General features: G+C 39.3%; 2 protein-coding genes and 1 long non-coding RNA gene across 8 annotated transcripts; 1 reads left to right on the top strand and 2 right to left on the bottom strand.

Moving 5' to 3' along the window:
- Positions 1–5,727: 5,727 nt before the first annotated feature.
- On the bottom strand, positions 5,728–12,365 carry LOC135412981 (uncharacterized). The gene is made up of 2 exons (XR_010430058.1): positions 12,247–12,365; positions 5,728–11,985 (listed from the first exon to the last, which is right to left on the bottom strand). It is a non-coding gene; the product is annotated as an uncharacterized LOC135412981 (long non-coding RNA).
- On the top strand, positions 12,324–59,682 carry MANBA (mannosidase beta). Of its 2 annotated transcripts, XM_064652009.1 has the most exons (18): positions 12,324–12,524; positions 21,183–21,277; positions 21,772–21,877; positions 23,784–23,954; positions 26,560–26,683; positions 29,094–29,269; positions 32,284–32,394; positions 36,801–36,887; positions 37,855–38,006; positions 38,935–39,052; positions 41,185–41,271; positions 41,763–41,930; positions 44,458–44,676; positions 45,978–46,142; positions 47,655–47,799; positions 54,884–55,026; positions 56,796–57,053; positions 59,248–59,682. In XM_064652009.1, the coding sequence occupies exons 1-18, from the start codon at positions 12,339–12,341 to the stop codon at positions 59,470–59,472; spliced, it is 2,736 nt and encodes a 911-aa protein (XP_064508079.1). In that variant the 5' UTR covers positions 12,324–12,338; the 3' UTR covers positions 59,473–59,682. The 2 variants fall into 2 exon arrangements, with proteins under 2 accessions (XP_064508079.1, XP_064508080.1); XM_064652010.1 differs by lacking the exon at positions 36,801–36,887.
- Positions 59,683–68,546: 8,864 nt separating this feature from the next.
- Positions 68,547–125,566, bottom strand: NFKB1 (nuclear factor kappa B subunit 1). Of its 5 annotated transcripts, none has more exons than XM_064652005.1 (24): positions 125,404–125,566; positions 113,453–113,505; positions 112,243–112,327; positions 104,581–104,621; positions 101,983–102,081; positions 95,656–95,804; positions 93,973–94,136; positions 93,061–93,219; positions 91,327–91,431; positions 89,319–89,410; positions 88,602–88,740; positions 86,098–86,220; positions 85,057–85,146; positions 84,024–84,218; positions 81,333–81,474; positions 77,980–78,094; positions 75,910–76,111; positions 74,019–74,188; positions 73,060–73,162; positions 72,271–72,395; positions 71,864–71,930; positions 71,365–71,537; positions 71,058–71,235; positions 68,547–69,429 (listed from the first exon to the last, which is right to left on the bottom strand). In XM_064652005.1, exons 2-24 carry the CDS (start codon positions 113,495–113,497, stop codon positions 69,242–69,244), a joined length of 2,949 nt encoding a protein of 982 aa, XP_064508075.1. In that variant the 5' UTR covers positions 113,498–113,505; positions 125,404–125,566; the 3' UTR covers positions 68,547–69,241. The 5 variants fall into 5 exon arrangements, with proteins under 5 accessions (XP_064508075.1, XP_064508077.1, XP_064508074.1 ...); XM_064652007.1 differs by having other exon boundaries at positions 104,581–104,618; XM_064652004.1 differs by having other exon boundaries at positions 84,024–84,221; positions 125,404–125,565.
- Positions 125,567–138,007: the final 12,441 nt, after the last annotated feature.

Below are 138,007 nucleotides of genomic sequence, written 5' to 3'. Positions count from 1 at the left end.
CTAGAGAACTAAAAGGTTTATTCCAGGATGATAAATGCCGTAATAGCTTCAGAACACAGGGGTAGCTCCATCCTAAAAGAATTGGATTAAACAAAATAGCTCTTTTTTTTTTTTTTTTTTAATGGCTTTCATTTGAGAATATTTAGAGAGAACAAAGTGACAAGCCAAGGCACTTACACATATAGCAGGGAAAGGAAAGGGAGTGTTCATTCTGGAATAATTTTTTTAAAGATTTATTGCTATGTTTAATTGAGGTTTCAGTTTAACAACATGATTCCAGTCAGCTTATTGAAATTTCACTTGAAAAACTGAGTGGTTTTAAGTACAAGTGTCTTTTCATGATGCAGGAAGAACTGATCTGCGGTACTGGTTAGGGATCTTTTCTTTTTTTTTGCCTGTCTCCTCATGCACACATTATCTTCTGTGTTGGTTGAAAAAAATGAGTATATACACATTTTTGCATATGTGAGTGAAAACATGCCACTCAGTTGCGCTGTGCCATAATTTTTATATAAAGATTATAAATGCTAACTTTTTCTGAGAAGTCTGGCTTTAAGCAGACCACAACAGCAAGCTTTGATTGCTATGGGAGGCACGGAACTACAGTCTGGCAGATGATAAAGAGACAACTAGTTAGTAAATAGTTGTGCAAACGTACCACACTGCTCCTGTCAGATCGGATAGTTGCTTAAGCAAAAAGGAGTCTCTGTGCTAATTAACAGATAACTTGAGGGTTTAAACATTTACAGCCAGAAATGTTCTAAATAACACTTTTTAAATTGTATTCTTCTCTGCAGCCTCCCCTCAGTTGTTCTCCCTAGCTGTTTTATTTCAAATCCTTCACTACTATAAAAAATAGTATTTTAGCAGGCATTATCATCAGAAACAGATGCCATAGGTCCATCACGTAGCTACTGATGCACAAGAAATCTGCTGTCCACAAGTCCCTAGTAAAACTTAAAGCATAGGTGGAAATCAGCTGGAGATTTCTTGCTGTGTTTATAGCTGTCCAAAACATTTCAAAATCACTTGGTTTTCCCTGATTTGTGTTTAGTTTTATATATGAAAATGAGGCTAAGACAACCATCTCCATTATTTAAATTAAAAAATTAGCAATAGAACAATGGAATGAGATAAATAATCCATGATCAATAAAGGATCTTAATGTAGAAAGGTTATTTTAATAGAACATAGACTATATTAATTCCTTGAAACCTGAAAACAAAACAAAATGCTACTCATGGGATTAATTTGCTTTATGCTCTTTGGTTCTTGGTGTCATTGAATGGATAGCATTTTACCCCAGTGCCTTCAATGTAAATATAAAATGGGCAGAAATTGAAGAACTGTTGATTCAGATCCTGATAGGCAATTGTTGCATATTGTAATTATGGCTGAAATATTTTCAGTATAAAGTTGAGGGCTTAATATATTGGCAACAGTACAGAGAAGGCATAGTAACACCAGAAACAAAACTGGGTAAACACATGATGTAAAGAGAAAGTGTGGAAGGTAAAGATAGGCTGCCTGTATTACTGTGAAGTGGAACTGTGCTGCTGTCAATTCATGCAATCTAATGTAAAACTAGCTGGTTTCAAAATAATCTGGAATATGATAGTTGATAAATTGTAATTTTAAGCATCTAGGTTAGCCTGAATAGCAGTTCAGATGTAGCCTTAGGAAAAGCAGTTCTGAGAGTAGACAGATGAGCTCTTGCAGGTGGGTACAGAACAGTTCCTAAATTGGTGTTTGTGATTGTTTGGCTGGAGCCTCAAAACTGACTGACCGTTCTCAAATAATGCAACAGTAAATTCTGCAGAAACTGTGGTCTCCAATGCATTTCGAAGTAAACACTCTTCTTCAGAAGTAGTTCAAAGTAGTCCGCTTTTTTGTGTGTTTTGTTGTTGTTGTTGTTGTTTGGTTTTCTGTACCCCAGGGGTTTGTTTAATGTCAGTCAGTTGTGGGGGAGAGAGCCCAGTAGCTTCCAGGTAAGCAGCAATAACAGCTGTAACTATTTCTAGAGCAGCTGTCTTGCCTTGGTCGGTTAGAAGAGGTGATAAGCATAATCTTTGCAGTGATAGGTGCCAGAAGTGAAACTGAATTTGATAGGACAGCTCTATGTAAAGTAATGCTTGAAAATGTCTCTGGTAAACAGCCTTGCTTACCCAAAACAGTGCTTTTTTTGCCTTTTTTTTTCTTTTTCTTTTTCTTTTTTTGTCTGTGCATTGGAAATGGTGAGATTTCAGTATCTCCTTCAAACAGTGAAAGTTTTTAGTTTGCGACAGGAGAAAACTTCATCAGGAGACATACAGTGTTGATCAGAAAATGTTTTTCACCAGCTTTTAACAGCTTTTAATGCTGATTTTTGATCTAGGGTTGTACTCTGGGAGAGTAGGGTGCTCTCTTTAAATGGCTGCTCTTGAGATTGGTTCCCCTTCATGAGCTACAAGCAGAAATACTCAAGCTCTGCTTAGGTTTTGCAAATCTAGATCATTCTGGCTTTTGCCTTAACTTCATTAATCTTCATATTAACTGTACATTGTCCCATCAGAGACTTAATGTGTACAGAGTATGATCAGTTGCTTAGAAGGCGGTGATACAACTTTGTCCCCATGGCAAGAATGCTAGCTGGGCAGCTGGCTTTGCTCCAGCTACTTTGGCATACTGTGGTTGTGGAGACAGAATTTGGACGTGCCTTTACCTTTATCTGGGATGGAAATTTTGACTCAAATTTAGCCTCTCAGATGTGGTGTCTTGTTTCATTAGAGGGAATGCACAAATTGTTTCCTGTGTTTTGAAGAGCTGCCTAACTGGTGATGTTCTTGTCTTAGAAAACATTGGTAGATACTGAATATGGTAGTTTCATCTCTGCTGAGGAACACAAAAGCCTGTGCTTGTTTATAAATCAATCCTCCAGTTTTTTTCCCCTCTGGCCAGGTAACCCTCAGTACTTCTTATCTCACAGTATTTGATGCCAGTCAAAAAATAAACTGTTCAGTCATGACTCCTTGTTTTTTTGTTTGGTTGGGTTTGTTTCAGTTTTGTTTTGTGGGGTGTTGGGTGTTTTGGGGGATGTTCTGGAACTTTCTACTGAACGTGCAACTCTGATCCTCTTGGCATCTGAGTGAGGAACTGCCGTTTACAACCTTATGTACAGAACTTAATGTGAATCTATAACCCCTTCTTCCTAGCAAATTTGAAGGTAAATAGTGAAGATCTGTCATCTCTGACAAAGACCACTGCTCGTTGTGAAGCTGGTAATTATTTAGGGAGGGATACTCTTGCTCAAACAAGGTTTACAGATTACTTGTCATGGTATTAATCCCGCTGTGACAGTGAATGCCGAAAACTTAATTAATTCACAGGTATCTTAGTAATTGAAGGTATTATTCAATATAACCATTATTCTTTTTCCTGTTGCAAGGTTTGGAATGTTCTTATTGGTGTATGAGGTCCGGACCTCTTTGCAAGATGCTAGATTTTGTGTCTGTACTCAAAAGAGCATTGAGGAAAGTATCACTGATAGTGATTGTAGGAGTTCTCAAGTAACAAACTTAGTGGAGAACAAAACTTCTGGAACATGGCACTGATATTTTTATAGAATGGATTAGTTAGTGCTGGCTGGAGAATTGAATTTAGTATTGGGACTGGGTGGTGTTCAATCTCTGTGTCTGTGAAAAGTCCCTTAAAGTATTGCATCTCTTAAGCATATCTGTCTGGTCTAAACTCAGTAATGAGGTGCCAGAGGACAAGTGCAGTTAGTAAGTCTAGGCAGTGTAAGAGGTAGAACTTTCTTGTGTGAATGAATTGTGACCCCCTGATTTTACTGATTGTACTAACTGCTCTTAATGTTTTTACAGTTTGAGTTGTATTTCATGAGATATCTCTTAAGTCTTGTTTACATAGTGATTTTTGTTTCCTGAGAATCCATTCCAAATTCATTTAAAGCAGCACTTCAGCGTATCATCACACCATCGCAAGCAATTGAATTAGAGGGGAGGTAGGTAGATGGCTTTTTTCCTCTGCTACTTCGTATGTGCTGTGCTTCACACTCGGAATTACTGTTCTGGTGCAAAGCATGTGAATTTTCATAGCCTTAACTATTTACTTACAAACTGGGAAAGAAGTAAAAAAGCATTCTGTTTGGATTAACTATAAATGATATGAGAAAACTGAAGCTCAAAGAAAATACAGGGAATCCTGAAACATATTTTTGCACATAATATTTTTTCCAATACTGATAAGACTGATGTAGAAAAACGTTCCAACTTTTCAGAATGGAAACTTGAAAAGGCAGGTTTGTGGAAAAACACTGACCAGTTACCTTAAAACTTCTGGATGTAAAACTTCACTTGAAAACAGCCTTCTTTTTTTTTTTTTTTTTTTTTAGCGTGACTGATGTGGCATCTTTCTTTCTACACATGCATTATGCTGTGCTTTACGGGAGGTGGGAGGGGAGAAAAAAAGGAAGATGAAAAGAGAAGTTGCCATTTGCTGTTTATCTGAAGCTAGATCATCTCTGGTTCCCAGAGCTGGAGACATGACACAGGAATAGGTTGTAGTTGAACAATCAGCTGTCCTAACCTTGTTTTCCTTCCCATAGCCACCCTACAATGTTTGTCTCCACCCTTTTGAGACCTGAAATCTTTTTTGCCACATACACCTGTCCTGCTAGATAGGGCTTCTCTTTGTTGCCTTCCCTGATCTGATGGGGAATGTCTTTCACATAACTTAGGTAGGCAGTGCCTGGGTGCTCTTTGAGTGCTTCCAATTTATGAGCCAGTATTTAATACAATTGCTAGGGCAAGTAATGCCTCTTGAGGTGCAAAGTAGGAAGGAAGGGGGAAGGGGTAACAGAAAATAATTTTTTTACTCAGTTGCTGCAGTCATTCTAATTGGGAGGAAAGCTTGTAAAAATACTGAAAAACATGGGTTAAGAAACTTAAGTTTTTAGGTTAGGTAAGTACAGGCAAAACAACTGCCATATATTAGGATTAGAAATTTAGAGTGCAGATATGCAGAGACAAAGGGTGAAAGGGAAGAACACAATGTTTTAAGTCTCACTGAGTTTTTAAAGAGTAGTTACCATGAAGCATATGCTGACATATACATCATGAATAATTTAGGGTGTGGACAGAGGAGAGGGCAGCCAGCTGTACCTTCTGAGCCAGCTGCAGCAGACCGATAAGCTCTTCTAGAAGAGTTATGCTAGGAGGAAGTAGCAGTAATCATAGTTGGTGGTTACAACATTATGGGTCATTTACGGGAAGCTGGAAGGATAAACAGCAGATCAGCATCCTTGGTAATAAGAACACAACAAAAGAGGTCTTGAAAAACCTCCAAGTTCAAATTACCACCAAGATGTTCACTAAACAATGAGTGACTCTTCCCAGTCGTGCAGCAGCTTTAAGCTGTCCACTGCTAGCTGTCAAAGCAGAAGGTGGCAGAAGAAACTTTGTTGTGCCCTTCTGTTTTCCGAGTAAACCTTCATGTCTGGGACCAAGTATGGAGGACTCCAAAGTGAATATTGTGGAATAGCAAGTTACTTGTCAACTTGCTAGGCACGTTGAAGAACTTCATTAGACTGAATTGCCTAAAATATTTTTTTAGTTTTAAGTATCTTTTTATTGTGATTGAAATTCCTCAGGGCATAGTTCCAGGCCTTTAAAACTGTATTTGTCAATAAGACCACCGTTGATAAACTGTATTCAAAAAATGCTGAGAGAATCAACATAATAGAACCTTTATTGACAGATAAGTACTCAAGATGATTCTGCATCTTGAACTCTGTAAGTGCTTAATAACATTCTGGAGTCATGACAGCTTCCTGTGATGAAGAAACCCTTTTAGGAGAGAGCCATATCTTTGGAAATGGTTGTTTGCTGAATGCTGTTTGTTCTGCTAGTAAGTAAAAATTGCCACAAAATTAGGTGGCTGTTCACTCGCCAACTCACTAATTAAAACTTTAAATATTGTGGCACTTTTTTGAAATGTTCTATAGACATCAAAATGTATGCTGAGTGTTTTATACGAAGGTTTAATTAAAGTTCTTCTCCTTTCATTAGATCTATAACAGTTTAGACTAGCTGAAGATTTTTCTGAAACAATTTTAGAGGATTCCAGGCAGTGATCTCTTGTGGTTTTTAGAACCTTTCTTACAGGCCACTGTTGCCTTTGTGCTTATCTACAGTCCCAGTGGTGAGAAAAAAGAGACTTCTTCCATGGAATTGTGACACTTGTAGCAGTAATCAAAGATGTAGGCACTAATTTGAGCACCAGATTACTTGGATCCAGTGGGCTGAGAATTTAGCTATAAACAAAATGAGTGTAAGTAGTATCTTAACATAGTCACTCCCCTTCCTTCACCAACAACTGAGCTGAAGAGACAAAGGTTCAAATCCCTGAGGTTCTTCATGTTTCTAGCCATAAAACTACTGCCTGCATTTCCTTCTTCCAATGCATGTATCATAAGATTAAAATTTTTACTAGTACCAAAACAAGGTATTTGTAGTCCGTATGAGAGGACATGAGGAAATGGAATGAAGGTGCATCAGAGAAGTTCATGCTGGACATTAGGAAAAGCTTCTTCACTGAGAGCGTGGGCAGCCACTGGAATAGGCTCCCCAGGGAAGTGGTTCAGAACAACAAGCCTGTCAGAGTTCAAAGAGCAACTGAATGATACTCTTAGTCATATGGTTTAGTTTTATTTAATCCTGCAAGGAGCGGGGAGTTGGACTTTTGATGATCCTTATGGGTCCTTTCCGATTTGAGATAGTCTATGATCCTAGAATATATAGGATCTTTGTATATTGCAGTTGTCTTTTCCTTTTTGTTGCAGTGAGAATCAAGTATGTAATGCTTTTTTTTTTAATTTTTACAGATGGGTGTATGTATAAAATAGTATTTTTAGTGCTGTTTATGTACTAAGTCATTTGGGGAAAAAAAATAGAGCCCGTATTAAAAAATGTCTCTTTCGTGAATGTGAATGAGTCAATTCCAATAACTCTTACTCCTGAGACATTTGTACCAGTGCAGTGAGTGATGTGGCATGTGGCCTCCTGGACTGCATGAGGATGTGGTTCCATTACATAAGGGGTTTGCACTGGAATCACTCACACTGGACAAGTGAATATTTTTTCATACGTAGACAGGCTCTTGGCTTATGCTGTTGCATGAGTGGGCCTTGAGTCAATTCAGTGGGGACTTCATTGATTAAGAATTCTGGAAGTTCTTACAGGTGTTGAAATAATCATTAATCTTCCAAGGGGGAAAAAAGTCTCTTTCAAGTGCCCACAGTTTTATTTTGAATATTCCTCGGTGCTTACATTTGAGTCATTTTTGCAGAAATGAATAGACAGAGTTTGTCCTAGTGCTGAAGCCAGGTGCATTACCCCCACTGAAGGTCTGAGAAACAGAGGTCCTAACCTGCCCCAGTAGTTTGTCTAGAGTCACTTGAGTTAGAAAAAGAAATCTAGCTCCCAGCTGTTTCAACTCCATTTAGTCATCCAGTTCATCAGCTATAAACCTATGTTGAGATTCTCGTAATAGTCACCTGCACAGAAAACATTCATTAAAACAGTATGTTTCATACTTAGTTTGCTCTATTTGGTGTGTAATGCACTCGGCTGGTAAAGTGCCAAGTACACAGGCTCAGTGAGCCTCTCAAACTTCCATCATGGGAGAAACTGTTTGTTACCTGCAATACGCACGTTTTGAGGGATTTCATTTTAGGCTTTTGGGGACAAGGCTTTTTTCGTACATTGTATTGTGGTTGTACATTGCAGACAGATGACTGTCTAGCTTTAGACCTTTAAGAAAGGCTAATTTCCTGTAAGTGCCTGAGAATTGGCGTTGATTCTCAATATGTTTTAAGTAAGTTTTAATGAGAGTTGATGGCGAGGTTGGACAGCACCATACCTGGTCTTCAGACAGTGACTTTGCTGTTCATGAGACAAAGGGTAAACGACAATGGTCAGTGTTATGTAATCTTAAAAATAGATTAGGATTGTTTCAAAATTGTTTAAAAAATGAAGAGAATAAAAGCTGTGGGAATTCCACCTTCTAAAGAACCTGTCTTTAGAAATCTGGCCATGTTGGCTTTAAAGATCCTTCCACTTTTTGTGTCTGTGCTATAGAAGGTGGTGACCTGAAACCTAAATCCTGTGTTTTAAGCTCATCTCAAAGCAAGATGTTATGTAGAGATATGAAATACAAGCTTTTGGCCCAGCATATCTGATGAAATTTAAGGTTACATTCAAGGTATCACCTGTCTTCCTGCTTATGCAATTTTAAAATTATTATTACGTATATTTTGCTTTTTCCCTTCCATTATAGCATTTGCCTGCAGCAGTACTTCTCTTCCACATACTTATTTTTAATTACTTGTGATTGCTAGCATTGAGTAATTTTGTTTGCTAAGGAAATCCCCTTGCAGTGACCTACTGACTTTACCAGAATTATGAAAGAAACTTTAGGCCTACTTTGTATTTTGCTCACAATAACCTAGTAAAACATTCTCTTCTAGTGCTGTATGAATAGCGTCCTCCTCTAAAAGCAATCTTAATTTATTTCCTCATTTTATTTTTAACATCATTTTGGGGGGGATTCAAGATAAATACGGAATAACGTCCTTTACAAATCCATAGCTGGAGAGCTCCCTGCATCATATGGCCTTTACCCCAGCCCAGGGAGGAACTATTTTGCACAGCAGTTCTGTTCTGCAGAGGCAGTCAGGAAACAGAGGTCAGGTGTTAGGTTGAGGAGCTGTGGGGCTTTCATATGGATATGCTGTGCTGCCTGAAGGTATTTAGTCATACAAACACCAGTCCAGTTTCATTACCAGTACTTATCCAACATGTCTGCATTGATACTTCTGCATCTAGACAAAATTCCACAGGGTAGATGATCCTTTAGTTGCTTTGCACCTTTGACAAATGGTCAGTGGTGGTGGTATCCTCAGCAGTGCACAGCTACCAAAAGAGACAGCATGCCCTGATGTGGACTGGTGTGAACACAAGTCCTGTTTTGCTTCAGAGATGTTTACCTTCAGGAGAAGAATAGTACAGGGTGGACAGGTGGGGGCAGTAATATCTTGAAGTACTGCACCCAAATCTGCAAGAACCTGTTTGAAACCTTTGCATGAATTCATTTAACATGAATTTGAAAGAGAAAACAGCAGCAGTTGTGATGATAGAAACTGCATATGCAATTGGAAACAAAGGACTTTTGGATTAACATGGCAGAATTTGGGCAGCTTCAACAGAACTACTCTGAATTTATTCTGACAGAGTCAAAGGCATAGGTTTGCCTTCAGCTTTTTGTCGTAGTTGCTAAGAATATCTGCTTGCAGTACTGCAGAGTAATAATAGTAGCAACCTAAATTTGTGGCATTTCAGAAAATAATGTTAATATGGTACACAGTAAAAAAGCACACAAAAGATCTTGTTTTGTGTCTTAAGATTTTAAAAAATAAAACCACTGCCTTTAAAACTTTCATATCTTTAAACAGCAAAAATGTCATTCGTTTAAAAATGCTCTCAAACAAAAAACAAACCCTAAAACTGGGACATGAAAATGAAACATGATTTAACTTAATTATAAGCCTTGAACAAGGAAACAGCATGTTCTCAGAATACTTAATTACAGCATTGTTTTTAGGTTGAGGTTTTTATGTGTGTGTGTGTGTTGCTCCAGTCAGTCTTCAGCAGAAAGAATAAATGGCAAAGAAAACACGGAAGTACAGTAATCATCTTGAAATGCAGTTTCCTTCTTACTGGGAAGCTATCACATGACTTACTGAAAAAAATGTATTAAAAAAAGAAAAAAGCCAATTTGCAAATTGTTCTTTGGTAGCATTAAAACTTAATTCTCTCTAAATCTCACTAAAAGGTAGCTGGGAGTTGAACTGAAATGGAACCTGCCTTTCAGTTAGTCAATATATTGAATGTGGGTTACTGAGTCTTAAAAATACACACATGGGAACTAACAGCTAAATTTTTGTGCACAGACTTCTGCTGCTGAACAGTATGGGTCCCATCTATCCCTTTTTGAAAGTAGTAGAAATTTTAAGAGGAAAAAAAAGATCAGCTACATTTTTCTTTTTGGACCAATATTTTTCAGAACTGTGCCCCTCCCTGTGCTCTCACAGGTGAAAAAACACCTATGGTTATATTGTGTACTTTTTCTTTATATGGTAGATGAATTGAAGGACTAGCATTTTTATGTTGTATTGAAATGAAGGGTTGTCAGTTCAAAAGGATTTGTATCAAAAATATAAAGGCATGTTGACCATGTTCAGTCATGCCCTAAAGACAAGTCTAGGGTAGCTTGTTATGGTATGCTGAATTAGGTGTGTGAAAGCCAGGAGCGAAAACAAAACTCTGGTAATTCCTGAGTTCTGCAGTTCACTCCTGCACTCTGTGCTGCATACCAGGAGCAGCAGCATGTTTTTGTGTCAGTCACACTTTATTCTTCTGTAATTTGGTGTAAAAGCTGTATATATGTTGCTAAAGTAACTAACTCTTTAACATCCCAAGGTGCTTTATGTATTCTTTCCTTCTCTAAGTTTACAGTCTATAATTATAAACAATAAGAAACATGAGGAGAGAAATGACAAAACTGAATAAAGTCCTGCAGTTAATTGGGATTTCTTTGAATGCTATTGCATTTCTATGCAGAATCATGTGTAGGCACCTATATGTAGTCAGTAGTTTGCTTTCCTTGTATGCACAGTGACCCGACTCATTCATTAAAAGAAAAAACATCATGTAATAACAAGATGATAAGTGACACTAATGGTACCATTACTTCTTTAAAGGAACTTGCATGGTTTTCTGTTTTTTAAGCATGTTTCACCTTCTCACTTAAGTGTATTCTGAGACAGTATATTATTTTCTTGACCAGGATTCTGACCTGGTTCATAAATGAAGTAGAAACTTAATGAATCCAGATGGAACATCAACTGTGCTTTAACAATAAACGAGAAACCCCGCCACCAAAAAAAACCCCAAAGTAAACCCCTCCTTGCAAAAGAAATAGCCTAAACTAAAAAACCCCCACCATTTCAATCCCATCTCAAAATTGTACAAACCAAACCATGGCTGCTGAAATGAGCATTTTAAATTTCATAGTGAGCTGTGTGAGGGGAATAAAACCGTTCGTACCTAAAGAAAAGCAAACCGACTGCTTTGTAAATGTGCTCACAGCTGAGCAGGCAGACATGGCATCAAGTCTTGAAATCAAGTTCTTGGATGCTCCTCTGTTTTGTGCTGCCACAACCTCCTGAAGGTATGTGGGCTCGTGACTCTTTTGCTTTTCTGTACTGTAAAATGAAACTCAGTTCTCTACGTGCTCTACAGCTTCGGCTGTGGGGGGGGTATGCCATGGTGTGAAACATCCCCAGTTCAGGGAGCTGAGCTGGGCCCCTCTGCACCAGGGGCTCAGAGGGGGCAGAAGCATCAAGTAGGGTGGGTGTTACACCTCAAGATGAGCTCAGGCCACCGATTGTCTTCCACTCTTTCCATCGAGCCATTTAAAAACTTGTTTCTTTAATTCCTGGTTTTGAGCTGTCAATGAAGGCATTAAACTAGTGAGGGCCTACAGGAAAGCTGCAGTGTGATTTGGAAACCATACTTTGGGTTCTTTGAGGCTCACTGGTCTGTCCCTTTGCAGATGAACACACAATTTTTCTGAACAAAATACACTGCAACAGTGCCAGCACTGCTTTACGAGAAATCACAGTACTTTGAGATGTTCATGACGTTTTTTACGGTTTTATACGCCGCTGTAATTTTATGGGAAACAGGAGGTGGAAGTCTGAGGCCGTATATAGACCTCATGGCTCGAGGGAGCCAATATCGAGAGAACCGGCTGCGGTGTTGTTACAGCCCTTCCTCATTCCTTCCCACCTCGCTGCCGTTTTCTCTTTCCTTCTGAGAGATTCGTAACGGTATCGCAGCTCCCATCACCAGTGTTCCGCTGTGCTTCCTCACGGGAGAAAAAAACCACAATATCAAAACAAACCCCAAACAAACAAAAACCCCACCCCCCACCCCCCGAAAAAACAACCGCACTTTCTCTGGCGTGCGTGGGCAGGGTTTTGTGCGAGTGCCCACCGCCGCTCCAGCCAGGGAGGCGGCGGCAGCGCAGCCGCTGCCCCCGCGTCCCCTCAGCCGCCAGGGGTACGGCCTCTCTCGCGGCCCGGAGACCCGCGCGCAGCCGCGCCCGCTCGCCCTCAGCAGCGCCGACCTTCACTCCTTCCTTCCTCCCTTGCAAGCGCCGCCCCAGCTCTCCGCTCCTGGCGGCCGCGCCGGCTGTGCGAGGGGCGGGCGGGCGCGGCCATGGGCTCCGCGGCGCTGCTGGTGCTGGCGGTGCTGGCGGTGCCGCGGGCGGCGGCCGCGGGGGGCCCGGAGTGGCGCAGCCTGCGGGGGAGCTGGCGGCTGCGCAGCGGGAACGGCTCGGTGTCGCTCCGAGCGGAGGTGCCGGGCTGCGTCCACACTGCGCTGCTCCGCCGCGGCCTCATCCAGGTACGGTTCTCCCGGCGCCCGAGGAGCGCTGCCGAGCCCGCCGTGGGCAGCCGGTCTCGGAGGGCAAAGCCCCCGTGTGAGGAGGTGTCCAGAAGCACGAGTAGAGGCGACCCTCTCGCTCCCCCCCGCCTTCCCCCAGCCACGGCTCTGTCCCGGGAGCTGCCGCAGCCACTGCAGGGGTTGTTGGCGTTGCTGGTGCAGCGGCCAGGCTTCGTCTCTTGGCCCCGCCAGTGGCAAAGGGGTTCTGTGGCTGCAGTGTCCTCAGTTCCAGACGGGACCAGTGATAGAAATGGAAGCCTGTGCTTTGAAGTGTGTGAGGTTCTGTGGTTTTGGCACGGAACCAAGGTGCTGACAGCAGATACCTGCAATATCCTCACAGCATGTAAGGCGCGTTTACCTACAATGTTACCTCAAAAGAATGAAACGCTAAACCCACCCTGCTAAAGTCTGACTTGTAGATGGGAGAAGTCTAAGGATTTCCAGGCAGTTTAGCCCATTAAAAACCCCTTTTAATACTTGCAGAGCATATCAGAACAGCTGAGATTATTTATTCCCATACTCTCTAAGGGAAGTATATTCTGAAACACAAGAACAAAACTGTTGAATTTAAAAGACTAATCCCTGCCTTAACACTTTGAAGAAACTTCTCTGCTTCAGTTTATGCCTGTCTCTTTAGTTGTTTAGATTTATGAAAACATAGCGACCACTTTCCTGGACAAATTATCAAAACTGCAGTTGTAGATAGGTAGCAAAGTACTCCGATACCAGCATAAGGTGGTTGTGACTCAGACCTGACAAAAACCATGGCACTAACTGGATCATTCTTGAAATGAAGTGCCTTTTTAAAAGGAAACATGGAAAGTGAAACATATACCTGGAACAAGGAAAAGAAATAAAATATAGTGAAATTAACAAATTTATCTATAAAACTGATAAATACGGTTCTATACTAGAAAACATAGAGTATTGTCATATGTTGTCTGAGTATATAATATTATCCCTCCATTTGCTGTGAGCCCAGTGTTGCAGTTCTTGTGCAGCATATGTTTAAAAAATACATTCTGGATGCATGCTTTTTGTATTTTCCTTAATTTTTATCCTTCAGGTTATTATACTGCTCTGCTCTGACTAAAGTTAGAGAGGTAAAAGTAGAAAGTGACGCCACTTTGGGCAGGATAATTTTAGCATTATTCTGTGTTGGCATAGGTTGGGAATCCCAGTACTAATAATAGATTTCAAAGAGTGTCATTGCCAGATAAGAGAAACAGTCAACACTGGAAAAGTAAATACTCTAAGAAGCCAGGATGGTCTGTTGCTTCAACATCTGTGTGCTAAGTGACATGATACCTTGGACATTTACAATTTAGGGCTTTTCTAAAGTTTTCAAATGTGCAGTGGTCAGATAGACTGTACATGGAGAAACAGTGAAGGGAACTGTGCCAGTTTCTCCAATACAAAAGTTGGCAAGGTAAAGCGAACTCTACCTGAGATATTTGGGTGTGCTGGGAGGTGTTGCTGTAAGAAGTGTGAATAATCATCCAGGAGAAACTGTGACCAATGCACTGACTCAGGCTGGCAAGATAATGACGTAATTAAAGACTCACATTTAGCTACTCACATTAAGCACACTTACAAAGCGAGAAGATATGATTGCTAATTTAGCTGCATTGCTGTAAACTGACTTGTAGTTTGAGTCATTTTGAGCGTCAGTATATTTGGAAATGAGGCTGTGATCATGAACTCTCATGTGCCTGTGCAGAATCCCAAGCCTGCACAGAGGCATGAAAGCTTAGTCAGTACCGGCTGACCAGCAGCACGGGTCTTGCTAATAGGTAGATGGGTGCTTGGCCAATTAAATTGATGATGGTTGTGGTCACTTAGGACATGTTTACATGAATACAAGTAAGAACTTGCTCCAAACATGTGCTGGTATGGCCGAGTATGAACCTGCTGTGGACTGGAATCTGTTGCTAAATTGGTGGTGTTAGTAGGCTCAGTCGAGTCGCTGAGTTAACCAAAATACTTCACTGGTGTGGTTGCTTGACCTCTGGGCTGGATGCAACTGGTGTCTGGCTAGAGCTCAGAATGAGCTAACTTGTTTCTATGTATAGGTGTGTAACTCAAGGTCAGCTTAAACCCATTCATGCGCAGTTTACAGAAAAAAGCGTTCACACAAATATTTGCACCAGGATAACTAAATTGTTTTAAAATCATGTTTTTGTTTAAAAGACAGAATGTAGACTGTACCAAAACACAGGAGCAACCTTAGCAGATTTGAAATCTATCGCAGATCTTAAATGTACTCAAACCCTGCCACCATAGTTGTAACATTCTGTAAAGCAACAAACCTGGGTTGTTTGGAGGGAGTCAGTGACATCATTCATTACTGCAGTTTGTGGCTTCATGCTGCAAAGGGAGGCCCAGCTGTTTGTCCTGAGGTTTCTTTATTGCAGTGATGGATATGACCAAAGGTTTTCAAATGCAGCTGACTAAAATTGTATTCCTAGTTATACAAAAGCATACACACTGCCTTAACTTTAGAGGCACAGAGCACTGATCCGTTTCTTCAGAGTTCATTATCTCTGGAAATCAGCCCTTTTTGGGGTTTTGTCAAGTCTAGAATTAGGAGTTTAATTACAGGTGCCTAAATACAAAAGTTTTGGTCTTGAGTATTTTTTTCATTTACTCCTTTTGCTCTTCACCGTGGAATGTAGGATTTTTATTCATTGTATGGAAGATGTCACTTTACCAGCAACCCAAAAGCTTTCTGCTTGTAATCAAAAGTGAAGATTGGTCTGAAAAGCTGTACCAGGAAATAGGAGAACAAAGCTAGTGGGAACAAAATGATTCTGGGTGGCAGGACCCATATGTTCAGTGACCTAGTGAAATCTGTGTGCTGTTTTTCTGTGTGATTTGCAAATGGCAAATAGTACTGCATCCTTTACTTCTGTATCCGTGGGATTTTTAATGAGTTAGCACCCAAAAGAGAAATTTAAAGCAAAATTTGTGAGGGCCTACTCCAGCAATGTAGCTTAGTGGGCATCTCAAAAATGAGGGGAAGGAGGGTAGCAAGGGTAAGCTGCTGTATATTAAGCCTGTAAAATGTGTCTTAGGTTGCAAGAGTAGGCTGCAAGCAATTTATTTATCAGTATGTGGTTCATTTGAAATTTAGGTCGATGCACAAACTGTTTTTGCAAAGGGATGCTGTAGCTGATTGCGTGTCTGTAGCCTTACTTTAATCTGCTGTGCAGGCCATACACTTCAATTGAAAAACATCTCTCTGACACGGAAGGTTCATTACTCATCTCTCTGGATCCTCTTAGCATTTGTTCTAGAGATATCTTTACTCTGGCTCATAAAATATACATTGGATGAAGACATCTTTCTGAATGCACCAAATACACATATCTTAGAAAATGCGCTTGGGGAAGATACTTCTGAGTTTTCTACCGAAGTATTATTTTCTTCCATGTTCAACCAACGTACTTCAAATGCTGGATTAACTATGACTGAAGCAGGAGATAGCATCAGAGTATGTGTTTGGCTTGGTACTTTTCATAAAATTTCATTAGAATTCTGTAGCTGTTAGTACTATTTACATGTAAAATTTAAAAAAAATACATGAGAAATGCACATAAAGCAGGGTAATAGTCACTTGAATAAAGCTAGTGCAAAGCTTGACTACGAATACACACATTTTACAAACTTGCAGCAAACCTATTGCTAACCCTACAGATCTGGAAAAAGATTTGCTGAAAAGCCATTTTGTCTGAAGATTTTGCTTTTAACCACTGTCAGTGTAGTGTTTTCTTTCAGGCACTGTTCTGGTAAGCAATATGTATCCACAGGTAACTTGCACATTAGATCTGTGTGCTAGAAGTAGGCATCCTCTGCCATGTACTGTCTCAAGTCCTGCATGATGCCATTTCTTGCTGGCCAGTAACTCCTGTAAAGTTTCAGTTCTGATGAATGTGAGTATTGTTTTCTTATGTGCCAGCCATTGCATTCCTATATAAGGCTGTTTTTTCCTATTAGCAGTCACTTTGATTTGTAAATAACTATTATGAGGAGTCTGCAACTGTGATGCTTATACAGGGGCTGGATAACACTGTATTTTCTGGCCCTTTAGGCAACAAGGGCATGCACTTGACACAGAAGGTTACAGTGGTCTTGGTCATACTTGGATATTAAAATATTTGAAGAGACAGAAATTTATGGATATCAGCTGATGGTTCTGCATTTCTGGAAAGTAGTGTATAATTTCTGTAGCTTGTTCTACATTTCTATAAAATATGCTGTTGTGTGTTTTCTGACACTTCGTTATAACTTAGATTTTTCAGAGCAAGTCAGGTAATAATTCCATTGGGTATTATATGGTTCTGTCAGGTTAAATGACATTCGTTGATGAAATAGTTGATTAATATATTATTTTCCATTGAAATATAGATGCTCTGCTAAACTGTGGGAACTTATGAGGAGTGTTCAAAAGCCTTAGTGAAATTTAGGATAAATATTAAAGAGTACTTAAGTTTTTCTTTCAAGTCAGTTTAAGCTTGTGATGTTAAAACCAATAAAAGTTATAGTGGTCTGTTAAATACAGTAAGGTATTCAAATAATGCTAGTAGTATTTGGCCTAGTGTTCAGCTATAACACATTTTGAACATTGACAGGGACATTCAGTTTACTGGTTTCTGAGAGTAACTACTCAAAATCAATTACTTTAGGATGAACTTCAGAACTCATGTTCTGAGAATACGATCCATTCATCACTACTGTTAGTCAGCTTGACTTCAAGCTGTAAATATGTGAAACTGGGCTTGCTGAAAATTGTATAAATGTCCTGACTTCTATCGCTTGCAAGGAGTGCATGGATATAGATATCTTAGCTATTTAGCTTCCAGTCTGAAGTCAGCAACAGCAGAATCATTAAACTATAAATCATGAAACATCACTTGCAAGTTTTATTTTGGTAAATTGTTACACCATCGGGATTTTCTTATGGTGTACATCATAAAAAATCAGCAGAGTTAATTTATGAGAGAAAAGCATGAAAGGTGACTTCAAATTAGACCATGACAAAAGCAGGATAAGGTAAAGGAATCTGGTTTTTGTTCTCTTTATTATATTTCATTTTATTACACACAGTTTTTCCGCCTGGATACAGCTGACTCTGTCTGGTGTCATTCAGGTGTTTGTGTCACGCTCCCCAAAACTCCTGGTTCGTGGGGGCCTGGAAAAGGCCCTTCTCCAGGCCAGGGTGTGCCTGGCACCACTTGCTCACTGGGGCTTGGAACTTTAATTCTGCTGTGTTCGTGTCTCATCCATTTCCTGCTTAGCAGGAGAAGCTCTCAGCTCATGCCACTGTAGCTTTCAGATATCCCCTTAAAATCATTGTAAGGAGAAGCTTCCATCTAGGCTCTTGGCAGTGCCTTCATTGTAGTGCTGCCAGTGCTTTTGAAGTCCTGCTGATATCCTGTTATCCGACCTGGAAATTGCTTCCTTTTGATGATCTGTAGCAGGGCTTTTTACCTCATCTTAGCAGGTGATTTGCTGCTTGCTTACAGCGTGGAAACTGGGGGCAGAGAACAAACAGGCCAGCAGCTTGAATGGTTCAGATTTCTTTCCCAAATTGCAGGGAGCAGGAAAATGCAAGGCTGACATGTTTGATGGGATCTAAAAATAGCTGTAGTTGACTCCACCCCTCTATGACTTGCTTCCAGGAACACACTGAGCTGTTGAGCTATTGAATGTGAAGTATATTTAATAGATGCACAGTCTATATCCTATCATCTTTCAAATTCTGCTAGTGCCTTAAAGTGTTTTAAATTTGTCTTTTTTTTTAATCCACTTTTCTGAAATAAACCTTTAATTTTGATGTGAGCTGATTTAATGTGAAATGCAATTCTGTTTCAGAAAAATCCAAACAATTTGACTTCCACAGGTACATCTTCCAGCACTTGGAACAGTTGTATTTAGTAATGAAAAAGTCAATAATCTCACAAGTCTATTGGAAAAGTAGTTTTACTTTCTTAGAAGACTTCGTTCTGGTCATGCATTTCTCCTGAACCTGGAGGATTGTCTTAAAAAAAAAGCATTGCTCGAACATTGCCACATGACTGATTTTACAACAAGCAACATTTGTCATGCCAAAAATGACTAACCAGTACTAACATTTAACAGTTTTGCTGTGTAATATATAAGCTGTTTTACAGGTTATGCAGCAATGGTATCAGTAAGCTGTTAAGTTTTGTGTAAAGGTACATAGAACTATGAGTTTTCCTTCCAAAAGGGTGGATGTCTGTGAGTAAGAAACAGTACTCATAAAGGCTAATTAGCACCTTCTATGACACATATTTTAGCAGTCAAGTGCATTTCTTGATGGTTGAAAGCTTTAGATAGTAAAGAAGAAAGCTCCTTCAGGAAAAAGGATTTGCAGTACACTCTGAGATTTAAACAAACTGCTCTGTTTGTAAACTCCTGTAAGAGCCCATTCGAGGTTGATTTCTGCCTCTGATGAAGTATTCCTACATTTCTCTTTGCTGCTTGACAACTAGTTTTTGTGTTTTGCAGAAGGCAGGACTTTCTTCATTAACATCTCGATATCCATGCATTTGTGGGAGAGAGATGGTGCAGGTTTCTCTAATGCATCTTTGCCGAGGTACTGATGTAGGTTGTTTGGCCATTAACCAAATGGCTTTACAGTCTGCTGTTGATAGTGCATTTACAACTTACATCTCTGGCCTTTTATTAAATATTTCACACATAACAAAAGCAATGATTGAAATTTAACATGCACATTTTTCAAAGCATTTTTCCAAACCTGAAATAAAATAGTATATAATGTCAAATATAATGTATATATATGTAAATGTATATAAGATAGTATATAATGTTAAAGCAAGCCAGTTGTTAAAAATGTGCTTTTTAAGTACATATGGTTGCTTTTCATGCTCTGTGACATTTGTTGCTTGCCTTTCATTGAATATGATGATCTCAGTGGAGTTTCTTTTATGAACCTAAATTTTGCATTTTACTATGCATTTATTAGCCTTAAATTTTGCATCTTAATAAGTCTGAGATTATTCCCCAATACATTTTGCATGTAAAAGTAATGATATGAATATTTTTAAATTCAGTAGTTGTTCTGGTAAGCTCATGATGACAACTTCTAGACAATACCTTGTATGTACAGAGTTCACAGTTTTACTGAAGCGAGAAGACCTTTCCATTTTGAATCTTCCCTTGTAGTAAGAAATTTTATTGATAGCGCATAGCATGTAGAGGCAAGATGATAACTTTCCCTCTGGATGGGCTCAAGGAATGATGTATTGCTGTAGGACTCCAGAGGGGTTTGTGCTGCTGAGGACAGTGACTTAGATGTTACAATTTTGCTCTGCTATGCTTTGTGGTTATATTACAGAATTCGGCCCTGTTAGTTGTGAAACAAATATGAGGTATGAAACAATTGTTTTCAGAAAATTGCAAATCCAAAGCATCATGGCTATCTATACTGATTCCTGAAATAGGGAGAAAAATTTAGCTTCAGCAAGTAGGAAAAAAAAAAGCTGGGCAGGTTTTCTTTAGTGTGAATTTGAATATTCAGGGCAGGTAGTTAAACTGTGTTGGTACTGTAGAACACTCATATCAAAGCAAACCTTAATGCAGCTGCCCTCTCTCTCAGCTGGGTTGGAGTCATGTAGTCCAGAAGAGACTGGTCTTTGTTTTGGGAAGGCAGTTCAGCCGTGCAGCTGCTGCAGAGGATTGAACTGAGCTGTCAGTCAGTGACCCGGATACCTGCGCTCTGACATGGGATATGAGTCTGTACCTTTCTGCTGCTTCTGTTCAAGGTGCAAGGCCGTGGGTTGTCAGGTCCTCGTAACTGATTCCTTCAACCAAGGTGAGGGATGTCATGACCCACCATAAGGTAATAAATACAGCGTGAAGCCTAAAAGGTGGAGGACGTGGCTTAGACCAACTGTGCCTTTTATTCCTCTTGGGAAGTGTGATTCAAGGGAAGAGGGCACGTTTGGCGTAAATGTAGTGCTGTTCTCAAAAGTAGTCATTTAAGTTTTATACCAAAACCAAAATTGTGTTGCTTCTCCTTCTTCCCTTTCTCCGTCCCTCCATATATAACAATTTCATTTAGCCTCACCACAGCAAGACTAGTTGACAAGAAACAACTGGAGTATTTGTAGTTATTTTAGAGATTTGTTCACTGCTGTCCCTAGAGGCCTAAAATGCTGTTTCTTTGCCTATTAAAATCCTATTAGTCTTACTTTCTCCACCATTATGAGGGTGATCATGTTTCTGTTCCTCTCATTAAGTCACAAGCTATCTTGATTTACTGGTTAAATTCCAAACCAGTAATTTCTTGTGTAAGAACAAATCCTGCTACCTCTAATTCAAGTATAAATGATTATAGCAAACAGAGTTTTGACCTATATAAGTAAAGCCAAATATTACTAAAGCATTATTTTCATATATTATTTCAGAGGTGAAAAGGAATATCTGGACTAACTAACTAAGGTGGATTTTGCATTTGCAGACTGTCTGAAATAAGAAGTGTTCATCTAATGGATATTATGATGCTTTTCATGTAGTAACTATTCACTATTACTAAATGAGTCTTGTAATTTTCTTTTTTTGGTCTGTTACTAGGATCCATACTATAGATTTAATGACGTGATGTACAGATGGATCTCATTAGATAACTGGACTTACAGCAGGACGTTTAAAACTCCTTTTGACATCAGGTATGCAGTAAAGATATGTCTAAAATAGTTCTGTGCCATCATTCATGCAGAATTGCAAATTAATCCATCAGCTCAAAATCTGCTTAATATTTTTGTGTCTAATAAAACAAGTTATGCAATCATGTGCAGTTGCAAAACTGTTGCTACATAACACTTCAGTTGTTGCTTTTTCCTTTTTTAAAATTACTTGTTAAAAATTACTTATGAATTGTCAACTGAGAAAGTATAATACTTCGGCTAATTGGAAGCCATCCCATCTGATATCTGCTGTGTATGTGAACATGCTGTGTTGTAGACTTGAGCTACTTCAGCTGTCATCTTAATTTGACTATTTAAAGATATAATGTAGCCACACTGAGTCAAATGTTTTTGGAGGTAGCTGAGGCAAATGCTGCTAAAGATAATGATGATATACATTTTTGTATTGTCTGTCTACTGTATTTGTTAATGCTAGGTATTCTAACAGTTTTTCACATATGTGTTATCTTCTGTAGAAAGTGGCAGAAAGTGAATTTGGTTTTCGAGGGAGTAGATACAGTAGCACAGATCCTGCTCAACAATGTCACTGTGGGGAGAACAGACAACATGTTTAACAGATATGTAAGTAATGTGTTTATTTCTGAAGGTGCTTCTGTTTTTTCTTCAAAGGTCTTTTGTTCTGAGCACTTTCAGTGCATTCAAATACACATAAAAATAGGTGCTTGGACCAGGCAGTGTTGACCTGAAGACTGCCTGTATAATCAGATAAATGTTAGAAAGAGAAGTGCACTTACCTTTTCAGTAGCAACAGCGTCATATCTAGAGGTAAATGTGTCTTGTCCTAAATGAGAGGACCAATGCAAGAGGATCAATTCAGCTAATAATATGTCTTGCTTCTTGGGATCTGTCCCAGCTCCAAGAAAACCTAAGCTTAAATCTGTTATATTAGCTCTAAATCTGCTTACTGATTGGTATTAGAATGGTTTACATGTGAATACTGCAATGAAAATGCACGTGTTTTAAAGCCTTTTTAAGTGTTTCCATGCTTTTGTTTTTTAAACAAGGTGGTTTATTTTTAATGTTGCACTTTTGATGACATTGCCTTGCATTTTTGAGCTTAACCTATGTCAGCATAAGAGTATTCATCTTGAGAGTGGCAAAAACATTCAGACTGATTGTATAGCTTTAAAATATAAAATTATTGTGGTACTAACATAAGAAACAATCCTTACTTTTCTCTTAAAAGAATCAAAAAATTAAGAGTTAAAGGAAGAACAATAGTGGAATAACTGAATGACAAATGAAATCTGGTGTCTACCTGTCTCAGCATTTACCATTCTGGCAGGTTTTATTGCAGAAGCACTGGGCTGAGACATGAGAGATAGATTCTGCCACCTGGGTCTGTGTGACCTGGGACAAACCACTTAGTTTAGCTTTGACTTAGTTTTACCATCAGTGAAATAAAACATTTCATAGAGCTTTTACAAAATTGTAATTATTTACTATTTGGAGAGTATCTAAACGTTTGCCATTAACAGGCTCTGTACAGTTGGGAAATGGCATTATTTTGTCCATATTTCTGTGACATCATTTTGTCTCAGATTGTAACAGTTCATAAAATGGCCTTCACTGTAAAATCAGAGTGTACCACATTAAATTGAGTCTGATTACTGTGACCCAGACTGCTGCTTTGTTCACCTGTTCCACGTGGCAACAATGTCTGCAGGAAGAACTCGCTGAAGGCTCTAAATGGAGGAATACTATTTGCTTTGTAGTTTTCTGCTCTGTTCTACAGATATAAGTCATGTTGGCTGGGCTGCCCCCAGGTTGAAGAGATTGCCAAGACTTGGCTCATCACAAATGAACACTGTAAGGAATAAATGCATATTAGCCACTGGAACCATATTAGCACAGGAAAATTCTGAAATGGAACATTTCTCCTTCTGTCCAGCCACACTGAAGGGGATTTTGTGACCCACTGAGGAAGCCCCAGATGCTTCATTTGGTGCTGGCATAGAATGTGTGTCTGTAAATTTTGGGGATGAGAATGCAGGTTGCATGAAATACAGCTTTGCAGCATTCACAGACAAGGCAGCTCAGCCTTGCAGTAGATGAGTTGGCAGCACAGTGTGAGTTGGAAGGACTCTTGTATAGACCAGATTTCTGAGTTGTCTTTCTGAAGATGCAGATGAGTTCTGGATGAGGAAGGAAAGTAAAGATTCTCTTGCTGTCCTTGTCCTTCAAGCACTTCTGTGTGCAAGCAGAGTGCTACAGCCAGCAGTGAGGGCTTGGTATGAGGAAAGTGGTTTGCCCAGAAACAACTCTTTGAGTCTAAACGCTACTGTGTATTTTGGGTTTTTTTAGCTTAAGAAGTAGCTTTTCCTTCAAAACCGAAGCATGTTTAGACTGTACTTCAAATGCCTTTGAATAATAGATGTATGGTATTAAAATCCCAATGTAACAGTGATTTTCAATCACATAAATAAATGTCAGCACTGTAATGATTTTGTTCTGTTATTTGTCCTAGAGCTTTGATATCACCAGCGTGATCAAGGAGGTCAATTTTGTTGAAGTCCGTTTCTTGTCGGCCATTTCCTATGCAGCAGAGCAGAGCAGGTGTCACAAAGCTTACAGCATCCCCCCTGCCTGCCCTCCACCTGAGCAGAAAGGAGAGTGCCATGTGAATTTTATCAGAAAGGTGGGGGCACAATTGTCTGTCTCTGACTTCAGGCTTGGAAAGAGGAATGCACCGTGTGCTGTCCTTACAGTTGTATTCTGAAATCTGCAATGTCATTTTATAAGTAGAGCATATTTTGTGTTGCAGCTTCCTTCTCATGTCCCCCCTAGAAACCTTTAATCTAGCATGTTGATAATACAATAGGCATAAGAAGGCCAGGCTTCAAATCTAAGATTGTTTAAAAGGCTATTTTCATCAAGGAGTCAGCAAGGAGACTTGCTGCTAAGAGAGCGGGATAGTATTGGGAAATGTGCAATCATTACATTTTGATCCACTGGGTGGGTTTAGCAGTGTATGCTGACAATAGAGTTCACTGTTGCAAATACCAATGTGTATTGCCAAGGCTGTAAAAATCTCAGCCAAGCAGCTTTGTGAGTGTTTACTGTTGCTCATGTGCTGTGCTATTTATACTGGGCAGCTCTGGCATGTCCCAAGAAGTGTTATCTAACAGGGAACCTGTTCTCATTAGTGTTGAGAAGTGTGACTTATAAGTACATATTCAGTGAAAATGAATGAAGCTCAGAAACTTTAAGACATGACTTCGTTGCTATTAAAATTTATCAAACAAGATGCTCCTCTTGTTTGAGGAGCATCTTGTGTATTTCTGTTAGCTTGGCAGCAGATAGAAGCAATGGCTAGATGATCTTATTTTGGAATTTTTCTCTTTTGGTGTCTTTTCAGGTTTGTCTCCACTTAAATGCCTTTCTTGTTAGTTATTTTAAATCTTTTTAATAAAATCTTTTTAGAGCCTCCTCAAAAAGTGACTAGAATCCTGTTAATCTAAACCTGGATGTAATTTCCTTTACAATTCGTAAACATGGACTCTGTGTTGTGCTGGAAAGATCCTTTAGGATTAAGATATTGTCTTTATTTCTACTTGCTGCTACTTTTATTTTCACTACATTTTGGAAAGTTTGTTAATTCTTCTGAGTCCAGTGTGTTTCTTAGAAATCAGTGCGAGGAGAAGCTTGGGAGGAAGAAGGCCTTAAACAGCTGTAGTCTTATTTATAGAGCAAAAGGGCCAGGAATGATTTTACGCTTCACTGAACTATACCTTTAAACTTGTAAGAAGATACCCTAGTGGTTTTTCTCAAATGAGTTGTTTGACTGTACTTGGAAGCTGCTCCAGAAATTTCCAGAAATGTTCTGAGTTCCATGTATACGGTAACAACAGCAGCTATGTGGCATTAAAAAGTAAACAAACATACTAGGTCATTTCTAAAGTAAGCTGGATTGCTGTCTGAAAGTAATGGAAAGCTCTTTATACATTTCAGGTGCAGAATTAAGTGCAGTAAACTTACCTAAAACTGAACAGGGTTTGTGGCAGAACACAAGCCTGTCATTGGTAATGTACTTCAGTGATACAAGCATGTTGTTTTTATGACACACTGTTTCTGATAGCGGTCTCTGCAGTGTTATTAGCGAAACCTGACAATCTGCCAGTGATTTGTTAGTTAATATTTTTCTAAAGGGAAAATTGCTTTCCATTGGCCTTGTTTTCTAAGAATATGCTCTCCCTGGTTTTGCGTTTGAAATAGGTACAGTGTTTCCTTCCTGGAAGGCTCTTTTGCAATTTGATAGGCAGGCAGGCGGACTGTAGAGATGCAAGGGATAGGCCAGACTTGTGCAATGTGGTTTGCCCAAATTAGTATGCCTCGGCTGTAAGTTATTAGTCTCTAAATTTAGAACTGTGTGTCACTGTACAAGACGTTAGGAGATCTATTGTATTTGCTTTGGGGCTGAGGCTGTGTGAAACTTGGAGGGCAGCTGAATAGATGTCGTCAAGGGATTTGTTAACTAGAGGTCTGACCAGGTTTGAAAACAGCTAAATGGAAATTAGTGTAGGTACCTCTCTGCCTGACCAGCATTTTATAATTCTGACAGTTATTCTGATGTTAGAACCAGAACTAAGCTACTTCTCAACCATGGTTTTGTTCCCTTTGTTTTTGTATAAGAGAACCATAAAAAGGGGAGAAACAGCGAACATGACTGAACTACACAAACACACCAGACATTTGCGTCTCTTTCCTTGTACTGAAGTGTGGTGTTACTACTAAAAATAGGAGATAAAGTATTTGCGATACAATTTTTAATTTGATACTGTTCTTTTAGAATACTGTAACATTTCTAACCATCAGTTTTCTGCCTCATTTGTCTTTTAGGTGTACAATTAAATACTGACATTACAAACTAAGATAATTCATAGTTAAATTGAGAGTAATCTGCTGGATTTTTTATTTTATCTTTACTGTTTGTTTTGTTGTTTTTTCCAAATGGTGTGCTAAGTAATACAAAATTTCAGTAATACAAAATTTCTCTGTACATGGATGTTTAATACAAAATTTAATTTTTTATATACTGAAAAAAAGGTAATAGCAGCAGAGTTTTGGTCAAGAAATGAGAAAAAAAATGCTGTAGGCTCTTCTGAATTTATGGAAATTGGAAAACTTCTTTTAGTGCATGCCAGTATTTTATTCCTAGATAGCAAATGTCTTTTATTTCTGGTACAGTATCAATGTCCATGTGAAAAAATAGGCAATTGTAACATAATCATGCTGTATTCCAGGAGCAGTGTTCATTTAGTTGGGACTGGGGCCCTTCTTTTCCCACTCAAGGAATCTGGAAAGATGTTAGGATTGAGGCCTATAACCATTACCACCTGATTTACTTTTCTTTAACTCCTTTCTTTGGTAAGTCTTGTTTTTATTATTGTTTCACCTTTGGAATAAAAGCCATTTTATTGTTAAGCTTAATGAACTGTCATTTTAGGAAAAGTTCTGTTGAGGTTTTTATGACTTTGTATGTAGTTCCTACCACATCACACCTTTCTAGGTTTTGAAACAGTACTTCACTACAAACAATAGCAATTAAAAATGATAGAATTTAGAATATATTTTTTTTTCTTGAGGGTCTCCAAATAACTGCAGAAGTAAATGTGTAGTATAGCTGAGGTTAGAACCTGTTCTCCATAGTTTTGAAAAATTTCTTTTTTATTGGCATGTGTTTTCACCAAGACTCCCAGTAAATATGTCTCACTTTTGTCACACTTTCGTTTAAAACAAAGGCAAAGCTGCTATGGGAATTTAGTTTTGTGTTGGAAAGACAAATGCACAGTGAGCTCAGTTTCAAGAGCGCCGAGTTTTCAGGACAACATGAAGTCTGAGAGAGAAAAGCAGTCGTGCTATGCAAGGATAATTTGTTAAGGCTGCAATTCGAGAGGATGGCCTCCTGCATTCCTGCTACCTAACTTACCAAACCGGTTTCCTCTCTTGCCGTGGTCTCTGATTTTCCTCTCCTTTGTCCTGAAGATCATTTCAGCTGAGGAAAAGTGCTTAATTTTCTGTTGAAACTTTCTGCAAACGGTAATATGCCCCACTGTAGACCACCCGCGTGCTTTCTTTCACTGTGGAGCCCAGTCTTCAGTGGAGTAAGAGCTAGCATGAGTTCTCTCTACTGGGTTGAATTTCAGCCCTTGGGAATAGATTTGTTGTGTATGAATAAAAGAGGAAGACATCACTCCATGGCTGCTATTAAAGCTTCCTGAAATAGCTGCAGGTCTTAGCTAGATTTAACGTGATTGGAATTTCCATGGAAAGCCCCAGCACAGACTGTGCTGCGTTCTAAAATTTAGTTAAAGTAAAAATCTGTTCTGGTCCCTCCCACATTCCCACAACTCCACCTTCTGGTAGGTAAAATCTTGCTCTCTGGGTAAGTGGAGAGAGCAAACCTCTTTCATTCAGCAGAGAGTGGTTTGGAACAGGAGCGAGAGCTTATTAGTATTCAAAATAATAACATTTGAAAAAGAAAGAGTAAATGAGTGACCTGAATTTAAGCTGTATATGTACTTTTATTACTTGTCAGATTTGGTGTCATTTGACTCAGTCTTTTGACCACTGAGTCTGCAAAAGATTCATTGTACTTGATTTCTCTGCCTAGGCTCCACAGTTCATGCAGTTAAGGATGGGCTTAAATTTCTATATGCCTTTGGAGGGCAGGCAAGATGCACTGTAATGGAAGACCCTTGTGGGGTGGGGTTTTTTTTAACCCTTTCAACACTTCTGAAAATTGGTCTTCCCTGGCTAATGCTGGATGTAATATAAACTTCATTCCACAAAAGACAGTGAAAACCGCCCCAGGGCTGAATGTAATTCTTTGCTTTTGGAGGGAGCTCTCTTTCTCTCCTGGAGGAAGGAGAGCTAGAGTATATAAATGAAAAGAGAAAGTACATGATTAGAAGTTTGGGTATACAAAATACATCTTAGTTCTAGTTTTTCTTGTTTTCTGTTTTATTTGCTTTTGCTTATATGTTAATCAGTAATATTTGAAGTATAGGATTAGCCAGACTGTGTTTGTAGCTACACAATTAAATTGTGGAAGTTAATGGGAAATTTACACATAAAGCTTGAGTACCCTTGATCCTGTCTTGCCTTATTCAGTAAGTTCTGTAAAGGAGAGAACCCTCTGAGGTAACTGTAGAGAGATCTCAGGGAAGGCATTAATTGGTTTCCTCCACCACACATTGGTGGCAGAAGGGACATAAAGATATAGCCCATCAAGTCTAGACACAGTGGGCCCAATTCATCCCCAGCATAACTCCATTCATTTTGTTTAGTGACTCTGGGATGAATTCAGCTTGTTTTCTGTTAATACTGTTTTTGTTTCATTGACAAAAGTGATTGTACTGGCTTGTGATTACGATCTTTCCCAAAGAGTACCATGTTCATATGAGTGCTGACTAAAAGCAAATATGATGTCTATTGGAGCTGGTGGGAAAAAAATCCTTCCTAATGAAGTGACTGATGTCAAGGTTTCTGAGTTTTGTACAGAACTCTGAAAAAAACCCTGGATGGCTTTCAAATAAAAAAAAAAAGAGTTAAGAAACATAAATCATATGGCATCGTTCTCTTCCAAGTTGGCAAATGTAAACACAGATGTCAAATGCACTACAAGCATTAACCTTGTAGGTCTGGTTCAAAGATGGCCTGAAAATTGTTAGATTTAATCTTAGGTATTTGAATTTTTTCTTTGATGAGAGATCATGTTAATTATTAAGTATATAAACATAACTATTAAATTCAAATTTTTCTCCCCTTCACTTAGTAAAGAGTACACAGCAGTGGTGTCTTGAAATTGAGTCTGTTTTTGAGGTAGTCAGCTCCAAGCCAATTCCAGGTCGTGTGATGGTGAACATTCCCAAATTGCAAACGCAACAAACATTCACTGTGAAGCTTCAACCTGGAGAAGGCAGCATTGTGCTACTTGTAAACATCAACAAGGTAAGGAGGTGTGTGTGAAAAGCTATCCAGCTGCAAAATGTTTCCCCTGGTTTCCAGTGTGTCTTTCTGCCTCTGTGCCAGTTTTAGGCCTCCCTCCCATTCCTTGCTGTGTTCCTGACTTTCAGCAACAGTTCTGTACCCCTTACGGGATAGGAGAACAGTTCTTTTCCTTTCTAAAAACTGTTTTCTGTGGAGCTGTGTAGCTCAATGTCAAAAAGATGATGAAGCCTTAAAAATAAAATCACATCATCACTGGCCACTGTTAAAGGGGCTATTTTGAGGTATTTAGGTAAATAACCTTTGGATAGCCTGTGTCACTTCACTGGCAGCAGGTGTCTCACATGCGTTTGTTTACTGGACCAACTGGGATTAGAATATACTACAATATGCACGGCTCTCCCAGGAGAGAGAGGAAACATTCTTCAAACCTCTCAGTAGACACTCTTTCAGGTAAATACAAGAGTCCTATAAAGAACTTGTCTGGCAGTAATGTTGGCTGAAAATTGTGTGGAGTAGTACTTCCTTACACTGGTTTGTAGTCCTTTGGCTAGGCAAAACTCATGAGGAGTTTTGGACCATTGAAGGATGCTCTAAGGAAGAGACAAGTCAATTGAAAAATTGATGAATTTGGTACACACCTCAGTGCTGAAAGAGGAAAGAATTGGTTTGCTTGCCTTCAGAGGGTGCTGGGAAGCTGTCTTGTGGTGGACTTAATTCACCAGCATTATTTAACTTTTATAAAATTTGTTTCATTTGTTTTTTTAGAAACTGTTGAGTTTTATCATACAAGTGTAATTAAGGAAAGATGTAAAGGCTTGGGAGATTAAGAAAATCACTGTGTCTGTTCTAGCTGACGAGTAGGTAGGTGTCTTGAATTAGGCAGTGAGCCCACTGTGGCACAAAGAGGTATGAACTTGCACAGAGAGCAGTTCCCTACTGCAGAACTGAACCTAACAGCCCAGGCTCAGCCCAGTGGGCAGAGTGGGAGCCCTGGCTGTTCTCCATGGGAGCTGCTGTCTGCTTCACTGCTACGGGACAGTTAGATCTGTGGGAGAGTGATGTGCTGTGAGAAGGAATTTGGGGCTTTTGACCATTCTGGCAGTTAATAACAGTTGAGAGTCAGCCTTCAAATCTTTCTGTATTTTACTGGCTCTTCTGGTTTTATATATTGCTGTGTAACTCTGCATTTGTTTTCCCGGTTTGACTGCCTTACGTGTGTATTCTTGAGTTCACTCGTCAGTTTTTTGAGTGGAGAGAAAACATATGTTAAGAGGCAAGCAGGGTGTTTATGTTCTAGTGTGCACACTCAGTGACTTGCATACTTATGTGCTTTGTTTTATTTTGACACAAAAGCATACAAACATACAATTTTTGTTACTGTTGTCGTCTGATATGCAAGTTACGTGAGCAATTGCAAATACCCTGTTTCATTTAAAACAACCATTAGTCTCTGCTTAGCCTTTTAATGGATTACATTAAGCAGGATCTGCAAAGTGAAACTTCAGACGTTATTTTTGTGTATTTAATTGCCCCACCACCAACCTCAGAAGAGATCTGTTAATGTAGTGCAACTGCAAGCTCGTGAGGAAGCACTTCCTTCAGAGCAGAGGCAGCAGCGTTTCATTATTCTTTGTGCACAAAAGGCTTTGCTGCATGAATTCACATCAGCTGATTTTCGAGAAACCCTGAAATGTGTTCTCATGTATCGATGAGGCTAACAGAGCCCTTAGTCTGTACACAGATATGTGTGGTGCATGTTGAATACTGAGACCTCACCAGAAATTAATTTCTAGTTGAGAGTATATTGTAGATTACGTTGCGGAGTCGGTAGGTGTTTGAGTGTAGATGTGTATCAGTCTTCCTGCAGTTGCCACACAAAGTGCTATGTTGCCAGCATGACAGTGTTTTGCTTATCAGCTAATGGTGAGCATAGGGATGACATCATTAGTGGCCAATGAGACACTCCAGTCCTTCCAGGCAGCTGCGAACACTCCCTTGTTGTTGAGGCACACGCTGATTCTGTGCTTCCATTTGTATCCGTGCAACACAGAGATTAGTACTTCTGCACAAGCAGTTATGATAATTCTGTATCAGGGAAGCTGAAACGTTGGTAGATACATTATGATTGCATCCAAGTATGGCTACAGCAAAACATATTGTTGGGCTGCTCTCTGGCCTCAATTTATCTGAAAAGATGAGGCACTCCTTTCATGACTCTATTTAGTGCTGATTCCTGCATTGTTTGGTTGCATGCGTTATTGCTTTCTTTCCACAATTTCTGTGTTGTGCACTCAACTGGCAAATGCTGGCAACAGGATGAGCAGCAGAAGCAGGCTGCTGGAATGAAGATATAAATATTACTCCATGATTAGAAAAATGAGAAAGTTGTTCTCATTCTGTCGTTCTAGAGGTAGTGTTTTATGTTTGTAAAAATTATGGAGTACTAATGGTGTGATTAGGAAGCTTAGAGAAAAAGCAGAAAACACCAAAAAGAAAGAATGAAATTTAGAATTTGTCTGAAAAGCTTGACAGAAGTGAAGCAGTCAATGTAGTCACATATTACCGTAGCAGCAGTTCAAAAGTGTCCCCACTGTTTATAGAATGTTGCATGTGATAGTTAAAAGCTGTCGGTGAGAGGAGGTGCATGATTCAGAGGCTAGCGAACTATGTCTGCTCCTGACACAGATATTTGGGGTTTGGAGGAGTAGTCTGTCAGTGTGCCTCAACTGACAGGTAGCAGCTAGGTGTGTGCATGCATGTGTATGTGTGCTCATGGCCTGTTGTGGGCACAAGATGAAGTGGCAGCCTGTACTTCAGTGGAAGAAATCATACTTCTCTCTAAATGGTTTTCACCTCAGAGCTGCAGCTGATGAAATCCCAATTAGCCTACCACAGCTGAAGCACAAAAGCTCATTACACTTGTGGTAATTCACTCAAAGACATCTGAGCCCACAGGTGCATCTTGTGCCTCTTTTTATACATGTTGCTCTGACTTTCTCTCTTGTCTGTTCAAGACTTCTGTAGTAGAGGCTTGGTGGCCAAATGGACATGGAAAGCAAACTGGATACAACATGAAAACAACTTTTATCATGGAGGCAGGATACCAGATTGAGAAATTTTCAAAGGTGAGCCCTTCTGCTTAATTACATCTGGCATTGCACTGTTGCTGCTAGGACACCCACTCTGCACAGCAGGTATCTAGAGCTCTTTAATATTTTATTGGATTGTAATGTGCATGTGAAAATGCTAATGAGAAATAAGATTTTTTTTTCATGTCACAACGTATGGTTACCTGTTACCTGTTTTCTGGTAGTCTTAGCTTGTATGGATGCTTACTTGTATTGAGACTGGAAGATGGCTTACAGTTAGATGGAAATCTCAGAAAAGAGATATACTTAATATACTGTGCTGCTGGCTTTGAAAAATTGTTTTAGATTTCTATGGATTATGTGAAGGTTTATTACTGAGTTTTTTCTTGTTAATTCAGTTTTTAAAAAAGTTATGCGATAGACACACTCCTAAAAGCTTAACATACATTCATTTATTAGAATGTTGATAGATGTGCTTCAGGTTTAAGAAGAGGTAGCATCTTAAATATATCCATGAAGGTAATTTTGGGGGATATTTACATTGGGGTTCTTGTAACACACTGGCTGTTTAATTATCTATTTGGTTTTGCTAAGAACCCTAGAGAGGTAGTTTCTGCTTGTCCATTAAAAAGAAGAATCATAGAGATTAGGCTGGGCTCCTTATGCCATCAATATGTGGAAATAACCAAGTAAATTTATGCATTTATTAGATGGTTCTGATGTATATTGCTTCACTAAAAATTAATCTGGTCACCAGGCATCTAAAACTGTTATTTGCCATAACATTTGTTCATGTGAAAAAACCCTATGAAAAAGCAATAGCTTCTGGAGTCCTAGTCATTATAGGACTAGCCCTTAGTTTGATTATGAAGTCATAATAACAATTCTTTGCTATTATTAGTGATTTAATTTTGAAACAATTAAAAAACCCACACCAAGTAAACACATTATATTATGCTTGGAAAAACTAGTTATAGGAAATACAGCTATAAAGCCTATAAAAAAGAAAATTATGTTGTTACTGTGTGAAAAATGCACAATGACAGGAAAGCTAATCGGTTCCATTTGTGTGGTTGTGTCAGAATATTTCATAGAGCTCTGTGGCATGTGATCTTAGGGACTTCAAGGTCTTCAAAAGATATTCAGAAGCCTGTTCTTTTTTTCTCCTTAAGGGGAAAGAGGAGGAAAGAAAGCAAATGCACCACACAGTGGGCATTATAAATCAACCAGCCTTTAAAGCTTTATATTGTTACGTCTAGTCTTCCTTCATGTATTTTGTGAATCTCTGCCTTGGATTCTGACAGGCGCACCAGCACACCATCACCCCCACTCAGAGCTGTATGAGTGGAAAAAGGCTCCGTATGCAGTTTTTTCATGTTCTAGCACAATTTTCTCTTATGTCAGCAGGACTAAATAGCAACACTCATATGGCTTAACAAGAACTTTGAGTAGTTCAGGAGATACAAACAGGGATTAATGTTCCTGAAAGTTGTTCTGTTATCGGTTCTGTTGTCTATCTAGTACAGACTGTATTCAGGTGAAATACATTACCCACTCCCACCCTTTTTTTTTTAAGAAAAAGAATTATTGGTGAGACTTTTCATAAGTGGTTTGTCTCCATATGAGCATCTACTTTACTTTGGACAGGCAAAAACCTAAGGATGAGAATTGTACATGTGAGAAAACACAGCTTGATCTTATGTCAGATTTGGCTATTCTTAACTTGAACTACCCTCTGGATTCTGACATGTTAGAGTAGTCTTCAAAACATTAACTAATCCTTCAGGAATATTTCTGGGTGGTCTTCCAGTATGTACTTTCAGGAGCTCTATAGAGCTCTAACCAGCTGTGCTGGGAACTTCTTTGGCTGAGGGAAGTACTTACTCATTCCTGTTCAGAGTAGCAGAAAACCAAAATGGAAGAAAGCCATATCCAAGATGGGATTGGTTTTGGTTTTCCATTTCAATATTTTGGTTTAGTTTGTTTCTCAGGATAATGTGAAACGAAGTCATAGCCAGAAGTTGTCTCAGAGTGAAATTGATTGTCTTGAGTGAGGGTCTATCCAGTCCTATTTGCTATTGATAAGTTGCTTGCCATGCCTACATCAAGGAATTTATTACCTCTTTCATTGCCTCATAAGGCATTTGTTTGCTTTTCAGTTCTGTTTCCCCATCTTTCTGTATGCTTATTTCTTTAGCACTGTACTATGAGTTTTTTGTTTCATTAGGCTATTTTAGTACTTGAAAGATCTCAGCCTCTAGCTGTCTTTCCCTCCATCCCTTTACACCCTCTTTTCCCCCCAGGCCTTTTAGTATGACTTGCAGAAGTCTTTCCTTTTGGCTTTGTAGTTTTCACACTGCTTTCATGCTGCATGCTAATTTGTTAGGTCACTGGGGCATTCTGTGATCTTATTTCAGCTCTAGGCATCTTCATCCTTATTACTTTTCCTACTGCTAAATCTGGGAATGCCAAATGTGATCCACAGGTCACTTAGCTGTGTACAAAGCCTTTGTATGTGACTTAAAAAGACAGGTATCTCTTTCTTAATTATGCACAGAACCAGCTGACTGATCTGTGGTGGCTAGAGAGCCTCTTCAGTGTGCTCCAAGACTGGGAGAAATGTTCAGCCCTCAGGCAGCAAGCTTTATCAGACAGATTTCAAGGTGGCCAAGGTTTTGGTAGCCAGAAAGGCATGTAACTAAGCATACCAGATGCTAGTTGTCTCCCCTTGCCCTTCTTTTACCCCACGAGGCAGAAGGAAGCTGCTGTAGGAAAAGGAAGATGGGCTGTGTTACCAGATGGGCCCCTGGGGAGCAATGGAGTTGGAAACACAAAGGCACTGAACCTTGGAAGTCTGGGAATGTGAGCTGAGGCTAAGGAGCTTTTCCTCTTGCTCTTGCTGTATGGGTGGTCCTGGCTGAGTGTTTCAGCCTCTTAGGTTGCCTCGGATTCAGCCAGTTCCACTTGAACATGAATAAAGTGATATCACATTACTTCTGTTAGTAATATAAATACTCCATTACAAATGCACTCTGAGACAGTCACAACCTGCCTGATGACGTCGATGAAGAGGACGTCCCAAATACTTTGGGAGCCCCAACTGTAAATCCCATTCCACTTTGTACCGTAAAAAAGAGCCACAATAGAGACTGAGTTTTTCTCCAAGTAACTGAATTCACTGAGGAAGGTAATTTTTGTAATGGTTATTTTTTTTAATTCAACTTCTCATGTTAAAATAAGTCTGCAAAATTCTAGGATTGGATGTAAGACTCTTGTCCTAAAGCTAAGTTCATCATTTTGACCTATATTCAACCAATCCAGTGAGCAATGGGATTGCAGCAGAAAAAAGGGAGGGCACACTGTCCTCAGTGCACATATGTGCACAGAGATATTGGACTGGGAATCTGAAATGTTCTCAGTGGCCTGACTGTAGTTTTTCTCTAGCTGGGAGTTTCTTTAGTGATATGGATGCCGAGTCCCTCTGGCCGATAATGCACTGTTGTCCCTGGGCAACACTGTAAAACTGCAGGACTTGGGCCAATCCCATTTTTTTTTTATTCATTCAGTTTCTATCTTTTGGTCTCTGCCATAATGCAGAGGAGTTCAGTTTGAGGTCAGTGTTCTGCAGCCTCCACTCATGCATCTGGTTTGTCATATGCATTGTCTCTGTCCAGATGTTTGGTTAATAATTGTTCAGTTGACTTAGAAGCACCAAAGAGGAAGCAAATAAGTGGTAATTTTCTTTTATTTCCCTACCTCTGGAAATAGTTTTCTGTCTATATGTGTGATTTTTTGCTAAAATGAAAGTTTAGAAAATGCAGTCCCATAGTGGGATTAGTACTTTTCCCAGCCTTGTTTTGTCTGTGAAATAAAGAAACAAGTTTCGTTTTAAAGACGGGTATATCCCTTGCACTTAACTAGGTTAATTTTAGCCTGATTTACTGACAGATACTTGCCTCAACTTCAGCTTGTGGCAGAGAGGGAACAGGCTGTACTTTACTAGCTGACCTTTTGAAAAGGTAAAGCAAATAGTCATCTGAGGGAGGAGTGGTTGCTATCTTAGGGGTAGTCTAGAAAAAATGAGGTTCTTGCCTTCCTGACCCAAACCTGTTGCTTGGTGTGAGTTGGCTGAAATTCACTATTGGCTTTCCTCCACTTTATTTACTTTATTTAATTTCCCAGTTATCTCCCTAATAGGAGGCTTTTCTCAGTTGTGGAAATGGATTTTATTTCTTTTAAAACTATTTTTTCCTTTATAGCAATTGCTGAAAAGGTTTGGGTTTTTTTGGTTCAAACTTTTCATTTGTCCCAAAAGAGCAACAGGTACAACGAAGAAAAAGAGTTTTCTCTCTGGCTTGGGTAAGTTGAACTGGAACAAGGATGCAGGAAAAAAAGAAATTTCAAGCCTCCCTGAACAAGATATTTTCTGTAACACTTCGCAGGTGCACAGAAGGAAGCATGGCAGCTGCTCTTCATCTGCTCCATGGCAGATGGGGAAGACACCTGTACAAATAAGGGGACAGAGCAAAGTACTATTGCAGTGAACCAAGTGCTCTCTCATGACTCTAGAATTGACTGTTTATGTCAGTGCAATCAGGATACCCCTTAGAGCAGCATTGTAGCTTTGACTGAAGTAAAGTCCCAGAAAAAATATGGAATGATTTCCGAAGAACTTTTATTCCACCTGCAACGGGAAGAAGGAATGTGTTCTTGTTTCAGCATCTACAGTACACAGTGTCATATATTAGGCTGAAGGAGCAGCTGTAAAAGTTTGGCTTCTGCTTGAGATGTGCTTTTATCTGGAATGGTCTTTAATACCTTACACGAAGTTAGTGGTTATTTAGCTGAACTGATCTCTTTGAAACCATATTGCTGACCTTGCTGTTCAAAAGCAGCTGTGAAGGTCAGAGGGCTCTTCACTTGGGAACTGCGATTGCGTTTGCATGCATATCTTTTTAATTGCTACACCTATTTAAAAGGTATCATTTCAGGGCAGTAAAAGAGTAAGATTTTGCTTTTACTAGGTGAACCTGAAGATAGGCATTTAGGGGCAGGACTTACAACTGAGCTGCTGGATCATCCTTCTGTGAGGAGCATATTGCAGATGAAATGGTGTCTCTGATCTAGTGCAACCACTGTATTCCTCCCACTGGTCATAGCTGGAATTTTAACTGAATTCCACAGCAAGCAAACCTGCATCTGTCTCTTGCTTACATATATGTGTGCATATGCACAGTCATTTGCTCATGCTTTCTCTCTCTCTTAATATGATAGGAGCTTTAAAAAGTGAACAGGTTTATTGGAAAAATTATTTTCAGTCCTGCTACAGTGTGTTTTAAGCAAGTAGGAGTTTAGAGATAAGACCATGTCTTTTGACTCCTTGACAAATTCTATGCTGTTAGTGTTCAGTTCAATTCTTTTTGTAATGGTTTTCTGTATTAATTTTGTTTTAATTCATTTTTGTCAGCTTTAAATCTAAGTTTCGTGTCTTCACAGGCTTATTTTCGGACAGTAGAACTTGTTCAGGAGCCTATTCCTGGCTCACCAGGTCTGAGTTTCTACTTCAGAATCAATGGCCGACCCATTTTTCTGAAGGGCTCGAACTGGATTCCTGCAGATTCTTTCCAGGACAGGGTGACCTATGACACGTAAGCCACATTTGATGTTCTCTAAGGATAAAGGATCATGTTTTCCCCCTCCTGATTCTCTATACACCCTTTATGAAAGGTTGGCTTTAGTGGGTGGAACTGCTTTCAAGGTAGTACACTAATTATTGGGGGTTGGAGGCTTCAGAATTAGGGCTTTATTAACATGAATAGATTGGAGTGTCAAGGCATGTAAGTGAGATTACTGATGGGAAGGTGATTTTTTTTGTAGTTCATAGGTTACTGGCCTTTTGGGTATTTTTATTGAGACTATACTGTACTTTGACTAAGCTTTGCTCTGGGTAGTTGGGGAATCGGGACAACAGAGCATGCTGCAGTGTGCATTCATATGCAATTTAGAGGCTGCCAGTATGATTTAAGGACAAATGTCTGGAGCCTGAAACCCTTAAAATGAGATTCAGGGTCTCAGTCTTTCTCCTCACCCTCTCATCCCACTGTTCTCACTATGCATTGTGGAACTCACAAAGAGAATATACGTTTCTGATTGTGTTTAAAAGAGAATATGAATTCAAGTGATTGACATACAAAGCAAGTAATATCTAAGAAGAAAATGAACAATATGATTAATAAAATAGAGTATTTCTAAATCTAGTCATGCCAAAACTTTTGTAAAAGCGCTCACATGTGTCACTCCATCTATTCCGTAAGTATTAACAGGAACAAGCAACTTTTTCTGCACAAAAAATTACTTTTTGAGAGCTCTGTCAAGGCATGCAGGCTTAGAAACCAGAGTATTTTGATAATTTCTGTCAAAGTTTTAAGTCTTAGTTTGCCTGCTAATGATTTAGATTTTGTGATTTTGTTTGGCCTTTTTGTTTGTTTTTTTGGTAGGGGTATTTGTTTCTTTGTTTGTTTGTATAACCTTAGAAACCCCTAAGTGATACAGTTTCACAAAACTTGTATTTTACAGATTAAGGCTACTCTTGAAGTCTGCAGCAGATGCTAACATGAATGCACTTCGGGTTTGGGGAGGAGGAGTATATGAACAAGATGAATTTTACGATATTTGTGATGAAATAGGAATAATGGTAAAAGCAATAAATGCAGAACACTTATTTAAAAACTGACAAGAACTTGTAAATGAAAATTCATTTTAAATGAACAAAAATAAGAGAATTAATACATGCATTCTAACCATCTTTCCAAAGGATATTGTAAAGTATCAACCCGAGAAGTTAGATCAACCTGTTTTTTTGTTTGGTTGTCTGGTTGGGTTTTTTAATTTCTTTTTAATTTGAATGGTTTCTGATTAAAAAGGCTGTCTGTTGAATCTAGAAGTGATATTTTGGAGACTTTACAGAAGTCTGTAGAAGTTAGCCATGCTTTTCTCAGTTGTGGAAATGGATTTTATTTCTTTTAAAACTATTTTTTCCTTTATAGCAATTGCTGAAAAGGTGTGGGTTTTTTTGGTTCAAACTTTTCGTTTGTCCCAAAGTCAAACATGGAAGGCTTCATCCAGACGGCCATTTCGAACAAGCTACATTTGACTATAAATGTAACAGTAAGGGGAACACCTATTGCAATCACTAGATGAGTACCTTCAATTATATGAGCTTGGAGACACGTATTAATAAGTTTTGGTGAAATAGCAACTAGATGAATGAATACCAAATTGCATCTGTTATTAAAAATCCTGGCAAATGTGTTTGGTGTTGCTCTGCAGCATAAAAAGCAGGGAAACAGAACTCATACTTTGCTGCCTTCCATACGTGCTTGGGAAAAAAAAAAGTTACATCTATTTTAGTCATCTGAATGAGTGTCCTGATTTTCAAGGCTTCTGAGGACTTACAGTTCTTTCATTTTTTACACTAGGCACCTTAAGTAGGCCACTTAGATCTGTGCTTATACAGTGCTCAATACAAGATTTAGATCCTATTTAACAGCCAAAATAGCAAGTAGATGCAGAAAATCAGATCCTTATTCTGGAGGGGGTGGTGATGGAGGTTTTTGGTTTTGTTTCTTCTGATGGTCTTGCAAAGGCTTTAAAGTGCCTTGGTGTCAAACTGTGCTTAAGGAAAACCAGTGATAGCTCACTGAGGGAAATAGTGAGAGAAAGTTTCTTTCAATAGAGAGTTTTGACTCCACACAGTCAGTCACTAAAGGATTATGACTGACTCTTTGGCAATAGCTTTGCTTTTGTGTACAGTGTTAGGATTTTAACAGTTACTAATAGATCCATTACCCCCCACTGTCTTGTGCCCTATCTTCAGGTTTTTTAGGGAATGTATGCTGAGAAGAGCCATGGAAAAGCATGTTCTCACTGCAATCAAAATGCAATTACATGAGGAACTGGTCTGTCTCTCTCTGTATAGTATGGTGTTCAGAAAAGTGTAGTCTCCTACAGACTCCTTTGGGTTAATGTGCTCCTTGTAGAAGCCTTTCCATTAACATTTGAGATAGACTAGCAGGAGTCTCAAAGTTACAGCAGTTTAATAAACAGAACAGGTAAACAAAAAATCTTAACCATCTCATTGGGCTTCTTTCCTTCCCCTTTTTTTGTAATTCTTCTCCTTCAAGGTACAAATGGAGTTTATTGTTGTTGAATTGAAAGGCTTGTTGTTCTCAATGATATCTACTTGATGGTTCTTTGAAGAGAAAAATCACTGTGTTTTTAGAGGATCTAGTTTGTTTCTGCCCCTCTTATTGTGTAAGATTTGCTATTTTTTGGGATCATTTTGTGTGGAAGTGTTTTCTTAATGAGTACACTTTGACATCGATTAAGTGTGCTCGATACCACGCTGGAAGAATTACTGTCTCTTCTCATTAAGTAATGGGGATTTGGTGTTACACCTGCAAAGTAGTAATACAGAATTGTTCTGTTCAGCTGCAAGTTGCCCCATGTTCGTGTTTCTAATTATTCTTTTGAAACATACTGAACTCCACCTGCTGAGCAGTATTGCACTCCTCAGTGTAGGCTGTCAGGATCTGATTCCTCTGATACTGAGGACAACCACAGTGGAGTGTGCACATACTGAACCTCAAGGAGGACATGACTGTCTTGGTGGTGCTTTCCAAGAATAACAATAAAACATTTAAGTTTAATTTTTTAAAATAAATAACTTCTGTCTGAACAGGATTGTTCATCCCAATAAGCGTATATTTTTCAATTATATAAAATAATTTGCTAATGGATTTTTTTAATCTTTTCTTTTCCCTGTAGATTTGGCAGGATTTTATGTTTGCCTGTGCGCTTTATCCAACTGACCAGAATTATTTAGCATCTGTAAGAGCAGAAGTTCTTCATCAGGTATTTTGTCCATGTGTCAAAGTTCTATTTCCCATTATCTATTTTTGATTGACCAACTGTATAAATTAGCTCTTCAGAAGTGGTTTTTTGGAAGTGTTTATTAGTGTACCTTTATGTAGCAGTATATACATAAAACATAACCTTGGTAAATCTTCTACTACTTACAGGAGCAGTCAGTCAGTCAAGCAGACTGCACAGAATTTACCCTTCACATGTGTCTAAGTAGATGAGGATGGAGGTACACATGTGCATATGGTAGATATATGTCAGCATGTTAGAAGTTTGCCTTTCTGAAAATGTATGTTACAAAAGTTTGAGCCTAGTGACAAGCTGAGGGAATAGTGAACAGTGCAGCTAAAAATGGGAATTGTAGGCTAAGTATATATAATATGCATGTGAACTTGTAATTCAAGTAGTAACAAAGTGATTTTTAAAAAATTTTTAAGATAAGTAATTTTGCTTGACTCTTGAAACTGTAAATTGTATTTCAGGTGCGACGTTTAAAATCTCATCCCTCAATTATTCTATGGAGTGGTAACAATGAAAATGAAGCAGCAATTTCAAGCAACTGGTTCTCCATACCTCATGCTGAAAGAGAGAGATATATCAGAGACTACCTGATGCTTTATGTGAAGAACATACGAGAGATAGTTCTTAATGTAAGTGATCTCAAGAAACTGTAGGGGAATATGCCTTGGCAAGTGATTTTAAGTTGGGATTTTCTTTTTTACTCCTTTTAAGAAATTAAACCCAGCACATTACTGAGAAATTTTTTTTCCAAGCTCTTCTAAACAGCTCTCTAAACTTAAGGGTTATTCTCAGAGTAAAACAATCCAAAAAATTACTTATGCCTTTAGCATTTTGTGATATGTAAAGGAAGACCTGAAAATGTAATGGATCTTGCTTCTTTTTTCCTTCTGATTTTTAATACATCCACAAATGCCTTCAGTGCCAGTGGACACAAATCAACTTGCCCGTTAATTAATTAATCTAGATGATCAGGTTTCCTTTTTGCTGATTTTGTTGAAGGATACTGTAAGAAGCATCTAACAACCCTCTGGTCTTTTAATAGCAGTTGAAGAAATCCATAAAGATGTCATTTTTTCAGTGTGCTCTTCCAGTATTTGACTGAAGTTTTTTGGCTTAAGCAGGTTAAGCAAAAGTGATGCTAAACATTGTCCTCATGCTGATGTCCTCATTATATTGTGTGTTTTTGAAAGAACAGAATAGTGGTATTCTACAGTACATGAAGGCAAAAGAAAATACTTTGAGGTAGAACTAAAACTGTGAGCATGCATTCCACAAACACGTGGAATCTGTAAATTCTACTGCAGTTTGGTACTACCCGTTTTGCACAGCTTTTCTAGTTTTATTTCTCCCCCTAGAAGTATTGCAGTTCTTTATTAGTTAATGGAATCTACTTTTACCTGACTCTTTTGTGTGTATGTAGAGTGAAATTGATTGAAAAGTCCCAAATCAATGTCACATAATTGTATAGGGATTGACAAACAATTCTTGAACCGTAGGGAATTGTAAATTTTCCTGTTAGCTAAGAGACAAAATGCTCTAAGAATTTTGTCCAGTTAGAACTTTCTGCTTCAACAAGAGTGAGTTTTTATTTACCTAAAAATGCTAGTGGCCTTTTCCTACCTACTTATCCCATGTATAGTATGATCTTACTGACTGCAGGGTACGATAATTTTAGTCTAATTTTTGTCCTATTCACGATGAGATGCATTTAATATTATAAGGCTTGTGACCTGACATTTCCCTTTGCTAAGACAGACACTCAGTGACAGCAGTATTATTGCTTGTTATTGGAGGCTACTAGCATTGTCAGTGTAGTTGTACTCTGAGAATTTAGAACATCTTTCTACAGGAAAAGATTTGAGGAAGCAACAAAACTGAAACCAGGTTTGAAAGAACCTGATGAAGAGGATCCTGCTTTGAGGGCAGTTTTTCATTCTAAATGATAATAGTGTCTTATATTCCTGCTTAATGTGTTGATTCTAGATTTCTATACTGAGCTATTTGTAGAGGTATGCTGTGCTATTTCTGTGATTAGCTACATGAGTTAGATGGCCAATGCATGTGCAGCAAAGTGAGGTGTTCTGACTTGATACTGGGTTTTAGTTACAGTTTACTTGTGCAGCATTGCCATCCCATATGGACCCTCTTTTATTTTAAATCCATAGAATAACTGTTTTCAGTGCCAGAAGGAACCATACAGTGAAATAACTTCAGGTCCTCTATAATACAAGCCAGCTGAGGAAACCTGTAATTACTAGCAATACTGGACTGTATAGTTTAAGAAGACTGTTAACCTTGAGCTAAAGACTTCAGGGATTTCAGGATATCCTGTAGTAACTTGTTTCAGTTAATTATTAATTACTCATTTAAAAAAAAAAATGTGGGGGAACAGAACTATTTCTTAAAATATGAAGCACATGTCTGAGTGTGTTGCTGTGTTGGAGCCAATTGCTGTAACTTGTGACTGGTAACCAGCTCAGGCCTCTATCTTACTGCAGGTAGGGTGCTAAATGAATTAGACCTGCAAAAGGATTCCTTCAGTACTTTGTAGGGTACTGTTAAAAGATTTAGTATTGTAAGTCTACTGAGGCTATAAATAAAGGCAGATCTGAACAATTTGAAATGTAACCCTTCTTGTAGTCTCATCTATCTTAACATGCAGAGCCAGGTAAAATGACAATAACCTGTAATGATACCATCTAAGCATTAGAAGCAGAACACCTTGGATTTGCTAAGGCTAAATTTAGGTGACTGTTTAATGAGAAAGGAGAAAATCATGGCCTTGTTCCTGCAAAAACACTGCAAAAGTAATAATTTTCTCTGAAGAAGTCACAAAGCACACTTTAAATAGCCTTCATTAAGAATTTAGAAGCATATAAAGATAGAAAATCTCTTGATATGAGGAGAGAATCCCTCAGAACAGTGGAGCAAGCAATATCATGCCCAGCTGTCCTCCAATAACATAAGTAAGAAGCTAATTAAGCAAGTAAAGATGATGAATGCTAGGACATAAAAGGGAATGTTTCCTAGATGGTGACTCAAAAATTTGGAAAAGGCATGTTTTCCCTGCCCTGCCTTTTCAAAATATGGTCCATGTATATAGATGATAAAAGCCAATCACTCTGTGAGGGTGTTGTGGTTTTGTTTAAATCCCAGGAAGATAGGAGTCGTCCTTTTATTGCATCCAGTCCCACCAATGGCTTGGAGTCAGTTAAAGAAGGTTGGGTCTCCCAGAATCCTTATGATACCCATTATGGTGACACTCACTTTTATGACTACAACCATGACTGCTGGAACTGGACAATGTATCCTAAAACTCGTTTTGCTTCAGAATATGGATTTCAATCCTGGCCTTCCTTCAGTACAATTGAAAAGGTAAGACTGGGCTTCCACACCTTACTGACTCCTCCACTCTCATTCAGTGAGGGCAATGAGTCTCTTTCCAACAAATTACAGCATCCAAACTGTAGTTTGGATAATGTATTATTAGGTGTAGTATGGCACAGGTGGGATAGAGGTGTGTGATGGTGTGGAGGGAGGGGATGAAACTGTACTGTTTCCTCCTCAGTATTCTTGATGTTGCAAGGGGAACCTCGTTTAGGCGAGAGACTATTATGAGACTGTTAGTTTTAATAGTAATTCTACTTAATGTATAGCTTAGTAATGATTGCCTAACATCTGTTTCCTCTTGTAGTGTCTAAGGACATGTGTTCATTAAGAAAGAGAAGAAATATGACAAAAGCTGAATTGTGATGGATTTTAAAACGTTTTGATTTTTGTAAATTTTAGCAATTTCTTTCATGTAAATAATTCACTTCTTGGTGTATCGCACATAAGAGGATTTGTTTATGTCTCCTGTTGAATTTAGATATTTTATGTTCTATCTTATTTATCCAATTGGAGCAGAGACGTATTGTGCTGTTTGTCCATTTATCTAGGGAGAGATGAGTTTCATGTTGATACTCATGCATGCAACCAAAAGGAGTTCAGAATGTTCTTTTAAATTTACTGGGCAAAATATATTGTCTGAAGCATAATCAGAACATTCATCCATATTAATAACAGTGACAATTATTCAATCCAGTCTAAAAAGGAACAAATTTAAATAAAAAGATTCTATAGAAATTATAATTACAATGAAAGTTTGGCAGTAATAACTGTATGAATTATGCTGCATTGTTGTCCTTAGCTGAAAAAAGCTGGTTTATGATCATACGTTTTCAGAGGCAGGTTTTGAAAATATATATACACGTTATTAGAATTTATAGCCCTACTGACTTCTGTAACTTTTTTGGGTAAATGTGCTTGAGTAGGGTACGTTCTTCCATGTTAGTGTAGGGTGTTTCTGATTTTCTGTAAGTGCAAGCAAAACTCTGAGATCCCTTGGCCAAACCAAACCTTAGGACAAATAAGTTAAATGCCACTGAGCCAAAAGCTGCTGACTGCAACAGTATTGTCTGTTTTCATCTGTTTGTACAAGGAGTGTTAAGCAAAGGGTGTTACTGATTCAAAATCCTTGCATGACTGCATGAGGCACTGTAGAAATCTACTACCAGTTTTAAGGTTTTGCATGATCAGCAGGCTGTAACAGGCATCCTTTCCTTGATATCCTGACGGTCATTAAATGTACATTTTACCTTTTCATTCTGATACCTTACTTTTGTGTTTTTTAAAAGGTTTCTTCTGCTGAAGACTGGTCCTACATAAGCAATTTTTCTCTCCATCGGCAACATCACGACAGTGGCAATGTTCAGATGCTTCAAGAAGTTGGGTATCATTTCAAGCTTCCGCAGGGCACAGATCCTGTAAAGAGGTTCAAAGATACAATTTACCTCACTCAGGTAAGAGTCACATCTTCTGTGTAGGTAGCTGCCAGTACTTGTTCCATTAGATTCTGTCAGCAGTTAGAGCTTGGCCTGTTCTGTTAGGTAATGCTCAGTCATACAGAAAGTTTCTATACTGAAGCATTTGAGAGTCCGTTTTAATTTGGAAATAGCTTCTCTCTTGTGTACTGGAGAGAGACTCCTATTTTTATCATAGAAGGGTTGGAATACTTCTCAGGGAATTACCCAGGAACTGGCTCAACTGGGATAAAGTCTGGCAGTGTGTGCTGCCTTGGTCCCTGTCCCCAGCTGGGCTCGCTCATGAAGCTGGTGGAGGGTGCAGGGATGTGCTGGGCTTCCATGATATGAGATTATTCCCAGTGCTGCATGTTACTTCCTGTTCCAGGGTGGGTGTGTTTTGCTCTTCATGTGGCCCTTGTAGGCTTATTGCTTTGATTTTTGCCACATGGAACACACATGCTTTTGAAACAAGATTTTTTTCTAGGGAATGTAGTTCTTTATGAATTAGATTATTAGTAGCTTTTATTTTGTTACATGCTCAGATAATGATATTTTAGAGAATATAATTTGGGCTTTTTTTCAAATCAGGAGCTTATATTTTGTTCTTCATCCATAGCAAGCATCCACCTCATGCTTGCTTTTTAATTTGTGATTTCTGTGCAAGTTTTAAAAAATGTTAAGTAACTTTTTGATGCTATTAGGCAAGTTTAAAGTGCTGTTAATTTTTGTTGTGTTTCAGGAAATTCAGAAACACTCTTGATGGAAATAACTGCACACTAAGTTTTTAATGTTTGAGAGTGCTGTCAGCAAGTTTTATATAAAAACAAAACAGCCTGAGAATTTTAGGCACTCTTGACAAGAGAACAAGGATAGATGATGCTGTGAAACTGAAAACAGGGGTAAAACTTGCATAGTGGGGTCCAGACTCAAAAAGCTACGAGAGTTTCTCCAGGGTTAAGTCTGTCAGGACCTTCCTAACAGATGAAACCATTGAAGTATACCAAAATAAAGCTAGCAAAAAGGGTAAAGACAGTAACTTGGCTCAAGTGGATATCTTTAGCTTTTGAGCTGTCCTAAAGATTTTTAACTTTATTTTAAGAATTTCTTTTAATACTTCCCCAGCCTAGTAATGTGCTTCGTGAAGAACATAACAGGCTGTTTAGCATCTGTTGACAACTTGGCCAATGAACAATTCTGAAGAGTGTTTTTTAGGTGAGGTGAGGAAGGAGAAAAGAAATGGGAGTTCAGATGGAGAAAGGCTGCCCTTTTGGTGCAGAGTTTTGGCTTTATAGTGTGAATGTGTGTGGTGAGTTCAGTTCATAAGGGTTTAGACATCAAGGGAATGTGTACTGGAGGTAGTGCAGCCTAACGACATTTGGCAGCTCTTGGGAGTTTAAAGTTATATGCTACTGCTGTGAAGTCTGTGTTGTATGTTAATATATTCACACATTTTGAAAGAAAGTAGAATACAATATATCAAAAATATTTTTTATGTGTTTGTTGATCAAGGTGATGCAGGCTCAGTGTACAAAAACAGAAACTGAATTCTATCGTGCTAGTCAAAGTGAAATAATCAGGGGAGAAGGACGCACAATGGGAGCTCTGTACTGGCAACTCAATGACATTTGGCAGGCACCTTCATGGGCTTCCTTGGGTAAGTTTTTGTGACAGTCTGCTGAAAAGCACCAACTACCAGTCTTGTTTTGTTTTCCTCATCTGGACAGGTCAGAATAAGAAGTATGGCTCTGCTCTGTCTCTTGGGCAACTTTACAAACCCTTAACATATTTCTGTCCATCCTTTAGAAATGCTTTCCAGAAAAGTGTTTTTTCAGGATCATCCTAAGAGTCTGTTAAAGTGGAAGAGGGTCTAGAACAAAGCAATTATTTTCCTATGGAAGTTTTGCAGCTTAAGTTCAAACTTAGCAGTCACCAGTTCTTACCCTTGTTTGAGCAGGGTTTAGTTTGGAGAAGTTAAAATTGTATGTAACTCTTAATTTCTTAAAAAAACATATTTTTTTGTTTAAGCAGTATTCTCATTTCTCCCAAGGAAATAATATCACTGAAGCCAGACAAAGCTGCCTATTAGGAAGGAGTGATGGTTAAGATTGAGGACACAATCCCCTTGTGAACTTCCAACTACCCTTCCTTTTGTTATGTAGAGGTGGATCCTCCCAGCTGCATGTAATATATCTTCCAGGTTTTTCCAGAAAAAAAAAATCTTTACGTTTTTTGCAAGCTTAATTATTTTAAAATTAGAAAAATCAGTTATTTAAAATTTGAGGACTTCTAATAAATTCTATTTTCAAAGGAGGAAATCCCTGATCATATTTATTGTCTCAGCTGTACAGATACATTTATGCACCCCGCCACCCTGGGTGAAAATGGACAGAGAGGGAGGTAGTTGGGTAGGAGAGTAAGAAGAAACACCCATGTATAATTTTACTTTCTATAATCTCAACAAATTTGGTTGATTTTGTCCTCTCTACCCCCAATGGTAAAATGATCAAAACCTCTCCCTTGAGTTGGCCATAGTGCAGTGTCAAAAAACCAACACAACTGTGATCCTGTTCTGAGCAGGATGGGATTTACAGTGTAAAGACTGGGCCTCTAGATTTCTTCTATAAGTCAGTTGAGGGAGAGGTGGTTATCTCCATACGTGATTCATTGTGTCCTTAGCTGTCTGATAACTGGGAGGAATTATCTTCTTCGTGCTAAATGTGATTTTCATAGAACTTTCATATGAAACCTCTCACCCAGCATAGCTTCTGAGAAGCTCTTTATAGGAGAAGACTAGCTGGGATTTGGTGTCTAATGTGATGTCAGATGAGGTGAATCATTCTTTGTGATGAAATTATTCTGCTGATATGCTATTTACAGACGTGGTATCTCCTTGTATATTATATATATATATTTTTTTTTTTCTTTTTAGAACACAAAAACGGGTAATCAGACATATAAAGAGAGAAATCACTCAGGCAGTAAGAAATAGGGGAGGAATGAGGAATGTGTGGTATGAGGGAAGTGGCTGTGTTTCATGTTCCATTTTGGCTACAAGTCATTTTGTAAGGGAGAAATGTTCTATGGCAGCTATTCTATTGGGTATATTCTCTTTCAATTTTAGTTATTTCTTAAATATTCTGGTTTTGAAAATCTTGATTTAAGCATTTCATGAATGTGAAGAAATAAGAGTGAACTAGAAAAAGCTAAGAGTGTGAAGCTCTTGATCTGTCCTTCGAACAAAATACCACTTTCTCTTCCTTTGAAAAAAAAATTAGCCCACCCCATCTTTCCCCTCTTTCTCTGGGAGATGTTTGTCCCCCTCTCTTTTTGCTCTTCTTCTTCTTTTTTTTTTTCATTTATTCATCCAAAGTAAGTGCGTGCAACAACAAAGGAAAACAAATTAGTGGAAGAAACAGGCTAATTTATTTAAATGTTAAGGCAATGGTCTAGCTTAATGCTCATCTTTTGGGACTTTCTAGACTTGTGTTAGGAAATACAATATCCCGATGTTCATTTTTATGATTCTAGCAATGGGTGATGCTCTTAGGCTTTAAGTACCTCAAGAGAAAAAGATGCTTGGAAAAATGTCTCTTTGTAAAGACAGGTGTATTGATACACGAAGAGATCGTGGAGACCATAAATGTCTTTTTAAGTACAGAGCTGACATCACTGTAGAAAATATATCAAATACTTGAATTATTCATGTGTTGCTGAAGTTGGTTTAGAGAAAAGAAGCTCAGCAGAGATACAGCTGTCCCTTTGTTTTGTTCTATTCCCTCAGTGGAATGAGGAAAGGTTTAATATTCATTTAATTAGGCAGTGTGGTAGAGGGATTTTGAAATGCTAATGGCTGGAATTATGCAAAACTTCAGAGAAATTAGTTTTATTTGCACTTCAAAAACACGTTTCTGCATCTTGTTAGATGGCACAGTAGTATCACCAATGAGCGCTTTTATTTAAATCTGGTCTTTCGAAGAGAGCCATGGAGGGGCTTACATAATTTCCCCTACAAAGCAAAAATGTTTCCTCATGAAATGGGGAAGGAAGAAGGTAGCAAATGTTTATCCTTTTAATTTTTATCTTTAAGATGTTTACTTGGGATTGAATGAAAACACAGCACTGCATTCCTGTCATAGTACTTCTGCCTTCAGCTCAGAACTAGACAGCTTTTATCACAACTGGGGTTTGACTGTTAGCTCTTAGTTGTGGAGCTGGTTGTGCATGTTGAATGCTTTAGCATCTATGCTGTATGTTTTGGTGAAGAGTGCTGTAATACACATGGCAATTTATCTCTCTCCCACACAGGTGTAACCTTGAGGTACCCAACTCAGTTGTCACAAGGTTCCCTTGAACAGATAACTGGCTTTTATTGTAGGTTCAATATTTAGAGCCCCTGGTGAGCCCTGGTACAGACTATTATGGAGAATAATTGATCTGAATTCATGAGACTGGAGTGAGGAAAGAACTAGCAGCATGTTTCTCGGGTTGCATTTAATGGTGTGAAGTGATTAATTTAAAATCATTTCAGGGAGAACTGTTTGTTTTCACTCCTGCTATCAGTGTAGAAGCTTCAGGGAAGAGCCAGAAAAAAGGGTACTGGGGTCTCATTACAGACCTAATTTTAGTTTCCTGTTCTGAAGTTTGATACCACAGAGAGTGCCCACACCATGTTATCAGAAAAAAAAGGGGAACTTGGATTTCTTTAAGAATTTACTTAAATGTGGGAGGAGGAGGAGAAAACCACCCCAGGGCTGTTTTAAATAACTTTTGACTCTTGCCTTTGGGCACGCATATCTGTAACAGGAAAGTTTAAGCCCAGAGATTTTTCACGATAGCTACTGATCTTCAGATTTCTTACATCCATTTTTTTGGGGGGAGGGGAGATGTGAAGGTATTTATATGCAACTTGCCTGTTTTTAAATAAAGAAATGTGGCTCTGGTCTTACGGAAATCAAGACAACAGATGAGCTGAAGAATGTGGGGGTTTTTAATCAGCAAGCTTCAGTTTTCTGTGCTGTCTGAAGTTACTTTGACAATTGTATTACCAAGATCCTGTTGCTGGAAAAGTTTTCTTTGAAAGGCACTTCCTGTGTGAAACTGCTACAGCTGTTGAGCTTTGGTTCTTTAGAATGGCTCTAGGTTTTTTGGAAAGGGAAATACCAACCTTAAAAAGCTGATCTGAGGTAAGCAGACTATTGATGTTTTCAAACATTCCAAAACAATAGGTGTAGTGGTAGTAGAATGGTTTTTTGAAACGGTACAAACTTTTAAGTGTGTGGTTTGTTTGGTTTTGTATGTTGGTTGGGGTTCCTATTGTTTTTGTTTCCCTGTGGAAGTGTAATTCCAAATTTATTCTGAGTTTTTTCCTCCTCTGTACAGGTTTCTTGAGGGTCTCTGTATCTGCTACCCAGATAGCAAACTTTCTCTCTTTCCCTCCAGTGTAATCCATTTGGAAATCAAGGCACAGCAGAGATTGAGAGAAGGGCTCAAATCAAAGAGAAATATGATTTTATATTACACTAAGTAACAAAAACTGCCCTACATCAATTGCATTATTGATGTACGTATTTAAGACACTTGAAGCCTAGATTTTCATCATGTAAATTAAACTTAGGAAAAAAATTCAAGTCAATGGGCACTGAAACCACAGCCCATACTGGGTAATTTGTCTGAACTCTGGTGGGCTTTTGGGGGTCTGTTGCACTGACAATTGAAATTCTTGAGAGTCCTGTAGCAGTCCTGAGAGTTTTAGAGATTTCAACCCCTCACAAACCGTCCCAACCCATTTCTTATACAAGGCCCATTGCTTTTATTTGTTAGATCAGGTACTGCCTTGCAGTTTACTCTCTTTCAGATAGTCCATCCCCAGTCCAAATCTCTCATCTTCTCAAGTGTCATGACCCTAAAGAGTAATTTGTTAGCACTCCCTGTTATTGGTGGATTTGTCCTTTAAACCACCAATGTTTTCAGTCAGGAATTGTCCTTGGAATGCTAGAACATGCTTCCTTCTTATCACTGAGGGATCAGGCCCAACCAGCACAGGTTTATGAAAGGCAGGTCCTGCTTGACCAACTTGATCTTCTTCTATGACAAGGTGACCCGATTTGGTGGATGAAGGAAAGGCTGTGGATGTTGTCATCTAGACTTTAACACCCATTTCCCACAGCATTTTCCTGGAGAAAAAGGCTGCTTGTGGTATGGATGGGTGCACTGTTCACTGCAAAAGCAAACTGGCTGGATGGCTGGGCCCGGAGAGTGGTGGTGAATGGAGTTATATCCAGCTGGCGGCCGGTCACTAGCAGGCTTCCCTAGGGATCAGTATTGGGGCCAGCCCTGTTTAATACCTTTATCATTGATCTGAACAAGGGGATTTAGTACACCCTCAGTCAGTTTGCAAACACCAAGTTGGGTGAGAGTGGTAGGAAGGCTCTCCAGAGGGATCTGGACAGACTAGATTGATGTGCTGAGGCCAGTTGTATGAGATTCAACAGGGTGAAGTGCCAAGTCCTGCACTTGGGCCGCAACCACCCCATGCGGAGCTACAGGCTGGGGGTAGAATGGCTGGAAAGCTGCCTGGAGGAAAAGACCTGGGTGTGCTGGTCAACTTCAGACTAAACATGAGCCAGCAGTGTGCCCAGGTGGCCAAGAAGGCCAATGGCTTCCTGGCCTGTATCAGAAGTAGTGTGGCCAGCAGGACCAGGGCAGTGATTACCTCTCTCTACTCAGCACTGGTGAGGCTGCACTTTGAATTCTGTGTTCAGTTCTGGACCTCTCGCTACAAGAAAGACATTGAGGAGCTGGAGCGAGTCCAGAGAAGGACAACAGAGCTGGTGAAGGCTCTGGAGCACAAGTCTGAGGAACAGATGAGGGAGCTGGGATTGTTCAGTCTGGAGAAAAGGAGGCTCAGGGGTGACCTGCAATTACTTGAAAAGAGGTTGTAGCCAGGTGGGGGTAGGCCTTTTCTCAAAAGTAACAAGTGACAGGACAATAGGAAATAGCCTCAAATTGTACCAGGGCAAGTTTAAATTGGATCTTAGGAAAAATTTCTTCACTGAAAGGGTTGTCAGTGTTGCCCAGCAAAGTGGTGGAGTCACCATCCCTGAACGTCTTTACAAGTTGTATGGATGTGGCACTTAGGGATGTGCTTTAGAGGTGCACTTGGCAGGTGAACAGTTAACTTGATGATCTTAGAGGTCTTCTGCAACATAAATGGTTCTACAGTTCTATATACTGAGCAGCACCAATATACTGAGTATGTTCATCAGTTTGTCAACTGTCTGTTTTGAAGAAGCTCAGCAGCCTCTCCTGAAGTTTTCGTTTAGACTTACCTCTTTGGTTTGTTTCAGTACTATTAATTTGAATGGTGTTTTTTCTGGCAACAGACTGATCTCACAGCACAGTTGAATCTTGTATGGGTTTTCCAAGCAGATTCGAGCTTTGCTTGTCCGTTCTCCAAGCTAGCTGATTGTGAACTTGCTAAGAACAAGGTGATGTGTAAGGTGATAAGCTGGAGGTAATGCACTTTACTCTCCTCAAAGTTCATTTGTGTCTATGTGGAGTGCAGGCAGAGCGTATTCAGCCTGGGAAAGTCACAAACACAGCCTTTAAAGGATACATCACTCTGAATGAAGTCTTTACTTAAGAGATGTTTGAAAATGCTAAGAGCTTTGTACAGGCACCAAAAGAGAGAGACAATTAGTTACGAGAAAAACATATTACTGAAAATATTTTTCAGCATCCATGGACTTTAAACCTGTTGCATAAAACAAAGAGCCAACAACAAGAATGAAATCAGTATCTAACTTTTCTTTCTTTATGAGATGCTGCAGCTGACTTGCTACTTCCTTTTAGTGCTGTTTCAATGACTGGATAATGACTGAGCAACGACAGACTTAAAATGCTGACGGTGGGTGCTAGATGGAAGGTTAATAGAGGAAGAAATGGAAGCAGCTTTTCTTCCAAAATGATTATGTGGCACTGTTGCATCTGGCAAAATTGCTTTTTTTGGAGAGGACGCAATGTTTGATGGCTTTTCCAGTTTAATGGCAGGCTTTCAAAGTATTAAAAGTAATGAGGTACATCTCATTAAAGAGGCAATGCGAACTGATTGGCATATGTCTGTCATGGACATACATATGGCTCTCATGAAGTAAATGTTGTCTCTAGATCTTGGCAAATTCATTTTGCCAAGCTCAGAGTTGTCTTTGGTTTGAGAACTTGTTTTTTATCTTTGTTGCTACTGATGTTCCTCTAAGAAAGAGGGGGACTGAAAAAGGGGAAGAAAGCGCTTTGTATAAGCACCAAAAGTCAGATTCTGATGTCTCTTTTTATAGTAGTGGTAGCTTGTGGCAATGCCAGTGTGTTCTTCTGGATCCTCAACAACATAAATGCTCTTGCTGCTTGCTTAATGTGTGGTATGCCGTGTCAGTTTTGTCACTTGTGTTTAAGGCTTTATTTAGCTGAATGGCAGTGTAGCAATGATAGGACCAAGAGGTAGAAAAGGTGACCTTTTGGTGAAGTTCAAAGTAAAGCTTCAAGGAGCATCGAATCTTTAGAGTAGAGCCTTGCCTGGAAGGAAGCTAGAGTACCTTCAGTCATTCTTTGCACTTGGTAGAGGTACAAAAGGGTAGAGGAGGATGTTGTATTGCCATAGCAGGACCATAAAGCACAGGAAGAGATTGAGTGCCAAGACAATCTTGGATTCAGTTTGAATCTTTCTTCCTTTTAACCCTTTACAGAGTATGGTGGTAAGTGGAAACTGCTCCATTATTTTGCCCAGAACTTCTTTGCACCACTGCTGCCTGTGGCGTATGAAGACCAAGGTGTGTTGTACATTTACGGTGTCTCAGATCTTCATGGGGACCAGAAGCTGACTTTGAGGGTAAGTGACACCTCTCTCACCACCCTTGTGTGCCTCCTGCAAAAATGTGAGAAGCTGAAAGAGCACATCTTTGCTTAACAAGCTTCAAGCTATGTTCAGACATACCTTGAATGAGGTGCGACTCTAGTCTTTAATCTTCTTAGGGGAAACACTGTCTTTTATTATAGTAGTGTGTACTGCTTCACAGAAGAAGGAATTAAGTGCTTTGCTTTCAGCCTGTAGGTACAAGCCTGGAATTAACTATTCTATTGAAATCTTAAAGGGATTGATGGTTAAATAGAACAAAGTGTGAAAAATGGTACCTCACTACTTAACAAAACTGTTCCTGGGTGTTAGAACTAAATTAACTGACTAAGCAGGGGCAGGAAAAAGGGATTGTACCACTGCTTATCGGTACTCAAACTATACCACTTTGGGAAAAAAGACTGGATTATTTTCTGAAATATTGATAGAACATCAAGGTGTACATTAATTGCAAGGTCACTTATGCAGTGTTATCATTTTTCAATTGATGCCTTAAACTGTTTTCTGATAATGCTGTAGAAACAGATAGGATTTTTTAGGAAGTATTTGGGCTGCTGAGTTGCCTTGTAGACCACAGTCTTCCTTTTCAACTTGTTATATTTTGTGGCTGTTAATCATGTGGCAACCAGATCCCAAATGAATTTAGGGACCATGTTGCACGATGAGATATAACTCCTAGCATAAAGTGTGTCCCATGTGAAAACTCTGGTAAGGATGGAAAACCAGATCTGGAATGACTCACTAGTCATTTTGGAACTAATAGGGTGAGTGTGTCAAGTCCTGGTTCACTGGTCTGTCTGGTGGATTTCCATGAATTTTGAGATTTATAAGGTTGCTTATATATAGTAATATATGGTACAGAAAATGGTTGCAATTTCTGGATAGTTTGGACTAGAACTGCACTTATTGAAATTGTTTATTTCTGGTCTGAGTTATTCTAACAGACTTAAATTCAGATTTTCTGATAGCATCAGGAAATCATTGGCAGTAGGATAGTTCTGATGAATACTGTATTTTGCGCTTCAAGAAAATTTGGAACTTAACTTTTGAAAGGAGTTAAGATCTATTTCTGACTGCAGACTCCTATTGAGGTAAAAAATAATGTAAAATTTATGAAATAAATTGTAAATAAAATGTAATTCTCATTATGTGCTTATCTTCCAAATTATGCCTTTTTTTTAAAGGTATGTTCATAATGCGTGCATGACGTTTGGAAGTGTGTTTTGCTGTATTAATATAACTTTCATAGTCTCTTTTAAGGTGATGCAGCTTGCTTCCGTTTAATGGTGATTATGCAGAAACTCTAGCTTACCCAGTTGAGTTACATTAGATAACACTGAGCAATCTTAAGAAAATCCTTTGCTTGACTTTTTTTAATCAAGGAGAGGAGGAAAGAGAGTCAACAAATTAGTCACTCACTAATTCCATTTCCCAGCACTCCCTTGGCAGAAATTGGCAATCCCCTCCTCTGGAGGAGCCTGGAGAAAACAAAAAGTCTTGCAGATCAAAAACAACAACAGCTCCAGACTGTTTGAAATGGACTAACTGTTTTTAGAATGATCTAATTATTATGCCATATCTATTGTTTAAATCTTTGTAGAGTTTCTTGCTAGGTGGAAATCAGCTGGTGCTGTCAGCTGGAAAACATCTGTTGCAATGAGCAGTCTGAAACCCAGGATGCTGCACTGTTTTCATAGATGTAGCTTTTCTTCTAATATTTGTGCTCTCTCAATATGCTTCTATAGGTCGTTGTGCACACCTGGGGTTCTTTGGAGCCAGTATGTACCCTTGCCAAAGAAGGTGTGATTGTTAAAGCACAAAGTGCTGTGCCCATCTACAAGGAGTCCATAAGTGATGTTCTGGAAAGATGCAGAAATTGTACCAGGAAAAGCTGTGTTATTACTTTCTGTCTTGTGGGAGAAGATGGCCTCCAGAGTCCTACGAACCATTTCTTCCTTTCATCACTAAAGGATGCTGTAGGATTAGAAAAGACCCAGCTTAGTGTAAGCATCAATCATGCTAAATTACTGCATTTGATTTTGCTAATCTTGCTGGTTTGAGTGGTTTGCCTGCTATGCAGTGTCTGGTTCCACCGAATGTTCTTTCTCCTTAGTTGTTGCTGTTATAGCTTCCATGTTGAGTTCAAAATCAGATTTTTTTTTTCTGTGTCACTATATGAATATCTAAATAAGACTGGTAGTTTGTTTGTTTGTTTTCATGTGTGTTTTTTGTCTGGGCTTTGTTTTTTTTCAAATAATGAAGCCTCCCTTTCATTTTTTAGACTGTCTTTCACCTGACTGCTGCAGCATTACTCCTTTCTTACTTTTTTGTCCCTAGATAGCAAAAAGCATCATGACAAGTGTTTTGGCTTGCAGGCAGTAATGTCACTATTAGGTGTTCCTAGTTAAGTTGAGTGTGGAGTGCATTGTTGTCATGATATTTCCTCTCTTTCCTTTTGAAGTGCTAGTATTTCCTCTTGAAGTGCTCACACTCTAAGATCAGTGTACCATTGCTAACATGTAATATTCCATGATCCTTTCCTCCTTCTTCAGCTCCCTGCCCTCCGGAAAGGGTTCTGATTTGCGTAATAGTGATTATTTCTTAATAGCTGACAAGTGTGTCAGTCTTCTGAACAGGCACAAAAAGCATCAGTGTTGTGTAACATTTAGTCAGTTCGGTGCTTTTCCGTAGATTTCTTCTGCTCCCAGCAAGCTTGCTGTGTATAGAGGGAGCATGCATGCTCTGTGTGTGTGTACACACACACATTTTGTTAAGCCTCACTTCTTAGCATTTACGTTTTATTGCAAAATTCTTAATCGTCAGATTGGCAGGATGGGGACCTGTGCCTTCTCACATTTGGCTTTCAAACTGCAGCTTTGCTCTTTGGGACTAAACTAAACAAGGGTGGAATAGAGGTCTTTAATCTCTTTGAATCTGGACCAGCATAATTGCTTTACAAAAAGAAAATGGGCCAGATTTTCCCCTCTTATCTCGCAGTGCAGTCTGCCTCCTGCGTATACAAAGGAAAGAAATCAGCCTGTTTTTATTTTTTTTCAGCTGGTGGCACAATCTGGAGTCTGAGTCATGCTGGGGGTTTTTTTTGTGGGTGACAACATCAATAATAAAAGCTCTGCAACTGGAGCATCGTTGGGAAATTTCACTCCTTTATCCCATAGCTGTGTTGTCTTTGCAGTACAGATAGCTAACAAAGATAAATACAAAGTGGTCATCTTAGGAAAGTATGCATCTATGATTAAAAACATTATTCTGTTTAGCAAGAAGCTGATGCTTCTATACATAGTTACTAATAAGCTAACTAAATTTTCAAATACATTGCTAATCCAAGAGCTACTGTTCATAGCATTGCTTTTAAAAAGCATGAAGACATTAGTGTTTCTTCAGGAAACATGAAATGCAAAGGATGCATGCTTTTTGTTAAAAATGAAAAGCCTTGCTTTTCGTGTAACTGGAATGTGATGTCTGCACTGAATATAATTTTTCTATTTATATATAGTTAATAGGCATTTGGAAACTATGTTGCATAATATTTCATTATGGTGAATGGGGAGTGCTGCATGAAAATGCATCCTAGTTGGGATTTTAAGTCTCTCTGAGAGTAACTACTGGTAGAACTTGATATAAAACATTAAACTTTGTCCTGGTATTTTACAACTATTTTTTTTTATATTTTACTAAACATAGTATAAGGGCTTCACTGCCATGTTCCATTAAGATGAGACGACCTCCTGTGTAACTGTGATTTTTTTTTTTTACCATCTTTTACTTCTGTGTATTTCTACCATGGATTTAATTGGAATGGCAATTTAGTAGTTGTGAAGTGTTATGAAAGGACAAATCTCTTTCACTGCAGTAAGTACAGGATAGAAGTACTATGTGCAAGTCAGATTACCATTTATTCAGTTATTTTCATAAGAAGATGGTAGAGTGATAACACTTTGGCATTCTTCTACCATCTGTAGTATTCTGTAGCAAGGCTGTAATAACATTTGCAGTTTTTGCATGATTCTTGGATATGAATCCTGTTGGTTTCCAGAAGAGATTATTAATTTGGATCAAATGTCGTTGTTCAGTCTGTGTTATGGGCATGCAGCTCTTTTACCAGTTTGGGTGTGACTGGGGTCTTCTTTAACATGCATATTTTCTTTTATTTACTTATTTATTTTATTTCTCTTTCAGGCTTCTGTATCCAAACAAGACGATATTTATATATTTGTTCTTCAGACCACTGCAATTGCTCCTTTTGTTTCTATGGATGTAGGGAGTATAAAAGGCAGATTTAGTGATAATGGTTTCCTCATGACTGAAAAGAAGAAAGTGGTTGTGTTTTATCCTTGGGAACCTACCAGTGTTGAAGAACTAGAAAATTCACTAACCTTGACCTCTCTGTTGGATGTTGTCTGAAAATACCTCGTTTCCTTCTAGTTATATAAACAGTGAAACAGGAGGAGAAGAAAAGTTAAAACAATTTTACTGAAGTTGAAGTGACACACAATTTGAGCCAACTGGAGAACATACTGTCTGTTCCTGTCATGTGTGAATTTTAACTGCTGGTTCAATGTAAAGATATCAACAGCAAAGCTTACATATAATATATGCGGTATCTTGAAAGTACATCCATAGTTTTTCTAGTTTCACTGTGCTTTAAGTGGAAATTCATCTTAAGATAACAGCAAGGTATGCTGGGGAGTAGGGGGAAGGGCAGGGAATGAAGCTGGGACAACCTCCAGAAGTACACCTATCTAAGTACACTACCTAAGTAGTTGTTTGATCTATCTACACCCAGATCAGGAGGGCACTAGTCCTACCCTTTCAGATCTATGGCTGTCATCCATTAAGGTGGTCTGCCTGCCTCCTGCAAGGCATGAAACCTGGGCTGTCGAGTCAGACATCAGGCAGATCTGTTCCCCTTTCTGAAAGAGGAATTCAGTACAAGACTTGTTTTCTGCTCTCTTTTCATGCAAAATAAGCAACAGCCTTTGAGAGCTCTGCATCTAGCTTTGTCTATACCCAGGGAGCTGCAGGTGCAGTCACAAACCTTTTGCTGCTGTGTGGGATCCCACATAATGTGCCATGTGAGAAAAGGAGCAGGGAGAAGAGTTAACCAAAGGTGCCAAGAGAAAGGAGGCAGTACAGAGAAGAAATGGTCACGTAAGAGAACCACAGAGGTGCAAGTGACTGTTTTTTCTCTACTAAATGCAGGGTGCAGCAGCTGCTGTTCTCACTCAGACACTGCTGCACGGACATTCTGTTACCTCTTGGCATTCCTCATGAGTGGTCCTGTGCTCCACACTGATCCTCCTCTCTTTCCAACAAATTAAAACCTCAGCATTTTTCTTTCTATGGTTCCCCATAGAAGACACTCTTGACTCATTATTACATCTGGCGGCACATTGAATTCCTGAGTCTATACAAAGTAATGGTGGTTCACCTTTCATTCTGTTTCCAACTACGTTTTAAAATTTTTAGGTTTCTCATAGAAATGTCATCTCACTTTGGCATTTAATACAAAGAAAGTAAGCTTGCTTCAGCATGGTGGACTGCTGTAGCCTGTGGAGCTGAAAGCCTGAGGGTTTGGCTGTCACGAAATCAAGGCCAACGAGCCACTCCGTGAGCAGGTTGCTAAACAGTGGGCTTGTCTGTCAGATGTGGTTTGAAATGCAGCTGGGATCTTGCTGGGGTTCCGCAAGAATCCCCTCGCAGTCCGAGCAAGTATTAATTTTCCTGCAAAGCAGAATCAGCACCATAGTAGGTGGTGTTTGAACAAGCTCTACTGGTGATGTCCATCTGTGTTGTAAAAGCACCAGGTAGGTGATATTTGCTGGTGGGGGGGCGGTCTTGAGCTCGTGTGGGGCGAGTGGCTGTTCCACTGGACACTTAGAGACCTTGGACTGGGGGTTGTTTTCTTGCAGCGACCACAGTTTTAATGGGCAGAGAGATGAGCATGTTGATAAATCCTTGGTGATCTCTGGTGCTTTTGAATTGGGTGTTAACAAAAAAAATTACATACTCCTGAGCAAAAGAAAGAACTTAAGGATGAAAGAGAAATGATAAATGGAAGTTGCTTACAAATTCTTTATTAGATCAGCAAAACAACTAAACTGCATTTGCATTGGAGGCTTTTTCTGATTCAACACTTGTCCTAGCTAAAAGAAGACATGAAAACAATCAAAATATGGAGGTGTATGTGCCAATGTTTATAGGTTATGCAAAATAAATAGAGAAAATGACAGTCATGAGTAAAACTTAACAGTTAGAAAATGCAGATATTGATCAAGGAGATTAAAAGTTATCTGAAAGGCATCCTGTACCAACGATACAAAAAAAATTCTTCATTTTTTTTGGTGTCCTGGCATCAAAGTGAAATCAAAGCAGCAATGGCGTCAATATAAGGTAAGGATGAAAAAATGTGGAAAAAATATGATTAATAAATACTACTGCAGTGTATTAGAAAAAGGGCAGATTTTGTTGATGTCTTTCTCTTATGGAGAAATATTTCTTCCAGCAACATCTAGATAGAACTTCAAAATGGCACTTAATAGTGTTAAAGAAATAGAGCTTTGATAGAGTCACTTGTTTAAAGACAGTCAAGAGGATTGTCTGGAGGTCAATGGTATTTGTTCTTGGTGCATCTCAGCATAGGAGTGAAGTTTGAGATATGTAGAAAAGAGCTTTTGGATTGCTAGAATTTGGATAACTGTGACCTTGTTTAGCCTGTCACAAATTTTAGGCAAAATCGTGAAAGAAATGATGTGGTATGTGATAAATAAATGGTGAAGTGGCTATGCAACTAATGTCAACCAGCACAGTTATGTAGAACAGCATTCTTTTATGTTTTTTTCCCCTGTTGCTTTCTGCAATTACCAGATTGATGTGAAAAGGTTCAGGCAATTTTTTTGATTGCTGTTTTTGAAGGTCAGAAGCTCTCTAAGGAGCAGGTCCATTCTTTCTCACTGGAGAGCTTTAATTCAGCAGTAGGTGCTGTTATGAAAGATTAGCAGTTGCTTAAGCCAAATGCTTGAGCTCAAAACAGAATTTAATGGGGAAGGTTCACTTCCATTGTTGTCTTAATATCCTTAATACATCCTTTTGATTTCCTGGTGTTGTAGTAGGTATGTATTTATAGGAGCTGTTCTCTGCCCCATGCAGCAGTGGCTGTAACATGTGCTTTGGTTAACCATTTTCCCTTGGTACTTTTGCAGTTGCATACTGTGCTATACTTGGTTACATTGTTCTGCTGTTGTCTCAGATCAGGGCAAAGATAGGACTGCAAGTGAAGAGAGATTCAGGGTACCCAGCACTCATATCAACACATCCATCTGTAGCCATCTGAGTGTTGTTGTAGCTCCTGGGCAGCACCTGTATTGCCAGTTCTGTCTGATGGGCAGGGGTTCAGGAGCAGGAGCATTGGGAGGAGCATATGGTGAGTGTCATGGTGCTTGTCCTCAGTGCCATTAAATTATTGGTGGTAGCAGTAGAGGGGACTGGGCTCATCAGTGTTCTTTCGGGGTGGATCCTTGCTATGTTTTGTTCAAGGACCGGTGAGTTTACTTGTGCTGGTGGCCTGTGCTCTCGGGCCCCCTCCTGGCTATTCTCCACTGATGGCAAAAGTTAGCAGCCAGAGTGCACTTCAGCCATGACCAATGCCCTTCTAGAACAGAACTTGAGAGCAGGTTTGGGAAGAACGCTGTATGACATTGGCTGATTTGTTGTCCTAAAACTGGTCTCTGGCAGAGATTTGGCTCTGAACCTATTCAGGACTTGCAGAGATCATTTTGAGCTTTAGGGGGCACCTCTTTGTTGGTACTTTCTGCCACATGTGGAAGCCTTATTTTGTTCCAGTTTACTGGAGCATGTCCTTGGAAGCTTTTTCAAGTTCTTCTGCATCTTCTCCAGGAAAGAAGCATGCAAAGTATCTGAAAGTTCCTCTCTAAGAAAGTGTTCATAGTTTGTCAGTCTTTGTTGTTACCTGTTGTTTGCATACCTTTTGGCCTGGACAGTTTTCTGGCTTAGAGGCACGTCTTTTTTTGGTACTTTTATTTCTATTAGTCCCCTTTTGGTTTTGGAGATGTGTAGCAGACACATTTTTCAGGCACTTGTAGCAGTGTCAGGAGCAGAGAAACAGGCCAATGAGTTTCTTATTCTTGAGACAGGACAGTTGGGTTTTGTAGCTTACAAGCCAGTCTTTATACTGTCAGAATCACAGTTTTCTTTCTTACCCTCTGAGTAGTAAGTTAAGTCATCCAGGGACTTGTGGTTAGAATGTTTAAGGACATGTTCCAGTCAAAGAATTTGGTCTACATAACTCTGCTTTCCAGTCAGATGTTACACAATAGTGAAATCGAAGTCCCAGTTCAGTTTAATTAGAGTGGAAAAACAAAGCTTAAATGAAAAAAGGGCATCTTTCTGTAGGAAGTAGAATCAGTTAGTAGAGACCCATAAATACCTGGTTTGATTATTAGTGTGTATCATGGCCAAAATAAAAGGTGTCTCTGGTCTAGGTGACTACAGCAAAGGAAATGTGCTGCAGCATAAAGGGAAACAATACCCTGAGGTGTCAGGAGGAAGGCAGTGAGCATGGCTGCTTGCCAGGACCTGTTCATGCAGCTCTGCTTTGGGAGTTGATATTGAAATTTTTTGATGGGCTCTGTGAGTTCAAAGTGGTTCAGGATTGCTCTTTCTTTGCATAGCTTTTTTACTTTGAGACTGGCTGGGTACCTGGTTGACTCTGTGGAGGGGAATGGCTGTGGTAGAACTACTGGGCTGTGGATTGAGCCAGGCTTTATGGCCTGGTGGGGAGCTGGGTAATCCAGAACAGAGCTCTAAGTAAGAAAGAGTCTGTTGAGCTGGTGGCCTACTGGGGAAGCAGCTCTTGTCAGATGGAGGAGCTGAAAGTTTCAATCCTGTTTCATGATGGTGAAAAACCAAAACCTTAAATGCTAGCCTCTGATACCTCTTTGCAAACATTGCCATTGCCAGGCATTGCAGCTTCTCTGTCTTCTGTTGTAGCAGTCCTCCTTTACTTGTTGTAAGTAAGCTAAATAGTAATACTTGGGGATGCTGGCCCTGCAATTCTGTCTTACCAACTAACATGGACTATACCAGGGTTTAAGCTTCAGCCCATTTCCCCAACTACTGTAAAAGGAGTGATGGTGTGAGCCAGGCCTCAGGTGGTTTCCTATGAAAGAAATAGGGGAAATCTTCATCTCTTGTTATTCCATGGTAGTGTTAGGGCGGTAGGAAGCTGTGGTTGGGTTGCCCAGTGTGAACACTGGTGAGGATCCAAGGGCAGCACATTAAGAAGCGGGCTCAATGTTTAGAACAGTGACGTGTTTTGTGTATCTAGCCATCTGTTACCCATCTGGAAGTGCTCTGGCTACAGATTTTGGTTTGTACTGTAGCCAAATATAGACTTTCTTCCCTGGGATGCTGAAGACAAGAAGATACTGAGGTGACTGCACATCTGAAAGAGAAGTGAGGCAGTTGTCATGCCCCTGTCTTTCTGGCAGACGTTGTATTAGCTATCCCAGAGGCGTGATGCTGCTCTGTGCCTGTGTGGGCTGACTCAGCTGGAATGTTGGCAAGTGCCATGGTGGGGCACAGGTTAACAGGTGTTAAGTCTGTCACAAGTGTTTTCCCTTGCAGTATGTAATGCAGGCCACTGATCTGCTAGAGCTCCTCTGTATTGTAAATGAAGCAAGGGTGAATGGATGGCTGAAAAATTGCTACAGTGCTTGAGTTTAAATGAGGCCATGGGGAAACCTCTGCAGGCTTTGAATAGTAACAGACATACTACAGCCTGGCTCTAAGCAGGACATCAGGCTGCTTCATAATGCTGAATGCAGAAAATCAACTCCTTGGTAATTAACTTGTGTTGTCTTTTTCCTGTAGCTGTAGTAATCTTTGGAAGCCAGCAAAAGTGTGGACTGCGCCTTTGGGGGGTTACTTTAGAACTGCTCTGTTACAAGGGGTGATCATCCAGAAGAGCCAAAAGCTGTGGACTGTGGGTGAGTATTGACTACTGCACCCTGAGCTAACAAATCGGCAGTAGCGTTCCTGTCACTTGGAGGGAGCAAGGACAGTGATTCTTTTTTTTAAATGTTGAAAAAAAGCATTTTACTTGCCCAGACAATGGAAAAAAGAGGCTTTATACACCAGCACATGTAGGTAACATTCTTATCCTTCCTGCAGTCCACAAAATTTCAGAATGCTTCCTAGAACTTCCCACTACCACACTGATTTCCAAGTTTGTAAATACCCCCAAATATGATGCCAAAAAACTTACAACTGTGGCAGCCAATCTAAAATCAAGGGCAGTTTAACTTTCTGAAGAATCCATTTTACCTCAAATGTAGAGAAGATCCATAGTGATCTGTTGTCACAACTTTTGCTGCATTCCACAAGTTTCTGATGTTTATTACTGCAGTGGTCTAGTGGTCAGGATGCAGCACTCTCACCGCCGCGGCCCGGGTTCGATTCCTGGTCAAGGGAAAATCCCCCGGGCAGATGGAGCTCGTCAGCCCTGTAAGGCCATCCATCTAAGAGAAGGTCACTCTGAACAAAACCTACGTCCAGAGGACCTCACTGCCACTGTCCAAGCTTGCTCGGCCCCGGCAGATTAACCTCAGGATTAAAGGGTGGGCTCAGTTCAGCACACACTGTGTCTCACCTAAAAAAATTCACTGCGCAGGCTCGAAGGGTAATGACCTTTCCCAAATCTTCGTTTGCGAAGACTGGCCATACACATACACACAGTAGCAAAATAGTGGAGCAGGCTCCATTCCACTGCAAATGTAGATTAAGTTTAGAATTATTTCATATTTTGATCCTCACTGTAAGTAAGTTAAAATGTAATACTAAACTGGACTGAGAATGCCCAAAGTTTACATTTCCGGGGGGGGGTGGGGGGTGGAGAAGCTTAATTACATAACCTTTCTTATTTTAATACTGAACCATTTGAATATTTCAAGTGTTGCAGGTAAATTGGTGCAGTTACTGTCAAAGTGAGAAGAAGCCTGATTAGCACTCAAAAGAACAAACCCATGAAATCAGCTTTTAAGGATCAATTCAAGGTTGCTGGTTAATGATCTTTGCTCATACCTTCAACCTCAGTGCTTTAATTGCTAATGGAAATAGGCACCAGGCTGCTTGCAGTGCGATGCAGCACACAAGAAGAGCCCACTGTGGAATAGGCCTAGTCAGAAGTGCTCATCCAGCCACAGTGCAGAGACACCCTGCTCTTGAGTTTGACACGTTGTTGGGTGTTTCTTATTGTTTCTGCACATATCTTAAAAAAACTCAAACTTATTCCTGGCTTTTGAGAACTTAGTGAATACTCTTCTCAGTTTTGTTTCCTCAGGGTAACATGGAATAGAATGGGGACAACATCCTGTGCTACAATGTGTAGTGAGGTCCTCGCTGAATGAAACCGTTAAGCCCAAGTTACACCATTACTACTCTGTGAGAAAGGTTTCCCTCTATAAGCCAGGTGTAGACAGAAGCTCTCAGGCAGCTGATTTCTGGATTTTTGCAGGACTGTAGCTGTAGTTTATTCTATCACACTTGTGAAATAGGAATGGCACTACCTTTCTTGGCAAGGAGGTGTAAGGATGAATATCTGTTTGAGGAGAGCAGATACGATGATGTGGTCGATAAATACATCTTGACAATTACCTGATGTGAACACATTTTTTTTAAATGTTCAAGACTTGTCTATGTCACTTACACTGGCTCTTGCTAAGCCTCATTCCTCTGTATGTATGTTGCCTTCATCCTCACACCTGCAAGGAGCCTGACCTTCTTCCATGTGCCATCAGTGCAAGAATCAGCGTGCCCTGTACAGGATGACCACTACTACTAAGAAAAAAGGTCGAGCAGAAGAGCACAGTTGTGTGTTTTAGTGTTTTAACTGAGCTGCTTGCAATAAGCACTAGGCTCTCCAGCAGGTTTGCTCTGCCAAATGGAACTACACCAGACACAAATGTCTCCTAGTAGATGTCCTGCCACTTTCTGTAGCGTGTCCTACACTAGGTGGTGTGTTCTACCTCCTCCTCTTGCTTAGTTCTAACAGACTGTGTGGAAGATGGAGAGGGTTGATACAGATGGGAAAAGTTATCCTATTATGTGACTCAGCTGTAGAAATTTAGTGTTCCAGTTTGAATTACTGAGAACACTTTTTAAATTAAGCTTTTTTCTATCTCTAAACAAAGAGGGGAAAAAAAAATAAAAGGACTAAAGTGTCTTTTGTTAAATACACTGAAACTGAGATGCTGCAAGGAAAAAAGCTGCCAGACTGCCATTTAAAGCACTTCAATACACAGGGCCTAGGGGACCTGCTGTTCATTGCATGATCACTAACCGGATGAATAGCTATTATACAGCATTTGGTCATTAAGTGCTTAAGGAAATATAGGCCCAGGTGTCTTCTGGTGGTTTAAAAGCAGAGCTGGTCGGAACTGAGGCTAAAAAGTGTGAATCAACAGTCAGGGTGCACTGGTGACCTGTAGGATTGTAGAAACCTCAGTAAAAATCTCTGCCAGCTTCCTGAGTTGGACAGCAGCTCATCTGGGGTTCAGTAAGCCCCTCCACCCTCAGAATATGAGAACCTTTGCCTGTTTCTATTAGACAAGTACATTAATTGAACAAAAATCCTTATGCCTTAGACGCTGCATATGCAGGTTATACATACAATAACTGAAAGAAAGAATGGCATTTTTACTATTATTCATCATGGTTCCCTGAAAGTAATTAAAATACTCAGTAATTCAGCTGGATATAAAATTAGTTCACAAGGTTTTTTCATTACTCGGTTTAATTCATTACAGCAACTGCTGCTCTAAATGTAACTATTCTCAAGGTTTATCTTGATTCATTTTCTCAGGAGTGACACCCAGGTTACTGAAGACTGAACTGAGCCAAGAGCAACCCTGTCAAATCTCCATCTTTGTGCCACGAAAACTGGCTACAAGTGAGTGACAATGGTACAATGCTGCTGGTTGCTTTTTCATCGTGAAATCTGATACCTGCTCTGTACTTTTAGTTGGGCCAACATCAGTAACAGTTACACTCACTATCTTAGAATTAATGTGAAACAAGAAACACTTGTTTCTTGAGCACAGTTACTACAGGAGTTTCTAGATAGCCTAAAGGAGAACTGTCTCATCAGAGTTTTGCTGAGACACTAAATAGTTGGTTTCAGTGTAAATGAACACTCTGCTGCCATAATTATGAGAACTGAAACAAGGCAGAGGCTTTAATTCCGAAGCACAAAGCACAGCTGCTTAGCAGTTGCTGATGCTCCTGCTCTCCCACCAAAAAAGATGCTTCAAGCTTTAAGACAGGTGGCTTGCAACCCTTTATTTATTTTAGTATTTGGAAATCAGCATGCTCTTGTATCAATGACTAAAACTGAAATGCTAAATCTTCAATAACTCTACTTGAAAGATATGGAAAAATCACAGCAAGCATAGACAAGAGAATTAATTTTAGGGTTTTATTATAAAAGTAAAATAAAAATAAGCATTTAAAAAGCCCACTTTGTCAAACAGGAACAGATATAAAAAAACTATTTACAAGTAGGAAAATGCCAAACTGGAAAAAGATTTTGAATAAGAGGCACCAAAGTGAAATTTAAATACATTATTTGAAATATACAAGATTCTTTTTTTTAGGATTTTCTTTTTTTCTCTGAATTGTCACTGTTACAATTAATGATTTTTCTTTGCCAGCTATATTAGGAGCTCTTTTCGTGCAACTGTGCTGCAAAAATTATGAAGAGACCGGCTAGAAGCTGTAATCCTTTGATTGCTCTGTGTGCCTTACCTCTTTTTTGAGTTCATATTATGCTTTAAGGAGTGACTTTCATCTGTAAAAAAAAATCCTCACAACCCAGAAAAGCTCAGTCAGTCTTTCATAGCGTCCAGTCCTGTGTATTAATATGGCAGTAGAGCCCTGGTTATTGTATATGGCTTGTAAATGAATAAAATTAAATGTACTTGAGGAAGGAAGCAGTGCCTAGGAGTTGCATGCTGAAGTTGCCATTGCTTCTGGTTCGGGTGGGATTCTTCCAGTGCACTTTTGGTTGTGAATTCACTTCCCTCTGACCAGGACGACACTGATGTAATTTTTAATGTTGCATTTGTTCCTGTAACTGCATATTGCTAATTGAACATTACTATTCAGCTATATAATTGCTTTGGACTGAACTTTCATGTCCGTAGCCCAGGGCCATTTTGCTCAGTGTTAGTGATGACTTGCTGTTCAGAGAGTCTGAATAAGTAAAACTCAGTTTGCGGAACGAGGTCTCCACACCGCTGTCACACGTGCTTTCGTTGTCTTGAAATTTGCTGTTATAAAGCACACCTGAGGGAGAGAGAAAAAGGAAATATGTTATTCTTTGTGTGGCTTGAGTAATGCTGCTTTCAGAAAAGTCTAAGGAATGCAAACCAACAGGGTCAAAGCTCTTCTATAGGAAAATGATTCTAATATGAGGTATTATTTTAGGAAAAGCTGTGCTGAATGTTTTCAGGCCACCAAAGCATGTGATCTGACATATTGCTGGCAGAGATCAGCTTGCAGTTGGAGCTTGGATGGGATGAGAACCCTGGTGCTCTGCTGACATTAATGTTGTCACTGCACATTGGTCAGGACTCTGCCCAGGTGTCAAAAGGTTCTCTGGTTCTCAGATTCAGGCTCTGAGCAAATGTACAGCTCCAGGATGAGGCTCACGTTATTTTAACTTACAGATTTCTTTTTGAGACAGATATTTGAACAATTTTCATCTAGTAAGTGAACCTGAAATACGAACAAGTCAGCAGCACCCATCACCTGTGCACTGTTCACAAAAGGAGTGCCTGACTGCGAGGGATCAGTGTCCAAGCTGAAGGTATGATGTGGGATCAGTGTGACTATAACAGTGGTTGGCATATTAGAGTTCAATGTTATTTTTCTAAACAAACACCTTAAAATAAACAATGTGATGCAGTCCATTCCTGTTGTTAAGGAGCAGAACCCCTCTTACCCTTCAAGATTAATCTAAAGGCGTAATATGTGTACAAGCACATTTTTGGGTAGGTGTGAAGGTTCTTTCCATGACTGAACAAACTGTTCCATAGAGAGTAAACTGGCAACATTAGATTAGAATGAAGTGACTGTGGTTTTCCTTTTTTTCCTTTCCAGAAATATCTACAGTATTTTCACATACAGGCAGCATTAATGGTGTTTTAACAGTAAAAAACAAAGGTTTTTTTTTACTTAAAATGGCCAGGCAATGACTGAACATCCCTGATGACTTATTGACTTCTCACAACCTCTGTTTTTGTGTTAGTAGAGTCCCTTGCCCAGAAACACTGTAGGACTTCCATCATTGAAGATGCTCAGAACTCAACTGGACATGACATGGACAAACCCATGTAATATTTATACTGGCCCTGCTCTGAGCAGGTAGTTGACAGCAGGACTGCTTGTGGTCCTGTGTAATCTCTGCCTACAGAATACTGGGACATTTTGGAGTGCTACACACTGTAGAAAGAGATATTTAATACCAAAGTCTTATTGAGAAGTTTACATGCCCAAAACATTTTCGTGTATCCGTATATGAGAGGGGAGAAAAAAGTCAAAAGCTAATGGCACTTGTACATGCCTGGGAAATCATTGCCTAGTTTATCTTTTGAAACTTATTCTCAGTACATTCATGGCATTACCATCAGCAAATAGTAAGTGTCTGGTTTTAGAAAAGGGAGGCAGTATATTCAATACTGTGATGCAGGCATGCTGATTCAAATGGTCCATTTTTCCTCTCTTTTCTAGGCCTAGCAAATATCTATGACAAGAAAGTCACGCTGCAGTAAAATATTTCTGAAGCAGGTAGGCACCTGAGGCATTGTGTGTAAGGAAATATAAAATCTACCATCAGTCCAAGGTGGGGTGGGGAGGGAGAATTGAGAAAAACATCTTAAATAAAGCTCTTCATATTTTGTTGTCAATTTTACCTGTCTCTCCACTTGCAAAGGTGAGTGGTGTTGACGACGGAAGAGCTTTTGCTGTACTCTTCTCCAGGTGAGATGGGCTGTGTGAGATGGATAATGCTTCCTGAATGACTTCAATGGCTTCTGTGTGATTCATCTGCCTCAAAGCAGCAATCAACTCCTGAACTGTACCACCAGAGACCTAAGAGAGAAGACACCAGATGCTCACCATCATCCAGGCTGGCTAGAACTGAAGGGCTCCTCACTGTCCAGGAGGACAGTGTTCTCTACACGTCTGAGTGTTCTTTATAACTTGTTACAGCCACGTTACCTCATAGTTATCTAGCAGAGTTTTCGATGGAGAAGGGCTCAACCTGAAGGCATTATTAAGTATGCCAAGACCCAGTTTTTGTGCTAGAGTGGACCAGTTTTTGGTAGGATCAGGCAATTCCAATAGTTTGTAAAGCTGCATCTTGGAACTTTCATTCAGCTCTCTTAAGTTTCCTGGGGAACGGAGAAATATGTTAGTTTATTATTTACACAAATCATGCACCAGTTCATTTCTAAGCAGAAACAAAACTAAACTGAAGAGTATATTAGCGTCCAGTCCCAGTGTTTATAAATGTATTGCTGTAATATTGAAAATGTACTCCTTTGTGTCCTTATGAATTCTTAAGGGAATTGTGCTCATTCTGTGAGCAAGTGGTTGGGAGGGTACCTCTTCTCCCTCACCAGTTCAGTTACAAGCTATAGCAGGGCAATGTCTTCAGCCACTATGGTTTGAGAATTCAGTTACTAGAGGGATATTGTCAAGTCTTTATAGATGTTACCTCGTGTCAGCAACTCCTCCGAAACTTCTGTTGACTGGTAGGGTTTCCCATTTAATATGTCATACACCTAAGAGAATATATTAAATTCAGTATTTAGCAGAAACCTTGTTAGTATCCATTATCTTGACAAGTCTCAGCAGTATTCTACCTAATTCCATCTGTAAATCAGCATTTTCTCCTCTCTGAGGTTCAGTAGTCTGTTAAGTGGAGCTTTCTTCCAATGTTATTTCATTGGGGGAGTTTTGTGGCTGAATTAGTTTAATTTTTGATGGCATATTAGTTGCTTGTCACCACTGAAATAACTGTGGATGCAGTGAAAGGAGCTAGCTAAGAGATCTGAACTGTCCTTGATGATTAGAAATAAAAACAGAAAAAAACTCAACAAACAGAAAAACCAGACCACATACCTCACAGTTGGCTGCCATATCCAGTGGTGTTGTTCCAGGCACAATCCCTTCATCATCATCTTCATCATCTTTCACATCATCTAGATCAAACAATGGCTCAAAGTTCTCAATGTGAGGATTTGCACCTGGAAAACAAGTGTGCAAAAAAAAAAGTAAGAAAAAAGGCTTTGAGTTGCTTTTCAACAATATTTAAAATAAACATTCTAATTTCTGAATGGCAAAACAGCTAATTTATTTACTCCAGCTAAATGATATTTTATATTAAGCCAGCAAATAACTCTTTTTAAAATTACATCTACATGCTGTCACATCTCTGTGTAGTGCTACTCTCCAATATAAAGAGGGGGAAAAATGTTCCAATAAATATTCAAATCTAATTCTTCTAAAGTGACCTAAAATAGGAGACAGTAACAAGCTCATGTTTCAGTGATGGGGTTATTTTTGTTTCTAAAGCAGTCCAACACTTATCCCAGCTATAACAAGGTTTCTTTTCCACTTCTTCAGCTATAAAAGCTACACAAGAAATATTCAAAAAACTTCCAAGAGTGCTCAAGAGATTTTTCTTGACCAACATAATTTGCCTTTTTAGCCATTAGATGGTGCTGAAGAGTGGTTAGTATAGCACCTCAAAGTCGGACTTTCTGAGGAAATTCAGACCTTCAGGCTTTTAACATCTGACTTCCTCCACTTATTAAAGTTCATGGGCACAGTTTTTTCTGCTTGCAGCCTTCTAACTTGAATTTTCATCACTGTGAAAGAAAACTCTCCAGCAATGATCTATTTTCATACCTGCTGCTTTGAGAACTGCTGTCAGTTTTGTAGAGCCCCTTCCAGCTGCTATGTGAAGTGGAGTTGTCCCATCATATGTAGTGCTGTCCACATCTGCATCACCCTAGGTTTTTATTGAATGACAAAAAGAAAAGAAATCTATACAATAGAGCTGCAGAGGCTCATGTCTGCATAAGCATGGCAAGCACTTTCCACACCTGTTTGCATAAAAACTAATGTCTGAAAAGACATAATCAGAGAGTAACTACAACTGTCTGCAAAGACATAATCAGAGAGTAACTACAACTATCTGCATGGAGGAGCAGATGGTTGTCGTGTGCTCCAGTGTTACAGCAGGAGGCGCAGTGTATATCCAAATAGGCCAGGTACATAAAAGCCACTGTGCATCCCATGTAATGGTTCTGCCATGTGATTACCCTCAGCCTTTGGAGTGTGAATGGTGTGCACAGAAATCTGCCTTCCTGCTGCTCTTCAGAAGAGCAGCCAGGCTGGTGGCACATCCACACACCAACACCAAGGAGAGCTACAGCAGCAGGAGGTGTGTAGAATTAAGGACACCAGGATCAAGGTGTTAAAGAGATGAGACAAATACTTATAGATATGCACAACTATATCTCTATGCACATCTCTCTATACACATTCAACTACACACAGAAGTAGTGATGAACTTGTTCATGAATAAGTTCATTGGCTGCCAGGATTACTCAGTGCAAATTAAACATGGCATATGCAGTTAGGTCAGGGTCACTGTAAATTCCTCAGCTTGGCCAAATGATTCACCAGCGGTGCTGAACAAAACCATGAATAACATTACCAATAATTTTGCCATTATGCTAATTTAAGTAATCTAGTCAATAAACAGGAACCCCCCTTTCTGTTCCTCTGAAGCACTGAAGGAGTGTCCAGAGTATTTAAATATATAGTTGGAAAGACCTGGAAGAAAGAAATTCTGCCCTTACCTCGAGCAAAAGACAGCCTGCTAAAGGGATGTTCTCTTGTTCAACAGCCAAATGCAATGCAGTTCGTCCAGATTTTTGTTCCTGAGAATTGACATTAACTCCAGCAGCAATCAGCTGTTTGAGGCAGGACATACTGTTTGCCATCACTACCATGTGAATTGCACTGAGACCTACAAAAAATAAATCCCAACCTTTAATACTGTGCATGTGTCCATGTGCATTAATATTTGAAGAATTCAGAAATGTCAGAGTAATGAGTTTTGAAATGTCCGCATCTATGAGAATTGTAAAATAAGTTAGAGTTTCTGTAGTTATCTGAGCAGAAGTAACATATTTTGCCTGCTTATACACTAAAAGATGATAGAATCATAGAATTGTTTGGGTTGGAAAGGACTTCAAAGATCATCTAGTTCCACCCACCTCCTGCCATGGGCAGGGACACCTCCCCTAGACGAGGTTGCCCAAAGCTGCTTCCAACCTGGCCATCTGGGCCAGGGATGAGGCATCCACAGCTTCTCTGGGCAACCTGTTCCAGTGCCTCACCACCCTCATAGTAAAGAATTTCTTCCTCATATTTAATCTAAACCTACCCTCCATCAGTTTGAGACCATTCCCCCTTGTCCTGTCACTACACGCCCTTGTAAAAAGTCCCTCTCCAGCTTTCCTATAGGTTCCCTTTAAAAGGCACTGGAAGGCTGCAATGAGGCCTCCCTGGAGCCTGCTCCTCTCCAAGCTGAACAGCCCCAGCTCTCTCAGCCTGTCTGCAGTGGAGAAGTGCTCCAGCCCCCTGAGCATCTTCATGGCCTCCCCTGGACCCACTTTAACAAGCCTGTGTCCTTTGTATGCTGGGGGTCCCAGAGCCTAAAGTAGCACTCTAGGTGGAGGCTCAGGATCATGTTAATGATGTTGATAAAAATGTTCTTTGTGCATAAATTGGAACTGGTTGTGTTAATGGTGGTGAGTCAAAACCACGCAAGAAAAAGAACCCCAGCAGACTACAAGGTGGAACAGAAGGCAGGAACTACAGAGTTCACCTAGAGCATCTCTTTGACTCAAAAGAGAGTAGCCTTAAAAATAAAACCTGCATCTTGGTGCTAAACAAGTACGTACCCCACATTGGCCCCATCTGCTACTGAACATCTCTTCTAGAAACAGTCTGGGGAATAATTGGTATATTTTAGTATCATCCTCCTGTAAGGTCACACTGCCTTACCATCTCATGATTACCTGCACTAGATCATAAAGCCTTGTATTTAAAAATCAACCAACCAAACAATATCCAACCAAATAAAAAATTCTTTCTCTCTGAGGAACTTAACACCATTTCTTGATTCCCATAATGACATTTTTAGGTCAGACATTTTACAATCTACTAGAGGAGGAGTACTAAATTCAAATCCCCCATGCCAATGAAAAATGGGAGAATTGTCTCTTCGTGGTTAATTTGTAGGGTCTAATTCTGTATGGTCACAAAGTACCACATACAAAACTCAACACTGGTCTAGAACCTATTTTTGAGGGGATTCATTCACTAGAAAAGAGGAAACATTTTCTTCTAGGGGGATTTTTTTTTTTAAAACCAGTGGTGGCATAAGGTATCTTAGAAGGAACACAGTGCTTGAAGTTTTGTGAGATTGAAGAGAATATAGAGTAACAAAAATTCAAATCCATACTTTGTCATGTGGCCATTACATCTTTCTGTTCTGTATAACCAGAAAACCAACACATCTGTGTTCTCTTATCTGTGCCTGCAGGCATATGCAAAATGGGGAAAGATACTAATTTCAAGGTCTGTATCTACCTGTGTAGAGTCATGGTGTTGGCAGGGGCAGGAATTGGGTCGTGTTTGTCTAGTAGCTAAGTGTAAAATAGAGCCCTTATCTTTCCATACCTTCACCATTGGAAAGGTTGACCAACGGAGATATCTTCTCATGCTTGAGGAGCAGACTCAAGATCTTGTCGTCTCCTTCGGTAGCAGCTAAATGTAAGACAGAATTACCATGGCGATCCAGGAGGCTGACATCTGCTCCAGCCCTCAGCAAGTCTTCTACCACCTCTGCCTGCTTTGTGATTACTGCCAGGTGCAAGGGGGTCTAGAAGAGATAGAAGCAAGCCACGAGAAGATAAGCAACAGCTACATCACTTCTACAGAAATCTCTGAAACCCATAAAGGCTCCTAGTGTGAGAAGATGTTACATCACTCCAAAGCTAACAGAAACTAAAAGCTTGCATATGTGTACATTCTTTTCTACTGTGAATACTACAAACAGGGTTTCTACTTACTGGAAATAAAAGCTGCCTTGCCAGTGTCAGCAGTTGGACTTTGGGAGGAACAAAGATGTTGCCTACTCTATAAGCCAGGGCACTGACCTGGCTATTTGAGCATTGCAGTGTAAGGGACTTGGGAAATGAGATAATCCCTGCACCCCTCAGACACTGTAACCCTGCTTCCAGCTGCCCCATCACCAAGTTCATGCCATGGTTGGAGCACATGCACTTTCCAGGCCCTGCTCAGATCTGCCTTTACCACTGAACCATGCTCTCATTTTGCTCCTGAATCAGAGGTTTGCAACCATAGGCTTAGAAGCTCCTTATCCCTCAAAATGGCTGCACAGGAGTTAGTGAACATACTCAGAGTTGCACGTATTTAAACAGTAAGCATTCTAGTAAGGCTTGGGAAATCATATTTCCAATATTAAAATAATCTAAAAATTACACAATAGTCCATCTCCAGATTATTATATCTATATTAACAGAGAACTATTAAAAAAAAAAAAGACTAATTCCAGCTTTGCACAATAAGCTTGTGTTTGTCAATAGATTTGTCAATAGATTTGCAATTAATTACTGCATCTATAGGGTACATGTACAATTCAGCTTTCAGAATATTTGTACAGAAGGAAAATTCTAGCCCAAGCCTACATTCTCTCCCATCACTGGTTTAAGGTATAAATTGAAGGAAGGAAGAGGTGTAGAGGTCCTGGTAGTCAGGGATTTATTTCTTGTGTGGAGCACAGCTTTGCTTCTGGTTTCTGTTAAACAGAGGGCACAGAATTCAATTCAGAATCTTCTGCTTGCTTTGATCAGCCTCCACATTTCAAACTTGCCTTATATGAACACAAAAATGAAATGTGAAAGAAAACAAAGGAGTCAAACCTTCTGGGACTATCTGTATGGAAAAAAAACCCTGCCTTTACTGTTGACAGCAAAACAAACAACACAAGTGTCAGAGTGCTGCTGTGTAATGTCCAGCTGGTTACCTGTGCGACAGCCAAATGGTGCACACAATCTCTTTAGAAGAGATTCCTTTTCAGACAGGTTCCCACAGCTCTTTCTAAAACCTGAGTTACAATACAAACAGCTCAGACTCTGTCACAGATGAAGCTGAGGAGACAGAATTGTGCCTGGCAGTTAAGAGTTCTTTTCCTCCAAGGTAAAAGACATGGAAATGGGCTTATTTTTTTTGGTTTTACTATAATACGAATCTAGAAATAGAAAGGGAAGTCTTTGGTGCTCATGTGATGGACACAAATACAATCTGGGCTGTAGGAAGGGAATAGGTTACTATGGCTTCACGTGCCTATAGATAACTGATGACGAAGCAACTGGCTCATGATCCCGAATTAACCTACATTAAAAGGTCAAAAGAGCCCAGAGCTGGCACAGTGTAATCCATACCGCTGGTTTAGCAACAGAGAAGCCAAATACTGAAGACATGAACTGAAGAATTTACCATTTTTGGCCTATTCTGCAATTAACCCTTGGAGACACTTGTGTTAACATCAAGGGGAGTTATAGACTAAATTTATGAAAACAGGCTCTCGTTCCTCCACCACCTTACAATATGTCATTGTGTTTCTAAACTTGTTTGAATTGTCAGATCTCGGCTCTTTCCCACAGAAGCAATTTCTCTTTTACTGGCTAGACAATCAGCAACACTTGTACCACCACAACTACCTACCTGATAGAGGTCATTTCTCATGTTAATGATGTCATTGTAATTCAGATCTGGCATCACTTGCAAGAGGTTTTTCACCAGCTCACTATGAAGGTGGATAATTGCTAAATGAAGGACACTGAAACAAACAAAAAGCAGATTAACAAATTCAGACTGTTTTCAAATTTATTATAAAAATTTCAAGGCTTTGCTGTAGATCTGACTGAATTCTGAAAAAAACACTTGACTATTAGGGGTAATGATTCCAGCACTAAATATTAGCACTTAAAATGAGCCCCAGCATAAAAAAAAGCAAGTGAGAAGGTAACTGTTTACCTTTCAATCACAAAAGCAAACTCAGAATAGCTTTTGCCGGCCCCGAGCATAACTTTACTTCTAGTCTAATATACAAAATTGGTAGCATAACTTTACTTCTAGTCTAATATACAAAATTGGTAGCACAAAACAATTGCTTCAGAAAATCCCCAGATTCTTTGCTCATTTGTTTTTTTTATATTTTGAATTATGCAGCAGATGAACACCTCTCACTGTCAAAAGCTTCCTGCAGAATTTCCACAGGCCCCTCTGCCTCCAAAGCAGATTTTCCCTTGGGGTTTCCCCAGCCAGATCTGTGGGTTTTCCTTTCCTTCACTTTCAAACAGAAAACTGACTAAGGACTCAGGCCTGGTGACTAACAACCACAAGGTTTGCAGCAGTGGCCACAGACGTCATGCCAAAAAAAGCCCCTGCTTCGGGACATCAGTGACTGCATAGTGAGACACTTCTACTGGGTTAATGCAATGGCCTTTCCAGTGCTCTTCTCCAGAGCAGGTCCCTCACCATCAGCCAGAGCAGCAAAATGACACGAAGAAAAAAGCAGGTTTTGAATCCCATCACCCCTGTCCAACAGAGCTCTCTATTTCTTGTTCCCTTGAGACTTCATTTGGAAGTCATGCTCTTTGTTTTTAAACATATCCTGCCAAGCTCTTCTTTAGCAGGTGCTGGCCAGCTTCTAGACTCATCTGTTTAGCATATTGCTGCTGACACACGATATCAACATGGGACATGTGCTGTGTCTGTTATGCTGCTCCAGAAATACCTGAATAGTCTCAGATTTACACTTTCATCAGAAAAATAAAAAGAAGTTCCGTGCCATTCAGGGCATAGAGTGATCTTGAAATTGAGACTGAGAGGACTCAAAAACAGAAGATAATTTAACAAAGGAAAAAAATATAATTTACAAACCAAATTTAACCCTGCAGGGCCCTTTTTATTGGTTCTAGACACTGCCATAGGCAGTACCATGGCACTTTACCTCCAAGTCTCCTGTGCTGTTCAAACAGACCCGCCATTACTGGAAAAGAGCTGTTCCTCTGCTCTCTGGGAGATGCTTCTTACTATGCTGACATATTGTTTCCAAATCTCACTTCAGAAACACAGATGCTCTTCTACTGCTTTTAATTCTCTTTTCTGCAGCAAGCATTTTAATTTTATCCTGCCTCTACATGTGATACTGTAAAGACACGCTGAACAGACCACAAAAGGGCAGTCAGTTCCATTTCTTAAACAGTCCTACATGAAAACATGCATTTCTGCACCCCTGTGGAGCCATCAGGTATCTGCAGAGGAGTGGTATTGGTACAAATGGTACAAATGCAGTCACAGCTGGTGTTACTTGTAAACATACTCTACTTATAGATTACTGTGTTCTGTCTCAAGGCCATGAAACACAACACAAGGCCCACTAAAGGTATTTTCATTCCCTGCATACTGCTTTGATGAAAGATGAGCAAAACTGTTGACAGCCTAACATTTTTTTTAAGGCTTAAGCAAAAATTTTCTGTTTGTTGCCATATAATTTTAATGATTAAAGTGAAAGTCAGGGAAATTTATTTATGATTTTTAACCTTCCCCCTCCCTCCAAGAGAGAGATGGAAGACAGTCGCCAAAGCTTCTCTTTTTAAAAATGTTATGGAGTAAAACAGATGTATGATGTGCTCACAGACTAAAATCCATCCCAGGAGAAAGGCAACATGAGCTTGCCGATACTTCTTGATTCAGGAAGAAAACAACTATTTATCATCATTCTGAAAAGTATTTTGATTTAGTTTAAATGCTCTGCAAGTCCAAATCTGAGGGGCAGCTTACTGATATTTAAATGCAGGTCCTACTTGCTCAATACTCCTCTATCCCCCTTGTTTCATTTTAAACACAGAAGCTGTGTTGTCCAAAGTGCTGGCAGATTTTGTTGCTAGCTCCTGCCTCTTTCATATTCCTGCTTTCCTGAAAGCAGACATTAGGTTGCCAATTGGAAAGCAAAGCGAGTAAAGTAGCTCTCTGTGATTGTGCAGTCCTCTATGTGTAATCTGAGACCTATTTTCACCAAAAGTGGAGTGAAAGTAGTAACCTCTCACAGAGTAATAATTGAACAGGGATACAGGTCTCAATCACCTGTAATTTTCCTTCTAGCTGGACACCTCAAGGCTTGTGTGGCTTCTACTGTGTAAAATACTACAATGTAAGGAAATATTGGTAATTGCACAGGGCCTGCTCAAGGCCTGCCAGCTGAGAAGTGAGGATGTGATAGTCACTTGCTTATACCAGAGATTATCTTTGCAAATGTTCAGAGCTGCTTCTGCTGAATTTCATTTTAAGTAATGAAATTTCATTTTAACTAATCATTAGTTCCTCACAGTATTTCACTCTGAGTTCCACAGAATCTGCATAGCTGTAGAGGAACAAAATGGATTTCTGCTCCAGCTCACATTATTGAAGGACTGATAAGCAAATATTAGCAGCCAAGTCTGCCACAAACATCTGTGCAATCCTTTGTTAGACAACAGTACAGTATAGATGTAAGCAAGAGCAAAATAATGTCCTCTGGGAAGAAGTTGGTTTCAGTGGGAGAAAAGCAGTATGGACCCTCCAGCTATTGTTTCTATATCTCCCAGTGAATCTCTTACTTTAAGCTTCCCATAAAGACTTAAGGACTTGCATGGAATAAAAAGCAGGGCACTCTCCTTCAGCACCAACCTGCGGATCCTCATCCATTGTGTATGCTCAGTCAAGATTGTAAGTAAAAAAATGGCAAAGAAATGCACAACATGCTCAACATACCCTCAGTGACCAGAGTACTTTCTGACAGGTACTGGATCAATGAACTTTGTAGTGTGCACAACTTGTTTGCAAATGCAACGAGAACTTCTAAATCACAGCTGTACCTCTTCCAAACAGCACAAAGGAGAAAGATATTCATTTGATGAGAGCAGTGCTGCCATCTGTGATTGGCACACACAAGGGACAGAACAAATTGACTACACCATTCTGCCACTAAAATCATCAGTTTCAACCCAGTAAGCATAGTGGGGTCAACTCACTTGTCTCCATTATCATCCTGGACAGCAGTGAGATGGCGCTGAGCAGACAACAGCATCTTCACATCTCCAGTCACAGCATAATCAAAGAGAGCGTTGCAGTGACGCTTGGCAAGCTGCATGGCCTTCTCCAGGAACAGAGAATCTGCAAAACAAAGTTTTGTCTTCATCAGTTTGGTTCTCTTCCTTGGAACACCACCTTCTTTCAATAGGCATTTGTGCTGTCCTTGAAATACAAAGTGCAGACCACCAAGCATTATTCACTGACTCACTAATTACTTCTGAGACATAAGGACAGAGGGAACCGAGTCCCTTGGAATCAAAACTAGGTGCATGCTGAGCATTCAGGCAGCAGGAACACTGAGAACACTCAAACCTTGGAAGCTACCTCTGACTCTTGTCTATAGAGCAATTAAAAAAAACCTCTTATGCAGTTCTGAGTAGTTTTGCCTTGAGGAAACTGAGGTACAAGAAGCCTAAGTGACCCATCAAATATTGCACAGATGCTCACAGAAAAGCTATGAAATAAACACAGGCCTTTGTGCTCCTCAGACTCATATCATGCAGTCTCTCCTGCTGTACAGCAGCAGCACAACTCCTGTTTTAAACATTTCAGTTTTTATACTGCTTAGTATTTGTAGTATCCTGATTTTAGATTTATAAAATGTACAACCACTGAGATTTCAAAAAGTAGAATTTGTCGTGATGGGGAGACAAAAGGGAGAAAGGAGAGAAAAGAAACTCATTTGTGGAAAAAAAAGTAACTCGGGCTGCTCTGTCAATACTTTCGTGGTTCTGTATCAGCAAGAAACGAGTGAAAATGAAACAGATGAACTCTTAAACTACAGTCATCATTTTGAGAAGTATCATCTGAAACCAGCCTGCATTTTGAACAGTTTCATGTTTCCATAAAACCTCGTAAGGTTGGAAATTACTAAGAGCAAACAAGTACAACAGACTTCGTCATTTAAAGCGCACACGGGGAAACAATACCCAGGATTTCCAGTTACACAAAACCAGGCATTTAGACTGGGTCAGAAGTGTATCCCTGATGAACAGGAATTCACCATTTCTGTAAGGCAAAGACTTACTCAGCTATCCACGAAGCTTATTGTTCCAACCAATACATCACTGTGGCTGCTCCACTGCATGCCTGGGCTGCTACATTCATATTTGCTATTTACCTCTTTACACTAAATAATAGCATTAAATGGATGTTATGTTCAGGATAAATAGTCAGGGTAAAGGGCGTTAAGCAATTTGGTCTTTTCTCATTTAGACATTTCCAAAGACCAATGAACTAGATGCTGAAACTCCCTGGTTTTCCATATCAAACACAGAAAAAATATCCTTCAAAATACGACAAGCATCTTTTAGTCTAATACCCAAATACAGTCTACAGCAGCTGTTTTATGAAGCCTGTTCTTCTGCACCCATTCTTCATATAATCTGGAGCTAGAAGTTGCCTCCTTTCATGCCATTACAATAGATACAGAAGAGAAATGATAAACTTCCTGCCTACAACATTCATTACTTGGAAAACAGGTAAACAGTTCAGGCCTCTCCTTCGTGACTGCTAAATGGACGTTATTAGTTCTTCATATCAGCAAAAGATTTTGCTCTCTGAACCAGCCACGTGATTTATCACAACCAGAACTGCAAACAGCAAGTTCCTTCAGCTTTTCTCAAGAGCACCATCTGTTCTCAGACCACAAGAAGCTTTACAACTAAAACCCAGCTATTATGCCACTTTGGTTTCCCAAGCCATGGTTTCTAGCTTGTTAATAGCAAGTGCCTTACATGGCTGATACACACAAGATAACGTGCCCTCTCCCTGATCCAAGGAACAACTAAAGTGGTCTAGATCATGTTGCTCTTGGTAAGAGCCAAGAACAAAACATTCCTTCCTGCTCAATTCCTACTGCTAGCATGTCTCTGTAATCCAACTGTTGGTTTTTTTATTTTATGATAAGCACAATTACTCAATTCCTTTAAAAAAGTGTCCATCAATTATTTTAAAAAACAACCCAGGAAAAGGATGTCTTGCTCTGGGAGAGGGTGATTTGTGGTCTTTGTATATTTTACAGCTCTGCTGCTAAATCATTTCTATTGACTACTCTTGCCTTCCTCCCATTTTGTTTGATACATAACACTTTGCTACCCAACAGTTATTTTACTGGGTATTTGCCATATGGGAAAAGATACCTTTTCATCTCAAATTCAAACCTGTAACACTACTTTGCATGCAATTTAACAGTGTTGTTGCAGTAGTTCTTTTCTGCAATCACTGCCAACATCCATTTACACATCCATTACAGTCTATCAAATATCAAAAGCCAAGTCAGCTGCTGAATTGTATCCCTTGTGCCTTCACTGCTTGCGGCTGTTCCTTATACAGGTTTATTAAAAAGGCAGTGTTAAACATGCCCAGCAGGATAAGCTGTCTTATCTCCTTTGCATGACAAGCAGAAGCTCAAGTGCCCAGTGGCAGTACAACGGTTTACCTACAGAACTATGTATGGGGAGGGACTTTAGATTTGGTGGAAGGGAATCCCTCTTGTTTCCTCCAGGAGGCATTATCATGTTCTGAAAACAGCAAGCAGACATTTAGGGAGTTTCCAGGCCTTTTACACTAGCTTTACCCTTACAGCAGTTTGATCTACCCTAAATAAATAACTTTACTTGTTCACTTACCCTGCCACCTGAAATCTGCTTCGTTTACTTCAGTTTTACAGGAAGAAGCAGCATCCTCCTTCTCCTCATTATCAGCAGACATTCTGCACACAGTCCTCTCCACAGTTTCCACCTTCACATCATGTTTCATGTCCCATTTGTCACTTTGTTTATCAGAGCTCTTCCTGGTTTGTTCAGCTGTGCTGTTTGATAGTCCTTCTAACAAAAATTAGAATCGTTAGTGTCCAATAGCGTTGCTTTTTTAATGCAAGTGATAAAGCTCAACTAGACAAAACCAAACCCTGAAGAATCAATATAAAAATTTACTTTAACATAGGTGTTATCATTAAACTCATGAATCATACAATTTCAGATGCCAATGCACACGGACAGACATAGTGATGTAACTTGCTCTGAAGTTATGTCATGTTTTTGACAGCCTCTGCTTTAAAAATAAACTTTCATATATTACAACAGATGTACCTCTCTTTTTATGGTACAAGAATGTAAGTCAGAAGTAATCTCAGGAAATCTAGCAGAATTATTCATATTCATTTTTGTTTTCCTAATGGCAAATCCATCCCTGAGACTGTGGAAATAACTACAGAGTATTCAACATGTAGATCTGAAATTACCTTCCTATTATAGGAAGCCAAGAGTGTCCTTATTAACAATTTAATCTTTTCCACTGATTTCTCTGGGCTACTGTGTAGTACCAGACTGTGGCAACGAAGGAAGATACGTTTTCTCTGGTCTAGTCCTTGGGTCACCTGTAATCAGCACATTCAAGCAAGTAAAAGGGCTGTTGCTTGAAACATATGCTGAATACAGAATCACATGGAAGGGTTTTGGCAACTGCTTCTCAGGAGTCAGAAGTAAAAAGGAACATGCACACAGCTGTTAAGGTAGATTTGGAGAGGAAAAAAGAGAAGCAGGGCAGTATAATCGTAATCACTTAGCTAGACCTGCATGACACTTGGGCTCATACTGCAGAAGAAAATACAGGAGGTCAAACTCAATTCAACTCTTGGAAGAATGACATTTTTACTGTTACCATGTTTCATTCCAGCATTGGACTTTGTTGTGCCAGGGTGGAAGTGCATCCCTCCAAAAGCAGAGTATCCATATGAAGGATAACTGAACCCTAAAGAAAGGCAGAAGATTAAGAATTAACAGAATTACATCCTAAAGCAATGAAAACACCACCTAGGAGAACGTGAAGCTAAAGAAGTGGATTTTTGTTTTCTGCACACCTTCTGCTTTATTCCATCCAATTATAATAAATTTTCCAGGCTAAAGGTGAGCTTTCCCCCACCTCTCCAAAAATCCAAAGAAATTCTAGGTGATTGACTAGTGACACTCTCTACCCCAATATTTGTAAGACCACACAAATGTAATATCACTATATGCTTCATCTAAAACTCAGCAGAGACATCACAAGCTGCCTCTATGCTTCTGAATCTTTGTGACCACAACAGATTTGTATTCTGGTGTTATGCTATAGATGTGCTGCAGGCAACACATGTAACAGTTTGAAAACTGCTGCTCTGTTCCCTGCTCTAAAAAAAGCGTTGCTGTTCAGATGACATTTGCTGATCTATAGGTTTTTAATGCTCTGCTGCAAGAACCAAAGCAATGCTCTTATGATCCTGTGTATCAGATACACTCCGACTTCAACATATAGAGCACTGTAGAAAATTTACTAAATAGTATCTCCAATTTTTTAATAGTTCTTTGCACTAACAGGGTTGATTTGCCAAATACCACTAGTGGTCCAAGAAATAATTCAGAACCTGTTTAATTTTCAGCATCCAATCCAGTACTTAACTGAGCTGTCTCATGAATTTCAGTGCCTTCAAGGCCCCAGGAAGCAAGAAAGCTTCCAAAGTAGGAAGGCAAAGGAGATGAGGACGTGTTTAGAAAACAAGGAGATGCTTGATTCAATTGAGTGACACTATTATAAAGGCAACAGAGTCAAGTCTTATCTACCTAGGAGGAGACAAAATCCTCACCACATTTTAAAAATCAGAATAAACATCTATCCTGCTCTCAAAGTAGAACCCCTTTCCCTCTTCCCTCAAAACCACTGCCTTACCAGAGCCAGCACTGCCACCTCCCCCTCCATACATGCCACCACCTCCGGTGCCACTGCCTCCACCATAGCCATCAGAGAAGTTAGGCATGAGCTTCTGTCGCTTCCTTTGCACTTCTTCTTTATCTGGGATGGAAGGAACAGACAGGAGAGGAGTCAGTCCTACTGCTGGCCATGCACAGCACAGACGTGCATACAGAAAGCATTACTACAGTTTACTACTTTAGAAAGGAAAATGTGGAGTGGGGTAAGAAGAGGCAACTTTCTTCAAACTCCAAATAACAGAACCTAACTTTGTATGTACTGGAGCAGTGAAAATTCCTCCAAGAAACAAGCTAGTGCCAAGTCCCCAGTCAGACCAGCAACATAGCTGGGGCCTGTGTTGTCTCTTCAGTTGTGTCAGTCTGAGCCTTGTGCTCAGACTGCAGGGGACACACACAGAGATGCCTTAGGGGGCTCAGAGATTCCTACAAAAGTATCTTGTGTACTTAGAGCCCTAGAAATCAGTGGTCCCAAAATTCTTCAATGTCTAAGCCAAGTCATAAATCAGCACAAGTGCCCCAAACCACAAACTTGTTCAAGAAAATTTGTCTTTGGGGAATATAAGCACAGGCTCTTCTACTAAGCAAATCTACTTGAGAAATGGACCCTTAGCAGAGGTACCTGCAGTGCCCTCTGAACTTTTGTTCAAGGGGTGGCAAGTGACGGTGAAAACCATGCTTGTTTGAAATTATTTACTTAAAATAGCTTAAAAGCTCCTAGAACAATGACAGCTTATTTTCAACCAGGACATAATACTGTCAAACCATGCTAAGCAGCAGTAGAAAAAAACCCTGAATGTATTTTATAGTATAAGTTCGAAATAAGACTTAGCCCCCCTGGAAAGCAAAACACAAAGATTTGAAAGGATTATTGCAGTGACTGGGAAAAGTGAAAATGTCATTACAAGAGCTACAAAAATAGGGATACAAACATTATATGGGTTAAAATCCAGTAGAACTGTTGAGGAAAGAAGAAAATATAATCTGTTTATTAAACCATCTAGTAGTTTTCAATAGCCATGTGACAAAAAGAAATTTCATGCACAGGCACAATGAGACAGCTGAACACATGAAACAGTAGACTGAAAAATACACGTGCATTATCTCCAGGCATACATGATCTGTAAGTACATATGCATGCACACATCAGGCAGACTCACACTGACGAGGACAGAAAACTCTAGAGAGCAATCTAGTCAGAGAAACAAACAGAAAAAGCCACATACATATGTCTGAGTTTGTGTGAACACTTGTAACAAATGTTCCTAAATGGTAATTTTATGATTAGGTTGTATAGGGGATCTGAAAATGCACATCATGTTCAATTAATTTTACTCCACTGAGAGACATATAAAAGCAGTTTGCTTTAAATCTGGCAACTTTGCTCTGCAGTTGTATACTTCACTTCCCATAATGCTTATACAAGAGGTTCCTGAAATCGTTACCAAGAAATCCTCTGGCAACTCTGGAAGCTTTTGTGAATGCATGTTTTCTTCTATTTTATTATAACAGGTGTAAAGTAGACTCACTTGGACATCAACCACCATCCCTCCCTCTCCAGCTGTCCCGAGTCCCTTACCACTCATGCTTTCAGACACACATATTTTAGAGATTTTGACAGGGAACTGATTTCAACACAGCTCTAAGTTAGGCACAGAAAACATAGAAAACATTCTAGATTAGAACTTAATAGTGTAACCTGCAGGCAGGTAAACTGTTAAGCAGAAAGACTGTCTTAATACAACGAAACAGCAATTATGACTTGGGCCTCAAGGCATTTCCATATCATTAACATTATTGGTATTTAAAATCATGATTGCTCCTGCCATTCATGTCAAACATTTCAAATGCAGACTTCAAAAGGGCACAGATCTGCTAGTTAAACTTCTTTTCACTAATAATTTAGGAAGCAGGTCCAATACCAACTATTCTACTTCTGCTAAGTAACTGAAATTTTAAACACAAGAGATTGCAACAGCACTTTCCCTGCTCTCACAAGAAATGTCTCGGTCTTGGAAAATTCAAAAAGATCAGTGACTTGGCATGCTGGTAAAATGTGAGAACTGCAAAATACGTACCTTTTCCACCAGATACCAACCAATCTTTGGTTTAAGGTTTCAGCTGAAATTACTGACAGTAAAATGCCCTCAGATATTATTTTGCAGAAACTCAGAGGAAGAGAGTGCCATCTACTGTACAGACAGGCATGTGTGCATGAGCGAGCCTCACTAAGAAAATATTTGTCGATTTACTGCCTACCAGTCCAATAAAAACACCTACAAAGCCATTACAAAGCTACCACGCTTCATATTGGCTCTGCCCAAAATTAAGAGGCAAATATAATATTTTCTAAAAACAACAACTAAAAAAAAAAGTCCTTATCCAGCAAGTCTTAACTTATTAAAAACACTTCTAGGGACCCTACAGTTTCTGTTTCCAATATATAAAACAGGTTTAATGAATTACCTTTAATTTCTGGGTAGTAGAGGAAAGGCTTTGGTTCGCTTGTTTCCAGATCCGATTTCCTCCGCAGTTGTACAAACACAGATGCCGGCTTTGTGATGTTGACATCGCGATACTTGGGGGTTTTGAACACGATAGCAAACTGTGAAGGAAACAATAGGAAGATAACTATCACGGAGCATGGGTTTTGACAACTTTGTTTATACGTTTGCACTGTTTTGTAGGAGTTGGTTTACAGCTTGGGAGGCAAAAAGTTGTAGCAAAGGGCTGTTACAACAATAAACTTCCATTGTAGTTTTCAGTTTCACTCCTGAGGTTGAGTCCTAAGGCCTTTAGGGAAAGACAGAACTGTTGTGCAAAGTACCACCCCATCACATATGTTAGTACTGCACTGTTTGTCCCCTCCTCATTTAGCATCTATTCTGTGGCTTTATCACTGTGTTCACAGGAGCTCTCAGAGCTGTTTATATATCGTATCCCAATTTACAGTGGTGCATGTGCTATCTCCCAATTTCCTTGCATTGTATTCCCAACCTGCATAGTTACCTAATGTAGGTCTTTAAAGAACTGTTAAGTTTGTATTGTTACTAGGAAGTAAACAGCCAAAGAAGAGGTCAGTACAGGATACAGATGCCTTCACCTCATTTACTAACTATAATATAATCCTAGCTTACAGAGATGAGAAACTCATTAACAAATGACAAATGCTGTGTTACTTACCTGTCTATGTACATCTGTAGGAGAAAAATCTCCAAAGCCTTCCCACATACCACCATTCTCATCCTCTTCATAGAAACGTATTTGAATATCATCTGCAAAGAATGAAAGAAGCACACTCTGGGATGTTTGGGCATTTGTTTAACCTTTGGCTAAGTTTATTTCAGATAAAAATCAACACATTTACTTTTTGGCTGGATGACAATATTACACAATACATCAATTAGCTTTATCCATTTTATGAAAACATCAGAAATAACCCATTTTTGACACCACTGTTAGGTCAGCCTGATTGTAATGACTTCACTGAAGTTGCTACTTACTGAGCTGTGAAAAGAGAACTAGGTTCACTACCTCTTCCTATTCTAGGGCTATAAAACATTCCAGAGGAGCTTTATTTGAAACCAACATGTAAGGAGGGGAGAACTTGAAGCGTGAAATGTAGAAACCACCCTCTCTCCTCCAACAGTTTCAGTTCAAAAAAACTGTAGCAAAACCTGAAGTGCCACAGTTCAAGTTCCGCTTGCTGCTGGCAGAGTGCCACTTTGGAGCTGCAGCCCAGAGAGGCGGCGAGGGTGTGAGCGAGCAGCATGTCAGCAGCAATCCTTCACCCTCCAAACACAGCACCGGCCAGAAACACGTCATTTGGCTTTTGCTCCTCTAAGCAAATCTTCTTTCATTCTCTTTGTATTTATTTATTTATATTTTTTTGAGAAACGTCACACTAGCAAATTCCTTTCCCGGCACTTCTGGCAAGTAAAAAACCCAGAAAAAGCCCATTCTCTCTTAGGGTGACTGATGCAGGACAGGCTTCTGGACCAGACAGACTGCTTCCTCTGATCCAACACCTGCTAGACTCAAGACTGTGAACCACCAGTTCCAGTCCTGCTGTCCTGCATGCTCAAGTTCCTTCAGGCATGAGGTTTCTGAAAGCAATGAGGTCAGGGGAAACCCCAATCTGGCTGAGGGGAAACCCCACCACAGGGCTTCCACTGAGTCAGACATTTATTTATTTATTTTGTGCACAAGAGTTATGTTTTATCTCAGCCCTGATGGCAAAGGGTAGATACACTACTGAAGGGAAATAGTTTTTTCAAAGTCCCTTCTTTTAAGAAGCCCTCAAAGCCCTATCTCTTTTCTAAGTCCCTGGAAGTCCCCAAAGCCCTCTCTCTTCCCTAATTCATAGAAGGGCATTTGCAAGAAAGAGAGATGGAAAAGGACAGCCTGCCTTAACAGAAAATGTCAGTGTGATTTTAACATGTGCAGGAACTGATTCCAAACAGATGAGAACAAGGTACCCACTCTACCATGCAATCTACACCAGGGAGTCTCAAGTACTACCTACACCTGAGAAATGCAAAGGACTTCCCCTGTTCCCATGTTTTTTTCTTTTTAGTTTAGCCCAAATACAATCAACCATATTAACCACTATCTTCCTATACAAAACCAAAGCATCCAAATCCACACTGCCAAATTCTGATACATTCAAAGCCATGAGAAGAGACTGAAAATGAACGTATGAGAAGTATGTTTACATACAGTAATCTCTACCGTTAGCATATACATAAAAATGAAGTTACTAGCAGTACTGCTGAACACATTAAGTTCCCATCCATGGTCAACAGAGAATGTTCATACTTACTCCTTATAATCAGGAACTGAATGATAAATCATAAACTTTAGAATAATTCAGAGTAGGTGTTAGTTAATGGATTCAAATGTCACCCAGGACCCACCACCCCCAAAATTCCAGAATATGGTGAAGGGCAAACTCTTGAGAAGAACAAAGGTGATCACATGGTCTCAGTGGAGGCAACACAAGCTGAATTTGTTTGCAAGAGACTATTTTGATTTATTAATTTTTTGGACTGCTGGCCTGACTTCTAGAAAGGCTGTGTGCTTACAAATCCTGCTGCAGTATCAGAGTGGGAGAATACTAAGGCAGCACAGCAGGCTTCACATGTACTCCAGATGAACACCCTGGTGCATCTTAAAATACTCGGACTCTTACCTTTCTGAACCTTGTCACAGAGAAGGTAAATCTCTTCCCCTCCTGTCACACACCCTGCTGTTCTGTCCATTCTTACAATTTTTAAGTTGGAGGCATTGGGAGCTTCTGTTGAAAGGGAAGGTTAAAAAATGCTTAACTTCATAACAGTTAAAGATTTAAAAAAAAAAACCAAGCAAAACACACAGAAATGCAATAGAAAGACAAACCTCCAATACAACCTACTTAAATTCTTCTGTTTTTTTAAACATGAATAAATCAACAGCTTTTCATATGAAAGGCATAACCTTGTATCCTCTAAGCTTTGACTGAACTATGAACTATAAAATAAGGTCCATAATTACTCCACTAGCAAAGTAGCCCAGCAGTGAACTGCATCCAGCACCCTGCACTAGTACTAATTTTATGACAAAAGGGCAGTACAAGAGAACATAGCTTTTTCTTCCCTGCTTTCTGACAGCCTGACACTCTTGAGAGCTGTTTTCTGTATCTCACTATATACAATGCTTTGCTTTATACTGTGGCTTACTTGAAAGCATGTCAGTTTTTGGCCAGTTTACTGGACTCTGATAAAGCCCACCTCCACGATCCTAGCAGAGACATTGATAAACAGCTATTGGTCCTCCAGACAGAACTATCATCTGAGAAGTAAAAGCAGCTGTGACAGGCAGTTATGCTACCACAAGCTATGTCTGTTGTGTGAAAGAGGCTTGAATGGTACCAAAGAAGAGTATTAGAAAAAACATATGCAACAAACAAAACCCAAGAAAAATCTTCTGAAATTAACAATCAAGAATCCCCCTTGGGAATCAGAAACTAGTAACTGACATCTGTGTAGCAACTTGCAACAGCAGAAACACGCTTACAAAATTTCCCCTTTATTTGTCTCCTTAGTTAAAGTAAAAATTTTTGACATCACTACATTTCCCAATTAATAGCAAGGAACAGACATAGTAGAATAGTTGCATTTAATACCTTTTCATCTAGACTTTGCCCTTAAAAAGCAATGATATAGACATGACTGTTGCAAAAGAAAAAAATGGTACTTTTTCTGAGTCATTACAGAATGACTATCAGGAACATGGTAATCCACAGCCTCAGGGAGGATAACTCAGGCAGCAGAAAGAATTCAGGTAAAATGAGTCAGTATAATTGAAAAGCACAAGGGAAAACATGAAGTGAAAAGATTCACTTAGAAAAAAGACAAACAGAGGGATGTAACAGAAGTACAGAAAACACTGACAGATATAAAGGAAATGAATTGAGAACTCTGGTTATGTTAGTCTCTCAAAACAAGGACAAGCAGATGGTCAGCAAAACTGAAAGGTGTCAAATTCTCAACAAAGATTGAAGCAAAGTAATTTTTTCCTCACATCCTGTGTGACAAGACTTTGTCACAAGAAGCAACCGAAAACCGCAAAATTCAAGCCCTTCTTACGAATGTAACAAGAATTTACAAAATCCTCATAATAAAAGCAGCAGGATTAAACACGCCAACAGCAAAATAACATCTTGCTCAGTGGCTTACATCACCATCCATTAAAAACCAGAATGATACTACATGTACTCGGGCAGACATGGGGCTAATTATCCATGGGCTACTTACCTGTTATTCATCAAATAACAGGCAAGCAGCAGGGCTAGATGAGTCTATGTATAGCAATATCTGCCCATCATTTTTGTACGTACAAAAGCTTGCCCCTTGTTAAAAAAGTAACTAAAGCCAAATATACTTACTGCTGTCATATATTGCATCTGATATAACGGGATCGAGTTTCCGTGTGAAACTGCCATTGCTGTCAGGAAGAAAGGCTGTAAACATGAGGCGCACGACACTGAGATCCATTTCCTTAGTTTGCTGTATCGCTGCCTGGCGGATAATTTCTCTCTCTCGTTCTGGAACCGACAAGGAGACAGATGAAGTAACACAAGGGGTAGGGGACACATAACAAAACAGATGGAACAAACATTACTATCAAAAGGCACCAACAGTGAGGAAATGTGTTCTTTTACACAGTATCCATCGGGTTCTCTGTTTTTAAGCAGAGAGGAGCAGCTATTCAAATTACACTGCACTCATAATGCAGTTTGTGCATCAGATCTTACTTAAGGCATATAATTAAAAGACAGAGAATTACTATCTGCTGCTCTCAATTTATAATGGTTGCAAAAAGGACAAAGGCCACCACTAAGGACACTGGAATTCCTGGTGTTAAGAGTGATAAAAAGAAGGATGGCTTCTTTACACAGTACCTGAAAGCAACACAGACCACAGGTTTTACAAGGACACGGGTGAAACGCAGCTGAAGGAAAGTGTGTTCTTGAAAGGAGGTCCCTAAGTTAATTAAGGATATCATATCTTGCTGCAATAATGCAAAATTACTCTAAGGCTTATTAAACAGCTTAAGAGCAATGGAATATAGGTGCAGAGGTGGGTACAGGCAGCTATGGAAGGAAGTTGCTTCCTTCTCATCTGTCTGTTGACAGCAAAGACTCTTTGTTTCAGACTCCCTAAAACACATCAACAGCACAACAGATCTTAATGCACACAGCCATAGGCTGCTTTCCTACCCAAGAACCTGTGTTTTCAGAAGCTCAATCTGTTTTTAGTAAAAGACCAATTAAAACCAGGCTATCATTTCTACATACCAGTTAGCTGTCTGTCTCCACATCCTTCTGCCTGCAGATAGCCGAGTTCAGGATGCACCAGGAGACCCGGGTTGTATCCCTTCTTGCAAGCATCTATCATGCGTGTTTCCAGAGTTTCAAACACTTTCTTCTTTGTGACATGAAGTATTCCAAGATTTGCAAACCTGCCAAATTTTGATAGAGGAAGGTATTTTCTTAATACTTTATGCCAAACCTGCAGCAGGCAGTCTTTCTGTTACCAGAGACAGCTACACAACTGAAGTCAAAAGGAGGACTCTGCAGGCTTAATTAGGCACTATTAGTTCTTGAGGGTAAATTCTCCACCAAGCAAAACTGAGCCAAGCTTATAACACATGTAAAATGAGCACCATCATATGGCAGTGATCTTACGGGTGCACAGGATTTTTCTATGGCATAAGTAGTAATTTGTCAGGTTTCAGACTTGCACTGTGAAGGCAACTTACTAAACATTGGAAAATCCGGTTGTTACACTTTGTTTGCTCTGTCTTGGCAATGACATTAATATGTCATTCTGTATGTCTGTTAAGCAAAGAAACTGCTCAGAATAAGCTCCATCTGTTTAAAATGGTTTGGAGAGCAAGCTAAGAAGCTTAAAACAGTGCAATATTTTCCAAAGAAAATATTTTAAACAAGGCTCTGGTCATTCATTCAGACACTTCAGGTATCTCTTTGAATGAAAACTTCCATAATGCAAGATCTGCTTTTGTAAAAATCTCTTGGCACATTTAAAAATCAATTAGATCTGGAAGTATGAAAACAAGACAATAACTCAATTTTCATGCAGGTCAAGTGAGGACAGGAAAGCTGTTTCTAAACATCTGACATCTGATGAAAAACAAGACAGGTTAGTAAATGAGCCAAACTTTTCAAGATGAAAAGGAGCATTTAAAATAAAGCTATTTAAATTGTTGTTCTCGGTAAAGTCAGTGCACTGGGCTTGGACATCAAAAGTTACAGTTTAAAAGAATATCTCTCTCTCCCAACCTTCTCAGCTTTTTAAACTTCATCTTCTTCACCAACAAAGACATTCTTGAGATCACAGAACTAAAACTCACAGCCAGCATGAAACCTGATCTAAGCCTGAAAACATAGTTGGGAGCCTCAGCTTCATTTACCGATATAAACAATTATTCTTTTAAATTAAACAAGAACAGACCAACTACAATTTCACAACAATCTTACTGCTTTAAACTTTGAAAGTTTGACTCATTTAGTATTTTCATGTTTATACATGTCTTGCATTAATTTCAAATTTAGTAATCCTATTTTCTAATGATTTTGTCTTAATTATATTCCTAGTGGCAGATTTCAATAAAAATAAAATATTAATCAAAGCAGTAATAAAAGCTTTTCTTCAGTAACTTTAGTCCCTTCTCTGATCAAATCTATTTACATTTCAAAGAATGGACTTACAATACAAATTTGGACTGGACACCAAGAGATTAAAATTCTACAAATTCTAAGTGAATATTATTTACTAAAACCTATTTAGCTTGCTTAGGACAAATTCTACAAAGGTAAACAGCAACATCATTGATTTTTCTGTTTAAGATACAAACAAAACACATGAAGACTAGTGCTCCATTTAGCTGCCTGTTAGTATTTCTGCATTGCTTCTTACAGTGTTGGTGCTCAGGTTTACAAAGGAGTTGACAGACTTACCCTACAACCATATCTTTAGGTCCTGCATTAACTGTGCACACTCCATCTTCACAAAATTTACCCACCAAGCTGTGAGCATGTAAGTGGACGTATTTCCCATTAGTTACTAACTGGACAATTACTTTTGCAGGTCCAACATAATTGCAGATCTGTAAACAAATATAAAAAATGTGGGATAGTTTGTTTACTTTTTTTTTTCTTAAATGGAACAAGTAATTCCAGTTGAGTATTTTCTGTCAGCTTACATACTTACAAGCAATCAAACTTACATAGGAGAAATGTGTATGCAGTTCCTCATGAAATACAAATGGCAGACTAACTGTACCAGGTCATCACAAAGAAAAGCCAACACATTTTTTTTGCAATTAAACTTGATATACAAATGGCAGAAGTAGTGACCAAAAAAGCTAAAGGAAAACATCTTCTGTTTCCTAAATCACGAATCTCAGTTTTACATTCTGACCATTTACTCCACATTGCTCTCCTTAAATTTCAATCAGAACACTGAATTCACAATAAACACTGCCATCTGTTAAAAAGCATACATAAAATGTATGTATTTAACTAAAACCCCTGCATTGTTTTGCACAATTTGAAAATACTTTAAAAATTTATTTTTAAACACTATGATTGGTTTAAAACATTTTGGTCTCATTACAATGACTCTTCAGGTAGAAATTTTAAAGTGAACGAATTCTACATTAATAGGTGTTTTGTCAGTTCAATATGCTACATCAACACATACTACCCAGTCCAGTAAATATCTCCCTTAAATATACATGAAGATATATGCTAAATTCCCATCTAGAATTTCACTGGACTAAAGCTATGACAAACTGTGTGCTTTCATAGAGCCAACTCTAGAAGATCACAAAATTTTATTTCCCCTCTGCCATAATTTCTAATCACCACACATTTTTTAACAGCTTTTGAAACTGTGATGTCAAACAATGCCTCAAAAACACACCTAAAGTTACTAATAACATACCATATTGGTAAGTTATTTGCTTTATATATATTATTTAGAACTTTATTTTCTTTCCTCACAAGTAATATTCCAAGTCAGTTATGGGTTATGCACCACTTTCAAATTATGCTGAACACAAAATTACCCCACTTTTTAAAAAGCAAACATTACCTTCCCTTCTAATTCACTTAATTAACCCTTTTATCAATGTTGAGCTTTTTCCCCTCCTCCTCTGATTTTTCTTCTAATTTGCCTTGGGCAAAGTCCTTTGTATTACAGCAGCTTATAGATCTAATCAACCAAGGTATTAAAGGATCACGATAAACATTAAAGTGATGAATCAGTGATGAACTGAATATTTAAGGTTATATTGTTGATAAAATGCTGATAAGGAGGGATTGCCTCGATTTCACCACATTACTGAGTCCTGCTAGCTTCCTTCACTCCAGTTAACCCCACTCTTGAACCCATTCCATCACAGCTGAAACACTTTGCATATGCACAATGCATGCCCTCCCTGCCTTTCTATTCACTGCTGAGAGCAAAAAAAATCCCAACTATGAAAAAGTTGTTCCAGGAGAAGCAGGTGTGCAAAAGCTCTCTCATTACTCACTGCCTGCTAGTTAACTGTATAATACTGTACTAATGTGCATTTTACAAGTGTTAGTTTATAAAATACAAGACATGGGGTACTCATGCTTCCCTCCTGTTTCCAAATTGTTATCTCTGCTGGACTGAAACAATACAGAGATGCAGAATAGTCACCACTACACTATTTCTGTAATTCTAGGAGCGAGAAAATTCCTACGTGCCTTTCACAAAGTCATTTGAAAACAAAAAGGATTACATTTGGTGACAAATGTCACCACCACTACTACAATTAACTTTTCAAAAAGGTGGCTTTAAAAAAAATATTTTTGTTTTATCCCTCGCTATAAAAAAGCCTTTCCCTGCTATAAAGCTCCTTTTAAAGCACATCTTCAGCACTACATTCATTATGAGTAACATGGATGTTCTAGTATCACATCAGGAAAGTTCAAGACAATCCTTCATCAGCTGTAGAAACCACAGTGAAACTGGAGGTAGGACTGCTGCACGTCAAGGACTTTCCAGCCTCTGAAAGCAGAACACAGAACTGCAGTGGTAACCAGATTGCAATCTCCCCCGTTACTCAGCTCAGCATGATCTCTGTAGTCTCTCTCTCAGGGGGAAAACAAAAGGGTTCTTAAAACATAATACCTTATGTAGGTCATTAGGCAAGAAAGGACTATTTTTGTCACCCAGTCTGATGTCCTATGTTGCAAAGGCTACAGAATGTCCCTGAACTGTCTCCTGCTTACATTTCTTATAGACAGACTTTCCCACTTGATTTTGAGACATCCAGGGTATCTTGGTGCCCAGCAAAATAGTCTGAGTGGTTAAATATCCTTATGTACCATAAATTAAGTCTGAAATAATTTTCCCATGTCCTTGAATAATGCCACAATTTCAGAATAATTTGAAATTTATTCTGGCATTAAGGTATATATTAAGGTATATATTCTGGTATTAAGTATCTATCACCTTTTATGTACAAACTTAAAAAGCACTGTCAAAGGCATTAAAAGGTAGAAGGTATGTTACAATGCTGAATATCTATATAATCATAGGGATTATGGTGTTGACAAAAAAACATATACTCAGCATGGGAGGGAGACAGCATGTGAGTGCTGTATGGCTCAAAATGAGAGTTGTGATAAAAAAATCACCTTCTAACCTTCAAATTAAAGATGAAGCAAAAAAAGAAAATAAGGAGTTCCTGGGAAGAGTATAGCTGTAATACTCGATTATATCCTGTACTGAAGCAGCATTCAATTGATCTGATAAAGTTAAAATGCTGCAGGCTCACACTTATCTGCTGTTTCTGTGTGAGAGATTTGTCTGAAAGATGAAAAGGACCCTGTGAATTTGAAGTTGAATCAATTTCAAACCAAGAGTTAAAAGTTTTTTCAGTTATTTCCCATCATCCTGCAATCCAGACCCCAGCCAATTTTTATAGTTTCCGAAATTTTGTAAAAACGTTATAAGAACGTTTTCCTACTTCAAAGATGTTTCTTCCAGTTACTCTTACAAGCAAGAAGAGAAACCAATCGGTCAACAACAGAAAGCAAATGATGGAAAAGACCATGTGAAACCTACAAAGCCAGCAACTACAAAAACACCTATTTCTCTTTCTAATCACTTTAATCACACACACACAGCAACTCCACTATTTTCAGCCCATTTTCACACCTAAAACCGGATCAAGCACTTCAGTGTAAACCATGAGTATGTCCACACTAATAACAGTATGCAAGACCAAAACACACATGGTAAACATGTGAGGCCACTGCAAATCTTCTGTACAAGTTTTCTCACGTTTTTTTTCAAGTACGTAAAACCCAAGCAAATTATAAATAAAAAATGTAGTTAGTTAAGTAAGCTAGTGATAATATTTGATTTTCCAGTTTTATTCTGTCTTATACTATTGATTGTTTTTTTTCCCTGGACAAAAAGCTAATGACAAACAAGCAATTCAGAAGCTTTGATTTCAACTGTTCGAGACAGTAAAATTTTCCAGCATTGTGTTACTTGCACTAAGTGAATGAAAGTGAAATTTAAATGAAGCATTTTAGGTAGCCTTCTACTGCAATCATGAAATGTAACTCCATTATAACATATTAATTATCTATAACTTCTCTGCTCTCTATAATAACATGCAAAGTTGTATAGAATCCTCTGAATATGCAAGATGTTTTCTACATATTAGGATTACTAGCAAAGAAAGGGCGACACAAAGGAATATAATTCCATAAACCATAAATTAATCCCCTTTTTATATTATAGAAAAATACTGCTGTTATCTAGACTCCATTTGTCAGGACTATTCCATTAAAACAAGAGATTTTACATCAATTCCACCTTGCTTACCACTAGTGTACATTTGATTTAAGTGTAAAGACTGGCATTGCAGAACTGCTACACTAACTCCTCACCTACACCATTTACGAATATACTATACAGGAAGTGGTAACATACATCATTAACTACCAAAACATCTTGCGTAGAGATATAGCAAAGTCTTCAAAACTCCAGTCTTTATATGAAGGATGCATCTTGATGTGTTCCAGCTTAACTACAAGTTAGTGATGGTGCAGGGAGAAAAAACAATGGTGAAGTCGGACAGCCCACATTATGCAAGAGGTCATATGACATCAATGTATTTTCTTTCGGCCTTCAATCGATAATCCTACGAAAACAGAGCAGGGAGGCTGCAATGCTTTTTAGTGCAATGAAGATGTCTATTTTCAGGACATTCTACGGTAGCTACTGGTAAATTATATCAGTTTTCTGTGCAGAGTTGGCCAAGCAGAAAGCAGATCCGAATGTGAGTTGCATTGACCACATCATGGCCAAGGTTTAAAGATCTGTCACAAAGCCTCATTTTTTACAGCACAGCCAAAGCTCATGCTACTGTCCTTTCACTGCACTGTGATCAACTAATAATGGAGGTTTTATTGTGAAAACAGTGGCATAGGAGTAAAAAAAACAACCAAAAACATCAAAAAATCAAATCAAAACAAAAAGCCCCAACACAACAAAAAATAGCAATCTTCAGCTGTGCTCCCCTCAGTTATGACAAGGTGAGCACACTGACAAAACACAGAAGAGACTTACAGGAAAAGGTGTGAAACACTTCAGTCTTTACTGGCACCACTTGAATCAAGAACAGGCACTAACAAGCAATGGCCTTGAGGAATTTACTTGTTGTGTTCCCTTGCCAGCCTCTCCCAGCAGGTGTTGCCATGTGGGGATTTGTACTAGCAAAAAATCCAGATGCACACAGTAGGACGGGAGGGAGGGGAAGGGACATGTGTGTGTGTGGGGAAGCTTTAGATGAAATTCAAATCTGATGATCAATGAAATTAGAAGGTTTGATGGAAAGCCAAAGAACATTGTGCTTTCTAGTTTCCTGTATAACTCCTCATTGCATATCTCCTTGTCATGCTATTGTGTGACTTATCACATCTTTATAAAGTATTCCTTGCATTATTATCAATATACAATTAGATTGGAATCCAAGGATTGGGCTCAATTGAAGTAAATTATTTTATATCTGAACATACCAGTGAAATTTCATTCATTGGTTCATCATTACTGTCAAAATAGGAAAGAGGAAAGCAAGCAGATCATTTGCCTGGGCTAGTAATTTTTCATAGGAGTTTTGCAAGGCTATATGAAATCAGCTTTCCCACCTTCTCAATTTGCAAGACTAACTGCCTAGGCTACACCTCAGCCAATGCTGATTATTTTCCATTGAGTCATGCTTATACTGATTCTTATGGAGATGCAACTGTTCCAAACTCCAGCCTTTCCCAAGACCTGCAAATGAACTACACACATACTGAGGAGAGGCACGCACCGAGGTAGAGGTTGATTGTGTGCCACTCTTCCCTCCTCTTCTTTCCCCATAAAGGAGTAAGAGATAACACCAGAATTAAAATACACTAAGAAGTAACACCAGAATTAGAATACATTAACTGTGCACCTCATGAGATAATCTGTAGTGCAATAGTTCAAAGACATAAGGTAATAAGACCAAGACTTCCATTTAAGTTAAAAAATACTGAAAAGATGCAGTGTACATTTTCCCAACTTCCACAGAAAAGGAACTTGCTGCAAGAACCATAGGCAAAGACAGTTGTCCAATCCCAGAATGACTAATCACTAATATTCATATTATGCCTCCACAGAACATTCCTTTGATTAACATATTTGAATTTTTTCCAGGGGGGAAAAAAAAATCCACCAAAAGAGTTCAGCCAACACCTGAACATAACATTGCAACTATTAAAATGAGAAGTTTTAAGTTGACTGTAAAGGAATTAAGTTCTTAAGAACAGAGTATCCTAGAGGTATTGAATAAGCAGTAACATAAACAGAAAAAATAGGAAAACTTGGTAAATAGCATCCCAGAGTGAAGTGGAATAACTAAGCAGTCTCATGCTTTGCAATAGAAGTGGAGCAACTGAACAGCTCAGGCCTTGCTTCATGCTAAAACTGCACCGTAGGGAAGAGCTCCACTAGTCCGCACGAGGGCAGAGAGGTGGTTGGTGCAGGAAAGCTTACTGCCCAACTGCTGGTAGATAAAAATGGTGCCAAGATAACCCCACAAATCTGAAGAAATCTTTATTTTCAAAATCAATCACATTTTGAAAGTTGGGACTGAAATGTAGTCACTCTTGAGTAATTTCATACAAATTTATGTTGCTATGCCGTAACTCTACACATACATATGACACTTGTATTCAGTTCAGAAAATTAATGATTTATGTACTTACTTTGACCTGAGGGTAAGATTTTTTGTTCTTTTCACTAGAAGCACCAGGAAGTCCACCATGTGAAGGTCCTTCGCAGACGTATCGAAAACGAAACCCCCTCTGCAGAAAGAAAGGAAAAGAAACTTGAAAGGCGTTCTGAAACAAAACCAAAAGAAAAATAGCACATGCACACATACAAACAAGACTTGCCCAAATGGAAAAGTTGCAACTGTTCATCCCTGAAATGCTGAGTGCTGGTTAAAAAAGCACAACTGAACTGTAGCTCTGGAGAAACCGTTCTATTCTCTCTTACACACAGCAGCAACCTGAATTTTTTTCTTTCAGTTAAGATATTTTAAAGCAGAGATCTATTAATACTCTCAAAATAGGATAAAAACTAACATGCACAGAATGCAAGAGCAGATACTCTCTCCCATGATTGCTGCTAGGCAGACGAAATTGAAGCCAATAATAATGAAGTCCAAAGCATCATAAAGGAAAGAATAGGAATGAAACAGAAGAAATGCTTCTTCCTTCTGGGAGAAGTGTATGAAAGCTGTTATCTACCAGTGAAGTCCAGAAAGAGAACAAAAGCTTCAGTGGACTTTGGCTGGGTTTTCATCTCAGTTACATTAGTAGACATCTGAATATACTTTGGAGAACTGTACGATGTTGGCAACCAGTCCAGAGCACAGCTCTCCACTGATTCTGTTTTTATTTATAGCAAATAACATCCCGTTTACTTAACATAGTAATCTATAAGGCACAAGAGATGCAAATCTTAAGCAAGTGTATTCGGTAACTCTAACTCTACTTAACCATATATTTCACGTGGTCCCCAATTTTCCATTCAGATCTACTCTCCAGTCCTGCAATTTCTGGCAAAATCCCCATCATCCCCAGATCCCAGTGTCTGTTCAAGTAGCACCAGTTAGTGTGGTAGCCTTTGTCAAGAGTCATTCAGCTTCTCTCTAATGGAAGACAACTCTGAATTCGAAGTCTATATTAGCTGAAAGCAAACAACACGATTTAAAACTACTCTGTAAACATTAGCTTCCAATACCTATCTCGCTAAAGTCTTTTCAGGTTAAAAACTTGTTTCCCAGGCAAATCTAAAGATCTGACTTTTTTTCAGATATTGCCTTCCCAAGGTGAACTGAGTGACCAAGAGTATGCAAGTGAAGTGCCCAGCTATGATGAGCTTGAGCTCAAGTTGTCCAAAAGGCAAAGCATCCTCTGCAGCCAGGACACAGGAGATGACCCAGTCTCCCTTCACCTTGATGCCTTCAAACCAGCAGACCCAGCAGTCACCTGTGTGGCTTTCCTCAGTCTATTTTCTTTGCTGTCCTAGCTATATTTTCACACACACAGTCTTACTCCCCTCATCTGTCTGTTCCAACAGTGATCCTAAGCTCAGCCCTCTGCTGATGAATCGCCCTCATCACTGTGTTAAAAACCATTGCCCAGCTTGCCACAGGGGTATTCCACAAGAGGAGCCACTTGCTGAGAAGTCACACATGGAAACAATGGTTTCTCCTTACCTACTGTATCCTGTCAGGCCCACCATACAAAGACATGGCCTGATTTGGAATGAACTAAAACAACAAGGAGGAGGGAGCATATTCCAAGAGTTCGCAGTACACTGCTGTTTCACTTATGACTATGATGAAGAGTTCCTAACTCTGGATGTGTGCTCAAGCACAAAAATGTCTTTGCTGTGTGATTGAAACCATATTCGCCACTGCATCCTGCATTCCTGCCAGGAAGACTGGATTGTGTTATGCTTCTGTAGAAGACCGAGAGGAGAGTGGGACAGCTTTTAGCCACCCTCTTCTCCTGTTTACTGAACAGCTCTGCAAGGTACGGTTTTCCGTAACTCATTGGGGCAGACAGGAAAGGCGCCTCCATACTGTAACAGCTTCAGGAAGAATCCTTGTAATTGCAGGTGCCACCAGCTAAAGGGGAACAATACCCAGGCAATACTTCAGGGCAATCTTTACCCAGCAATCACTCTGTACATCAGCTGCACGAAAACTAACCAGTGAATTGGAATAACTTCTCTGCTGTCAGAGGAACATAAGTCAGTGTTTGCTACATAATCAGACAAAAAGTTACATTCAAGCAATTATCTTCATTTTTCTTGGATTATTCAAAACAGACAATCACAACAAAAGGAATCTCAAAGAACTGAATTTCTTTAACATGACAAAGCACAAGTCAAAAGTTCCTGTAATTTGGGAACAGAGTGAAGTGTTTTTCTTTTTTCTTTCTTGTGTTTCAAGAAACATGAAACAAATCCTAAAAATTTTCCGTGTTTGGTCTGATAGTTTATATTTCCAAATACTGGGGTCCTGCAAGAGTCATTTCTAAGATGTCACTTAGCAAGACATACTTTTAAAATCCTCACGGTTTTTTTGTATTACGACACTCCCACAGAGACCCAAAGATGAAAACAAAACAAAACAGGCAACGATTTAACTACAAGAGTTAAAAATGCTCATGTTAAAGTGTCACATTTGTTCTGAGAGTTCAGCCTTTTCTGTACTCTTCCTTTCTAGTCTTAAATTTATTCAAGGCTGAATGTAGTAATTCGTTTTCAAAATGTAGTCTTGTTCTTACCTGTTTTGGCTGTTCTATGATTTGAAGATATGGTCCATCTGCTAACATAAAAGAAAGAAAAGTATTAATAGAAATTATATTTTTATTACTATGACATATAAGTTGTAGGGGTACAATTACGTCCTTGAATGTCTTGAGATAAAATTTTTGAAAGCACCTAAGTCTCCTCAGAACTTAAATTTCAAGAAATAATTTAATCACTTGGCGGTCTGTCATTTCCAGCGTTCCTAGAGACCAGTGGAGTAAGAAGAGAAGGATTAACTCAAAAAAGTTAATTTTAGCTCAGAAGGCCTAAATGGGCAACTGATCACTCAGTTAAAATTTGGAACGGTGAATAAGAACAGGATCCTCCCCTCGTCACTGACAAGCAGCCTGGCCTTCTTGAGCTAAGGTTAACTTTTGTATTTAAACCCCTCGGGCTCTAAAGACTATACTCACAAGCTTTTGGCTTTAGGGCTTCCTACTGAATAGGTGCTTTCGAAAGTCTGGAGACAGCCAATGGGAAGCTCTGAGGTATGGGAATACAAGAGGAATTCAAGCTGCCTCAACATGCCCTAACAGTCAGAGCTGCTTTAAATAAAATCCTGGAACTGAGAAGACTAAACAATTTACATTCTTTTAATAATTTCAGATACACTTCTAAATATACTGTTCTGCTGTGCCTCTAAAAACACTGAATGCACTCAATTTGAGATCCATCTTGATCATGGTGCCAATACAGAGGATTATGTTCTACTAAAATTCTATTTACATCTTTTAAAGACGGCTTCCTTAAACAACTTTCAGTCTTGTATGGTCGTTAACTTTATACTATAAACCTCATTTAAAATTCACCAGTTTAAATGGTCTTGGAGCAGACCCTAAATCCAATGAGAATTCAGTGTCACCTGAGTTAAGAATTCATCATCTGATCAAAGCTTAGCTCCAGCTCTGACCATTTAGATTATTTACATCAAGAAGGAAAGCTCTCGAGGTGGATGGCTGTGAAATACCTCTTCGAATGCAAGCCACTCAGGAGTCTGAAAACAACAGTTCCAAGAGGTATGATTTCTTCCCTGCCTCTTGCTAAGCAGACAAGAAGATTTGCATTTCAATGCTAAAAAAATCAGTTGTTTTCAAAGTAGATCCCAAACAACAGCTTCACTGTGAATACCTACATAATATTTTGCCAGCCATATTCCTGTCGGAATTACGTATCACCACTTCTACTCTATTAAAGGTATTGATGCTGACGAATCAAGCAAGTTCACTGGGACACGAGACTCCTCCAAAGCAGACAAGGCACAGTGATGTGGCAGAGCCAGCAAGCACACAAAGCATTCCATGCCCTGCCACATCCAGGTGTGATCTGCCTCTGAACAACTGCACCATCTGCAAGTACCACACCAACTACCTAGAAGTTGGCTTCAGCACAGAACTACATACTTGCATCAACTTTTATTTGCCAATAAGCCCAATGTTTAGCAATAATTAAAAACAGCAAGGGATTAATTAACATATGTTTTGTAGTATGACTACATGCATCCATCTCAGCTCCTCAGAACTACTTCATTATAATAAAATAGACCTTCATGCCTTTGGTCAGCACAGGTCTTAACTGAACAAGCTTCTCTCAACATGGAAGTTGTGATAAATACACCAGTGGATGAAATCAGTGTTCTACTGCTGCAGTTAGCTGACTCAGCCACTGAATTATCTTCATGCCAAAGTTATATTGCAAATGTCAGTCACAACAATTTCACATATAAAGATAACTTATTTCCTAAGGCAAACATTTGTCCTTTCATATGTAAACTTGAAGTCATGCAAAAAATTGCCTCAAGACCATATACACACGACCTTACATTAGAAAGCATGAAAAACAGTTTGGACCTCAACTTTAAAAGATGTAGAGCAATATTTAGCTTTGGCCTTATGTTTCAATTTTTATCTGTAACAGAGTCAAGATGAACTGAGTTGGGTTTAAGCAATATATCAGCACTTAAATTTAAGACCTCTGTTCATAGACCTCTAACCCTCCTCATGCTTTAGGCATCTGAAATTTTATACTTTAACAATCCAGAAGCCTTGTATTTTCTGGGCACTGGCAGAAACAATGCACCTAAAATACAACTGTGTAGTTCAACATTCAACCAAGCCTTGAGGGCACGACCTGCAAAGTAATTGTTCTTTGGCTGTTCTCCTCTTAGGAATTCATTTTCTAGGCATACACATTGGATTAGTATCCACACAAAGTACTATCCCTTTCTCTCAAACATTAGCCAGAAAAGGAAGCGTTCTTATCCTATGGCTAAGTGGCTGCAGAAGTCCCCCAGGATGCAGCAGATCCAAGTTTCAATTTTTCCTCAGCATAAGGAAATGCAAATTCCTAAGACAGGAATATACACTATCTTGGCATATGGGAAAGCTCAAAGGAAATTGTTTACACCACTGAAATGGTTTGACCTTGCACAACACTTGTGAAAACTCAGGGAAATTAAAACCTTGGGACTGTGGTTCTTCTTCCCCCTTGGAAAAAAGTTTATAAAAAGCTGACAAAGATACCGACTAAAAAAAATAAATAAAAATCTTACATACTAGCACTAGGAAAGTGCAAAAAGATGCAGTGCAAATGTGCAAAGGCAAACTAGATGGCTGTTATTATTAATCATAAATCATATACCAATGTATTTAAAACACAGTTTTGTGAGGTCTTATTTTAACCCTTGGGTTTTGTGACTAAACATTTTCTTTTACGGTAACTAAGTAATTTTCTAGCATAGCATCTGAACCAGACCCAAATAACAGTAGAGTGCAATGCCCTTAATTTCACCTGACGTGCTATTTAAAAATTAAGCAGCAATGTTCAAGAAAACATACAAGCATAAATGGCATATATTTTTGATTATAGAAAGGATTTTACCCCATGAAAAGTCTCATACAACTGTCTTCACTAAATTCTGAATACTTCCCAGAAGTACATTCGACAGCCTAACATTGGCTATGTGTGATTCCTTCTTTCACTCATAATTTCCCACAGAAAAAAAAAAGACATTTAGTGTTTTGCACAGGGAAGCTTTTAATATTTCATTTCTATTACTAGGCATGTCTGGTCTAAGCAGACAGAGAGCAGGAACCTGAAGATAAACACCTTGTAAGAGAAACTAATAATGATGAGATTTGTGATGATTTTTTGCACCTCTGTTGTAGCCTGGAAGGTTGATTGCTTCACATTCTTGTTTAACAAGCAACCCCCTTTTAAATGTTAAACAACCACAAGAAGGAACACTACCTAATGCATAGCTTAAGTTCTACTTTTGCCCTACAGAGAGGCTGAAGGCACACAGTCATGGAGCTGGCCTTCACACAGGGATCACTCTCATGGCTGCCAAGAGCCAAGTTCTGACAGGAGCACTCCTCACGATTTGCCTGGCATTGCTGCAGCCAGGAGGGCCAAGAACTGTAACTAAAACATGCAGTCCTCCAGCACGGAGGGGCTTTGGTGCAGACTGCCACATCTTGGGTATGCTTCAGGGCTTCTTTTTCCATCTCCTCACCTCGGTTGCCACAGACCAACTTGCATCCCGCTGCCTCACCTCCAGCCTGAGTCACAGTCCCACTTCCCCACGTCTTCTTCAACTGCTAAGTTTCTTCATTTTCCTTCCTGCCTGAGTCAGAGGTCCTCCTGCCTCCTGACACTCCCACCACTTACATTCTTTCTTCCTCTTGACAGGCCTCACCCTACACACACACTTCCAAAGGAGCACCCATCTTAGGCTCCCTCTTGATGCCTTCTTCCCACCGTAACAAAAATCAAGGAAAAAGGGATCTGTAAGGTTGGTGGGATATGTCTGCAAGCCTGGCAGCACTGTTGGACTAGTGAGGTCCTTTATCTAACAGCTTAGCTAGTACCTGAAGCCATTCAATTTAACCTGCAACCAGCTGTGGAAAAGTCTCCCGCTTACCTTCTCTCTGCTTGTGGATCTCCCAGAATGGGCATCTCACCCTCATAATTGCTGTTATAGAATGGACATGGATGAAAACACTCACGGCCTCTAGGTTTTGATTGTTAAATCCTACACCAACCCTCTTGTGTCCATCCTGGCACTGGTACCTTGCTGCTAAAAGTTCAGACTCAAGACCTAGTGCCTTATCCTTCCTGAACGCCTGCTGTAGCATTTGCACGTCCTCCCTGTCAGGGATTCACCCGCACAAGAACACACTTTCCAATCTCAACTCTTCAGTGTTCAAAGCATGATGTTTAAAGCAAGCAGCACATGCCCTTTACTTAACCTCTTCCCTCACTTCACTCTTCAAAACACAAGCACAGAAGATCTAGAAAGAACACCAGAAACAGTATGCAAGTCTGTTCAAGCTTCTGAGGGCTAGGGCCACTGCCTGGGACAGGGAAAATGAACACTCATTTTGGTTTTGGTAATGGTTGGGCTTCCTTGAATCTCTAACTGTATCTCTCCCTGAAAAAATACGAAATAAAGCTTTTTTAAGCACCTTCTTTTTCCCTCTATGCCCTTCTCATTTCTGAACAGCAAGCATCACACAGAGTTGGACAGAGGAGGTTAAAGAAATACCAGAAAACTAATTTTAGCAGACTCCAGGCAATAATGTTCAGCTCCTGATGGCCCTGCTTCAACTTCAAAGGTTTAAAAACACACCACTTAATGCCAAGAGCTAGTTAGACCAGAGCCCCTAGAACACAAAACAATTAACCAGTTCCTGGAACCACCTCTAACTGGCACACAGATTGCTGTGTTCCATGGTTGTAGATGACTTTGTATAATCAGGAGTGAGTAAGAAACATCCCAAATTATAAACCACTTTGCCCACAACTCTGCCCATTTCCTCTCCAACATAAGGCATCACTTTGTCTCTCCACTACACAGTGGACATCCCATTGATGTGTATCTGCTTTCACACTGTCTAAACATGCCATGGATAATGTTCCCTCCGTCCCTGATGCCACTGAGGTTCAGTACCTAACTCTGAAAGGCAGGATACTTCCCAATGAGCCAAAGAAGAGGCTGACTTTGTGACATCCTGGCTGTGCTGATGGTGTTGTTTTAAACACACAGCTCCATCCTGTAACTTGCACTGTTATGGCACTTGTTATAGATCCATCTCTTTTCCACCAAACGCACACAGAGACTACTCTTTCTAGACATAGATGCAAATGTAGAACTTGAACCACATAATTATCTTCTACAGCTTTAGAGATAAAATAACAAATCCTAATTTTTATTTAAAGCTGGCATACATGAGAGAGAAAAAGAAGTGAGCAAAGACACTTGAGAACTAACAATGTCATTGAGAAAATCATTGTCCCAACATCTCAAAGGTTTTCTACTATTACTGTAAATATTAACATAACAGCAGAATGTTTATCATCAGAAAGTCCCCAAATTCCCCAGCTATTTGTTGATTCAGGTACACTGGCATGATATGGCAATCCATGGTTATATATTAAACCTGTCTGCCAATGTAATAGGTCTGACATTGTGCATTTATGAATGCACAGACTGAAAGATCATACAACTGTCCTAGAAAAAAATCCTTTTTAGAACATTTATTTCACTCTTTCCATATCTCAGCTGAAGTATTCCTGGAAAATCCCACGTGAATTTTTAACTCACCTCGCTGTGTAGAAAGATATCATTAATTAGTCCCTGCTTGGAAACCACTGAAGCAGATTAAATAAATTATTATATTATCTTACAACTGAAGAGCTAGTCCATAATAACAACACGGCATAGTTTTAAGCAGGGGAGGAAGTAAGCAACACAGTGATACTACTCAAGAAACAAACTGACTATGGCATCATTAGATGCTGTCAAGCTTTTCTAAATCTTAACTTTTTGTTTGCAATAATCTGAAATGCAGGATTCTTTACTGAATCCTATTTTGTATACAGGGAACTAGGCAGCTATAGTGCAGCAGTAGAAAAGAGCAGTGGCACATATTAAAAAAAGGCCTTTTTCTAAGTAATTTTGTAAATTAAGGACAAAACTAGACTTAGCTGAGTAAGAGTTTTCTGTGACTGCAGAACTCAATGAATCCTTGACTCCCTGACACGGTTTTGAAAACACCTGTTTTCTACTTTAGACAGGACATAGATACCTGAAAGTAAGTTTTATATGAATGAATAATTGGTATGGAAGGAATGATCTGGCATGAGGAGTATAGAGTACACTTAAAAGGTACATGTAAGAGAGCTCCTTATGGGGAAATTTCCATAACCTTATTTGTTGCACGGAAACTCTTGGAAGACAGCGAAAAAAATCTCTTGGTATACAATGCAAAAGCTATTTAATCCTACACAGATGAGTCTTAGAGAATAATTTTATCTGCCTTAATAAAACCACACTGCAAACAAATGATTGCAACAATTATTTGTTGGATGTTTGTCCATATTCGTCAAGAGCTTTGCTCATCAGAACACTGTATCTTGAAACAAAATTATGTGTACCATATGAGTTTCTTGATCCTTTCTTCCTGCTACTCAGTCCAGAAAAGTAAAGCATGGTTTAATCAAGGAAACACTAAAACAGTAAGCATGCATTCATTTTTTTTTTAAAGTCAGCATTTATTGTTACTTCAGGGTGGAATTTTCCCTACGAAGGAAAATGCTAAATGTTTATTTCATTTTACCCTTTATACCTTCACTGCTGTCAAGTGTATCAAATATTGCAAGCAGAAGTGGTTTGCACTTTCAACAAACAAATGTAATTTGTAATACAGAAGATACTAGCTACATCCTGATACAACAGTCAAATAGATAACAACAGAAAGTTCTCCTGTTAAAAGACATTAATAGCTATATTGGAGATATATATATTGAAAAAAAACCCACATAAGCTTAAATAAAATTTTATTTCCTTCTTCCTTTCATATCAGCTATTCCGATAAACTAAGTAGGAAAAGAGAATTTTCCCAATTCATGCAAGAAGTAATATTAATATAGAAATGTAATACGCAAAACCAGACTAAGGTTGATCAAGCAGCTAATACTGACTGAGCTACAATGGGCTTGTATTTGTTATTACTGTTCTTGAACCATACTGTAAGACCTCTGCAGAATGCTATTTGTTTATTTTCAGCAGTTTGTTGCAAAATTTGACTCTGAACTTTTAAATGAGTGTTATTATTCAGGAAATTGTCAGGTACTTCTTATACCACACTGCCACTTTACAGGAAACAGAGAAGTCACAGAGAAGGAAAAACACAGGAAGTTAATATTCTCTACATTTTACTAGTGAAAAACAAATACAACAACTGAAAGTGTTCAAAAGGAGAAGAAGTGCAACCTGGCAATATAAACAGGTAGGTCACTGAAGGCACAAATTTAGAAAAAATCCAATACAAAATAATTCATAAAAATCAGATCACTCAAAGCTCTTTGGTCACTGTTCTGGTTTGAGCTGGGAAACTTGTTGAAACTTTCAGTTTCTGTACAAGCCAAAAGAGAATCAGATTTGCCTCTCTGCTGAAAGTTTCATGTGGGTAAGAAAGAGATGCAAAAAGATGTAAAAAAAAATCTAGTTGACAACTTTACAATCTAGTATTATGAAAGACTGAAAAAAAAAAAGCCTCTAAAAAGAACTTTACAAAAGGAAACAAACAGGAATAATCAGCAAGACAACAGCACCATTAAATACTAATGGTTCTTACCTGTTCGGATTGGTAAGTCTGAAGGGATGTAATTTGTACTATTAAATAATGCATTCATTCCCATGAACTGATCCATTGCAAACATCTGCATTGAAAGAAAATATACTCTTCATTACTACATGTATACATAATTGCATAAAGCATCTATCAGCAAAGAATTTCAAAGTTCTCTGCAAATATTGAGACTGCAAACACTTTGTTGAATTACATGAACATCTTATAGCTAATTTATTTTTACTGGCAACAGCAGTGCAAGTAGAGCTGATAGCACTGCCCCAAGTTCCACCACTATCATGAGACCGCACCGACCTCAGCACAGTTTGTAAACGTGCATTTTGCTTACATGCACCAACAACTATATATTCAAAAGAGCTTATACAGTAAATTTTGAAAATCTGACACTAGATGTCTTGCCCAAGGCCTTGCTGAGAACCTGTGAGTTTTCATTTTCACTTCTCTGATTAAACCTCACCAGACTACATTCCTTATGTAAATATATTGACAAGGTCTAATGCAAGAAACAGTATACCCAGGTTAAAGTTTAATTTATTTTTTTTTTAACACTGACATATCTTAACTCACTGTAATTGTTGTCAGGTATAAATCTACTTCCAAAGTGGAGCAAGCATAAAGGAGAAAATACTTGCTCTTTGAAAATTAGGGTGAGTAGAAATGATCTGTTCTTTCTTTAAACTTTTCACCCAAGCACCATTTTCACAGTTCAGATCTAATGAGATGGGGAAGACCTGATAAGAGTTATGCCTACCAATCTGTATGAGTGAAGGAACATTTTACTCATCTATGTCAATGTAAATATCATAAAAAATTACACAAAAAGGCCTTCTATGGCAAAAGGGGTTGTATTTTCAGAAAAAGTCCACTGTCCACCACAGCAGAAACTTCACAGTAAGTGTCACAGGCAGGCAGGGCATAAAAATAAGTAATTTTTCCAAATGCTTATTTCAGCAGGTCTAGCTTTCCTTTACATTTTAACCATTTAACTAGTGGCAAGGCACTTTACAGATCACATAAAAATCACCTTAGGGAAAAAGAAAAACCTAGATTTCCCCAAATCTGACTTCTTCAGTGCAAAATGCTTTGATATGTCCATGTTGTTAAGCCTAGAAAATGACAGGACAGTATGAGATAAAACCTAAACAGAGAGCTAGAAGAGGATACAGGTATACTGAAAACATACAAATCCACTTACTTGGGGATCAGATACTCCCATAATATAGGAATCTTCTCCTGCCATTTTAAGTCCTGAAACACAAAACCATGATTAGAACTCTATTTTTTTTTTCAATGTACAGCAGTAGAGAAACCTAGAAAATGTCAAAAGCCCCATCTCTGAAACTTCTTATTTTATTCATCACATCAATGATTTTTAAAATACTTTCAAAATTCCTCAGGATTTGGAAGGGACAATGTAAGGACAGGATAGGTTACAGCTGAGATTTTCCACTGCATACTCTCAAGTAACTAAAAATTAATATTAAAGTCCTGAAGTCAAAATTTCTTCAGGAATTAATTAGTTTCTGTCTTTCCTCTGACTATTCTGTAATTAAGACTTCAGGTAAAATCATTACCATACTCTAGCAAAAGCAGGACTCTGCATTCTTACACAATAAAAAGAGCATTCTGAGCATTCATTAATGAATCAGAACGGTTTTCTTGTGAAGTATTGCTAAATGCAAGACAAAGATACCCAAGGAAGAACATCCAATATTTTTTACATTTTATAAATACAAACAGGAGCCAAATATTGACTAATTTTGGACACCTTTAATTCCAGCGGTCCACAAGTGCTTAGCACCCACAACGACAGAGTGCTGACAATGACAATTATGGATGTACAGCATTCCCAACCCTCTCTCACAGGTCTACATATAAATGCTGGACACTGGGAAAGTTTAGATTAGCTTAGTTTTTCAGGGGCCAGTAGTGAGGGGCCAGGAGCAGAGCCTGTGAATTTGCTTAGGAATTTATAAGGTCTATTAGAAAATATTAGTGTTATTTCCTCTAATGTAGATGTTACTGAAAGAATTTTAATTTCACCTATGTTGATCTCACTAAATAAGGTTCTTCAAGGGAACATCTGAAAATAACTGTATGACTATGTCAAGAGGCTCATGTCTGCATGCAAGCAGACACTAAATAAGGTTAATAACTAACAGAAGTCAGAAACATACCACTGGCCCTCATATTCCACCACAATGAACATGAGCCACGTTTTCCAGCAAAGCAAAGTGAACTATGAAAACTATTGCACTATGAAGGAGAGTTGCAAACGATCAGTAAATCAGTAAAGAAAAACTGAGTCACCATGTACCTTCTACAGCAACTAGAAAGGCAAGTATCAATATGAAAATTGGAATACTTAGGTACTTCACTTTGATGGAGACTCAGCTCATTAACAAGCTCCAAAGCCAACATATAGGCACCCATCCCACACAAACTAGAAAATGGGAAAAAAAAATAGAGAAATACACTTAATACACAGATGACTTTCAGGAAAAGGAGGTTCATGTGGATAAAATTATTTTTGACTCTACAAAGTAAAAAGTACACACCTGACCGTAATTCAGTTTTAGAGAGAAATATTTACTGGGTAATATTTATTTGTAGTATTTGAGCAAACATCAAATAACTGGTCATAAGATTTCAGCCAAAAATTACTAACAGATAGAACAAGCAGCCAATGTAAACCCATGCTGTACTTTATCACCCAACACATCAGGATTTGAGCAATATAAAAAATACCAGTCAATCACATTATTTCATAGGCACATTCACAAAACATTATTTTCATCGACAACCTGTTATCGTTATTATTAATCTTTATGGAAAAAGTTGACATAGAATGCATAAAAACCCCTCAGCATACAACAAAATTTGCTAAGATGTTTTTGTTTGACTTCTGTTCCATAGAAATAAAATAATCATCCTTGCCAACTGACATACTGAAATCACTGAAACAACTGTAATTTAGTTTTTGTCAAACAGTTCCCAGTGAAAAGTGTCAGTATTACAGAAAACAATCTGAATATCTCAATAGCCAACATTATTTACAAAGCATCAGAAAATACCAACCCTGCTGATGCACCCTGCTTAGGTAACTGAGTGCAAATGCCATGTTTCTTCTGCATAAACAGAATAAAAACTGGTCTTGTTTTGTGATCTCATATTTAAACACTTACTATTTCATGAGTCACATATGCAGAACTGTGTTCAAAAATACCTACCCAGACAACACAGCAAATATCTTTGTTCAAAAAAAATATTCTGAGGAGTTAATGTGAATAGCATCTGCCTACTTGCCTGTTTGCTAAATGTATAATTTGCAAAACTTCCAAAGCAAGCGTCGCACAGCTTTTTCTGCAAGCCCAATAGGACAAATTTAACAGTATGTTCTATTGCCTTTGCCCTATTCTAGTTTCTCAGACTGCACCACTCTCCCTGCAGCAGAACTCTGTGAGAACAGCAGTTCTCACACCTGCTACGCTTCCTGGTCATATCTACAGTTCTACATTACATGACTTTCCAACAAAGTGGAAAAATATTGCAGAGGCAGTATTTCCGAAAACTTTTCATTTTAAGTACTTTGATGTAAAAATTAAAATCCATACAGAAATAAAATCTATGTCTATCTGAATTTCACCTTATGAATGCAGTAATTTCTGCCTTTTTAGCTGATGCAGTGAACAATGTCATGACAGGAAAACAGAAGCTATTACATATGTCCCCACTGCAGTACTACATTCAGCTCTGGGGTCCTCAGCACAAGAAGGACATGGACATGTTGGAGCAAGTCCAGGGGAGGGTCACAAAGATGCTCACAGGGCTGGGACACCTCTGCTCTGCAGACCGGCTGAGAGGGTTGCAGCTGTTCGCCCTGGAGAAGACTCCAGGGAGACCTTACAGCACCTTCCAAGTACCTAGAGAGGGTCTACAGGAAAGCTGGAGAGGACTTTTTACGAGGGTATGTAGTGATGAGGCAAGGGGAAATGGCTTTAAACCAACAGAGGGTAGGTTTACATCAGATAGAAGGAATAAATTCTTCACTTAGGAGGGTGGTGAGACACTGGCACAGTTTGCTCAGAGAAGGTGTGGATGCCCCAGCCCTGGAAGTGTTCAAGGCCAGGTTGGATAGGCTTTGAGCAATCTGGTCTAGTGGGAGGTGTCCCTGCCTATGATGCAGGGGGGCTAGAACCAGATGATCTTTGAGGTCCCTTCCAACCCAAACTATTCTATGATTCTATGAACATTACAATTGGAAGCAGCAAAGCAACTACCTACATATTGCGGGTATGTACTAATGAATGTCTAACCAGGTATTAAACACAGTCTCTCTTGCATCAACAGCACAGGCTGCTGTTACTTGAGATCTTTCGTGTTCAACAGTCAGCTGCAGTGTTTGGGGGGGGAAGGTTAAAGATTTTCTCTCAGGTCTGAATGCTAAACCAGTTTATTATAAACAGATTATGATTTAGATGTGCAAATATACATCTTTGTGTATGTAAACTGACACCTGATTGCCTTTTCGGGGCCTAGACAAAGATTAACCCAGCAGTTTCAAATGACCCTTCTAAATGACTGAAAACACCCTCAGTTTCACTGTTTTGTCCTCTTCAAAGCCAAAAAAACAACAAAGATGTTCTGGGACCCCTACCTCCAAACTAGAATTTGTTTCCTTACGATTTATTTAGTTAACAAATCTCTATACTTCCTCTTCTTACATGAAAATTGGTGCAAATCCAGAGTCCATAACAATCAAAAAGTGAAAAAGACACTTGCAGAAAAACAGTCCCAAGCATTAACTGTGTGACTTTTAATTGTCCTCTTCCCTTACTGCTCCATTTCTGCATTCCTTTCCTACATGCATCAAATGGTAAGATTAGCATCTACCTCCTGTAGCTTTGTTCATTCTCTCCCTACATGAGCTGCCACCTCTATGAGGCAGAGACTGCCATCTCTCTCTCATTGGAAGATGACTCAATTAAACTTGTTTTGTGCAAGTTCATGTTATTATATATGCCCACTTCCTGCATAATCTCCAATTCCCACAAGTTGTATTGCACACTTGCATCTACAATAAAAAAATGCCACAACATCTGCAGACTACAGGCAACCACAGCAGTCTCCACCCTGGAGATTGTCTGAAGTCTTTCAGATAACAAGGCTCAGGAAACAAAACATTTCAATTCACAGTATATTTAAGTGTGAAAATTTAAAGGCGGGTGAAGCAACTTCATTTAGCTCCTAGTGCAATGGGAAAATGTAAAATCCAGCTAAACTTGCCCAAAACCAAACAGCTGTACATACTGAGGGTGTGTACATGTGTGCATATGCATACATGTGCAGTATTCCTTTCTCCTCACAGCAGGTCAATTGTCACTTTGAAAAAGGTTTAAAAAGGGAGAAAAAACCCCAACAACTAGGAAGTTGTACATACATACATTCCATATATATGGAAGACAATGGAGTTGCACCAAACAACCAAGCAAATAGAATGGCAGTAACTTCGCCATCACTCCTCCTCCTCAGTAACCAAATGGCACAAGGTACAAGTAGGCATAGCTGGAAGAACATGACTTCATTTATTGCATTCTGAATAATTGTTTTAAAGCTTCAAAAGGATCAGGCATTTAAAATGGAAACAACATAATTAACGTAGGAATGCTCTCATCCAGGAACAAGAATTCTCATTGCTGTTTATCCCAATCATTTGATTTCAGAGCTCTTCCCTGTTCTCCAACAGGCATTGTGTTCACCTTTTAAAAACCAAGACAACTTTCCCTATCCAATTTTTTTCAGCCCTCCTGACTTATCAGAGTCCAGATCCTTCCCTCTACTTCTCTTCAACTTTCCAGCCTGAATTTAAAGCACGAGGTAAACCCTTGTCCTCTTTGATACCAGCATCCAATAAAATCCCTACAAACTTGGAATGGGACTTCCTATTACCTTTCTACAGACAATCATAGAATCGATTGGGTTGGAAAAGACCTCCAAGATCATCAAGTCCAACCCCTGATCCAACTCCAATTACTATATCATGGCACTAAGGGCCACGTCCAATCACTTTTTAAAAACCTCCAGGGATGGTGAATCCACCACCTCTCTGGGTAGGCTGTTCCAATGCCTGATAACCCTCTCTGTAAAGAATTTCTTCCTAACATCTAACCTAAACCTCCCCTGGCAGAGCTTGAGCCCATGTCCCCTTGTCCTATTGTTGGTTGCCTGGGAGAAGAGACCAACCCTCGCCTGGCTATAACCTCCCTTCAGGTAGTTGAAGAGAGTGATGAGGTCACCTCTAAGCCTTCTCTTCTCCAGACTAAACAACCCCAGCTCCCTCAGCCTCTCCTCATAGGACTTGTGCTCAAGTCCCTTCACCAGCCTCATTGTTCTTCTCTGGACCTGCTCCAGCACCTCAATATCCTTCCTGAACTGAGGGGCCCAGAGCTGAACACAATACTCAAGGTGTGGCCTCACCAATGCAGAGTACAAGGGAAGGATCACTTCCCTGCTCCTGCTGGCCACACTGTTCCTGATGCAGGCCAGGATGCCATTGGCCTTCTTGGCTACCTGGGCACACTGCTGGCAATCATGATCTTTATTAACCACTCCATTGCACTTGTGAACTGGAATTAGTCTGATGGTTTAAATAAATTTCTTCATCGAAGAACATTTATCGCTTACTTTCTGAGATGTTTTACATCAACCTGTTCTCACCTTTCAAGGCTGGGATTCAGAAAGCAAGCCTCAAGGTGAGAAACTCAACTACTATACTTCAACTGACCTGATATACAGAAAGAACAATACTTCCTGAAAGTATTCTAGCAGTGCTTTTTCTCTTTAACTTGGCTTTCATTGTAATTTACCTGTTAAAAATAAACTTAACTGAACACTGAATGGAAGTAATGAAATCCACTATGGTTACGTTCTTAGCCTGTTTATTTTGCTTACTAAAAATAGAGAGGAATGAGGATGAAAAAAAAGCAAAGACATTTGTGCTTTATATATTATATTGAACGTATATTTTTGCTACATCAGGGCTATAAAACATGGCAGACTATGTGACTGCAGAGAACTATGTTTTTAGGAACAGCAGCTAGAAATACTGAGGTAGAAACAGTAACTGCTGTATTGTACAGTCTCTACCATGTCTTTTACCTGGCATTGTTTACTTAAATTTAAGTGGCAACTGTTTATCCTTGAGCCTCACTCTCCTACCCTTTGCAAAACATAATCTGTACCTGTATAGAGACAATTGTTCTAGAGACCAAAATTTCCCAAACAGAGATGCTGGGAAAAAGTATTGTGCAATAGAGACTTGGAATTGCTAGGTCAGTGAGGGAAGGAGGACAAGAGCTGCTGAGATGATTTTGGCTAGAGGCCAGAGCATGCTGCCCTGACAGATCTGAGATACTGATCCAAGCTGTTTAGTCTCAAGCCTTCACCACCACAGTCCCTTCAAAGTCACGACACTGCCCACCCCTTTTCAATGCATGGCCTTTTCACCCTGCTTCTGGCCACCTCTTCAATTCATCCAGCACTTCATTTCCTTTGAACTCAGTTACTTTTCCCAGAATGCCAGAAGTACAGCTCCAGAGCAAAAACCATTTTATTCAAAATAAGAGGTGATAAACAACTAAAGTATTATGTATTATATGGAGTAAATAGAACCAAAATATAAGGCAACATCATGCATACTGTCACTCACAATATTGGCATAAATATCTTTAGCACAAATGGGAAAGAAAACATGTTAAACACAAGAAGAGATTGCTAACTTGCTCAGGTTGACAAGAAGCCCCATCAACTATGTTATTTTGAAGAAGTTTTAACTCAGTAATGAAACAGATTTGAAATTTGCCTTTAAATGTTACATGTTTACTACTATTTCCTCTCCCATCTATGACTTCAATACCTGGGGCTGAAGGGAGCTGTTTTAAGGAAACTGTATTCTCAGTATACGACTCAACAATGCTCAATTTCCGCTAAAGCAGCAAAAGGAAGTTGTATTTTTACATTCTTTCAGGTACTACAAAGACGTGTAATCGCTCAATAAAGATTTGAGTGCAATTTCTCAGTATGCAAGTAAGGAAAAGCTTGAGCAGAGAGACATTTTTATCAAAGATTCTACTTTCCTCTGCAGACTTTTTCTTATCCATAGACTGTTGCATTTGCAATAACACTACATAACTCTAAATGACACTGTTTGTTTTTCTAATATAACAACACAAATTGCCTCCTCTTCTTAATAATTAAGCCTGTTTATTATTTCCTGTTGGGTGGGACCTGGCAGTTGTCTCTGTGTATTTTTAAAATTTAAAAATTGTTGAATTTAAATTTTTCAAATATTTTTAGTCGTGAGCAGATGCATTATTTGACAACAGTAGAAAAACTACAAAATATTTAGGAAATTAAATCAATCACAAATATTTAAGAGATTTCAGAAGTGTGATGCTCTAAATCAGAATTGCTGGGTGCAAAATTATTTTATGATTCAAAATCTAGAATCAAATTTATTACAGCAAATTGATTATTATTTGAAGAAAAAAAAATCACAGCATAAGAAAATTCAATTGGCAAAGAGTAACTGGGCTACCTGAATGGTTGCTCTATTAACTATCTGTGCAAACAGAACTTTCGTTTCATTCCTTTCCCAAGTATCAAAGTAGTGAACTAGTATGTCAAGAGGAAACACTAAAATGCCACAAACATATAAACTGTTTTTCCACGATATTGTTGGAATAAAGTTAGAATGTTTTTGTTAAAACATATTCAAAGCAACTTAAACCAAAGGAATAAACAGTATTCAAATATATGGCAAATATATTCTGGTACATGTATAATGCTAAGTATATGTAAAAATACTGAGGTTCAACACAGCAAAACAGCTCTAGTAACTACACTGTATTTTAGCCACATGGGGTGTTACTACTACTTGAACTAAACTGAATATCATGTTAAAATGCTGTTACTTTTCCTACAGATCAGAAAAAAGACTGACATGTTCTCTACAAATAGTTCTGTTTCATACAGAAGTTGTTCATCAGTCAAATTTTGAATTAACAAGCCACATATACCCATTTCATAAGCCTTAAGTGTCATGAATCATCAATATTAAACTGCAAACTTTTTTTTTTTTTTGGGGGGGGGCGGGGGAGAGTGGTGGGAGGGGAGCACGGGAAGAACAGTGTTTCTGAGAAGCCAAGTAACAAGTAAACCCAAGATTTCAGAAGTCTAGTTGACATAAGGTTTCCTGTTATCATCAAGTTCACTTACACAAGTTCTGGGGTCTTACTGAAGACAGTCCCCTATTTTATGAACAACGGTAGCAGAAGAGGGGTCAGAAAATAGCAAGGGCTGTTAGCACTGCAATCACAAAAGTCAGCTAAGGGATTCTCAGTGTCCTTTTAGTTCCAAACAGCCACTGAAAACATAACATGACAGAAACAGTTTACTAACACCAGTAAGTGGAACCAAACAGGTCGAACTGAGTCCAGCACAGTCACAGCTATACCCTAGTTTTCAAATCTATAGATGCAAAGTGGTTACTAAGGCTTATTTTTTTGCTTTTTACAAAGAAATGGTAAAACTCTTGCAGTCTCAGTTTTCTATAGTAACCTATGACACAACAAAACCCACTTGGACTAAACTAATGAGACCAATAAATCACCTGCTTACTTCATTTTTACTTCATTCTTATGTTAAAATCTATCCATCTTTAAATAGATAGAAATATGATCTTCAGCAAAAACAAAAAACTGAAGCCAAACCCAAGTAAAACAAACAAAGAAAACACAAACAAAGCCCAACACCACACAACTCAGACCTACTTTGCACTTGACCTGTTGATACCAGAACAATTTGCTTGGAGGACAAATGAAACAGAGGTATTTCAGTTTAGCATTTTAAATGAAGAAAAAACCCATATCTGTGTCACTGATTTTCGAAAGAACATAGAAGTTGAAAGGGGGAAATAATGCTAGTAGTAGCAATAGTAGCTTCCTCCCCACACATGGTCTGTCAGCTTCACCTAAATGCTAAACAAAGGATTTTACCTTGAGACTATAATAATTTGAAACATCTTTTAAGGCCTTACTTTTGAAACTGTCAACAGTGCTTCAGCAAAATACATATGTTTAAATGAAAGCACTGAAGAAGATTCAGTGAATTATTTCTGTGCTTGAAGTTAGATGCAAACTTACTGCCTGACTGACCTAAGGGCACAGTTAACGCAACTATAATTATGATCTTATCAATGTAGAACTTCTTAAAAGGTTCACAGCTTATTTAGAGGACATCAAATGACGACTTCCACTTCTAAAATACCTGTGTCAAAGCTAAAAGTGACCAAAACCAGGAACTGGTTTTTTCATTCCGCCTGAAACATTCTTTCCTCTTTGTTTCATAATAGCTGTGTTATTTTGTCTGAGAACCAAAGGAAAGCTATCAACTTCTTAAAAAAAAGACTTTTTAGCTAACTTTAGCCTTTTCATTAGTTGCTTACCTAAATGAGTAACAATTTTCTTTAAGACTGATACTTTTGAATTCAGAGTTGGCAAACAGCACTGACAGGCGAAAATATCTTAGCAAGTTATTTTGAAGCAATCTATGAAAACACAGAATTAACCAGAATCTCTGAAGACCACAGAATTTCATCATCACTACATCAGAAAACCAACTGTAAGTTAGTAAAAAATATATTGTCTTTCACTGTACCTTTGCAACTTCAAAACCAAAATCTACTTTGTATACAAGCACCCTTGATAGTGAAGACTCACAGGCCTTCAAACTTAGTTCCTGTACTTCCAGGCTCAGCAATAAGCACAATGACATTAATTCCTAACTGAACATATTTCTGGAGTTTGCATGTATTCATATGACAGTGGCATGGGAAGTTTTTGGGAAAAGAAAACTCAAAAATCTATTATTCAGCAGATTTGCGTCAGTGATATTTATTTGTAGGTATCCTACTGAATTCATGTAATGCCACTTCAATGAGAAAATGCAAATTTAAATTTATTATTAAAATTGATTTTTAAAGTCAAATACACAGTAACTGAGAAACAATTAGAACTGCTGTTTTTCAACAAATGAAGCAGGAAATTTTCAAATGTGCACATCAGTGAAATATCTCTGTCTGCTTTCCACCATCCCACCCTCTTCCAAGATTCTCTTTTTCTCTCTCCCAGCAAACTTTTTTCCAGCAAACTTTTCTGATTTCAAAATAAACACTACAAAAACATTACCAAAGTGCTGCCAGAATGAAGTAAATGAAGGTATGAAGTTTATCTGCTACAACACTGTTTTTTAAAAACATACAACATGATGCAAAGTGATACAAAGCTGTTCTCTTATCTCTAGTCAGTGTATTCATTTCTTGCATGAGAAAACGACTCCATTTTTTGATGACTATCACTGATTGATATTTCTTTCCTTACAAAGGGTGGAAAGAAATATTTCAGATTAAGTTATTTAACTAATCTTGCACAGATTTCAGCACTGAGATTCCTTGAAATCTCCACACACTGTGGCAGATCCTGACAATAATATTTCAGCATAACTGTTAGCTAAATTCTTGAGCCAGAGAAGTTTGCAGAACAGAGCATCTGCTTCTGGATTGTTACAGGCTGCTTTATCATCTTTCATTTTCTCAGTTAAACTGTAGTCATTTCTGTAGATTACAAAACATTGCAGACAGGATATCTTAGAATGACGTCTTGGTTAATGCTTTCCTAGAAGGGGCAGCTACATTCTTTTCTGAAAGAGTAAAAATGCTTTGACTGAAACGCTATTTCAAAAGTTGGTACTACACAGTACATAGCACAGAGACTCCGGATGTCAATAAAATCAAAGTGCTAAATTTTCAGCTCTGTTCTGTGAGCTTGACAGCGGTGGTGTAGCACCTCACAGAATCTAAGACGTGAGGTGTTAAGGCAAAGAATTCATCCACTTTTCTCTCTGAACAGAGTAAGTGAAAAGAGAACTTCTGAAGCACAAAACATGTCAAATATGATCAGCACTTTAAAACCGCTTCTAAAAATAATAATAATCTGTATTTCCTTTAAAATGTTACTCTTAAGCAAAGATTTTGAGCATTTTAAAACAGGAAGTTGAAACAGCAGATGATTCCTTGTCTCTTAAGTCTTATTCCCCAAAGGCTTACAGGCACTCACATTCACTTATTTGAATGAAATCACACAGTAGTACGCTGCATTATGATAATAGCCCAACAACACATAGCATGTGTCACAGAAATAATACTCCGCTTTTTGTTCACATAAAATGTCAACAGCACTTTTTTACCAAAGTTACCATCAAAGCAAAAAGCATCGATAGGCAAAAAAAAATTGTGATGATGAGAAGTTGGATATTCTTGGGTTTTAGGTCAAGTGTAACAGACCAATCAGTCTAATAATATTCCTCCTCATGATGAGAACTTTTCAGTTTCATCACTTATTACTAAATTACCTTTAAAAACCTCACTCTTTCCTACCTTTTAACGCAGCCTTTTTTAAATACTATCTGCGACACTCTTGGGCTCCACCCAAGACGAAGACACCCGAAGCCGCCAGTACCAAACTCACGTTTTGATGCTGTGCCCCGGCGGGCGCTCCCGGCTGTGTCTCAGGTGGAGCACGTACGTGTGTCACCTTCGAAACCAAAACTGACAAGAGCAGCACCTCCTTCACCTTACGAGCACCCGCCACGCCGTCAGCACAAGTCGGGCTTTCAGAATTTTTCACTTTACCGGACAGCCTGTCACAGACACCCCTTTCCTCGCCAGGAAGACCCCTATAGCACCCCGGCAGAAAAGCCCTGCCCGGCATCCCGCCCGCTCCCCCGGCTCGCCGCAGCCGCCGCGCCGAGCGCGGGCGAATCCCGCGGCAGCTCCTCCCGGCGCTCCAGCGGGAGCTCCGCGCCCGGGCCGAGGTGGCAGGCGCGGGGCTGTTCGCGGGGACACACTTCCCGCCGGCAAACCTCCGCTCCGTGGGCTGCCGCGCTCCCCGCGGCGCTGCCGCCGCCGCCCAGCCCAGCCCGAGCTGGCGCGGGGCAGAGGGAGCGCAGCCAGCGGCAGGCGGGCGCCGAGGCGCGGACAGCGGAGAAAGAAAGCGGCGAGCGGCGGGTCAGGGGCCGCCTGGGGCTCACCGGGGCAGGGCAGGGCTGGCGGCGCCTCGTCCTCCAGGTCGTGGTGGCGGTGTGCCGCCGGCGGGTCCCTCAGCGCCGCGCCATGTAAGCGGCGTGCCGCCGCCCGCGCCCCGGCTCCGCTCCGCGCGGACTTTCCCCCTCCTCCCCGCCCGCCCCGCCGGCCAGGGCAGCCGAGCGGCACCGGCCTGCGCAGCCTCCGCCCCTGCCCCCGGCCCGCCGCACTTCCTGGCTGGAAATTCCCGCTGACGCTCCGGCAGCGCGAAGGGCCGCGCGGGCGGGGCGGGGCAGGAGCGGGAGCAGGAGCAGGAGCGAGCGGCCGTCGGGGCAGGAGGAGGGGCGCTGGAGCCGCCCCGGGCGGCATCCCGGGGAGACAGCGGGGAAGGAGCCAGGGCAGCGCCTGCCGCTCACCCGCTCACCCGCTCGCCCGCTCGCCGGACACGAGATCCCTCTCCCGAGGACGGGCCCTCTCGCCCGGATGAAGCCGCGTAAACACGCGAGCCTTTTCATACCAGGGGAGTTACCGTCGCCGGAATAGCAATCCTGTCGTTGTCCACGTTCCTTGGCCCACGGCGACAATTCGCGACTCTTCTGTAGAGACAGGCCCGACCCGGTGGCTGCCAATGGTTTTTTAGTGGTTGACCCTTAAAAGATTTTGGAAGGGAAGAGAGACTATGCATAGAGTGAATGTAACCCCACTCACCCACCATCGGGCTGGCTTTCCCAGGCACTTCATAAAAGAGGTTTACAAATGGATTTCCACCTGGTGCCTGAAAATATCAGCAGAGAGTACAGGCCACACAGCACCATTTTTCTGTGGATTTATACAGCTGCTGGCAAAGCAGGCTTCTAGTCACTTAACTTCTGTTAAACAGTGCCAGCCATCGATAATACACTGCTTAATAACAAAATCCAAGTTTGTAGTACAGTAACCAAGTCTCCCAGAGACATCTAACCAAGGCTTAAGAAAGTCAGCTAGTGCCACGTTTAATTGACACAAAAATTTTGGAAAACATTTAAGTATAAACATATTTATGCTGAATCTTAGATGTCTGGTTTGCTAAGAGTAAAGAGTCTCGCACCTACCATGGTTCACCTAATGTATGTTAGCCCAGAAAGTCAGCAGCACATCTGTGGGGATTTTGTTCCATGACATGGAACTTCATTAATTACTTGAATGAGACTAACAAAAATCATAATTGATAAGAAAAATTAAAAAAAACATATAAAGGAATCAAGGTGCATGATTATTGCTGAAACAAGGAACTGTAATCTACGGCAAAAAAGGTATTCAAAAGAAATGGGGTCAAATCATAAGCCACCTGTTGACTGGAACAAGATGAAAGGGGTATTTTTACCAGAGAGCTCTTACAGCCCTATGTTTAACACTATACAGATAATCCAGTCATGTCATGGAGGGAGACTATGCTACTGAACACTTTAGTCTATCCAGATGGTAGTCGATTTCAATCCTGGAAAGGGGGTAGATTCAGATGTTACATTTAGTGCCACATGTCTGGATTGGAGCAGAGATACACTCATTTAAAATTATGCTGAGACTGCAAAAGAGAGCTTGGAAATGTAAAGGATTGTCTCAACTCTCTTGACAAGAGAACTTAAATCTCATACAGGTTACGTATACATATGTATGAATAAAGAGTCATCCTTTATTTGGATTGCCACTCATGCTCTGTGATGCAGTTCTAAAAATGCATTCCCCCATTCACTTCCCAGTCCAAATTGGGAATTGAGAATGACTCAGCATTTCTGAGTAAAATGTGTTTTTCCTTATTTAATGGGGATACTTCCGGACACTCAAGACCCAATAGTAATCTTTTCTGTGGAAGCAAATACACTGAGTTAAGCGGAACAAGTGAGGAAAGAACTGGGTCTCAAAGCCTTTCAAGAAGGAAGTCTAGATGGATTTTAAGTACAAGAAGTTTCAAAATAGATTCATTTGAAAGGAAAGGTGCCATGTCACAGCTAATCAAAGGTGTGCTTACAGGGCAAAACTTGTATGAACAAGTACCAGGAAATCAGACAAGGTAGAAAAGTTCCAAAACTTAAGGAGACTTACCTGGTGATTTATTTGAAAAGGACGAGTTATCAAGTACTCAGGCTCAGCTTTCCCTATGAAGTCATAATCAGCTTCCACAAACATCTAGGTTTTAAAATAAATTCCTCTTCTCAATTACATTTAAAACATAAATTTGTCTTTTCTAGAGCTTTATGCTGTAACAGAAGTGTTATTTCTACTGAAATCCACTATAGTGCCAGGCTGTAAACCCACAGTTTTGTAAAATTATCTTCTCAGGACACTCTAGATAAATGAATTGCTCTAAAGCACAGGATTCCCACCTGAAGAGCCAAATAAGCAATTATTTCTCTAATCCAATTTCCAGCTATTAGGAAAATCAGGCAGATAATATAGACTCAGGTGTGAGGCTCTTGTAAAGTGGTGCCTCTTTCCTAGTTAACACTGGTTTCCACTATTACCATCAAGATACTTCAGTACCTGGACAGTATCAGCTCACAAATGAAGAGCAGGTGATTAGACCTGAACCCAAAGGAGCAAATGCTTCTGTCATTGAGCTGAAGGGAGTGTTGTGAAATGTTTCTAGCCGTGTTTCTGGTACCTGGACAAGTGCACTGGAGGAAAGGCTTTCTAGCTGTATGTTTAACCAAGCGGTTTCACCTTAGCTTGTGCACATTTGTGTCTCCTCATATGTAAATGCAATCTAGAAGCTGCTTCTGTCCTCTGGTAGGTTTGGTCTGGGAATACAGATCCCTCTCCAAGGTAAGAAATCTTTGGCCTCAGCACTTTTTAATCCTGTAACTAATAATAGATAAAAATATAAGACTAGCAGAGGTTTTTAAAGTAATCACTTTTTCCTTTAATTGATATGCCTGAATTGGAAAAATTCATTGATGTTTCCTACATTATTTTTTTCTGTTTCTGAGATATATGTTGGAATCAAGATAGGCTCTTTTCCTTCCCTTTGACATAGTAGGTTTGATACTAAAACAGGAAAAGATAAGGAAAAGTCTAAAATAGTTATTGAGAGATACTTGCTTTTAATGCTTTCAGCTGCCTATCTTCATTGACCTGTTCTGCCATATTATTCAAATCTCTTTCTGGTCAATCCATTATTTATTTTTCATCCAGATAATCCAGAAGTTCTAACCTAAAAACTGATTTGCCTTAGACGATGGCCAGTGATCACCTTACCACACTCCAGTCCTCATAGATGTTTGTCAGTGTTTGGCCAACATCTGCTGTTGGCATTGCCATTATCTTCTGTAACTTGAATCCACCAGAAACATAATAAGACAACATATTTTAAAAAAAAATTGTATTTAATAGGCAAAGTACACATGCAAAGTGTACCAGTTTGAACTGCAGCTAGAGTAGGGTCTAGAGTTCAATGATGCTGCTAAATCCCCATATTGCAGCGTCCATGAGAAGTACTTTCTGTCATCTCTGTTGATTTTGGTGGATGATGACCTGGCCTCAATTCATCATATATTTCATCAGACTTAGATGGACGCAGTGACACCCTGCAAAGCTCAGAACAATGTGATGTCTTCTGTAGTTACACAGGTCACATCCCTAATGTACCTCTTGCTTGCTTCATCCAGAGCCAAAAATCTGACATGGGATCTCATATTACCTCCAAAGTGGTTCAGACCTGTAACTATGCTGAAAGACTAAATTTCTAGCAGTTTGGGGAAAAGTGCCAAAGCTGAAGCAGGAGATATCAGTAGTGAATAACTGTTGGAGGCGTGAAGGGGAGTTAATTTAGTAGACTCAAATAAGAGAACCATGAGGCTGTAGACATGGCTGATGTGTATAATTAATAGAGAAAGGGGAGTTAAAAGTAAACAAGAAAAGGAAGATTAAAGAATTCTAAAAAAAAAATACAGAAGTGATCATAAAACCTTAACTAGGGTACTACCAAGGATAAGAACTAATCTGAACAATCTGAACAGGAGTAGGAGTGAACCTGTGTTTCTATGTGATAGCTGACTATTGTACATGAAATACAGATAGAGGTAAGTAACTTAACAGGTTATTTTGATCCCCTATTTGAAGTGGGGAGAAGATTAGAAGGGATGGAAGAGAGTTTATCATATTTTCTCTTCCAGAGTCCTATAGTTTTCTTGCATTAATAGCTAATAAAGTCATGAGTTTACTTCTTTCTCTGCTTCCCTGAAGTAGGCATTCCAGTTAATATAAGAAATAAATCTAGGCATAAACACCCACATTATGTGTTACAATAACAGCTTTAGATCTGACGTCATCTGCTTAGTTTTTGTGTGACTGCTCAACATTTACTCATAGCTATGACACAGTACAGGGTATCACTTCCTTAAAGACATGGAAAGAACTAAGCAGAGAAGGCAATTTTGTGTATATAATTTTTTGAGTGGTTAGCCTGGCCTCCCCTCAGTTTGGCTATGTAATGCCAGGCTTCCTTCCTTCCTTTCTTTTACACTGGCAGATAGTAAGGAGTGTTTCACAGCAAACCTCTCAGTTACATGGAAAATGGTGGTTTGTAGATTCTGTGTGAACTAGCTGCAAGGACGCTGCTCTTGATGGAGCTACCCAGAGCACTATGAGAAGCTGTGAGCTGACCAGCTCTCCTGAGCCTTAAGCTGCATCATGCAGAAGACACAGACTGCTCCAAAAGTGTTGCCTAGGCTGGTCCTACTTACTAGTTCAGGTTTAGAGGCTGAGCTGTGTAATACTGTGCAACAGGATGAACATATATTGTCAGAATATAAATGGTTATGTTTATAGAAACTATTTATAGGACCATTAGTGGTATGTAGCAGTATAACAATGTGAAGGACTTGCAGCTTATAGTCAAAAGCAGGTTGCTACAACAAGTAGAGTTACAGTTAAGAGTTGTGCTTTCTGGAAATAAATCTAATAAACTACCAGTCAGTTCTTCAGAATCTGGGCCTAATACAGATTATGAGAAATTCACTCAGCTGCCACTCAGCTATATAACACCTTGGCCAGCCACTGAAGGCAGATGGATGGGTTTTTGCCATTTGAGTTCAGTGGCAGCAGGTTATTACCAGTCCACTGCATTCACACCCTTCTCTTCCTACTTCTGTGTGTTATGATTAATACTGCACTATGTCAGTATTATATGAGGGGGCTGGGTTTTCTTCATAGTAATTTGCATATCTGAATGACACATACTTCTTTTATCTGATTACCTCCATCAGAACCCAATTCAGGGGCCCAGTTGTTTTCCTGAGAGATGTAAGTTCTTCCCATTACATGACTGTGGTTTAAAGCCTCAGCAATGTTTCACCCAGTTAGCTAATGCAAACAAAAGCAACTGTTTGATTCTTGTTGTCTTTGTCACTTTGTTTTGTTAATAGTGACTTTCATTAAATAAATGCTCAGTTCAATTTATGGGGTCATTTTGGGTCAGGTGTACTGAGTAGGACCAATGTTAACAAAGTACAGAAAGTAGAATTTAGCTAACTTGATTTATATTGCTGCTATTTTATAGCTACAGCTCAAGGAAAGTTCCAGATAGCTAAGCAGTGTGCAAACATATAGGGAAGAGATTTCTTCTGCCACAGATTTTTCAACATCTAAATATATAATGCAAAACAGATTATGAAAGCACAAAATGACACTCACTGCTGTTTGAACTCATGCAATGATTAATTTAAGTCTTCTGCTCAGTTGTTGATAGGAGTAAGTTCTGATTTCCTGAACTGTTTCTGTTTCAAGTTTTAAGCCTTTACCACAACTAGTGATATTTTTCTTAAAAATCCAGTCCTAGAATATCTGGATATGGCTAGTTTTTTTCTCAGGTTTTGATGAAAATTTAAACCTTATGTTTGAAAAACCCCAAAGTATCCATGTTCAAAGGGTATTTTTTAAATTGATATGATTCTCTTTAGGCAAATCTCTGGGTTTAGAGGACTTTATAATTTTGTAATGATGGTGGATTAACAACAGTGAGTGGTGAACTGAGATAAATCACTAGTGTAAAGGATCAAGCCTTCCAAAAAATACAAGCTTATAAAAGGATATTTGGAGGGCACTACAAAAGGCAAGCTGTCTTATGGATTTGGTTTCTCAAAAGCTCATGTTTTCAACCTTTGTTCCAGAACTGTGAGGGCTAGAAATGTTTTTTAGGAAAGTATTCTGTACTTAGGGCTGCAAAATCAGAAATGATGCAGGTGCTACCTAAGATTGTGATAAGATGCAACAGGCTGATGAAAAGCAAGACAGTATGCTGTGTAACAACAAAGAGCTCTGTGATAGAGCAGAGTCTCAGGAGTTGAGAGGGATCTCGATCTGTTTTCTACTCTACACAAGAAGTAGGTGGAGGAAGCAGAGGGTTCTCCTTATTCTAGTTTCTTTCTCAGTTCCCCTCTTGACTTGCTGATCGGAATTTAAAGCCTGACTTATAATGGGACAGCCTTTTATTCTTTCTCCACTTGGTGTAAGAGCACGGTACAGTGGTTTTTAAGCTATAAATAAACATCCCAGCACCAAAGCCTTAACTGGTATGACTATGCAATCCTATTGCTGTTCCCAAGCAGATTGTCTTGCTTACATGTCAGGCCATGTCATGCTTACATGGCCTGCCTTGCTTTCAGGGCTAAGGAACCTCACACAGCGCTTTAAACGTTAGGTGTGTGTACTTCTACAGGCTCAGGGTCTCTGTGCTGCTGAGACCTGACCTGAAAGTGCATGTGACTTTTCTCACCTGAGGGCAGGGAAATGGAATTGCAAAGTCTTCAAATGTTGCTGTTTACCTAGACATCCAAATAAGAATATGAGACTACGGTTTAAGCCCTTGGGTGTATTTACAACAGCTCTTCCCAGCTTTAAGCATTGTGCTGCCAACAATTGGCTGCACCCAAAGACACTCCCTTAGATAGCATAGTGAGAACTGTGCTGCTTGTGTTCAGATCAACAGCAAACTCTTGTTGACCTACCAGGGTGTAGGGCTGGCGGCTGAGGGAGGATCCCTGCCTTCTCTGCAGACTTGGAAAGTATTCTGACAGTGGGTTCATCTGGTTGCAAATAGTAAGGCTGGGCAGCATCTGCAAAACTGTTCAAGTATTTTCTTGAAGCAAGATTTAGCTTTACAAGCTGTGTGTTGGTCTGCAAGAAGGTAATGTGGGTGTCCTGGTGACTTTATGAATGCTTCTGGGGAGATCCATCTGAGTTTGCTGGAGTTCTGACAGTGGTTTAGAGAGGTTAGAATGATGTTCTTGTGATGAAAGTACTATTCTTATTCTAATGATAAGGAACAAAAGTCCAAAGAAATGAAGATTGAAAATAAGAATGTTAGGATGATTCTGAAACAACAAGAGACTCATTTTCCCCACAGCTTTTGTCACTACGCAGATGAATATGCCCACCCTGTCATGATCTGCATGTGCCACACTCAAACAATTCAGATGGCTCTGGAGCCCACTGTATCTTGTTCCATCTCATGAGCATACTTGGAGGATGTCATTATGCCATTAGAAAAAAGTCATTTGTCATTGGACCGTACTACAGGACGTGCCTGGCTAGAAATTTGGACACACTGGTATAGTATTTGCTATGTTCACAGCAATTGCCCCAGTTGACTTCAGTTGCAGATGTGAGTGTTTTTAGTACTTCTGCAATCAAACTCAGTGTCTGTCGAGCACCTAGAGATGAGGAACACTGACTACCTGTGAAAAGTTTGGGTTTAAGTGTTGTGACTAGCATCACATAGGAACTCTGGCACAGAAGAGGAGACAATATAGCCCACTTGGTCAGGATTAAGGATCTAATGCTGTCTCTTCCGGCAGTTACCTGCTTGTTTGTCATAATCCTCCCAGCTTTTGCCAGGAAATTAATGGAGGCCTATAGAAAACAGTCTCTTTAATATGCAGTTCTTTTCTAGAGCAGCCCTATTCCGGTGCCCTGGAGTGACAACTTTCATACAAAGCAAAGAAATTTTTCTGAAGTTATAAACTGAAAATAATCAATTAATAAGAAGTTCTCATCGATGGTTTAGTGGTGCTATAGTAGAATAATCAGCCCCATTCATAATAGTCTCAATAGAAAGAGAGGGAAGATCTAAAATAAAAGTAACAGCCAGCGACCAATTCTTGGTTAGTATTGCAGGTAATCCTTTAATTATTTTCCACTTTGCAAACAAATCTCCAAATCCTGATTCTGCTGACCTGAATAGCAAAAACTTACTTTGATCTTCTATTGACATGCAGTACTGTGATTTTTCTGGTTGCATGAAATACCTGTAGTGTGAAGCATTAAAACTGTCTAGCTGCCATGGAGCAGTCTATTGATTTTACAATAATTTTCACTAAGTTGTAACCTTTCAGAAGAGCAGCTTTAAAACCTTGAAACAAGTCTTAAATAAACTTGAAAGTGGAAGAGACAAGGCCAGATTTAATCAAAGTATCTATGACTCATCTTTCACTATTTATCAATATTTTGTGTGACAAAGTCATGCAAGCAGCATTGCTAGCTGAAAAATACTCTCTTGCTGAAAATAGAACTAGTGATTCCCTCTCTAGAAAATACTCTGCTTATGAACAGCACAAATTGAAACAGAAATGCTGAGCGGGAAGGTAAATCTGAAAACTGAACTACTGAGCTGTAAACTCATGATGCCTTTCATCACAATAACCTACATAAAAAGTCTACTCCCACTAACTTTCATCCAATATGACCTGAAATTGTCAGGCACCATTGCATCTCAGGCATTCATTAGGTCTTTAATATTACTGAAATTGAAGAATTCTCCTTGTCCTCAGCATTTTCAGAGAAAAAATGTTTCTGGAGTCACTGATGATCTCTCCCCACAATATGAGGTATACACATGATTCCTTACTTGTCATAAAATACTATAAAGTCATGACATAATCAAGTAGCACCACAAATGAAGACTTTGTCATCTCAAACTGTCAGTAGCCTCCCGATTTTCTGAGGATTCCAGCAGTGTTTCTCAGGCTATGACTCATGTCTTTAACAGAACAGGTCAGAGATTTCAGTAGAAAAGCCTCATCACATGCAATACATGCCCAAACCTGTTACAGTTCTTTAACAAGGGGCCAAAACCAACCACAAGTGTTTCTGTTTCATCACCTGACCCCTTAACAGAAAAAACAGCTATTGAATTTTATTATGTTTGTTGTTAAGTTCTCCTAATAGCTATGCAAAGTGCCTCTTTTTCCATGCGTATATCAAAGCCATATCATCATGAAAAAAAAATTTAAAAATTCATTTCTGACTCCTTTTAACTCCTGGATGTGCTTCTGTGCCAAGATTGCTATAGAGCTAGACTCTTCTTAGAAAACGTGCAATCAACAGAATACTTTGCCAAATTCTCACTGGCCATTTCTAGAAAGGAAAGCTGTCACTGATTTTGAGTTTTAAGCCTTTTCACTTTTGTTTGCATGGAAACACTTGAAAGATGCATTAGAGAACTGACACAATGGAAATTAAATATGAGTGGCACATACATAAAAGTCAGATCTAATTAATGGAGACCACCCAAAACTTAGTCCTGCCCTGAAATCTCTTGAAGAAATAGACATGTTGTTTTTTTAATATCTACCTTAAAAGGCATTTGACAATTTGAACGATCTCCAAAATTTCCAAATTTGGTAATATTCACGTCAGGCATTTGTTAGGTAAATACTTCTGAGCTGTGAACAGCAGCTCTGAAATCTCCAGGCTTGCTGAAGTAGGTCTAAAAAAACCTAGGCAGCATGTCAGACTTCCTAGAGCAATCTAAACTTGTTTAACGAAGACCAGAGGGAAAAAATAGAGAGGGAAATTCTGAGTAAATGGAATCCGTGTTTATCAGTGTCCGTCTTGGCCACGTGAGAAAGGAGATGAACTTGACACTGAACAAACAAAAAAATCCCCTTTGATTTCCACCCAATCCATTGCGTTAAACTCTAACCTGCACAGACACCTGGGTACAGCCCTCTGCTTGTCACTGCATGAAGGTTTTCCACGGAAAAACTACATGTCAAAGAATTGTAGTACAAACAGAAGGTCACAGAGCTAAGGAAATTACTGTTAAAATCATAGCTTTCTAAACATTAAATAGATTACCACAGAGAAGAAACAGTATGTTTGAAGATATCAGTAATGGCATGTTGGCACTCAAGTCACCTGGTGAAGAGCTCATCACCTGGTAGGAAGCTATTTCAGTCATATGACAGAAAGCCTGAAGAGCCCTAACAAGAGCTGAAAATCTAGTGTTCTCTAGGAGCTACAGTGTATGGTTTGTCAGGAAGACAGTAATAACAGAAAATATCTGCGATTGTTCTTCATTACATAGAGTGTCTGAGACAGTTAACAACAGGGTGAGTCTGAGTAAAGGTGCCTGGTTTTATGGGCTGTGCTCCTTTTTTTTTCTTTTTCTTTTTTTTTTTTTTCACGGAGAACTGTAAATGCCTTTTTCTTTTCAGAGAAAAACTGGGCTGTGATGAGAAATCTTTTGCAAAGCCATTCTATTTCTGAGGAACTCATGTACTTTGTGATTCTGTGGGAAGGAATGTATTTAAACTCCTGAGGGATTTAGGGCTACGCTCCGTGGAGAGAATGTTAGACTGTGAGCCTGGCTCCTGGAAGACATCATCTGTACCCTGTGAGTGGTTTTAGGCTGTATCTCAACAGGATTCATCAAAAGTGAAGAACTGAGGACATGCATAGCAAGCTTGTGTCCAGGGAAAGCCTCAGCATAGAAAATGAGCAGAGCACTTGAACTAAATGAGCCTAGAGGATATTTAGTGATAGCAGAAGCAGTGTGATGACTGAAATCATAGTCTGCTTGTCAGACAAACAGGAAACTGACTTTGGGAGTTTGGAAAAGACTATGAGTTGTGACTACATTATGAGTATGCAAAGGTGGGGGTCTTGTGTCCAGCTAGGTGGACAGGCTTTTGAGAAATGCAAGAGAGGAAGTGACTCTTGTGGTGAAAGGGTCACAGTGACACAGGGAGGTTCTGCAGTCAAATTCAGACTGTGATGTAGAAAACCAGAAAGCAGAACCTCCATACATCATTTTCTGAAATGTGCGTAGTACTATATGTAGTGCCGGTCAGATTTGCAGAGCAAGCCTCAGTATCCAGCTGAGGAAATGACATCAGAAGGAAAGTTTTAAAGTCTTTGGGAAGTGGCCATATAAAAATGAGAGGTTATAGCAAGTGCATGCCCCACCATGCATAAGAATCCTTGTCCTCCAGGTGCTTCAGCTGAGGACCAGCTCAAGGTCTTCCTCACCACAGAAACCAATATGCCCGAAGCTGACAGATTTTGACCTTTCAATTGCTGTGGGGTCAGGACACTATACAGTGTAATCCACCATCCACAAATTGGGCAGTGAATTACAATTGTGCCATTGTGTTTCCCTCTAAAGCTTATACAGAGACACTCCAAAACCCTTACTTTAAGAAGATGAAGACAGCAGAATTGTTCCTTTATAGCTCTTACAACTACATTCACTTCTTTTCATTGAACTGAAATATATATATTTTTTAAATGGACATGATACTGTTAGGAGACCTAAAATTACTCCGTAACTTTAGTTACTACTTACAGAACATGAAATGCAATAGGTTTGTGAGATCTGCAATTCACTGGTTTGACTCATTGTATATTTTGTTATATAGTTTGTATAGTAGGCAATAACCCACATAGATAAAATTGGTTCTAGGGGTAAAGAGAACCAGAGATTACTTTCTTTACTGTATATGCTGCAGTCTTGTTTAGTGGTATGAATGTTAGCTTCAGTGCTGAATGCAGCAGAGGGTTTGTTACAATTTAATGCAAATCATCTTGTTTCTGCAAGTACAGACACCCTGTACAGGTCCAGCATTGGCAACTGTTGTTTTATTTATGGCAAGAGCAGATTATTTTTCTTTGCTGCATTGTTTTTCCTTGTGTTTTATTATAAAACTAGTTTTAACAGCAAAACGGTCCCCAAAACCCTACCCTCAAGGTTAATTTCAATTCTTAATTAATCAATGACATCTTCATAAAAAGCACTGATCCTAAGCCTAACTGATACTTAAAAAGCAACTTTGAATATTTAGTCAAGAATAGAGTCTATATATGTGGAAGAAGGGAAGCAGTTGTTGGTGTAATATTAGAGCTGCATATACCCAGACTGCAGCTTTCAACCTTGCTGTGCCTTGACCTCATACTCTGTTTGGCAGGGGAGGACCAACTCAAAAAGTGATTGTGAGGTTATATCTAATAGTGCTAGTATTGGAATTTTTTCAACTTATTATAGAGTTGAATAACAGAAAGCAGGAAAAAAAAAGAGAGCTGTGGGCAACACAACACTGTTCCTAGCCCAAATTCTAATACATTTCACTGAACAAGGTATGGGAATGCATGTAGAGCAAGGAAAATAGAACAAGACATCACTGCTCATTTGGCAAACAGTAACTTGGAGGAGGAGCAATAAAAAAGATGGCATCATGTATATAAAGGTAGTTACGGTGTATTTGGGTAACGTACAGGTGTTCATACATGAAATAAGGATATACAGCCTACCCAAATGCTGACATTCTTGTGGCTGTTGCTGATATCACAACCATAATG

Source organism: Pseudopipra pipra, chromosome 4 (assembly GCF_036250125.1).
Source record: "Pseudopipra pipra isolate bDixPip1 chromosome 4, bDixPip1.hap1, whole genome shotgun sequence".
NCBI lineage: Eukaryota > Metazoa > Chordata > Aves > Passeriformes > Pipridae > Pseudopipra > Pseudopipra pipra.
This window is presented reverse-complemented; position numbering and strand designations above follow the sequence as displayed.

Bases quoted from the DNA above. Each gene is read 5' to 3' on its own strand.
- MANBA (XM_064652009.1), top strand. From the start codon at position 12,339: ATGGGCTCCGCGGCGCTGCTGGTGCTGGCGGTGCTGGCGGTGCCGCGG. The intron at 38,007-38,934 runs GTAAGCCACATT...TGTATTTTACAG, and splicing joins GACAGGGTGACCTATGACAC to ATTAAGGCTACTCTTGAAGT. The intron at 41,931-44,457 runs GTAAGTGATCTC...TTTAAATCCCAG, and splicing joins TACGAGAGATAGTTCTTAAT to GAAGATAGGAGTCGTCCTTT.
- NFKB1 (XM_064652004.1), bottom strand. From the start codon at position 113,497: ATGGCAGGAGAAGATTCCTATATTATGGGAGTATCTGATCCCCAA. The intron at 85,147-86,097 runs GTAAGGCAGTGG...GCCTTTCTTTAG, and splicing joins AGGTGGCAGTGCTGGCTCTG to GGTTCAGTTATCCTTCATAT. The intron at 73,163-74,018 runs GTAAGGGCAGAA...ATAAAAACCTAG, and splicing joins CAGGCTGTCTTTTGCTCGAG to GGTGATGCAGATGTGGACAG.